The sequence below is a fragment of the Diadema antillarum genome, unplaced genomic scaffold, assembly GCF_040938485.1.
Source record: "Diadema antillarum isolate AM-2024a unplaced genomic scaffold, OU_Dant_1.0 seq00000107_RagTag, whole genome shotgun sequence".
Taxonomy (NCBI): Eukaryota; Metazoa; Echinodermata; class Echinoidea; order Diadematoida; family Diadematidae; genus Diadema; species Diadema antillarum.
The window spans coordinates 92,554-236,732 of record NW_027271193.1 but is presented as its reverse complement, the minus strand read 5'-3'; the positions used below and the strand labels follow the sequence as shown (position 1 = coordinate 236,732).

Sequence of the window (144,179 nt, the reverse complement as noted above, 5' to 3'; positions counted from 1 at the left end):
GAGAAGGTCTGAATTACCTACCTCTAAAATATACCAGCTTATGAATGGAGTCTAATTTTCAGGGTTACAAAAGAGACACACAGACTATAAGGGGGGGGGGGGGAAGATGTTGTGAACCTGTCACTATGGAGATGGATTCCCCCCGGATGTTCTCACCAGGATGGTGATGAGCTCCTCCAGGTACTCGCTGATGATGGCTTCGTCCTCATGCAGGGCCCAGCTCCTCTGCTGTGAGTCGTCCTTGCAGGCCGTCAGCTCGGTAAAGATCACCTCCAGTCTGTCGTGGTCCCGGCTTCCCTCGATCACAATGTTGGAGCTGGTAACGTTCTATTGTCAATCATCGGCAGGGGACATGAAACAGTGTGTTCATTTTTAGTTTGTTTGAAAGGTAATAGGTGACAAGCACTGCAATAATCACAGGACTTTGTGAAACCCCCACAACACAAATCATAACATATACATTTCATAAGCACAGTTATAAAGATGAGGAAGAAGTTCTACCGCCTTCACACTTGTCCAAAAAGCAAACAAACAAATAAAACAAGCAACTGTTCGTTTGTTTGTTTTCATTTTCCATCAGACAGGATGGCTGGATACCCTACATTCAGCTGTATCAGCTGGTCTCCCACAAGGTCAAAAGTTTGTACGTATTTCATCGGGTAATGCACCCTGCTCTTGGCGATGAATGAATGAAGCTGGCTCTTTTATGTGCGTAAGTTGTGACTCCCTGTCAAATGGGACTTCCACTGTATTACCCCGTTTACAGCCCGGCCTCAATTGCGCGGCAATTTTGTCTGTTTACACTGCTGGGCTCGGCCGCGCTTTTGATTCAAACCTTTCAATATTTTGTGGTAGTGGCGCTCTGCTTGTAAACAAATGCTATTTGGTATTGTCTGGTTTTCAGACCCTTTGCGAAATGAATTCCGTGGCGACGAAGTCGCCGTTCGGGCAAAGGCCTTTGCCGAAGGAAAGAATCCTTTGCAGGACAAAACCACCTTAAACTATACTAGTTTTCGACGTTGAGGGGGTTAATATCCTGAATAGCGAAAGATACAAGCAGAGGGTTTGGAAGCCAGACTAAAATTGGCCACGCAATTGGCCGCGCATTTGGCCCAGTTTGCGTTTACACCAAGAAAAGGCTGGGCTTGGCCACGGCTCAGCCACGGCCGAAACCACCTCCAGAGTGAGGCCAAACGCGAGGCCAATTTTGGCCTCGCATTTGGCCTTTTGTGCGTTTACACTGAAGCAGGGCTGGGCACGGCCGCGGCCGAGCCGCGGCCGAGCCTCGCACTGTAAACGGGGTCTATGTCCTATCCGAGGGCCGGAGTGTTTTGCCTCTACTAGAGGGAACAGCATGATAGTAGACGACATTGCTCAATAAGACTCACATGGATTTGAAACCTCGACAAACCCCAGGCATTCGCTTAAAAGGCAAATACGCTATGGATTGGCCACCTTCGCCACCCTGTAAATGAAGCAATCCCCTCTGATTTCTCTTTTTTTCTCCAGTTGACAGCAGCTTTATTTTTCCAACATATCTGGAATGGCACTGGGTGCTTCAAACAACAGCACCACAAAAAAGTCCCTCCCATTTCTACAGCCCCTTATTGTCAGCTACTGAACACACCATGTCAACTCTTCCAGGGTTTCTACCCTACTATTATGACCAGAGGGAAGGTAGGATAGACGTGACACTCACCAGATCTGTGGTTAAGCTGGAGAGGATTTCTGCCATGGTCTCAGCAACCTGGGGCACTGCCACACCCACACCCTGCAGCACAGTCTTCACCGCCAGCTTGGACATGTCGTAGCTCAGATTCGTTTCCACCCTGATTCTCTCCACAAGGTCCCCGAAGAGACCGCTCGGGATCTCTGGCAGCGGGGACAACGACGCGGAAGATTCGTTGTGGTTGTGCGATGTCGAGACATCGTTGGGCTCAGTTCTCGTTATCGGCAAACTGCTGGCATTCGTAGACGTTTGCGGGGACTGTGAGCGACGGCCGCTGGAGTCGGTTTGGTCGCGCTCCTTCACGCTCTCCTTCCTCTGGGGTGGTTTGGGGGCTGGGCGGGTCTTTGACGACGACCGTGTCGATCGTGAGATGATGGCTGCATCGGGACTGGAGGGAGATGTCTGTGTGAAGGGAGAAGGTGCTTGGCGGTGCTCTACAGAGGCTTGTTGTGGAAGGCCAGGTGCCTTTCTCTTGGGCTGCTGGTGTTGTTGTGGTTGTTGCTGTTGCTGTTGCTGTTGCTGTTGCTGCTGTTGTTGCTGTTGCTGTTGCTGCTGCTGGTGCAGTTGCTGTGGCTGCTGAGCTGGTGTAGCACTCTGGTTGTTTCCTTCAAGAATAGACTTTCTATGCTGAATCAGCTTTCTACAGTAGGATGAAAGGGCAAAGTAGGATGGGTTAGCAATGGGCACTCACTCAGCCGCTTGGTAAAAACTTTATCAAAGCAATTTTCTGTCTTTTCTCCTTGGCATTTTGCCATGTAGTGTTGCAGAGTGGCTTTTATAGATCATAATATTTTTTTTCTTTAGTGAATTGATTTTCTTAATAATAAGTAATACTCATAGACACAAAAAAATCAGACTAACTAAAAATGTCTCTATGGCAACTAGTATGCCTCCACCATATCGCATGATTCTCCGAATAGGTCTGGAGTATGTCTTGACAATGTGAGATGCCCACTTCAAGTAATAGGCAAAGAATTGAAGTGACATGTTTGTCACAAATGTGTTGAGTGTTTACTTTCCTTGAACTAGGTTTCATGGCTTATTGTTTAAGAGAGCAAGTATTTGGGAATAATTTGAGCATTTTCACTTGACCTTTCACCCTTGCCCTTTGACCCCAAAGGCCCACAATTCTTCAAATAATCACTAACTGGTAACATCCATTTTCATGACAACACTCTGAGCTATTTTAAAAATATGGGAGAATTTGTGACATTTTAACCCATTGAAGACAGACTTATTTTGCTACAGCACTCATTTCCCATAGACACCTGCCTGAGTATCCTTGGGACTCGTCCTCAACAGGTTAACATATGCACTTGACCTTTGACCACATGGCCAAACTCTTTCAGCAATGTATGTACAGTCAAACCTGTCTTAGCGGCCACCTCTCTATAGCGGCCACCTGCTTATAACGGCCACTGAAAAATCCCCCGAACGCAATTGCTGTATTATAGACCCTTTGTATAGCGGCCACCTGCCTAACGCGGCCAGCGGCCACTCATTTTGTCTCCCGTGGTGAATATCAACCTGCGTATAGCGGCCACAAAAATTGAGTTGATCCATTAAATCGGCAATGAGTACAATGTCTTTTACGTTCATTGCGTGATTTCTACCGAGTCCTAGCTCTGTCACAATCACACAGACATGATCGACAAAATATTAATGCAGCTCTTTGCCACGAAAACCCGTCTTATCACTAACTTGACTAGATTAGATCTATATAGGCTTCAGTAATGCAGCCCTGAATAGGTGCTACAAAGGCAAAGACAACTCCTAATGACATCTTAGACTGTTACCGAAATGCAGACTGATTAGTGTTTAAGTCCCTTTGAATAAGGACAACATAGTACTTGTCATGGTATTGTTTCTATAGTTTACGTAAATTTTACACATCATCAATCCTCCATCGAACTCAGCTCTCGTGAGCCCCGTTCATGCAAACCGGTAGGGATGAACCAGAGCACTTCTCAGGCCCGAAATATTATTTTTTACATCAAAAGAATAGAAGGAGGCAATGAAAAAAAAAATGGAGTGAATAATATTGTACAACGAAAATCCCCATAATAGCACTGCTGCACATGCAAACTTATATGTTGTTGTTGTTGTTTTTTTTTTTAAAGAATAACATGCGGTATTTTCGGCTATTATAAAATGCAAATAATGGAATTCAAAATGGCCGCCAACCTGTCTATAACGGCCACCTGTCTATAGCGGCCACTTTTGTTGTTTCCCTTGGGTGGCCGCTATAGACAGGTTTGACTGTATATGAATAGTTTGTTTTCATACCTCAGATGGTTTTTACGTTAAATTGTCTACAAAATTGATTACGGACAGAAGGACGGACAAACAGACAGACAAATAACCCGAAAACATAATGCCTCCATCGACACTTTGTGGCAGAGGCATAGATATATACCATTCAAGAACAACAATTTCTTCAAATTAATGATTATCGCATTGTGGCATTGTTATTGCAACTGATTGACAAATTGCCCTCTAGCCACTGAAACACACACTGATTTTTCGTTGTTTTGAGTAATTGCCATGATACAAAATCATGGCATACAACTGTATAATGCTCTAGTGGGATTTGAAGTCACAACCTATCCATTACGAGACAGGCATCATATCAATATAATTTCGGCAATCAAAATCCTCCAGGACTTAATAAGTCATTCAATTCTGACAGTATGTTTTTGACATATTATTGCAATGCAAATACATAAGTTAGAAAAATGGAATATGTTTTTAATACAATAGACAGGGCTTGACATTAGCTGTCACCAGGGGCTACTAAAAATTGATGTCAGGCCACCAAATTTCCTGAAAGGCTATTTTTTGGTGGCCCAATTGGGCAGCTAAAATCCATTATGAATTCTTATATTTCTCCTCATTTCTGGCCACCAAAGCTTCATATTAAAGGTCCTGTTTACCTTTGAGAACAGTGATTTAAAAAATGTTCAAGATATCACATTTGATGCATATGTGTAGGTCTGTTGTATCACAACACATCCTACCATATACAATTTTTTTGCAATAAAACCTAAAATACAAGGAGATATCAGTATTTTTCTCATTAAACCATAACTGTAGATGGTTTAGTCTGAAAACATTTTAGTCTGAAAACTATTGTTCACATTTTGTGCATTTAACAATACTTAACATCAATTATAATACAGATTCAATTTTTTATGGAAGTTGTTTCTATCCCAAACTCACATTTTAAAACTATTATTAAGCATGAATGCTGGGTTTTTGTTTCATCTACAAATGATAAATTATGCCTTTAAAAAGTTCTGGCGACCTGAACTGGCCGCCAGAGAAAAAAGTTAATGTACAGCAATGCAATAGACATGTCCTGCCTATATCTACTGTAGCCAATTGACCTGTGAGGAGGATGGGGGAAATCATCATTTTTTCCCTACTCACTGTAAATTAGCCCGCTGATCATGTGACATTGAGCCTCCTTTCTCCGTGGAAGCCAGGTGTATGAATTCAATCGCCCTGTCGATGGACCGGATGACCTCGTCATTGGACAGGTCGTCCTTCTTGATGTAGTTGGCGGGCACATACCCCGTCTGGCCCAGGTGATCCATTACGTGCCACCAGTAGGGATCAGTCCCGTCCAGGAGGGTGAAATGGTCCCCCTCCCTGAAGCTGAGGGCCCTGGCATTTTTGGATTGGTAGGCGAATGCCGCACGATACATGATGGCAGGTGTCCCCTGTTTGAATAGAGAGAGGGGAAAATGAAACAAGAAATCGGTTAGTGATCTATAGAGGACAAGCAGGATGAATAGTGACTGCATTGGTCTGCAGATTGTACAAGCTGAAAAATATCACTGAAGGTGATTAATACCCCCGCCCCATGACGACAGTCTTACCCAAGGAATGATCTTTCCTTGATCTTCTGCCATTTAAATGCCGTTACCATGGCAACGCAGCTTCCGACACGTCCGAAAAATATGTCTTGCACATCTTCCCACCAAGACTATTGTGTGTGCCACATTTCATAAGCTTTTGTCAAAAACTGAGGAAGTAGTTCAATCCACAAGATCTTTCCTTGATCTTCCGCCATTAATATGCCGTTACCATGGCAACGCAGCTTCCGACGCGTCCAAAAAATATGTCTTGCACATCTTCCCACCAAGACCAATGTGTGTGCCACATTTCATGAGCTTCAGTCGAATACAGAGGAAGTAGTTCAATCCGCAAGATCTTTCCTTGATCTTCTGCCATTTATATGCCGTTACCATGGCAACGCAGCTTCCGACACGTCCGAAAAATATGTCTTCCACATCTTCCCACCAAGATCAAGGTGTGTGCCACATTTCATACGCTTTGGTCAAAAAACTGAGGAAGTAGTTAAATCCGCAAGATCTTTCCTTGATCTTCTGCCATTAATATGCCGTTACCATGGCAACGTACTTTCGGGTACTGTCAAAAAATGCGTCTTGCACATCTTCAACCAAAGGCACACATCTGTACCAAGTTTCATGGAAATTGGGCAAAAACTGAGGAAGTAGTTTGCAACACAAAATTTTCCATCATTTTGGCTCATAATATGTGAGCTGTTACCATGGCAACATACTTTTTGTCACTGTCAAGAAATGTGTCATGCTGACCTATATCCTAAGACAAACATTCAATATGAATTCCATGAGAATTGGAAGAACACTGATGAAGCAGTTTTGCCATGAAGCATTTTGGCCTATATTTTACCAACATGCCGTTACCATGGCAACGCACTTTTTGCCACTGCGGAAATATGTGTCTTGCACATTAACATATTCAGATGAACATGTGTACCTAATTTCATAAAAATTGATCAAAAACTGTGGGAGAAGTTCGCGACGCAAGATTTGTACCCATTTTTGCCCATAATATGCCGTTATCATGGCAACGTACTTTTGGGTACTGTCAAAAAATACGTCTTGCACATCTACAACCCAAGGCACACATCTGTGCCAAGTTTTATGGGAATCGGTTGAAAACTGAGGAAGTAGTTCGCGACGCAAGATTTGTAACGGACCAACCGCCCGACCGCCCGACCGACCGCCCGACCGACCGCCCGACCGTCCGCTGATTCCTATATACCCCCTTCAAACTTCGTTTGGCGGGGGTATAATGATGTAATGCCTTGGACTGGAAAGCATGCCTAAACTATCTTCAGAGTTCATATCATGGAGGTGGGGGGGTTGGAGAACGACTTCCAAAACATAACATAATCAACATTTGATTTGTCACGCCGTACATCGGGGTACCGTCGTAACCCAGGGTACGGCGTTGTGTAGTGCAATCTCATGTCCATTATCATACAGTTGTACAATGTTGTCATGGCAACTATTTTCTCATCAGCGCCAGCATAAATCGGCGCGGCGATAACGATCGCAATGCCAATTTTCCTTCCATGTCAACTTTTCCACAGCAAAGAGTAAAACAGAGCATGTAAATGAGAAAAGAAAAATATCATTTGCATGCATTCATTGTTGCATAATCACAAAGTAGAAAACATTTTTGTGCATAATAATACTAAGAATTATTTTTACACATTTTTGGTAACCCCGAGTACAGCACTGAAAAAAAATTCAAGAAAATGGTGCATTTTCATTTGTTACCCCAGGGTACCAAATATTGCATCATTTATAGGGCAGTGATTTGGCTCAACTGGTAGTGCATCTGCCTCCCAATCCAAAGGACCCAGGTTCGAATCCCGAGTGAACTGAGCAATGTTCTGTGTAATCATACTGTCCCCTAAATAGTAAAAGAGGTGAAACACTCTGTCCCTTGGAAAGAACATGAAATGGAGGTCCCGTGTGTGAGCGAGTCACGACTCATGCACGTACGTAAAAGATCCAGCTACGGTACATTTATTAATGACAAAGAGCAGGACCACATGCATGGCCAGGTAAACTGGTCCTGCCTCACATCCAACTGGACCCCATGGAAGACCAGCTAGTACACCTGGTAGCTGAATATGGGCTATCCAACCATCTTTTCAGATGTAAAATTGTTTGTTTCAGAAACAAACTAAAACAAACAAACAAACATTCAGGTGTGCAAGTGAAAAGAATGCATACAATGTAACAAGCTAAAGATCTAATCAATCAAAGTACAATAGTTAAAGAATGACAGCTCAACAGCAACAAAAAAAAAAAAGATGACTACACAATCAAGTTTCTGATAGTCACTGACCCTGTCACCAGGCAAATAACTTCCATCAGTTGATGGGCAGGTGTTCCTATGATAATAAGCCATGGCAGGATTCATAATACAATGTAGTTGTCGATTTCTAATACCAGCAAAACCTTGGGGAATGGCTCGGCTAAGCAAACAGCCATGGGCACAATGTCTCAGTGGATGCAAGCAATCCGTTGCTCAAAATACGCACAGGTTGTTTATGTTTGGCTGTTTGGCTTTCTTTTTTTGACGATACTTCCTAAACTGATGGATGAGGAAGTACTCTGCAACAGGAAATGGTGCAATAATAAAGGAAAATTAGCATGTTTGTTTGAAAGCCTCTATTACTTGCTTTTTCCCCTTTTTTCCTGGGCACATGACATTATTTCACCTCAACTCTGATGGAAATTAGACATCTCAACAGAAAATGATCATAAATTTGCCAGTTTATTTCAGATGAAATATGAAAGTTCAAAGCTCTATTCATACCTCCTTCATTATTTATAGCATTGACAGATTGATCCATCATGCTAATGATGAGGTGATGATGTCATCATCTGACAATCCTCCAGTGAGTGCACTGAATTTAACATGTCAGTAATTCAGCACCTTAAAGGCATTATTTACCATTTGCAGATGAAACAAAAATCCAGCTTTAGTGCTTCAAATTAGTTCTAAAACGTGAGTTAGGGATAGAAACAACCAATGTAAAAATTGTAATCATTTTAAAATCAGGATAATCAATGTTCAGTATTGTTGAATACGATATACAAAAAGTGAACAATAGTTAAAATGATATTGTTTCTAGATTAAACCGTCTACGGTTACGGTTTAGTGAGAAAAATAGTAATATCTCCTGATATTTTACGTTTTATTGCAAAATTTTTATATGGTAGGATATTTTGTGATACAGCTGACCTACACTATGCATCAAATATGATAAGTCAAACATTTTCAGAATCACTGCTCCCAATGGTAAAGCGTACCTTTAAAAAAGGCTTTCTGGGTGATTTTCAAGATTTTGCGATTGAACACACAGTCTGTAGATTGATTACAGTATTGGGTACAGAGCTTTGGGATGATGATATAAGATTGTTTTCAAATTTGATAACAAATCACAATAAACAAGGATGTTGACATAGCAGCTTCACATAAGAATGCATAATTGGGTGCCTCGGGATGTACAGATGAACAAAAAAGAAGAAAATGTGAATAAATTCTACCCAGGTGGACTTGTTGTACAAGTTGTATTGTAATGGAATTACACTGCTACATTATTGGAATAAGCATCCTATGTCATCATACACGTTCAGTGCATTATGTTTTGGGTTTTTAGAGTTACGGTTTATCTGCTCAGGGGCCACAATGAATTCCACAAATCTATACACGGTACTATCGATTTAAATGTTATAAATCGACTGAAATGTCCCCTTAATCTCTTTCTTTAGCAAAACCTTCATGGCTAAATCCTTGAGATTCTTGAATAAATGGATATATACAAAGGACATGAATTCTTTTTACATTCGATTCATGCCAGCGAAGTATATTCAGTGGGGCCTATTGTGCTTGGGATTGGAAATATTCATGGAATCCATCTGGCCCTGAGGGAATTTTGCCTTAAAAATTGTTTATCTCGCCATTATTAGGCTGGCGCCTCTCAATTTCACGGCATATCTTTTAATGGAGAAAGATTAGACTCTGTTAAATTTGTTGATCTGCAAAATATCAGAAAGAAATACTTGAAGTTTTGCCCATTTCAGAGAGAAAACAGGAACTTTATTCATCTTAACTGAGTTACCAATTCAAGATTTGGTTAGAAATTTGCCAGTGGAGAGACTTTTGAAAACACTGAAAAATAAAAACAAACACTTGTGTATGACCACTGAAGGGTTTAAATGAAAGATTTTTTTATTTTTTCTACTTATGAAACACTAACTTCAAATAGCAAGAATTATGTACATATTCGCTAACCAATGCTGTTTGTGCTTTTTTAATGTACCCTGGTGGGAAGCGAATGAATCGGGCCACCCATGAATCCCCATGCTACTGGGTCTGTAAGTCGACTTGGAAATGGAATGAAGCTTCACTTTAACATGTGACCAAAACTGACATATCAACATTGGTGTAAGGTACCGTACTCTAAACTATATCCAAGGGGCATATTTATGAACAGTGTGACAGCCCACGCATAATGAGTGTTATATGAGACAACCATGTACATACATGTAGTATCCGCTTGATAATATTTTCCTTTTCATTCACAACAGTTTTGTTCTCTTTGTCCCACTAAACTTTTATCAAGATCCAGAGAGAGAGAGAGAGAGAGATTCAATGATCAGTCATGGCATGATCTCAGAACATACAGGAAATTAAGTCATCCTGCATTTTCCTGACAGGGAATAATGGTAGAGAGAGAATAGAGGAGAGAGAGAGAGAAAAAAAAACTATACTACAGTGTATTGTACTGTGCAAAGTGCAGGCACATTGCCTCTCTGATGATACAGGAATATTGTTGTTTTAATTTGTATTACACTCACACAGTTTGTTAATTGCAGCAAAATATTTGTCAAACTCAGGAGGAATACAATTCAAAAACATCACAATGTTCCTCAAATTTGTCTGTATGTTTTTCCAATACATCAATCCACTACAATTTATCAAGTAATTGTGTAGGAGATATTTCCAAATCAAACTTTTAAAGGCAGATAATTCCATTTCACATTCAATCCACTGTACAATACACATACGTGTACTTCATTTTAATTCACAAACGGTATTAATCACAGTGATTGTAAAACATGACAAACATCACACGCATATCAAAGCCCTTCAAAGCCATTTTTAAATTGTTAAATGTCAAAACTTTTTAGCATTCTCTGAAATTTCGGATTAAATTAACTGCCAATGAGATCTTCATGGGTTAGACAAAATACACTGAAGGCTGCACAAACTTATAACTCTTCATCCAAAGTTCATGGCAATTGAACTGATGGGATCCATTCTACAGAATATTCAAGTACCTTTATGTGAATATGTTACCATTGTGCACATGACATAACGTATAATGTCAGTTTCTACTATTGAACACTGATGGCACTACAAAGTACAGCGCAGTTACGATACTGAAAATACTGACTTAAAGCAATGATCATAATGATACACACAGTTAACAATTATACTATAGAGACGAGAATAATGGCATTCAATGAGAACACTTTCATTTGAAATCAATATCATTATCCCATTGATGCAATTACCCGATACCAGGCTTGGAAGATCATGGAGGCGAATCACAAAGTTTGAAAACAATGTAAACAATGACTCTTCACTATCAGTCTGATATAAAACATAAGTATGAATGCATCATGTATCTCTGTTCTTTTTCCTTTCTGAATTGCTGGGATATCAAACTTGATAAATCAGTGTCACATGATTTGCCCCTTAGCTAGATAGAAGACACGACATTTTGTCGCTGTTCATCTTAACAGGGTTCCTTGCCATTACTAACGGAGATGTATTGTGCTCATTGCCAATCCTCTGGTTATCTTTCAGCAAAAGGATTTCCTGAATGCTTCATCTGTTTACTAGTGCCCTAAAGTGACTCCCTGCAGTGTCTTATATCTCACGAGTCTGAAAACATGAGTCTGAAAACATTTATATTGTATATGTTTTCAATTATCTATAGTACAGGGTCATACTGACATTAAAACAACTACAACAACAACTTTGTTCTTGCTCAGTGAACTACTATGACTGCTCACAGCTTTCTGGATAGAAACAATGACTGCTGGTGTTTAAGAAAAAACAAATTTGCCTCTGTCACTTACTACAAGAGACCCGCAGGTCCAGCGCTCACTTGAGCAGTGCACTTCGCCTTCATGGCACTCCACCTCTGGCAAACTATTTTAAAAAGTCGTAAGACTCTGAGATTGCTGCATGCAATACCAAGGGTTTTTTATGCTTAGTGCTGTATGTGAAAATCCTTACTTCCTGTTGAATGTGCAAAAACATTTGCACTTGGCACTTACAGTGAACAATACCAAATTCACATTTAAAAGATTTAATAATGTACACAAAGTGGAAAAATGCATTGCTGTAATATTGACCACCATATTTGGTGGTCCTTTATCTGCCATAAATGTTTAATCATGACAAAGTTGGCTTGTTCTACTCGCCAGTGGTAAAACCAATTGCTATCATTAGAAAATGAAAAATGTGCTGCATAGTGGGCTCCATCTTCTATCAACTCTTTCTGAACAACACTTATGGCCATACTTACTTCGCATTCATTACAGCTGGCTCCATAATTTCATTCCATTCCTAAAAGCTCTCATTTACAAATGGCATTTTGTTCTTACACTTTCAATCAAAAGTCAACACTTCAAATTGAAATAGCTGATTATCTTGACTGCATGCTGGATATTCATATCATATCAATGCAGACAAATGGCGTATTCAGGGCACTGTTTCATAAAAGTTGTCAGTCTCTGACAATTTCAGTAAAATCCTTGGTTTTGATCGACTGATAAGCTCTGGTCACTGACTGTTACTATGGTAATTGTCAGAGATGGGCAACTTTCGTGTAACGGCATCAAGGTGTCTGGTCAAAACAACAGCAAAACATGTGAATTTAGTCACTACAAGGAAAAGCAAATTACAACTCAAACATACACTGTAGATCTGTTGAATTCATCGTTAACAATAATGCTGCCACGTTTGCTGGCATGTGCTTATAGAGCACAGCACTCCATATTCCTGCAATTCTGTATTTTATCGTGATGTCAATGTTCTCAAGTTCCTTTGTGCCTTGTGCATTTGTGTTTGTTTTTAAATAATGCATGATGATCTGGGAATCAGCTGGCAGTACTTTTAGACAGTCCTGGATTGCACTGCATTATGCACTGCCTAAAACCTGCGAGCAAACTACTTAATACATTTTTCCTAGAAGAACAGTTTGTTTTTGCAGCATCATTCATTTCAGCTTTCATGGTGTTGTTTTTGTTTCTTTCTTTCTGTTTTTTTTATAATTTGAAATGATTTGGAATCACCCATCTGATCCCGCTCTAGCTTCCTGAGTAAACTGCTATTTTTAAAGGGATTAGGGCCTACTCTGTCAGGTATCAAGATACTCAAACAAAGTCAATACTGGAGTTTATTTTCCCAAAGGACTACTTTGTGCTCTGGCTATTCCTCCATTATTCAAATGCTCTCTAGCTTGTTTGAATTATGCAGGATAATCTGGAATCAACTGCACATGTACTCACACTTTTCATGTTCTACCTTGAAATTATTTATCTTGTATTTCTACTACACCTTGAAATGTGCACTCAGAGCTGCCAACATTTGGTTTTTAGCAATTCTCCAATTTCTACATCATTTTACAGTTCTCATGCTGTTTATATCATGTAAACTAATTACAACTATTAAATAGGATCAACCAAGTCTATACAATGTAGGTGCCTACAGCCTTAAAAGTGTGCCGCACCTTACTTAGCACTTTAGTCCTTTTGTGTATTAAAGTTTGTAGACGACAGTGTTACCTGTTTTGGATGTGGGTCTATGCCTCAACTAGTAGACTAGAAAGGCAAGCTATCCATAATTCCACCATAACAGCATTAACGCCATCCAAATTTCAACCGCCAGTGTATTACTGAGTATACATGTAAAACCTACAGTAAATTTATGGCTTTGTGCAGGGTCGAATTTTGAAACAGGAGGTCTAACCTTGGTGAAGGTTTTTGTTTTGTTTTTGTTTCCCGCATTATTGTGAAATAGTCCATCACTCCATTCACCGCCACTCATTTCATCATAGCCGGTGACTGCTTTCAACCTCCACACACTTTGCACATAGTGAATATGCACACGCAGAACAAGAGGGGACCGATATCACGATTTAGCCTTGTTTTCTTTAACCCGTTTAGGATGGGCTGATTTGCTATAACAGCAATGCATTTCCCATATAGACACCTGCCCAACTTGTAGTAGTACTCGGAACTTGTCTTCAATTTGACAATGGGTTAACTAGACCCTAGATCTAGATCTAGTCTGAATTTATATAAAAACTTAAAAAGGACATGTCATGGAAAGTGCAAATTTCTTTTTACGGACTATTGGCATTAAACTTTAATACTTTTATTCCTGTTTGTTCATTATTTGAACTAAAAGTTAAACATATTGTATTGGGGACACAGTGCAAAAGTGGGCGAGGCATTAATCGATATTGTATTGGCTATTGCTACTGTGTAGATATAATATGACTGCATTTCAATTGCAGCATCAGGCGCGCCTCTCTAACGTTAGCACTATCTGCTATTGCAGCAAGCCACACATACTCATGCACATGCCACAAGCATAGTGTAAATTTGACACAACATTCAAGTGAACACATGGGACTGTGATTTGGCACGTCTGAAGACATAAATTTAGCCAAAAACACATTCATTTTTATTTTTACCATAACGTATACCTTCACGAACACGATGCACCTCATTACTATGCTGACATGAGAAAATTAACTGTCATAGAGTCCTACCTGTCACTCATACGTAAATAGATCTTGATACCGGTAATATCGGTGGCGCGGAATTGTTATGCGGCGGCCACATAAACCTGTCTTCCGTTCAATTCGATTGCAAGTGGTGCTAGTGCAGTGCATCGAAGTGCATTCATCATCAGTGAACACTCCCCATACACTCACTACGTGTGCGCGTGTGTGTATGTTTTGGTGTGTATCTATCATCTGTTGTTGTTCTTCTTCTTTACTGCCCTTTGAAACGCAGCCGCCCAGGTATTGCATAACAGGATCCTTCGCTCGGGCACAGTCTCTGTCGAGTGAGGGCTGTTCCATGATGGGACATGCAGTCGTGAGGATAGTTGGACCGAAAGGGTTAATACCAAATGTAACGCGTTTCAGATCAATGAATTAATCGAGTCCAAAATTTTCGTTTTGTGATGATATCTCATTCCGTGGCGTCTTCCTTTATACTTCCTCTCTACCGGAAGTGGCCACCAGAAATTGCGCAGAAGGGCTTTTTTTTTTCCTTGTTCGCTCATGAAACCCGGAAGTAGCCCCCTAATATTGATGAGTCCATCATCATCATCATCATCATCACCATCGTCATCATCATAGTCTTTGTTCAGCGGAGAAATATATTAGCAAAATGTCTCGTCAGAAAGAATCGTGCTGATTTCAAATGAAATCGTAGTCATTTACAGTCATCAATTTGTTATCATCAACACCTTACTTTTTCTCAGTACGTATCAATTCAATTCAATTCAATTCAAAGGTTTTATTTTCACTTCTTTCAACAGAATGTACAAAAAGTATACATTCGACATGCGTTTGAAGGAATGATACAGAGGTAACAAAGAATAACATTTGTCAGTAGTCATTACAAAGTGAGACATTTTTCATACAAACATATTTATACATTCTGAGAAAAAAAAAAGTGGAGGTACCCACTCAAAAGACTGAGCTTGTACCATGTGGGCACCTCACAGGGAAAATTCATTCTTTTGCACTCGTTTGAGGTGTCAGTCAGTGTCAAGAATGTGAAGCACCTTTCTCTATAGTCTGTCCCTCTGTCCGGAGCAGGGGCAAGATCACATTAAGGGCCTTTCTAGTTATATGAAGTCAAAGGTTTGTAAGCATGAATTTAAGGGGAAAACAGATGGGTGCACGTCACGAGGTCGACACCCATGGCATAACACGAGTCATAATACAGCCCACTAATGTTCAAATGCAATCCATGAGACTGATACTATAGGCAAATAGGGCCCATGAGTCCGACACTAAGAAAACAAGGCCCACAAATCCAACACGTTAGGCCAACAACATCCACATGTCCGACACTAGGCAAACCCCCCCCCCCCGCTCCCCAAAAAATAAAAAATAAAAAAATAAAAAAAACAAGCCCACGAGACCGACATTACATCATGCAGTGTCGGTCTCTTGGGCCTTGTTTGTCTGTAGTGTCGGACTCATGGGCCTTTTTTTCACTAGTATCGGACTCGTGGGCCTTGTTTGCCTACTGTCGGACACTTGGGCCTTATTTGCCTAGTGTCGAGCTCATGCATGGGCTGTACGACTCGAGGGCCGTATGACTCAAGGACCCTTTTTCAATGTCGAGCTCGCGGACCGTTGACTCGTGGGTGTCGGGCTCGTAGGATGACCCCAAACAGACCACCGTAGCAGACTTCATGCGTGTGGGCGGCACAAAGTTGATACTTACGTCAGCATTGACTTGAATTCCCACTTACTGCATGGTGCCTGATAAAAAATGGATTGGCAAACTTCGATCACTTTGCTCCAGCTCTATACGCGGGACCCTATATACAGACACAATGTCTGCAGAACTCTTGATGTCTCAAGTATTTGCATGCAGTCATTTATTAGTCGGATGTGAATTGGCGGCCCTCGGGAGGAAAATTCATCGGAGCAGCAACTTGAATCCGAGGCTCTCATTTAAGATGCCTTGATTTATTCATTGGGACCAGGGAGTTAATATAGCTTGCAAGTCATACGACCTTTTGGCGAGGCTGATTATACGTTGCCATGATTTACGCGCGAATATATACACCGGTGATGGCGTAATAACACGCTCCGACGGCGTTCTTATACACAGAGAATTATTCATACAGCCAGACATTTTGACTGCAGAATCATACATCTCATAATGAGCATTATACCTGCAGTTATGGTCCTCTTAATGAGATTTGGAAGCTCGCAAACGACCAGCAGTTTTATAAAGTGAAAGAGAGGAAGAAACGCGAGAGGACTAACTAGCCATACGAGGAGAGAGAGAGAAAAAAAAGAAGAAAAATGCAAGATTGAAGATTACTCATATTCCTTGCCATTATTTTGAGAATATCATTAAAGGGAACAGACATCGTGAAACTTTTCCAAAAACATGCGAATATAATTTATGTACATGTAACCATGTTGGGAGGAAAATATTGACTTTTTTCAAAAAGTGAAGATGACAGAAATGTTGATGCTCGCAAAGTTCAACTAATCGTGGCAATGAATGATGGTTTATTCCTAATAAAAAGACATCTACTGAAGGGAGATTACTACAATATACAAGTAAGGAAATAGTATTCTTTCGTTGTTGTGTTTTCTCTACAAACCTGTTTATGCGTTTTAAAGATTCAAATGTGATGTTATCCACAGACAGAAACTGATATAATTTATGTTCGCAACTTTGACAAATCCAGGTTCGTGATAATTAATTTTGCCTTTAACGTGAACAGTTCATTTCATGTGATATCCATATTCCGTTGCTTGATAGGACGCAGTGTGCAGGGATATAGCATCTGAACAGACAAATAACCTGACCATTTTCTTTAGAAATCTTGGGCTTGTAAAACACAGAAAATGACCATAATGCTAATTCCTTTGAAAGTAAATGGGGAATTATATACACTACACTAATGTCTCACAGAGTACTTTTGTTCTGTACATTGTCCACACTTAACCACTTTCCCTCTAGCTTTTTCCTGTGCTTTGCCACGAATGCGTAAATAAAATGGTTTAAGACGCGATTAAATAGTGATTTCAATTTATCTGCATTATACCTTCAGATGATTAAAAAAAAATTGTAGACAAGTACATTCAAAGAGGGATGAGTTTTTGTCTATATCTGACATGCAATATATCGGATGTGCTGAACAAAAGCTTAGCACCCCTTTTCAAATAATAATCATATTATAAGTTTGGTAAATAATGCATTCATATTCGCATTTACGCATTTTCCCAGATTAGTAAGAAGCAATGCAAGTTGACTATTGATTTGATTTGATTTGATTTGATTTGATTTGATTTCTGAATTTCTTTTCCACAAATAAATGAAATACAAGGTCAATTGAACAAATCAATGGAGCACAGTATAATTTGAATCTGACAGTCAAAACAAATAAATGATTATTTCAAATATTCAACTCTTTTCCCCTGACACAATGCAAAATGAAAATAAACAAACTATTTTGTGCATACATTAATGCAAATATAGGTTACAGTATATCTATTGCTCAAAGACAAGTTAGGCAATTCTTGATGTACAGAAATTCAGGAGACCATCATCATAAGCAAACGCTTGACGAGGACAATGGACTCATATATGACTGTCAATACAACATTGTAAGAATATAACATATAAGTCACCACTCACTGAGTGGCGATGAAGAGAAAGGGAGGGAAGAATGAGGGGAAAAAGTGCTGCGGTGCATTATGCAAGATGTGAAGTGTTTGCGTGGAAATGAGTTGTGAATATGTGTTAATGTTCATGTTTGTTGTATACGTTCAGTCCGGAGCCCTTACTTTAACTATGGAAATGAAAAAAAAAAGCAGATAAATAGCAACATGCTCTAATGTTCAGATACATATTGAGTTAACATCATATCTTTATGCTGTCTTTTAAATAAATGAATAGATCTGCAAGGTTATCGGGTAAAAATTCCAAACATCAGGGCCATGATGTTTCAAGGATTTTTGTGCTAAAACAATTCTTGGGTCTTTAAGATGTTAATCAGATGAACGGCGAGTTGGGGAGGAATGAATATTGAAAGTAGGAATTAGGAAACCATTGAACACCGAGGGAAGTTGGTTGAACGTGTATTTGTGCATAAAAATTGCCGTTTGGAAAGTGTGAATCTCATTAATCTTCAATGTTTTTGATTGAGAGAACAACGGGTCTGAGGGAGATAAGTAGTGGGAGTTTGTAATCAACCGCATAGCTCGTTTTTGTCAAAGTAATATTGAGTTTGTTTTAGTTGTACCACAATTTCCCCACACAATATTACAGTACGTAATAATAGGGTAATATCAAAGCATTATACAATATAAGCAAAGATTTCTGAGAAACCAAGTTTCTCAGGTGGTATACAATTCCGATGTCTCTAGAAACTGAAGCATGAAGATTGTATAAATGATCATTCCAAGACAAACTTGAATCAATGGTAATACCTAAGAATTTAGTAGAGGTCTTTTCAACAATTGGCTGTCCGTCAATATAAATACAATAATCAGTACAATTAATATTCAAAGAATTATGAAGGTTAAATCTAACAAAATGTGTCTGAGATATATTAAGTGAACGTTTATTGCATAAAAACCATTAGGATACTTTACTTAACAAATGTCTAAATTTAAAGTAGTAATAAGACTTTCAAATACTTTATGAGAATAAGAAAAATTTGTATCATCAGCAAAAAGCATAAAACTAAGAGACGAGGATAAATTTATAATATCATTAATATAAATCAGAAAAAGTAGAGGATATATATATATATATATATACATTCTTCTTTGATACATTCAATACTGGGATCCAGCGTGCACAAGTAAAGCTTTTAGTAAGGTGGACACTCACCAAGCGAGCTTTCTTGTTCCTGTATAGTATAAAGGTGCGCTCAAGATATGTTGGTTTTGAAGGTGTGCATGGTGTAAACTAAATCGCACCGAGATGTTGCCGCATATATAGTCGAATGGCGCAAGAGTATTTTTTACTTAAAAATCACTGCAAAACTGTCAAATGAAAATATCAATGAAAATACAGAACCACTGAAAAGACTTCAATGAACTTACTTATTTGGTCATCGAATTATGTCAAACCTTTGTAATATAGGAATGAGTGAGTTGCCAACTTGAAAAAGAGTTGTTTTTCTTCTAAAATGGTTGTTAGTTTTGAAGGCAATGCTTTCTTTAGGAGTGGGTGAATTGAATGACTCGTACATGACGTTTGCAGAAAAAAAAGTTCTACGTACAGATATGAAAAAGACTAACATAATTATCATGTTATAGTGATCCCCTTATCATTGGAGGACAATAAATGAAAATGGTACGACGACGATGATAATAGGATGACGTAGAAGACGATGATGACAAAGATGACGGCGATAATAAGATGATAGACAAGTGCAAAAATTAACAATCTTTGTGTGTTGGTGCGTATTTTATGGGTGTTTTGGAACACAGGTTTCGCTGACAATGTTTGGAAAGATTTTATTGTAACACGAGGAGCTCACAGATACGATAACACAGGGTCATCCTTCGAGTTCGACAGCCCATGAGTTCGACGTTGAAAAAAGGTCCATGAGTCATACAGCACATGAGTTCTACACTACGTTAAAACAGCCCACGAATTTGACATTACAACAAAAATGTGTCGGTCTCGTGGGCCTTGTTTGCTTAGTGTCGAACTCATGGGCTGTATATGACTCGTGGCCTGTATAACTCGTGGACAGCATAGTTCATGGTCTGTATGACTCTTTGACTGTATGACTCTTGGACTGTATGATTCGTGGGTGTCGAATAGACATGACGTGCACCCGATTACTATTGTGCACATCTCGAGTCCCACACACATGACTCATGTACAGCCAACGAGTCATACAGCACACGAGTTATACAACCCACTAGTGATACAACCCACGAGCTAGAAACTAAGCGAACAAGGCCCACCAGCTCGACACTAGTCAAGAGGCCCATGAGTCCGACACACTATAGTCATAAAACCGACATTATATCACGGGAGTTAATATACAGTGTCGGTATCTTGGCCCTTGTTTGCCTATTGTCGGACTCATGGAGCTTATGCTCAGTGCATATCGGGCTCATGGGCCTTGTTTGCCTATTGTCGAGCTGTTGGGCCTTTTTAGACTTTGATAGTGTCGAGCTCATGGGCTGTATGACTCGTAGCCTGTATGACTCACGGACTTTTTTTCATTGTCAAGCTCGTGGGCCGTCTACGACTCGTGGTTCGTTGGATGACAACGATTAGACAAGCTAGGATGTCGCCATTTTAAATAATAACAACAATAAAGATTGCTGAATAATATTTCTCCCATAAATTCAGGACTGAAATTGAATCGTTGTTCGTCATTGTTCACTGTTATCGTTGAAAAAAGTGTACAGCTTCACAGGGGCGGATCCAGGAATTCTGTAAGGGGGGGGGGGGGCGCAAACAATTATATTTCTGGTGCTACTTCCAGGTTTCATTTAATTTTTTCTTTTCATTTCTTTTGTTTTAACAACAAATAAAGAGACGGCGCGCTCCCAATGCGCTCCCTCGCTGGATCCGCCACTGGGTACAGGAAAGAAAGTCCTTAAATAAAAAAAACTAGTCTGTCACATAAGAATAACATAAGAATCAATATTACAAGTTTTTGTATGGTCATGGGGATTTTATCAGTGTAACTTGTTAGAGTGGAGACATATATGGCACTTAGAATGTATATGTGGGAATCGATTTTCATTCTCGTTCATTTTCATAATAATCATGGTATTGTTTCTTCCTGTATAATCACTATCAAAAAGACTGGTATATACATTATTTCTTGGAAGTAGCCGCCCTCATGTGAACTTGTTCACATAAACTAGGAGAAGACGAACAAATATCTACTGAAGCCCATGAATATTATGCAAAGACGGCCAAAAGCAGACATTGGTGTATGACATGGATTTACTGTTCTTATTTTTGTAGAATATACTTGTTTGTTTTGTTTGTTTGTTCATTTCCATTTGAGAAGATGGCTGGATAACCCATATTCAGCTACACTAAGCTGGTCTTCCATGGGGTCCAGTTGGATGTGAGGTGGGACCACTTCACCGGGTTAACACCTCATGCTCTTTGCGATGAATGAATGAAGCGGGATCTTTTACGTGCATGAGTTGTGACTCTCATACATTTTATGTCCTATCCGAGGGACAGAGTGTTTTGCCTCTTTTGCTGACGTTAGAGGGGACGGTATGATTACACACAACATTGCTCAGTCCAGACTCGGGTTCGAACCCGGGTCCTTAGGATCGTGAGACAGACGCGCTACCGACTGAGCCAGCTCACCGCCTTTAAACATATTGGTCACAACGCTGATGTCTCCATCAATCATGATACATTTTCAGTAAATTAATATGCTGGTGCTGTATGGTGTTATCAATCACTGATGTCATATTGCTGTATTTTAAACATGTCAAAGAGTGTATAAAGTGTATGCGTATGTACGTGATCACATCACAACAATTTTCCATTGAAGTAGGAATCATTTTCACTTTGCCATCTGTGCATTATTATACAGTACTTAGTTATGTATACCTCCTTTAAACAACGCCGCTCCACATCGGATAATGTCTGTCATGAATACAATCATTGTAGGGCCTATGCAGGTGTGAATTCTAACGACTGACTTAATGTTTTCACTGGAGGGAGACAAGATGATGCTGAAGAAAGTGTTCGTATAAAGGCATGTTGTTAGTCATCACGAACATCTTAACGATTTGTTGACAATTTGCTGAGGGGCAAAAGGTTCATTGTTTTTGCAGGTGTGAGACCAATCGGTCGAAAGTCCCGACAGAGGGCGTTTTCCATTTCCCAACGAATAAAAACTGAAAGCCATAATAGTATGAAATCACATAATGGCGTTTTCCATTTCCCAACGAAAAAAACTGAAAGCCATTTACGTGTGGTGTATCACATCGAATATCCAATTTCTCTCTTTCTTCTCTTCTCTCCCCCCCCCCCCATTTTAACATTGTTTTGTGCTTAAAACATCATCTTTTCAACGGCAACGCAGAATAGAATTTGAATATGTGTATCATTATTGTTAATATTTCTGTCTATACAAAATGTCTCCGTAATCCTGTTCAATTACTATCCAGGTGTGCAGATTACCTCTATAACTATAAAGAACTCTCTTCCGCCATTTTGTCCATTGAACTAACTCGTCGTTAGGTTTCGCCAATGGTGTAGGGCCTACTGTCGAAATAGCTGATTTATAGTCAATACTAAATCAGTGGATATCTTACTGTGGATATAGAGCTTACTGAAAATTTAAAATCTTTATTGAAAAGACTTGTTAAACATGATAAACAAGGTCACAACATTCTACAATATCTGCTTATCCAAGTTCGTATGTTATAGCTTTCATCTCCTAGAAACCAGAGAATGCAAACTTGAGATCAAATTAAACTGTTCTGCATTTTTCTCTCTTTCATTGTTTTTCTCTTTAAATGTGATTTTATTCTTTTGCTCAATAAGTTTCACGGGGGTATAACACTTATCCCTGATTTCGTGCCACATTTATATGCTTTACATTTTGAGTTTCGAGAAAGTATGAGCGTTTTTATATCTCAGTCGTCAACTAAAGAGTAAATGCACTCAAATCATATATGATGCCTTCAAGCGAGAAGCTCGCAAGAATTGTCTACTACAGAATTCTCAGACTACTTGCAACATGAGGGGCACTTGGGCGTGAGATTTACGGGAAGAAAATCACGAGGCCGAAATCGCAGGAGTCCATGCATTTGCTATACGGATTCCTGAACCGATCCTCTTTCCAACAGATTCGTGGGAGAAGCATCGGCGTTGTAGAGGTGTAGAGGTCAGACTCGGCGGTCAGTGCTATTATAATATCGATGTTCCGTGTATGCTGGAAGGACTGAAGAATGAAAATGCTGTGCAACCAGAGACGTCTCCTGCCTCGCATCTCGTGGTAAGGTTACAGCATTTTGCACGGTTCCATCGTACGCCAAAGACCGGCCAACACAGATACCCACCACTGGGTAAATTGGCGTTTTTGAGCGCTGCGTGTCAGGTGAATGCTGACTGTCGTTTGATGATCATGTGTGTGTGTGCAGTCTGTGTGTATGCGTGTGTGTGCATGCATGTGTGTGTGCGTGAAGCGTGCTCAGTGTGGTCACTAGCCGAGCTCACAAACACAGAGCACACAGAGAACGATGCACGAAACACACACTGTAACTTAACTCAGAAAAAAGGGAGAGATAAAGCTAGAGAGAGAGAGAGAGAGCAAGATCCGTACACACACGGACACACACAACACACACACAGCGAAAGTCAAGCCTGCTTGCCCATTCCTGGCGTGCTGTGTGCAGCCCTGTAAGCAACGTATTCGCATGGATAATAGTACTACTTCACCGTCTCCCGTAGACAAACGCCCATACTACGAAGTAGCAACTTCGTAGGAAATCGCTACATCCCACCGATGCTTCCATTGGATTGATGGATTAATTCCGCCATGGGTGCAAAATGTTGTGGAATACATTGGCATTAGTACCCCGTTTTCACTTGCTGACGCACTACCTATGTTGCGAATAGCTGCTTCACATTCCTTTTGAAAGGGATCGCCGATTAAGCAAACCATGGGGAATGAAATGAGCGAAAACGGGGTAGGACCTACCCCAATTCCATATGACAGAGGGAGGGAAGTTACAGAAGATATGATTGCAGGAAGAGGACGGGGAGAAAATGCTGGCGCAGCAAGAGGAGGGTATGGAGGTGCTAGCGTTGGAAGAGGGCCAGTACCAGGCCATGGAAGAGGTGGTGGTGGTGGTGGTGGCGGCGGAAATCAGATGGGTGGAAATGTGGTAAGTGGTAGAGGTGGACCGGGAGCAGGTGTTGGTCGCGGTGGTCGTGGTGGTACTATAGGCAGAGGTGGTGGCGATTCAATGGGGCGATGGGTGGGACCAACTGTCGGTGGGTCAACGGTTGCGGTCCCCACACCACCACCACCAGCGTCGGCGGGACCAGCGTTTGTGATACCAGGGCGAGGCAGAGGTCGGGGCGAAACAAGGGCACACGCCCCCCAACCTCCCCACGCCAGAGGAGGTGGCGCGAGTTCTAGGTCAGGCGACGCCGGTTCTAGGACTAAGCCTGCGCCGTGGGCAGCACCTGCTCCAGGCAATGTTATGGAGGACGATGGACCACCGGAAGCCGATTTGAGTCATTTGACTGAAGAAGAGAGGGCCCATATCCTAGCTGTTCTGAGCCGAGCAAAGGATCTTCAGGATAAAGATGAAGAGCGAGTGAGGTAAATGGTCCCGAAATCTTTTCTTAAGTTCACTTTCGCCCACACGGAATAGTAAAAGAGTATGATGGTCACCACCATTAACACAATGGATATCAATTGAACAAACTTTCTCGATGTAACAAAATTACAAAAACCACGACGGCAGGTGACATATTGTTCGCTGCAACGTATTCTTTGCCACACAAAATCTCTACCTGTTGCTATCAGTCAACAGCAAAGAGAGTAATGCTGTTGTGGTTATAAAAACAGTAGGTTTAGCACATCAAAATTCCAGTATGGTGGTTATCATGTTGTCTTAGTGTATCACTTTGTCATTATCTTTTCAATCGGCTGCTTGTTTTTATGATGCTATGTTGCTGTAAATGTTCTTTTATATGACTGTTGAATTCTTATCTTTATCATTCCCGCTGGCTGAATGTTCCAGTCAATATCATTGTGAATCTTTTAGGGTTTTTTTATAGTTGCTTCTGAACCGTAAACAAACACTTAGTCATGAATCATTCATTACAAACAAGCACTAGAACGGAAAGGCATGATATCATAACCGTCTGCCATTGATTGATGCGAAATCTAGCGTTGTCGCGATCCACGGTTGATGTATAATGTTTTTTGTCGCGTCAAAGGGGACGTGAGTTTCTTTATCTCAGGCTCTTTGTCAGTGCAGTGATGTTTATCACAAAGTGTTGATATTCGTATCTTTATAATATATTATATCACTACTATATTCCTACGTGTTTTTCTTGGCAAAGATTATATCTATTTAGTTTTAATTAGTTTTGATAATGCATTCTTTTTTATTGGTTTTAAGTGGCATGTCAAGCAGCAATTTGACGTTCAGCAGCTATCACGCCCTTTTCTGGTCCTAATTGGGCTATCATGTTTTTCTTATCAAACTGTGTAGATATGAGCTGGGACAATTAGTTGCCATGTAACAATGAAATTACCTTTTTATGCTTCGTTCTGTATTTTTCTTTGTAGACCTTGTTAATGACATACCCTGGGAACATAATTATATGATGCAAAATCAAATAAGTCGAGGCTTGTGTTTTGTTTTGTTTTCGATGCTCAATACAACGACAATTTATTCATGGAGTCATATCATGATGTTCATGGACGCGTGAGTTGGGGTGCCATGGCCAGTATCAATGCGTATGAGTCACCAAAAGATGAACATGGATTGTGTCGAATTTGGATTGACGAAGATTCATTAATGTAAGACCAACAGGCCAATGACAGTTTGTAGTAGCGCGTCATCGAGAGTTAAATCCCCGAGACAACGCTATGGTTACACGCAGTGACAGTGCGAAACAAAAATTGTGTCATCATTCTATTATAGTGCTCATGATTAGCGAAAAAAATACGTAGAGAATGAAAAGGGCGGCAATGTCAAAACACTGGATAACGAGCACTGACATTTTAGGACCTTTCTACTGGAACTGGCGTCATCGTGTTTTTGTTTTTCTTAGATTGTTTTTTTATCGATACCGATCATTGCATCATCTATGTACAACCAATGGCATTCTCTGTAAGAGTGAATCTGTCGTGCTTTATACACTACTTTTGTTCGAGTCCAAGCGTGTGTGTGCTGTGTGTGTGTGTGTGAACGATCTTCTGTCAGAAGTGGCCCTTGATGCAGACAAACATTAACATCTCCGTCTATAGTTGATACCACAAGCTGACTTGTTATGAATATGATTAATGGGCATACATGAGTTGCTATGGTGTGGCTTTAAATTCTACGCCTGAGTGATATATATATTTACAGTAGAAATTTTCCCCGTGATGATTACATTTTGTTTTGATCTATACCTTAAAGTAGGGTATTTATCATGGTCACAGTTGGCACTTTACAAAAACGAATGGTTTCTATATGATTATATTTCATAGAGATATATTGAATTGTTATATATATATATATATATATATATATATGTATGTATATATAATCATATATACTTTTTATATAAGTATACACGTAATCAAAATATAAAACCGATCGGTTCAGTGTACCTGATAGTATACAATGTCGTGATTTCTGCAATCCTACCACGCCCCACACAATAATTTTGTCACCTGCTTGCAGCTGTTCAAATCTGTAGAGGCCTAATTGACGAAGGGACACCTAGCACACGGGCTTTCTCGTGTCCTGAATTAACAACAATATATTTGACAGATAAGCCACGCCCCCGAACAGGTACCTGTTCACAATTTGTCTAACGTTGTGGTTGACTCTGACAGAAAATGCATATTGACGCGTAACAGGAGTTTTTTGAGTGTGAAAGACACCATCTTCATCCAATCATGGTCGTTTTTGAGACGCTTGGAAGAGAAATATATAAACGTGACTTTCAGGTCAGACACATTAATCACAGAAGATTAAGAGATTTGGCAGGACTCCTTAATCATTCTCATTGCTGAGCCGTGGCCAACTAATCTAATCTGACTAGATCTTAGTGCGCATGAAAGGTATTACAGAATAGATTTTATATGTAAATGTGGTGTTTCTTAAATTTTTTTAGAAGGAATCGTATACAATGCAGAATTGATGAACAAGTCATGATCTCGCACACGACGAAAACTGTGTCACAGATGATTTTTCAAGAGAATTCGGTCATTGAACGTGGGGTGTTTTCTCTCTTTCTCAGTCAACCGAGGCACAACATTAAAGTCTCCTCCTCTCATCGTAAGTACAAGTGGCAATGAAATGTCACTTGTACCTCAAAATAGGGACCTTGTTCAAATCTTTGGCTCTTATATCTGCATAAGATGGTGTAACATTATCATCAAAGATTAAAAAGGGAAGGTCAACATCAAGTTGTTAAGAAGATTATACCTCAAGGATGATGGCGGAAGAAGAGCAAGAAGGATAGAGAAGAGATTGAATGGGTTGATGAGAGAGAGGAAAATGGTTGGGGTGGAGTGATGGATTGAAGATGGAGAGATGGGGTATGCAAGGGGAAGAGAGAAAGAGAGAGAGAGAGAGAGAGAGAATGGGGAGGAAGGAGGACAAAATGCTAAAACCGACTTTTATCAGCACTCCCCATGCTCACGCTCTTCTTTCGAGTGGACGCATTTTAGCATCTCAGCCAGGGGAGTTTTTAAACGGTAATGGGTGAATTTGTCACAAGTACCTCTTAATGGATCACCCATAGATGGGGGCCGGCGAATGGCAAATGAGTCCAGCTTAAATCTCCCTTCCTTAAAGTTGGTTTCGGGGGAAAATAAACAGAAAAAATCCCCTTTGGCTTTGTAGATAAGTTGAAATCACAGTAACATTAACAAAACTCAGTTAAATGAGAACCTCCAGGCCCCGGAATTCATGACAATATTTCCATTAACATTGCATTTATCGTTTTTGTTTCACCCTTCCATCTATAATGTAGCCAGTCATTCGCTTGCTGTAAATGTCAAACTGATTCAACATTCCATGATACTCTTACCACTGGTCTTAGTTATCTTGCATGACATCGATATATTCAATGCAGAAAGAACACCCCCAAGAAAAAAAACCCCACACATATTATACAAAAAACAAATAACATAACGTCTACTATAGAGTTGGCACTGAGTTTCTGCACTGAAGCAATGTAACAGGTATATACAGTGTCTCTTTGAAATCGTTTGCAAATAAATTCCTGACTTCAGGGGAAGCTACATGCATTATCTTCATGTGCGCCATGTTTGTTACATATAGACATCCATCTCAACATGTTGTTATACCAAAAACACGCGCTGGGAAATTGATGCTCATTCGTCATGCGATGAATTTGCTCACCAAAATGAAAGCTCTATGACTTTCACAACTCCATAGTGTCATGATGTACAAGTGACATTTTATGTATAGAATGCAGGTCCCTACTTTAACCAGATATTCTGCATGTTTGATAATGCCTTTTAAATGAATCGTCTAAGTTTGTTTTTTTTTTTTCCTAAACGAAGAGAGCATGCACGTGCGAAAAACATGATGAGGCACACTGCCCGTGTAAAGGCACTCTTTAGAGCCGGCTAATGTTTCACCTTTAATGATCAGCCATTCATATCTTATGCATTCGGTATGACTCACTGTTGAGCGGCCAAGGTCTTGTTATTTAAACCCGTAATGAACGAAATTCGCACACCGCACAGCAATCTCACCGCCCAAGGTGAATGAATCGCGATGACGAGCGTTTTGACTCTAAATCAAACACAAAGATTACCGGAGAATAGTTCGATATGGGAGTTTTCTTAGATTGCTTCTTATTTTTTGTAGACTATAATTGCGTGCTGATTATAACAATCAAAGTAATCTACACACACGACTGACTATTTCACATCACTTTGGAAACTTGCCTTTACGAAATGATATTGCTGATAGCAAACATTTTCTCTACCCATTTCATTCTCTCCCTCTTAGTCTTTTCTTCATCTCCGATATCTATATGTTCGCTTCTCACTTTTCGTCTTTATCTTCCACGACTATGTTTCCCCTCTCTTGCTCTCTGTTTGTTTGTTGTTGTTTGTTTGTTTGTTTGGTTGGGGTTTTTTTTTTTTGGGGGGGGGGGAGGTTGGTTTTGTTTTAGCCACGTTGATCTCTTTCTTCTTAACTCTTCCTCCTCTTCGTCCCTCTGTTCTTTTCAAAATCCTTAATCATAAAACCTTAAATCTTTATCGTCTGAAAAGACTGAATTCATTCATTCAGCCTCTGAATTCACGTGGAAAAGATGATTCCCCGGTTTAACTTCTTAGTGATTCCCCTCATTTGATGTTATATAATATTATAATGATAAAGATGAGAAATGATAAGATAGGTATAACAACAATGATAAGAAAAATAATTCAGCCCGTATTGAAAGTATCAGGGACTATATACATGTAAGGCAACGTCTTCAACACTATATAGCATGCTCTTTCTGTCAAAATTCCTACAGCAGTTTTTCCAGGAACCCATTTTTTAAGCTGAGTCAAGAGTCAAGAAGGGCATATCAGTTGTCCAAGATTTTACGCAGCAGGTTGGAGTCGAACTCGGGACCCTCCAGTGAGTCGAGAAGAGCATCTCAGTTGTCCAAGATTGTACACAGTGAGTTGGAGTTGAATTCGGGACCCTCTCAGTGAGTCAAGTAAAGCATCTCAGTTGTCCAAGATTTTACGCAGCGGGGTGGAGTCGAAGTCGGGACCCTCCCAGTAAGTCATAAGAAGTGCATCTCACTTGTCCAAGAATGTAGCCAGCTTGTTGGAGTCGCACTTGGGACCTTTCCTAGTGAGTCAAGTAGGGTATCTCAGTTGTGCAAGAATGTATGTGTATAGGCAGCGAGTTGGAGTCGAACTTGGGACCCTCACAGTGAGTCAAATAAGGCATCTCAGTTGTCCAAGATTGCAGCGGGGTGTCGAACTCGGGACCCTCCCAGTGGGGGGCATTAGTTGTTCAAGATTGTGTGCAGGGGGTTAGAGTTGAACTCGGGTCCCATAGTGAGTCAAGTCGGGCATCCCAGTTGTCCAAGATTGTACCCGGCGGGTTGGAGTCGAACTCGGGACCCTCCTAGTGAGTCGAATAGGGCATCTCAGTTGTCCAAGATCGTTCGCAGCGGGTAAGAGTCGAACTCTGGACCCTCCTAGTGAGTCAAGTGGGGCATCTCAGTTGTCCAAGATTTTACGCAGGGGGGTGGAGTCGAACTAGGGATCCTCCCAGTGAGTCAAGTTGGGCGTCTCAGTTGTCCAAGAAAGTAGGCAGCTGGTTGGAGTCGAACTCTGGACCCTCCTAGTGAGTCAAGTGGGGCATCTCAGTTGTCCAAGATTGTACACATTGAGTTGGAGTCGAACTCGGGACCCTCTTAGTGGGTCAAGTAGGGCATCTCAGTTGTCCAAGATTTTACGCATCGGGATGGAGTTGAACTCGGGACCCTCCTAGTGAGTCAAGTCGGGCATCTCAGTTGTCCAAGGATGTACGCAGCTGGATGGAGTCGAACTCAGGACCCTCCCAGTGAGTCAAGTCGGCATTCTCATTTGTCCAAGAATGTACGCAGCGGGTTATATGGAGTCGAATTCAGGACCCTACTAGTGAGTCAAGTTGGGCATGTCAGTTGTCCAAGAATGTACGCAGCGGGTTGGAGTCGCACTCTGGACCCTACTTACCACTAGTGAGTCAAGTCGAGCATCTCAGTTGTCCAAGATTGTACGCAGCGGGATGGAGTCGAACTCAGGACCCTCCCAGTGAGTCAAGTTGGGCATCTCAGTTGTCCAAGGATGTACGCATCGGGTTGGAGTCGAACTCACGACCCTCCAGTGATTCAAGTAGGGCATCTCAGTTGTCCAAGATTGTACGCAGCGGGTTTGGAGTCGAACTCAGGACCCTACTAGTGAGTCAAGTCGGGCATCTCAGTGTCCAAGATCGCAGCGGTATGGAGTCGGGACCCTCCCATGTGAGTCAAGTCATCTCAGTTGTCCAAGGTTGTACGCAGTGGATTGGAATCAAACTCAGGACCCTCCTAGTGAATCAAGTTGGGCATCTCATTTGTCCAAGAATGTACGCAGCGGGTTGGGATCGAACTCGGGTCCCTAGTAGCGAGTTAAGTGGGGCATCTCAGTTGTCTGAGATTGTACGAAGGGGGTTGGAGTCGAACTCAGGACCCTCCCATTCATGAACTAAGTGCTGTATCAGTGCTAACGATTTCGGACAAGATGTTTGTACTCACAATGCCCCTCTCGACCCAGGTGTAAAAATAGGTACCTGACAGCGATATAGAGTACTAAAAATGGCAGGGCCCTCTGGTAGAACACTGTCAACACAGATCTGGGTAAAGAAGAGCATACTGTTATTATCATTATTTTTTGTTGCTGTTATTTGTATTGTCGTCTTATTATTATTATTATTAGGCCCTACAAATATTACTATTACTATCATTGTTATCATTATCATTATTGTTGTTGTTGTCGTCGTCATGTCATTATTACAATTATTATATTATGATTATCCCACTGTATAGCTCTCACAGAGATAAAACGCAAGTTCAGCATGCAGAGTGTGATTCCAGATTGAACGACTAAGATTACTTGTAATGTTGAATTCTATCTCCTAAAAACTGTATGACCATCTGATTACTTGTTTTAATAAGGTAACTACTGAAACTTAACCGTAGCACTATTTTCCGGAATAAACAACTGGTGGATATGATTGAATCGCACTGGCGTTTTATAAAATTGATTTTATGGCTTGTAACAAAGTGCATCTGGTCGATAATGGTGAAAGTCGACTTACAGCAGCGTACCAATTAACAAGCACTCCATTCTCGTAACCATGGATGAAATTGCTGGTGACGTCATTCTTTTCAGAATTCATGAGCTTAGCAAATCATAATTTTACCATTAAAACTTGATGGAATGTTTGACTGACCTTGTTGAACTATTGATACTGAACTTCTAGTTATGAATTCAGGAGTTACTGACTTCAGCATAATCAGCGATAACACCGTACTCATCTTTTCGATTCACAAAACATAATATACTTGAGAAATACTTGATGTGGGTGGGGAGGGATGTGGAGGGTCGAGTCAATCTTACAGTACGCTCGAGAGGGGAGTTAATATCATGATGTTGGCAGACTCGGGTCGATATCTGATAGAATTAGCCTTCATCTCCATGCGATGATAGGGGATTGGTCGAAGCGTGATCTGTATTGAGCAGGTGGCTTTGGCAAACAATATTTCTCGTGAGTAATACGCCTACTTTTCACGCATAGGGATTCTCTCAGAGAAAACCTACTAATTATTCTCGTCTCGTCCTTTCATGGGTGTGTATCATGATTGTGTGTAGGTGTATTTGTGTGGTTACGGGTATGTGTGTGCGTTTGCTTGCAGCCGGAGATGGGTTGTGTGTGACTCTCACTAGTAAATGTAGAAAACATATTGATTTCGGAATCTGCGGGGATGAATATTCTGCCATCGATCGAGCGAGACTGGCCTGGCACGCGTGGTGCATTATGGGTCAAAGTGGGCAGAGCGTGGAAAACCCTGCCTCGACGCCCGAGAAATTCGCCACTTCAAATGTCACTCAGTATGGACTCAACACCGTCGAGTGACTGCACTGAAATATCTTGCATGTCAAAGTGTGGGTAAGAATATTACTTCAACATGAATGTCACGCTGGATATTTGATGCCAGGATATACAATGGGCTGTGAACGCTACGAGTAGCTACGAGCTTCTACGAGCTACTGATGGTGTGATTTGTTCTAAGAATTTAAAATGTTTTCGAAGAAGAGCGACCTGTTTGGAGATAAGGCGAATACCTTTCCATGGTTAGTCTGATTGTTCGTCAAGATTGTTGGTGTTTCCACATTATTCGTGCGCCTTCTGAGGTGGGGGCATGGCCTTAGTACCAGTTCTGTTGATCTTACAAACACTGACAAATAACATGATTCCGTACACATAACGTCACATCTATGTACGACAACTGCATGCGTGCCATTATTTACGAGGCTGACACTCGTGCTGCAGTGTATATGGGGAAGTTTTTCTTTTTTAGTGTCCTTCGCAATTCCTGCTTGACAAAAAGTATTAAAAAGGGAATCTTACTCGAGGAACCAGACCGATACCTTCCTGTTTTTGTGAAACGGGTGAGAAGGAAATCACAATCTGTATCATGATAATGACTTTCAATACTTTCTAATTAGTATGCTTTCAATGGCTGAATAACAAACGTCGAGCATCCCCTCACCACATTGAATTTGAATAATGTGAGTGACGTCATAATACTTTAACGACCGATTCAAAATATAATGTGTTATTGTGCCGTCATCAGGCAAACTCACAAGTGCATGCGCGCACACACCCTCAAAAGCACGATCATACTCATTCCTATAGGCGCATATACACCTACTCAAGTAAATCTCGCTCGATTTGTTTTCATTTTTCTACAATCGAAACCAAAAACAACAACAACTACAACAGCAACAACAACAACTACAACAGCACACACAGACTTGGGTGATTTATTACTGTCATGGCACATGCCATGCAGTTCATGGCATTATAGATACTATAGAAAGACAGCGGATAAAATTGTCTCATCTACAGATAAACAGAATCAAGTATCCTATAAAGTCGGCATTGGGAGATATTGTAGTATGGATTTACTAGTGATTTGTTATTTGAGTTGTTAGTGATCTGAAATTTAATGACTGACAGAGATAGAGAAACACGTACACACAGCGCACAAAAATGTTACAGTGTGAAAATCATACCCAAAATATGCACCTCACCCAGTAGATACCATCCCTTGTACTATCCATGGAATTGAAACAAATATAACTTAGCTAATCAATCACCATCCTCAAGGAACATCCGCAGACATGCTTATTCACGTAGTGTCATGGGTGTCAAAGTGAGCGCATTGATAATAAGGTACAAAGCGAAGCAGAATTATTAGTACAGTGCTATCATTATTGCAATCACCTCTTGGTGTTTTCAAACAGTAATTACTTACGGGAATACATCTTCATCGAGATGGAGGGTATACTTCTGCGTGATTTTATTGTCTACCCCCTTCTAAACGAGCATCGTTTCATTGTAGTGCTGGGACCATGCTCTCCAATCTCCCAGCGGGGACTGAGCTTTGAGATGAAGAATGGGTGAGAGGGAAAGATTGAGAGAAAGGAGGAGGAGAAAGAGATGAAGGCAATTTTCCTGACTTCTGTAGCCAAGAATAGCGTCGAGGTCATCAAAACAGGAGAGATGAACTAATTTAAACTCTCCGCTTCACTGACAACCGCGCTGGTATTTTAAAGAGAGGGAGAGAGAGAGAAACGAGAAAAAGAGAATGCAATTTATTCTAGCGCTCCACTAGGTACCACACAAGGGATGCAAGGAAAATTAAAGCGATTTCGCCCCTGATGTTTCCTGTTATCTTTATCTCTGAGCCATGCCCTCCCCTTTTTCCTCGGGGAATGTGTTTATACGGCACTGCTATGGGGTCTAAATCATAGTTAGCTAAACAGAAAATGGCGGGACGGGCGGATCCAATCTCCTAAGCGAATTATGTCTCTGCATGGTTCTCTCTTCGCCACGCACCTAATCGAACACGCACAGGCTGGCGTTCGGGGCATCCCAATAAAGCGTGAGATTTACGGGATGTTTAGCAGCTAGGTGATAAACACTGCGTTGATGTCCTTCCTTGGACAAACTCAGAACAGTTATCGTCTTCTCTCGATGAAGATGCATCTTCGCTATGTACCTCTCTTCCAGTTGTTACTTCATCACGCAACCAATACATATAGGCACTGCCAAAACGAATACTGCTATTAGTTCGCTTGAGTTGACAGTCCTCATGCTGTCATTGTGTTTATGACTACAAATATATAGCTAAAAGGAGTTTGATGACACATTCTATCTTTAGAGTTCATCATAATGCTAAATCGAGCAAGTCCTTGAACAAACAGTCAACGCTCGATTGTGCTGTGTGTCATACAGATGCTCCCCTCTGCAACCTCGGAGTCCCTTCCTGCGGCCATGCACATCTGAAACGGAAGGAGCGTGCTGCATCGATTTTTGTCCCACTTACATTAATGGCCTTGTGCCCCATCGATACGTATTTGCGCTTCTCTGCATAGTATATGTGATTATATACGTGCATACATGTGTGTTTGTGAGTATATAAACACACACACACACACACACACACACATATATATATATATATATATATATATATATATATATATATAATGTTTATCATGGATGCGTTTGAATAGCTAATACGACCCTGAACTGTAGTGCTTGGCGTGTTAGGAAAAATGCAATTTGATTTCACAGGTGATTAAAACATTAATTTTTTTTTTCCAAAGCCGATTATATTAGACCAAAGTTTATGCAAAGTCTCCAACATTAAATATGTGTTTATAATCATTTTACTCGCTCTTAGATTATTTTTCATAAATTGGCTCTGTTTATGTCTTTATCACGAATTTTTATATCTTTACACTATATACATAGTACAACTCATACATCTTGAACATGACTTCACATCTTCTGAAGACAACGCGCAAGCACACGTTATGCACAAGTATATACAGTGATATTGCAATGTACAATCACTTCACTTCACAAGTGATTAAAACATTAATGATTTTTTTTCCAAAGCCGATTACATTAGACCAAAGTTTATGCAAAGTCTCCAACATTAAATTTGTGTTTATAATCATTTTACTCGCTCTTAGATTATTTTTCATAAATTGGCTCTGTTTATGTCTTTATCACGAATTTTTATATCTTTACACTATATACATAGTATAGCCCATACATCTTGAACATGACTTCACATCTTCTGAAGACAACGCGCAAGCACACGTTATGCACAAGTATATACAGTGATATTGCAATGTACAATAACTTCACGCCTTTTTATTCCTTTCTGAAATATTCGTGATGGCTGAGTTCCGAGTTTAATTCAGCTTACAATGATGGCAGTCTATTACGTCATTCCCATTGAAATATGCATGCTAGTGTAACATTTGTATGAGGACGAATGTAAATTGTTTTCTTTCAGCATAGGTTGTAATTTAATGTTAAATGAAATAAAATCAAGCCGGAGTGGTCACAAATAATGTTCCTTTTTGTTTGGTCTGACGTTGAATACTTATACGTGTAGGGATTTGTCCAGGGTGTTTGTTCGGGTTAGCAGGTTTCCGTATCTTAGTTTCTTTTGTTATTAGATCCCGTTTTTTTTTAATGTATAACAGTATATAAGTCATCTGATCATACTATGATTAATTTGTCCTATTACGTGTAGGAGGAATGCACCCTACAAGCACTGCTTTTTAGCATTCCTCCCCATTTCCAGCATTTCCCCATACTTAGATTCTGTAAACCTATGTTTTATTATGTATTGTGATGTAATTTATGTGTTCCATTTCTGTAAAATACTAAAAGGTTTCTGTTGCAAATGGAAAAAAAAATGAGTGAATGAATGAATGAATGAATATCTAACAGTTTGTCATGTTATTGATATAAACCGCAAATATCAGGGAGAAGATGCACTATAAACACAAAATGGCATTTGAAAAAAAAACAAAAAAACGTTTAACTTTTGTACCAAAGTTATAAAGCAGTTTTAAGCGTTCTTGTTCAAAGATCGCTACATTAGATTTCACACTTGAGAATCATAGTTTACTTCAGTGGGTGCAAAAGGTCTATTTGAGTTGTGTTTATTTAGACCAAAATTACGCGACATTCACATACATCGAATAGTGTGATGTTAAAGTTATGATTGTAATCATGTATGACGTGGATATCATGTTAAGACTGCAGCTGAAATGTCACAATTTCATGATGGTTTTTATATCGTGACATATTTCGTTATAAAATTGTGATTGCAACCACGTTATATGATAATGTTCTTGATAAGTTGGTTTCGTTCTCTCAATACACAGAATACTTCATTAATATCTAGGCTTCTGTTGACTATCAGTGGCATTGGGCAAATACTCATTTCAATTCAACTTTAATTTCCAATTTATACATGAAATACAATACGTAAATATGAGCTTTTATCAAAATTTATATATTAAACAGTGAAAGCATTGAAGGAACAAATCAAGATTATGAAAAAAGAATAAAGTATAGAAAAACATACAAGCTATATAGGTACATTAATAGAGAACATAATTTCATTATCAAAGTTCTGTGTGTGTAAATGATCAGAGAATGGTACCTGTGCGTAAAAGCCAACTTACTTTAACCATAATTACCAAGAATACAAATACAAGAGAATGACTCATATTCATAATACAAACAACGAAAAACCTTATCAATTTAATACCTACTGATTAACATTTCTTTTTTATATTGTATTTTTTGATATTATCAGATTGTGTATGAAATTTACTAAAATCTAAGATATTCCAAAAGGCGGGAACAGATGACGTAATGGGTAATTAGATGCGTCAGTTAAACAAGTACACTGATAAAATAATTAGACGATCTCATATGATAGTTTATACGTGCATCAGAATTTAAAGGAAACATATGAATAAGGTGACAAAGTTTGAGCGTAACAACATTTCATGGAAAACATTATTTTCACTTCATTAAAGTTTTGAAATTTGTGGGTGTGTAATGATTTAAACAGTAAGATGTCAATATTCTTATAATCTTATTTTGTGCATATTCGAATTGCTTTCTTTTGGAGTACAAGAAAAACTTTTGAATTTGGCAAGATTAGGTATTTCCCCAGACAGAATTACAGAAAGATAAAGCAGATGAAACATGACCATTATAAAGAGCTGGCAAAATATAAATAGGCAAATCATATCAGCCGATTTAGGATTCAAATAAACCGAGAGATTCTTGTACAACAGAATCAATACGGTCATTCCAACTCAACTTACCATTTAATACAATTCCTAAACAATTTACAAATTCATCAAATTTCAAACGTATTCAACCAATTTTCAAAATCGTATCATCAGTATTACAATGTATAATGCACACCTCCCCTTTTGAAATATCGTACACCTTGTGTTTTACTTAAATTCAAAGAGACTTTATTTTGTATGAAAATTCAATCAAAATATGAGAGGTTAGAAGCTTATAAGTATCAAGTACATGTAAAATAAGATGAAATTCGTGGCAAGAGTTTAAAAACCACGAAGGGTCAAGGGTGGATCCTTTATAAACACCGAAGTCAGTGTTCTTTAAAGAAGAATTGAATGAAATCATAAACAGCAAATTGTTTTCTAAGTGTATATACCGAATAGATATAATCTGAACCAGTTAAAACATACATCTCTCACACCGTAATTTTGCAGTTTTTGAAATAAAATTTCATGCGAAAGGCAGCTCCCAATGGGCTGCCACGTGTTCAAGCAACCGCTTATATAGTGACAGGTCTTCTATAGTGCATAATTTCTTAGATAAATTTTTGCTGATTTGGTGATATATTATATTTTCAATGTAATTCATTTATAGATTTATTTACTTTCTTCGAATCGTGTACGTTGTTTATTGACGTTTTATGTTATATTGCTGAAAAGAAATTTGATTTTGTATACAATTACGTTGAAGAAAATAAGGCCAAACTTAAACTCAAATCAAATCAATGTATATGACGAAGTGTTGTAAGCTCTTAAATGCAATTACAGACGGTTACAAATACTGTATGCGAGTTTAAACGCATGGTCAGTCTTCAGATGCACAAGGACCTTCAGCACGTGGTTGATAAGCGTTTTCCGCGCGCGCAGCACTATGCACACCCGTGCACACGACATCCCACGCCAATCCGCGCGTGCAAAAAAAGGGTTTCGCAAAAGGACCTGTGCGAACGATCTTCGTGCATCTGTGTTGACGATACCAATTACCTGCTTGCCAGATCATATTTGATCTAGTAATCGTCATGATTGAGAGTCTACATTAACTTGTGCCTTGAGGGAAAAGGCCCCACGATCATTTTTTTTCCTTTTGAAAGAAAATTTGCAAGGGGAAAAAATTATAATCATGAAGAACAGAAAGACGCTTTAAGGGAAGAACTATACGGACTACGAGATACTCTAAAAAATGAAATGGTTAATCAACATTTTAAATGTTGACATTCCTACAAAATGTTTCATTTATCACTACTTGAACTACCATTTCAGACATGGAAAATCAAACATTTTGAGGGTTGGATTTAACATTTTTAACACGGTTGAAGGAGTGACAATATTCAAAATGTTGATTTACCATTTCACTTTTGAGAGTGTACCAAAGCAAAGCAAACTTACGAGTGGGATATGCTCATAATTTACTATTGGGTAAATTTCTGGTGTCCTTTAAAAATGCTTCTATTCTTTTTATGCATTTTCATTTTGATTTAGGGAGCGCACATCCATCAATACAATTTAACAGTTATGTGTCTCGAGCATTTTAGTCTTGATGATAATTACATCACATTTCTCTGTAAAATGCATGATGATTGTTATTATTGTTGCCATGCTTACTGTCAAGAAAGTGCTATTGTTATTTTGATGTGGTCATCTTCACTGTATCATTGTCATAACTCAGATTACGCTTTTATTTGATGAAAGTTAAGCGAAAGTTAAGCAAGGTAATCATTATAGTCCGCAAAATGGACAATGATGATAGCAATGCGGATAGTAACCCAGTAATATTGATAACGATTATTATTATTATCATTATCATTATCATTATTATTATTATTATTATTATTATTATTATTATTATTATATCATCATTATCATCATTATTATAACATCATCATCAATGACAACTATGATTAAGGAAGTAGTTGTCGCTTGTGAAACCCACATTCCACCAACTAACAGATGCGCCAACAAATTGTTGTTATTTAAAGTGATAATTTGTGTTTCTATCACAGACATAAAAATTTCGAATCAAACAAGTTAATTGCACTTATTCTAAACCTTTCATGCCTGGTTTTCATACGAAAATATAGTATGCGCCCTTTATTTGTCTATCCTCATTTAGCCATAAGTTCTATTTGTTTGTTTGCTTGTTTGTTAAAGGTCAGGGGGCTTTCACATTATTTGGGTAGGGTATGAATGCAGGTGTCCATTAATGCTATGTCTACTGTTATGATTTAATTTCGTTTCCATTTCATTTCATTTCATTTCATTTGTCTTCCATATCCAAAATGATATACTAAATATATCCATCTGTGTAAAACATATATCGTCGTCTTCTAGACTCTTAGAATTTTAATATGGATGAAATTAGGCTGTTGTTATATTAACCGCTGTTTACGATTTAGAAATTCTTAAAACTAGACAAACAACTGAGCACTACATGACGAGCGCCGCTTATAGAATCAGAAGTCTTCCAAAATGGCCGCTGTTGAGGAGGACATACAAACCATGAAACTGAAACCTCTCTCGGTAGTCACGACTTACTATACCGCGTAATGGTATGTATAATAATAGCTGACAATGAAGTATTTCTTTGCACCTTCCATCGTGTGAAAGAGAACTCCCATCGGAGGCCAAGCTCGTGACTGCACCCCACGTGTTGGAGGGGAGCGGGGGAAGGGGGAGAAGTGTGTGCTTGAACCGATCTTTGCAGCTTGCCACTTCCCGTCTTTGATCGGGGGTGCACTTCCGATACTCGTTCGTGAGATAATATTCAGGGTCCCTTTACACCAAACACCCCAACCCCCTCCTCCATCTCCATTTTCTAGTCTACTTCTCTAAGCCCTGAGATCAGAAGACACCGCCATGTAGAAATGCACAAGGAACTTTCACATTGTGGATAAGAATCGAAGAGCTGCTATCTAGGGCTGTTGTTTTTTCATCCAAAAAAGAAAAAAATACATGTTTTTTTAAAACAAATTATTCATTGTATAATGTCATTGATTGACAAATTGCCCTGTACATCGGCGTAAATAATCGCCGATTAATCAGTGTTTTAGCAGGATATATAATAGCCATAATCAGTCACAATCAGTTGCATTAAAAACATCTCGAAGCAAAAATTCATTGAATTGAATTTATATATTCTTAACACGATCAAGTACCTCATTTCGAACCCTCCATTATTTCTACAATCTCATATTTCCCTACATTTTTTTTTCATTTACTTGTGCGTTTTTGTTTGTGGTTTTTTGTTTTGTTTAATGATCTGCAAGCTCTGGTAGCTCTTTATTCTAGAACATATGTAATGCACAGAATGTCAAATTTTCTCCCCAGTGAATTCACATTTAAAAACAGAACTCATGCAAACATCGATTTGAAATCTAGTCATTTGAGATCCATTTCGGTCATTCATTCATTTCATCATCTTTGAGGTGCATTTTAATGTACAGTGTTAAGTCAGAATTAGAAGGATGTAAAGTTACGTTATATAGATCCGGGTGATAAATAAGAAGGAAATGGAATTTTAGAGGTCCGACGTTTTTACGAAACAGTTTATCATTAGTATATATAGTTACCACAATCATTATACGAATTAGTTGATGTTGAATAGGTGATCAATTCATACTATGATTTCACAACATTACTCGCGACTTGACCTACAAACATACAAGACCGATTCACTAAAGATGTTGGGTGTTTTGTTTTTTTTGCAATTTGCTGTGTCGTAACAACCTAACAGTGGTGATTTTTGGAAGGATTGGAGGCAAAAACATGAATTTGTGTGATATTTCTGTACACAAAGCGATAGGAGGCTTTTGAGTTGATGACGTCATCACATCATGTAATCTATGCATAGATGTGAATGCGTCTGCTATATCACTTTTCCGTCATAATATGCCAGAAATCATACTGTAAACGCGCTTTTGATTGGAATTCTATCATTTGTTAGTCCGATATTCATTGACGTCAAGGTGAATTTGCACCCCAAGTCTGTATAATTTCAGCTAGCGTAAGACGTTTTTGTCATTGCTCTTCATAAACGGAAATCTAGGAAGTCCCTTAACTATGTTGGCACCACCGTTGACTTGCTTACGACACAGTCACAATGGCATTTAGGGATGATGAGACTGACAGGGTTAAAGAGAGGTATGTAGTCACCTATACATAGCTAGGCCATCATTAAAGGCGTTGCTGTTATTCGCGGATGCACCAATATGACTTTTTGACTTGCAATTAATAACAACCCAAAAATATATGTTTTGAACGTATAAACATGTCCTTCTTCACGAACGTATAAACATGTCCTTCACGAATGTCCTTCACGAATGAAGAAGTAAAGTTTGCATCAATCGCGTTTACTATACTGCTTTGCATATATTCGATGAAACAATAATAAGCATAAACATGCTATGGCTATGTGAGGTTATGAGCTCTTCCTAGACACATGCAGTGTGGCGTCTACACCAACTTCGTCGAGGTCGAGTGCGTATCCACGTGAGGAGAGGTATACCTTCTGGTGGCGGTCTGCCTCACCGCAGACTATACCGGAGATCCCCAACCAACCATTCTGGCACCCTTTAGGGCACTTCCATGCATTATTCAGGGCACCATTACGCATTCTGCATGAACCGATCTCTTTCCCTATACCATTTAACGTTAACTTTACGACAGAATCGTGCTCTCCAGTCCCCTCGAAATTCGTCACCTTTCCCAAAGATGTAAACGACACACTCCAGTCTTGAACATGCATATAATATGACCGAGAAGAAGCCAGGCAAGAAAGAGGCAGAAAGAGGGGTGAAAGGGAAGGAGAGATAGAGAGGGGGAGAGAAGGAGAGAGGAGAGTCATTTGGCTTTCTTTATTAAGTACTGGTATGTGTATCTCTCATGTTCGAGGTATGGAGTTTCACCGTCGGCGCAATCAACGCCCTCTTATATAAATTACAGGACGGCAAGCCTAGATGGCTTCTGCAGACGACAGGACCGAATTACCGCGCAGACACGGTACCAAAATGCTACCTCGCACAGATTCACTTTGCTCGGCATGATATAACACCACAGGAACGGTATATTATGATCATGCATGCTTGCAGCCATATAGAGCTAGTGGCAAGTCCAACGTGTGGTGGACGAAGCCCTGTAATCACTAGGAACTGCGTTTCACTTCATTGGGAATAATTTGATTCGAGGTGGACCCATTCGGCTGACAGCGTGGTAGGAGAACGCGAAGAACAGACCACCCGGTATAGTTTTGGGAGCTAAATCGTGCTGCATGAGAGGAGAATACCTGCCGAGTCTATGCTGTCTTTTTATTACTGCAGACGACACCGTAAACCAGCGTAGGTAAAGATTTCATATCTAACGCAGACGATACAGGTTGTTATTGCATCGCTTTTAGCACACATGGACCATAAAAAAAGTTATGTGTCATATAACTCAGCACTTTTCCCCCCCCCCCCCGAGACTCGTGCTTGCTTTAATATCTGCATCCTCACCCACAGGGTAATGGCCATGTGCATTATAGGTATCCTATGCATATATCCATGTGTATATGTATCTTATATATATATATATATATATATATATATATATATATATATATATATATACATATATATATATATATATGTATATGTATCTTATATATATACATATATATATACACACATATATATACATATATATATATGTATATTTATATGTATCTTATATATACAACTGTATATATATATATATATATATATACATTATGTAAAATGTGTGCGCGTGTTTGTGTCTGTAGGCAGCTGCAGTGTGTGTTTACTCTGTAAAGGAACTGTGGAATATCTCAGTGCACATGCACAACATTTTACAACACGATTTGTCACAGTATATTTGATTCATTACAAGAGACGCCGCTTCGGTATGTCATATCACCGGTATGTGGTGGACTGGTAATTTATGATTCGAACGCTGAGAGTATACCAGTGTTAGAGATGTACGGGTAGATAGCCATCAGACCCGCCATTGGTGAAGATTCGTATAGAAATCAATTCCGAGTACTTTAATGAATTCTCCGAGAAAGTAAACAAAATCATAAATTCCCCATTCCTCATGTCGATGGAATGTTTCGCACCTCTCAAACATGCATGATAATTAATGACGTGTTTCAATTATTATTTTGTTGACATCATTCCACTCCGTCCTTGTTGACAGCAGTATCTGCAAAATTTCACATGGTGTTATTGATTTCAAGCTTGACACCAAAGCACCTGCTTCGTCACAGATGGTGCAGGAACACACCTCAGCAGAGATGGCCATTAAGATTTTACCATGTATGGCATTACAGTATAAGGCACTAAAAGCACAGCTTTAACTGCTACTTCAGCATTCTGGTATACTCTATGTGGATGATGTTTTTTCCCCTTCTCTTTCTCCAGAATTCTTGAGGACGAGTTCACGAAATATACCAAAGATATCAAGAGGCGTGCCTCGGACGCATCCAGCACAGCCGACGGCGCCCCGAAGAATCTGTGCCCCGTCTGCAACCGGACGGAACTGGACGAATCGGCCATCCCCGGCTCGGCGCAGGAAGGTTTGGAGTGCCAGGACTGCGAAAGACCCGTGTGCCTCCAGTGTGGTTTCTATACACCGAGTATCGCTTCACAGGTGAGATTTCATCACTTTGACCTTTTCATCCCTTTGTATGTGTGTGAATATGCGTGTGTGTGTGTGTGTGTGTGTGTGTGTGTGTGTGTGTGTGTGTGTGTTTGGTCCCATTGGGGGAGGAAGGGGGATGGGTGTCATGCCGTGTTGTTTGTGACTTTCGCGTGTACGATTGTCCCCGCTGGTTGTATACAAGTAGGTGACATATCTTTTATGTAAAACTACTCCAGTTGGCACCATCAAGCGCAGGCGTAAAGAAAACGACATGTCGCATACGCTCTTACAACTGCCCTGGCAAAAGAAAAAAAATACATCAGAACATCGCCGATTACGTGTTTGTCCGTTTATTCATAACTTGTTTGTTCATAACTTTGGTTAGATCTTCCCATATACCCATTTCTGTGTTCTTTCACTGCTGACGTTCAGATAACAAAGATAATGTCTGTGCGGTCGATCCCTGTCCTATGGATTCGTGACATCAGGCCTATTCCTTCAATTTTCAATGATAGTAAAAAACACTGGATGTTTTGTCTTGAAATAGGTCTCGTTTATACCAAATCAATGATAGATTTTCCATTGTGAACAGTAATAATCCAGCAAAACCTTGGTCGGATCCATCTGTAACGGCTGTGTCCTTTTTGTGATGTTGCTAAATTGGTTTTCTTTCGGAGTACCCGGGATTAATGTGTCCTTTATACTTGGTACTATTTATTGGCCAGTTATAATTTATTATAAGGGGAAAACGAAAAAAAAAACACACACGTTAAAGTAAGCTTTTAGGGCGTTAAGAATAACATCTTTTGGCGTTTGAAAATGACAGCTGTTATTTTTTAGTTCTCTTTCTGTAAACAAAAATTGTTCATGCCATTACCGAAGTTACCCATCATTATGATAAGTGACTTGTTGATTTGGTTTCGTTTCATTCATAATTCATCGGCGTTGGTGGTATCGACTTTGCGGTCCACGATATCCATGAGCCTATTAAGCGGTGACATTATCAGAGATTTTCTAGGACAACACGTACAGCGAATAGGAGCCTCTGAAATATGACTATTTGTGGGCTGGACAGTTATCTTTGATCTCACAAGTACTGTATGCGAACGCCGCATTTAACAGCTAGAGTAACATTATGAGTGTGTCTTCTACAATTCTACCTTGTCATTGCTGCAGAACTCCATGACATTCATTCATTGCAGCTGCCTGCAGTGATGATAGCGCTATCACAATAATGGGGGATTTCCAAGCCTCTTTACCTTAAACCATGGAGCTGATGTAGAGCTTCGCCGTTAAACTATGAGATTTAAGGGCAAAAACCATCAACAAGTTTCTTGCTACACACACATGCTAATCGTTTTTAAAGGTCAGTGTGCAAGGTCTTAATGTCACACACAAACTAACAGAGTCTCAGCATATTGGAGAAGTGGAAATTTTATCTTAGACGAGAAGAGTTAGAGCGAGAATGAGAAAGGATGAGAAGGAGGAGGAGGATCTGAGGAGGAGGAGGAGGAGGAGGAATGAAGACTAAAACCCACGACCTGTTTGTTCGCCTTGAGGCTACTTGTGTCCTCATGTAGCGCCTCATTCTTTCATCTCAGGAAACACCAACCTCGCCTCGACGTCCGCACATGCGCACACTTTTTAATGCACAAACAGGACCCCGTGTATACATGCAAGCAGTTGCAGCATGCTTGCCGAACTTACTGAACTGAATGTCAGTGTATTACGAAGCTGACGGTGATATGTATGTTGCTCGCGCGATGACTTTACCTTAAAGGTTGTATATCCCTCTTGCAAATGCCACGAAAAGTTGCGTGGTCGAAGAATAATGTCACCAAATATCGTGTCTGAAATCTCACTGTAATACACCTTGGATTTTTTTTTTTTATGAAAATATAAAAAAAACTAAGGCATTGTCACTAAAGAATATACGCTCCCCCCCCCCCCCGTACCGAGAATAACGATTGGAATTTTTCTGTGTCTGAATTAATTCACTATATATCTATATTATTTGTCCTCCCTCCCATCGTAAAGAAGCTTCCAGTTTTACTATTATGAGTTTGCATTACCTATACCCTATACCTCCGCAATATATACCAACTTATGAAAGGAATCTAAATTTCAGGGATGCAAAAGGGACACACGAACTTTATCCTCGTACAATATGTATCAAGGACGTCTCGAGTGAACAAAGCGGAGATAGGACCCACGTTGATTATCGTCTCCAAAACTCAGCTCAACTTCTTAACACCTCAATAGCAAGCAAGAGAAAGAGAGAGATAGATATTACTCAAAGATAGAGAGATAGAGAGAGAGGGGGGAAGAGAAACTACTATGCATTGATAATGAAAGTGTGTGTACGCATATACACACACATGTACATTGCGGTCTTTGGCACACAAATATAATAATCAAAGGAAATATTGCCACAATTTCTGCTCTAAGGATGTTAATACTGCATAATGTAGTTGCCGACAAGTAATGATGATAATGCTTGTAGCGACGTTGTCATGGCGACACACTCATCAAATTGATAGGAATCTACATTTCGTGATTTATGGTAGATTATGAGGGCGTTTTCTGTTGTCTCCTCAGCAATTGAGGCGACAGAGAAAATAATTGATATAAAAAGTAATCATCATGTCATCGTGCATGTACCCAGGCGAAGGATAAAAAGCACACTGTATAGGCCTGAGTCGAATCTATTGAAAAAAAATCTTTTGAACGTGACTGACCGTACAAACATTTGTAGAATGTACAGTACATAAAGAACGAGCATTATGTGGCTGATATATCACATAACTTTTTAACTTCGCTTGAGATAACTGTGTGGCGTTGCGTATGAGCACAAACGTAAATGTGGCAATCAATATTACCGTGACGATAATAATAGCATGACCATTTTTTACAAAGCATGTATAGGTTGCGTACTTTGACATAATCAGAAAACCAAAGGGAATCACTGTCTATTATGCAGAAATACCCCCAACCTTCCACCACCCTTTTCCGAGCTAGCTAAAAACATCTTAGTCGATGAACACTCACAAACGACAATCTTGCGAATGAAATGGACTCGGGACGCGACACAAGGCACTTTAATTTAATTTCATAACTGCGGGGAACACCATGATGCCCCAAAATGATATCTAATGATTACCTTTATTAGTTATCACGGGACAAATAAGTGTAATATAAATATTGGGTTTTTTTTTCTTTTGGTCAAAATAATTTCAGCAGTTATGTTAGGCTGTCTTATACTGCCAGTCATGGAACGAAGGCAAGTTATGTCATCTCCAATAATAACTATGTTAATTCTAAATTAATTTTTAACTGTGCAGATAGCTCACTCTCCTACAAAATGAACAGCGACGTCTTCCCAAAATAGAAAAGTCCTCTTTAATTCCCTAAGTATCCCACACTTACGTATATGAGCCCTTATAAATCTATTCTTATTTGTATTGGTATTATGATTGTTATTTTTATCATCGATTCTATCATTATTATCGTAATTACCTTCGATAATAATTTTCGGCATGATTACATGCAACAAAAAACAATGAGAAAATTGCAACATTGCATAATATCCATGTGTGGGTATACAGACAAGTAAAATCAACCAATCAATCAAATCAATATAAATCAGTCAGCCAGTGACTACATGCCAATCATATTATTTTATTTATTTGCCATTTTCCCAGCTCTGAGAATGTAGATTCGTTTAATATTTCTGCCTTCTTTTACCTCTACTGTGTTATCTGCATCTTCTATCGGCCATCTGTGGTTAGATCCGTTTACCCGACTGTCTGTCTCTACCTGTACACCTATCGAGCTATATGATAATTTCAATACCTATACTACTCACCTATGTCTTATTCTTCGCCGCAAGCATGCAGCTTTTCTTTGCAAGTATAATATAGGGCCCATCCTGTACGTGTGGCAGACCGTACATGTACCGGTTACAGTGTCTCGTACGGCAAGGCGTGACATGGGGATCTGCTTCGAGTTGCTTAATGACATCGACACATCACCCCCACTGCACGAGACTCCGTGCAGCAGCCGGCGTACCTCAGTCATCCATCAAACACCGGATAAAGAGCTAATGACCTTGGCACATGTCTTGCATGCTAATGATACAGACACTGACACAGGCTCATCAGGCAAAAGCTATGGTTCGTGAATAGACAAGCAGACTGTAAAACAATGTTGTTATGCTCCTTAATTTCAACAATGGCGGCGCCTTTTTGTTTGCTCTGAAAGTTTTGAAAATACGGGATAAGGAGACAATGCCACATTATAATTATGTATAAGACGACATCTCTGCGAGAGAAGTTATACGCTTGTTTTTCTGATCCAATCAAAATGTTACCTGCCCATTAGAATGACCCTACCATGAAATTTCGAAACAAAGTCGATTTTTTTTGTAACGTTATTCGACAGAGTTTTGAAAGCTCTTTCATATGATGTAATTATCATATTTTGTGATTTTTTATTTTATTTTGTTTGGTTTTGGTTTTGAGCGCGCAAACCTTTGGGTCCTTCTGTCTGGCAGGCGACCAAATCTTTCTCAGCTGACTTGTGATTTGCAATCTAACAGCGTTGAGACACCTTTTCGAAGGGATATCAATGCATGGAACCATACAAAAAAGAAAAACAACAACGAGTTGGCTCTATCGGTAACGCGTCTGCCTCACGATCCTAAGGACCCGGGTTCGAACCCGAGTCTGGACTGAGCAATGTTGTGTGTCCCCTCATACCGTCCCCTCTAGCAAGAGGCAAAACACTCTGTCCCTCGGATAGGACATAAAATGGAGGTCCCGTGTATGAGAGTCACAACTCATGCACGTAAAAGATCCCGCTTCATTCATTAATCGCAAAGAGCAGGGTGTTTAACCCGGTGAAGTGGTCCCACCTGACATCCAACTGGACCCCATGGAAGACCAGCTTAGCAAAGCTGAATATGGGCTATCCAGCCATCTTCTCAGATGGAAATGAACAAACAATGTTAGTCTGCATGTCATGCTATAGTGAAGAAGACCGTTGCAAGCTCCATGACGCCAATATCAATACTGAAATTGTAAGTTTGCTCTCCTTGAAACACAGACACACTGGGACCAAAAAGAGCGATTCTGAACGACATGATTGATACACTTTATAATCTTGCTTAAAACCTTAACACGTCAGAAGTATATGAATGTAAATGAAGACGTGACCGCATTAAGCACTCTTCTCTTCCAAGGCCAAGTAAGCGTATACATGCCTCGTAAGCAAAGTCAAGGAGGACTGAGCAAAAGAGGCCAATATGGAAAGAGGGAACAAAGATAAAATGTTGCTAATAGGACCATGACGATAAAGCTGCCGCGAAACATTTAGAAATAATGGGTAAAAAGTAAGTAATGTGTCCGTGAAATTAGGTGACATTATCCGTTCCGTTCGAAGCGTTTGAAAGGAATATTAGAATCATGAGAATGTAATTTCATGCATACTCGTACGACAAGATTATGTTGCTTTTCATGGTAAACGTTCAACACACGTCGAAACAAACAACTCTGATCAACCAGCGACATGGCATTGGCAATTGTGTTTTCTAGATCTTATTTCCAGTTCAGCACAAAAAGGTTGCACGACGATCACCTTGAAGTAAAGCTTCCAAGGTTTTGCGACTGACAATCAATATCCAACCATTATGGCCTGGTGAGAAAGAGATAATACAGGCAAAAAAGCCCCGCAAGGCGCTGTAGATAGTCGGGATAAAGTTACCACGAACTTGTTCGACCAAAAGGCCATGGGAGCTGGTTGCAGAATCCGTGTCAGTCTGTGCCGGGGTAATCCGAGATTCGAGGCTCGGCAATCTAACAGCTGAAAGATTCAAACAACCTCTCCAGCACTGCCATGATAATGCAGTCGGTTTTAAAAAGGGGACATAGGAAGCGGCTATCTGATGTGCATGGAGGTATCAAACGGCAACCGTCATTCACAGCATGCACATCACCAGGGCAACCCATGAAGATATTCGCGGTCGCCACTTGTTTCTCCACACACGATCGCTTATGGCGACGAGGGGAGGAATACTGAGTATCTCCTCTGTGTGTGTGTGTGTGTGTGTGTTTGTGTGTGAGTGCGTGTGTGGGTGTGTGTGTGTGTGGGTGGATGTGAGCTCACCCGCCTAGAATAGGTAGTTTTATGTAGCATTTCATTCTTATCATATTTTCTTTGGTCATGATAAAAATAATTTGTGAGTCGATCGACGTTCACCTAACAACATTTTGATAGGTTGAATTTGATTTCAAGAATATCATGCTCCTAAAGAAAGGCATAGAAACCATACCAATGAAGTTGAATGCACTTGAAAACTTCCCGATATGATTTATCTATAAATCTATATACCTATTATAAATAACGTTCGTACGTGAATTTGACAGTCGCTCCTCTAAGTAGTCACCGTAGAGTCATGATGGAACTTGATTCTTTTGCGCTCTTTCTGTTTGGACGTGTTTTTGGTTTCCTGACCTTCTCCCTCCGTGATAATGGTCAGAACTCTCTTTGTACCAATCTTTCGTTTCTGTTATGAGTTATGAATATCATATTAGGAGTAAATTTAGAAACACATTATTGTTGCAGAATAGTCTGTCTTCTATGAAAAACAAGAAGTTTGCTCAACTGATCATGATAAAAGCAATTGACAAGAGTGAATTTATAATTCAGAATGGAACAAAAACAGCTGCATAAGAACAAGATGCAGCTACTGTGACGAACAGTTTATATGTACTAATCAGCACACGTGTTATACAAAAATTGACCCTTCAACATCAACTTAAAGGGATGGTACAGTATTGGTGGAGATAAGAATTGAGCTTTTAACTTTTTTTTCGAGATACCAAGAAAACACTTATGAAATAGTACAGAGGATACCATTTTAAGAGGAATTCAAAGTTCATTCGATGAAAATCAGGTTTGGAATGACTGAAACATCCAAAAACAAAGTAAAACAAAGCGATCGTAATAAAGTGTGGGTCCCACACTTATAAGAATTGCTCTGTTTTGGATATCTCAGCCATTTCAAAACCAATTTTCATCAAATAAACGTTGAATTCCTCGTGGAATTACATGCTCTTTCATATTTCATAAGAGGTTTCTCATTATCTCACCAAAGAATGTTAGAAACCTGAAATTAGGTCTCAACCAAAACTATACGATCCCTTTAAATTTATGCTGACAAGATCAAGGCGGCAAATTTCACAAGCTTGATTCGGTGGCACTTCTAAGATTATACTTACGGCCAGTCCTATAGAGTGACAGAACAAGGAAAAATGCTTGACGCAATCGTGTTTCGGAGATAACGAAATATCCAAAGAAAAGTTAGATGAATTCATGTGCAATGTAAAGACTTGATTGTATAGATGATCAAGGGAGGGATTAAAAAAAAAACAATAACAGGTTATTAAGAACTATTGTGGTTATAACACACGTCACATTTATTTAAAAGACAACATGCTTTCAAAGGATCTTTATCAAAATGTCTCAAGATACCAAATCGAAACCAAGTGCGTTAAAAAAAAATGAAGATAACGCAATTTTCCATTACATATTCCAATTCATGTTGTAGCTGTCATTCAGTGCTCCAGGATATTATTGAACGCAATGCTTTCTAGATGAATATCAATTTATTGCGGTTTTATTTTCTGGAATAGCTGCTTCAAGCAATGTATAGAGATTATGAACATGACCGCGAAAAGACAATCGACGTATTCTGCCACTTTAGAAGCAATGGCTAGTCGTTTATTACACTCTGAGGACTCCGAGAGATGAAATATGTGTTGTAATTAAACTTCTCTATGGATTTTCATAATATCGGATTATAAAAGACTTCAAATGTTGCATACTTTCAATGCAGTGTTGAGGTTTTTTTAATGCTGCTTACGTCATTGGGGTGCGGTAGAAATTGTTAGACGATACAATGTTTTCGTCCTTAATTCTTCGCCTGAAATGACTTCATGCGAAAAACGGTTTGCAGTTTATTTTTGCTTTGATTGTCGGAGAAGTGTTAACACGGCTGCTAGATATTTTGAATGAACACTGTGGTGGTTTCTGGTCAATAACATTCACCTTTACGGCTGTGTTTATGTGTTCCAAAAAACATGTTGACAAGAAACGTTATCCCCCCCCCCCCATTTCTGTAACATTGTTGCTTAAAGGTTTTTGTGTACTTGTTTCAGTCACCTGTTAAATCTAAACGTATGTCGCACGGAAACTCCCCCGTTAATGTTGGGCATGTTGCCATGCTCAATTTAGACTTGTAGGTCACGTGCGAAGTCAATAACTCCAGTATCCTTTCTGGCATTCCCTTTCACGCCTGTTATCCATCAGGAAGTGTCTGCGTAGCTGGGAAAGTTAGCAGAAAAGAAAAGAAGAAAAAAAAAAGCTGTTTGTCAATGCAATGACATCCTTGCACCGCCTTGACAATGCCCCTCGACTAGATGCTCGAGGGTCAGTTTCCCCGGTCGGAGACATTCTCCGGGATTTGTTTACTCGCTGGACATGGCGGCAGATTTTTTGGCGTCAATCGAGTATTTCAGTTTCCTTCCCCTCCTCTCCCTCTTCCTACCCCCTCCCCCATTTGTCTCTATAGCGTGGGCGATAAAATAGTAGTTTGTGCCATTCTAACTATACTGTTGTTGCTTGATATTGGCGTATAAATATTGAGCAGTAATATAAAGGTGGCATTCTCGTTTATTCCTCCATATCTGGGGAGGAGACTTGGTAAAATACTGTACAGCTCGAAATGAATCATCTCGAAGCTACAATTAAGCGGTCAAGAGAAGCTTAGTCAGAACAGGTTTATCGTACAATATCTGGATATATCACATAAACGATATCTTGATTCGGTAATCATTCAGTATCTTGAATTTCTAAAATCTCGTGTGTGTGTGTGTGTGTGTGTGTGTGTGTGTGTGTGTGTGTGTGTGTGTGTGTGTGTGTGTGTGTGTGTGTGTGTGTCAGATCTGATCAGACAACAGTTTGGGACACTAGTCATCATTAAGAATGTATGGTGTCGGTTACCATTAAAACTATTTCTCGTCTCGAGTGCAGAAATATGGCTCACTTTGGTCTGTGTAGGAAATCCACAAACCCATGCATAATCCCATCTTGATGTTGAGATAATATTATATAAGAGGTTTTTTAATCTCACATTGTGATAATGAAAACGTTGCATTAACGCGAATGAACAGACTTCCAAAAGTTTTGATGTTGACTTAAAGTGAAAAAGCCGTCTACGATTTTGACCTATAATGATAAAAGTGAAATCAATCAAGCAACTAGTACAAGTTTCGGTTTATATACAGTTTCGCACGTTTTCACGAATCAACAACATAACATTATGTAAATTAGATGAGATAGTGATGTCACCATTCTGGCACTTGTTTACCAAGCTTTTTTCTTTTAGTGGATAATGCACACACACACACACACAAAATAGATTAGCTCTACATACTTTGAGAGACTGAAAATCAAAACGCTCACATATCGAATCTGTTATGTTCTCACTGTATACATGAATGACGCAATATGTTTGCAGACTCTAGTGAATAGAATGAAATTAAGCGAACACATTTTTATTTAGAAAGTACATAGCATCATACCTCGTTTTTTTTTTAAATCTTAAAATGGATGTTGATGACAATTTGCAAATGTTTGTAAAACGAATCCTCGGACTCATGATCAATCTACTCCGCTTAAGTAGCTGTCGTTACAGTCTCCCCAGCAACGCCCATTAAGATGTCAAAAACATTCTAGCCATCAGTGTTATTCGACAACAGAAAGGAAAGAAAACATGCCAATTTAAAAAACCGGCGACTAATTGAATTGCAAGCTTTATCTTGATGAGCCATATACTGATTGAAATGTAGGGGCCAGACGATTTTTTCCGCTTTCCCCATTTCCCTCTGAATGAGTACAACTATATGTCTATTTGAGAGAAAAACAAACTTGATTTCAAATGAGGCCAAAATGATAGTAGAGGATGCTCTTAATCACTCAAAATCACGCTCGGTGCAGCTGGTAGATACTTTTTTTCTTTGTTCAGCGGTCAGTTCCCACTGGAGAAAATTGTTTTTGATAATTGAACAGCACTGACGTAAAACCAATACTTTGTGATAAAATCTAAGCAAAGTTGGACATATTATCATGAGAAATCTATCGCCATTTCATTACTGGAGAATCTTTCTTAAACAAGACAAACACGCACCCAATGAACAACGTCGAAGCGATAGAGAGCAATATTAACGTACATAATACTATAGCATGCAGAGAAACTTCTTTAGCGTATATAGTGCTTCAAAATTAAAATGCTCAGCACCCCATTTATACTGATTTTCAGGTCCCCTAACCTTCAAATTATCATACCCGAGTATCTAGTTTATTTCAAACAATGCCTTGTGTAAATTGTTTGTATCATTCTTTTTCGTTTTCAGTGGGTTTATTTTTGTTTGTTCGCCTTTTATTTCACTTTAAAATGTCCCCTTTAAGAACCGGGTGTCTGCATTCAATCTTAATGCGGAGGAAGAGAGCATGCTCGGTTCAAATGGATTTGTTTAGCCTTCGCTGACTCCGGGCGGAAACATTTTGGGTCTGACGGTTTGTATGTTTTCAGCCCTCGCATTCGCATCGATCTCTCGACGTCGGATAACGGAACCGCTCATCTAATAAATAGGTGGTGAAAAGATATTCAAATCAACCACAGGCTCTTACATATAGACACACACACACACACACACACACACACACACACACACACACACACACACACACACACGCACACACACACACACACACACACACACGCACACACACACACACGCACACACACACACACGAACACGCACACACTCTCACACACCCACACTACACACAGATAAGAAATGGCTTGGTAGATTATGTAAGTTTCGAAGAATGTATAAATCTTCATCAATGTCTGTTCAAAATGAACATATAAAAGGGAGCGTTGAGAGCATCGTCTGTCTCAAACCTAATTTCTTCCACATATTATACACTAAGTTTACATGGGACACTGCGCGCGTTCAGGTCGAGATCGATTTCTCGCAAAATACTACATCTATATACATAACTTTAGAATCAAAATAATAGTTATTATAACAATCATACTTGTATTTGTAATTTGTTCAGCGTTATATCCTGTGCTCTCCGCATCGTCACGGGCTAATTAGAAAGGCACACAGGCTGCACTCGTTTGGAATGTGTATAAGAGGAAGGACCTGTCCATTGCATCAGCCAATTAGTTCTTCTAGTCGAAATACTGTCCGTGTAGACATAGTGGACAGGATCGAACTCGTCTCCCCCACAACAATATACCTTGGTCATTGGCATGGCATATCTTTTGTGTCGCTCTAAATATTTTTCACTGATCTTTACAAAGCAATGACACAGGGACTAAGAATGTATGATCGGGAGATTATGTATTTCATTCTTGCTCCTCTTCCTCCTTCTTCTCATTTTCCTTCATTATCATAACTCTGTCTCTCGGTTCATCTATTTTTCGTGGGTGCATAATCAGCCAACACCTTGCGTTGTACGAGCTGTGCATTCCACATCAGACACTTTCATGGTTTCGTGATTTTAGGCGAGAAAGCGCGATGCCGTCTAGATACCTGATGTGTGTGTGTGTACGTTTGTCTGGTGTGTGTTGTTGAGTGAGCGCGCTTTTGTGTGTTCGTCTGCGTGCATGTGTATTTATGACTCGTATGCTTGTGGTATAGATAACCCACACAGGCCTACCTCAATATTTCGTATCCTGGAACTTCATCAAGATCATACTAAATGGCAAGTCACTGATGGTGTACTAGCCAACCGTTGCATAAAGAAAACGTTCCGTTAGTACGTCAACTATCACATGTACACGTATATCACACTGTCAAAGACATATGGTGCGGTGCTTTATTAACATTATCGCCCTTTGCACTGCCTTAAATTGCATTCTGTAAACTTTCTTTTTTTGAGAGATCGAGATCGAGATCCAAAATCGGCCTTCAATACTCTTGTTCCACTCTCATTGATGATTCAAACATGATTTACTAAAGTATTATGCGATTTTTTGTGATTTCTAATCATCAATAACTGATTTTGATATACTTTCGCCTCGTTTCAATTGACATCATAATTATCATTACAATGTTGATATACTCACTTATATGTAATAATATTAGGCCCTATGTTTACAACTGATGTCCTCATTATTTCAGTTACAAATTTAGATTATCATTGTTGCTGATACTTATACTTTATCAACGTCTGCTCGGCATCAACTGAATGTCTGCCAAGTGCTGGGGTCGTTGATGAAAACTGCATGGGTGTCTTTTTTTTTGGGGGGGGGGGGTTGGTGTTTTTTTTTTTTTTGGGGGGGGAGGTTGTTTGCTGAACGTTGCTTTTATTGGATCATAGTTGGATAATATACGTTTTTCCATTATGTTAGAAAGTGTTCTGTTTTCATGTTGGCCTAGGAAAAATGCAGAAACAATCTTTAAACAAATGCAATGAAAAAGCAAAAAACAAAAACAAACAATTGAATTTCACAAATCAAACGGGGCAGAGATGATGCTTTCATTCCTACAGTTGTAACCCAATTAAGATAACAACCATAAAGGCCTTAAAGCCAATACTGAGTATTCTTGGGTTTATAACCAGGTATAGTGACAGACTTTCAAAAATTGATAAACAGAATTGCGAAAGAACCCCCAAAATACTCCAGCGAAGTATGTACATTCTCTAAACTATAACTCAGACAATGATTGCAAGGGGACTGGGTGTAATCAGAAACATTTTATTATTTCCATCAGGTACATTTTATAACAATGGGACTGTTCGGATGGACTCGGGATCCAGATATCAATAGGTTTAATTTGTATTCACATTCGGAGTGTCGCGTTCGGGGTTCCCTATAAATGCTTTAGAAGTACACACTAAAGACAAGTGATTGAAACAGAAAAAAACCCAACTTGATGGCAATTAATCCAACACCATTGCACCAATTACCCCTCGACTCGGTGACACGGTGGCAAAATTCTATCTCTCACCCGTCTGTCTAAACAGGCTTTGACAATAATCAAATTACAGGCAATGAAGGCTTGTGGGAGGTCTCTCCACGACCAAGCGGGGGATCAACCATAGAGACAGGGATAACCTAGAGAAGACGGACAACATTAAAGTTGCTGTGCCATCATGGAACGCCATTGATAAAATAGGAAACTGCACCATCTCGTCTGGATGTAGGGATTATATTGACACACACTAAACTGACACAAAAAGAAAATGTCACATACCTTTCTCTCTCTCTTTCAAAAAGAGGAAAATGTCAATTCTATCATTTATGTCAGGTTACGTTGACATTACTTTTACAGTCCAAGAAAACTCATAAATTTGCCCGAAAATTGAGGACTCACATTGCATTGGTAGCGCAGCGAGAAAGGGGACACTGTTAGGCAGAGCCTTTGTTATGAGAGCCTTGTGAGCTGATAGGCCTATATCAATCACCTTTTGAGAATAGGAAAATCAAAACAGTGTGCCAAAATCTTCACTGTCGAGTGACGGAAAGACGATTTTTTGCGATGAAAGTAACCTAAATTTGTCTATTTTTGTCACCAAAAAAAAAAAAAAGCCACAACAAAACAACCTCTATAGAGTTTTTAACCAAAGATCTGATCACAACACATGCCAACCGAAGAAGACACCATTGATATTTATGAACACTGAATGTGTGGGCGGTTTGCCGATATTGGCGGTTTGGGCCTGTGCACCCCTCGGCAACAGTATCGACCACAAAATATCGTGGCATCACGAAACTGTCCTTGTGCGGCTTCTGCGATCAGTTTAAAGCCCAGTAATTCGGGTTGATTCTGGGTTTCTGGTTTCGTGAAAGTCCTGCTAAAACCTACGAAATATCGCCGTTCTCCCTGTTACTTTATTGAAATCTGTCTGCCGTGTATGTGGGTAAAGACCTGTCTTTTTTCACCTGATGGGATTCACCCTTTCGTCACTCTTCAGCCAAATCGGTAGAACCAGTCAAACGGGGAGGGTTAGCAAACGTAACAGAAATACAAACAACGTCAAGGAACTTGTCGATGATTGGATCAAAGGGTACACTTTGTCGGTGTTCATCGCAGTCACAATGTACTTATAGGGTCCTGAGGCAGTTATGATAACACTGGCACGAGGTATTGAGCGGCACCTGCCCGGCCAGAGGAGCATTTCTGCTTGTCTCATACGCCTTTCTTCCTCCTGTCACACAACTATCTTTTGGACTGTTATCATTGTTGTGCACACCTAAATATACACCAGAGCAGATATACAGACATAGATACACACACACAAGAGCACACGCTGCAGAGACACAAAGACACACCGTACTTTTTCTTCCTTTCTGTCTTTCCTCTTTCCTTCTTCCTTTCCCCTTTTCATCTTCCAGACACCATACACACACCAAAAGCATTCACGCACATCCCGCACCCACATTTTACACGATGACACCAACACACGCATGCACACCACTGAACTAGAGTCATGCCCACTATATTACATCTATCTTTGCGCATGCGCACGCAGCACTCACACGCCCATACACTTTATGTACACGTACAAGATATTGATTCGTTATAGTCACAAAATGTAATTTTTAAAAATCAATAGATGACAAGCAATTTTTAGAAATCGTCGTGAGACATGAAAATCCGTCGTATACATATTTACCAAATCTCCCCTCCTCCACCAGTATCCTTCTTACACAGCGTGGTAATGATGTACTATTCTGAACGCGAAATAATTGTATGTCATGCCTGCGATGTAATTGTATATTCGTTGATTCAAACTGTATAATATTCTCCTTTTTTAAGCCACTGGTCGTTGATCGTTTTGTACTCACTGAAGTAAAACTAATGTGTTTGTTATCGTCATATCTGATTATGCAATGATTGTTTTTCTCTCTGCACTGAAACTTGTTTCCTCCCTCAGTTCTCTCTTTCGTTTGTAAACTTCTTTTTTCCTTCACGCGTTCAGGCGCAAATTACTCATTCACACTAGGGGGCACCTGCTGCATAATTCAAGGAACAACGACAACAATAACAAAATGCATCGTCATCAATATGCACTCACTCACCCCGATGGGTCTCATTCTTTTCCCCTGACTATACCCCCTTTAATATCCATTTCCCACGATGCCGTCTGTGAATTAGCGTCACGAACCGAACTGGAACGTGATAAAGTAGAAAAAGGAAGAAAAAAAAATCAATACCCGCATCGAGCGTGTCACCAGAGTGACCGGCCTGCCTGCGAGCCAGTCAGCTAGACGGGACGTGATTACTCCGTGCACCACGGGGGAAAAAACACCCTCAGTTTCGCGTATGTGCGGAACATATAGGCCTTTGTATCAAAATACAGCCTGGTGAGAAAAGAGATGCATACACTCCAGTTATACAGAACATTATACATATCAGAACGTTCATGAATTATACTTTTGTCCCCTTAGTCATGTTAGTCCTTTATACATACATACATATATACTGGCACACGTATATGTGTATGTGTGTGGTGTGCGTGTGTGGGTTTGTGTCTATGCGTGCATACGCATGTACACGTATATGTATTTCGTAATATTGTGCTTGAAACATATAGAAAGATGGCCAATTATTTAAGAAATGTGAACGTTTAAATTTCTAAAATTTTTAATTGTGTTCACACTGCGTGAATATTCTAAACGTGAAGGAAAATAAAACTAGGCGTATATCTATCATATTAATATTGCACGAGTTGCTCTTACGATGGAAACTTTCCAAATTCTCTGTGAAATTATTTTCATCTAATAACCAAAATAGAACCAAATCTCCCCCCCCCCCAAAAAAAAGCAGAGTCAAATGCAATTTCAAATGTCTTGAATCATCAACTAAACGATAGAACATTAGAACATTCAGTTCTAATAAGATAATAAGATAATACACACAATATCAAGTCTGTTGTACAGTAGCTGTGTTGTAGTGAAAAGAGCCTATTAACTACTGAGAATATGCAACAGGAGCACAAACGAAATCATGCAGGGTTCACTAGACGTTCAGCATAATATTTAAAAAAACCCAGAAAATCACACTCTTGAGATGCACATGGAAATGATCATCTCGCATGATTATGTTGAACCCTTCGAAAGGCTTCATAATGGAAGTAGAGGAAGCTATCGGTTTGCACAGTACATCAACATCTACTGCTGATAGTACATGCATAAATCATTTCTGTCCTAATCAAACTTATTGGGCTGTTGCATGGCATCAACGAATCCATGGAGCAGCATATCATTATAGTGAAATCCTATCACTCTTCAGCGGGAAACTGAATTTTAGCATGTCAAAACACACTGCCTAGTCTTAGTCTCAGCAGACTCGAATCCGTTTTTGCCCATCTTCTTTTTCTTGTTTTTTCTTGTTTTTTTTTAAATATTTTGTCCTCCTCGTCTTTTTGATGAAATAACGGCATGAGTTTCTCTCAGTGGCGGGTCTTAAATGGAATCCCCGTGCATGTACGCATGTTGGGGAGATATTACAAAGCATAAGAATGTTCCCTGGTGGCAAATAAGTGATGATAAGGTCAAAGTTCTTTGCCGTCTGCTGAGCAGGATGTCAAGAATTAGACCATGTTATGTGAACTCTGCGGATGAAACGCGCGTTCACTGTTGCAGGTCATAACTCCGGTAGAGTGTATACGATACTCGCAAATAACACAACATTCAAATATTGCGCCTTTTTATAGCAAGGATTATTTCGTGACAAACAGAAAGCTTGTTCAAGACTTCCTCGAGACTATTATGATATCAAAGGGATGGTATAGTTTTGGTAGGGATCGGAATTCAGGTTTTAACTTTGGGAGATATTTAGAAACCATCACTTATATGAAGTATTAAAGAGCATACAAGAATTTGAGAATTTGATGACAAAACAAAGGGGTCCTAATAAAAGGTGGGACTCACCTTTTATTAGGACAACTTTGTTTTGCTTTGTTTTTCGATATCTCAGCCATTTCAAAACCGATTTTCATCAAATGAATTTTTAATTCCTCTTAAAATAGTATGCTCTTTAATATTTCACATAAGTGGTTCATCTAATAACTTAAAACCTGAATCCCCATCTCAACCAATACTATACCGTCGCTTTAATATGAGCATAGATGATAGTAATAATGACAATGATTATAAAGATAGTGATAATAATGACAATGATTATAATGATAATGATAATAATAATGATGATGATAATAATAATGATAATGATAATGATAATAATAATGATAATGATAATGATAATAGAATAATAGCGGCGATAATGACAACAACATTCATGATATTGTCCCCTCTGTCCAGGGTAGTCTCTTCAGTGTTGCCACTGCTCTACCAGAGGGCCCCTGCTATTATTTTTACTCTAGCGTTGTCAAGCACTCGTTATACACCTCGGTCGAAAGACCCATAGGGCGGTACAAACATTTTGTCCTAGGACTTAAGCCTTTGACGGGATTCGAACTCGGAACCTTCGATTTAAAGTTAAGAGTCTTATCCACTATGCCACAGTGCCCCTAAACCTCATACGATGCAAGCATAGTTTTTAAGTATAGAGATGAACTCCTTAGAAATAAATGATTTGAATAACTCTTTTCTAGATCTCACGGCTACAATATCCATATAGGCCCTATACTTTCTTGCAAATTGGTATATTGACTAAACTCTCACAATTTTGGGCCCGTACGGCCCATGACGAACAGAGACGCCATTATCAACGAACTAACAAACGAAAAGGAAATGGTGTTTGGGAATGATCGTCACCCAATGCAAAAACAGCGGTGTGTGTAATATATGCTCAGACACTAATTTCCCCTGTATCAAAATCGTATGTCATTATCGTTGCTAATTCATGACCCAGGACACGAGAACTAATTTGATTATACCAAGGTTGGGTGTTAGGTTAGGAAGATGTGCTTTCGAGAGGACGAAAGGGTAGAGTCATGTGTATTTTGAAAGAAGCTCGTTCCAAATACATTGTATTGACAAACCATGCTCTACAACATTTTCGACTCTTTGTTTTTGTTATGTTGCCGGTTGTGCCATATAAGACTTTGAAATCATAGAGGGGAAATAAATGTTGTATACTAATGTATTATTACAATCTACTGGTGCATGTTGATAATGTTTACGCGGTCGAAGTACATTTTCAGTTGTCGTGGTATTCTATATGTGTGTTACTTGGTAGGGCATTATTATCATAAATCAGTAAATAGAGTGCAGTCGAGATCATACACTTTTACGTAATAAATTCTTAAGTGATGATTGCACGGCCGTACATTAGAGCGAATTAGATATTGTCACTCATCAGGAAACGCTGATATTTTTGGTGTTGTTGTTTCAGCTAATTAATAATGACCTCACCTGACATGGCTTGTCATAAACCCATCTCAAACAATGGCAGGGGTGATCGATATACAACCGATGAAATCAGTCTCTTATGTTATTATCAGTCAATATGGAGTATTACTTTCACAAACTGAAAACGTAATATGTTGGAAAGTTTATTGACTCGAAGGGCGTTCGTCCGTGCTATGAAATATACAACACTGCACCGGTTATCCTTGACATTTTTACTCCGTCGGCTCGGTACACAAATTTCGTGGTCTCTATGAAGAAGTGACCACGGGAGCCTTGGCCCTGCAACATTGTCATAATATTGACCTCCCACAGAGAATAGATCAAGAGTCTTGATATATTTCTCTCTATCTCACTCTCTCACTCTATCCCTCTCTGGCTAAAGGGTATATTCTCCTCTCTGAAGGAATTTCACCTTGTTATTAAAAATCGCGTTATGAACAGAGTGGATTTTTTTTTTTAATTTCATGAAAAAAATGAGAGCATAAACTGAGAATGTGAAGGTTTTATCTTTCAGGCTGAGCGAGCCAGAGAGGTAAAGGGGAATTTCAAAACAGATATAACAAAGTAGTTTCTGTTCTGGGTGGGCATAAAGGGTTTCAAGTGCACCCTTATCTACATGGATTATTCATTAGGACTATATGACTTACATTTTTGCCAAATTTTGTCCGAATTATTTTCATTTCCTTTCCTTTCATTTCATTATATTGATTTCCACGTCCTGATAAAAAGCATTTGCAAAGAATACAAGAACTATACATAGAACATTGGAACAATACAGGAAAAATGTACAACTTGTATAACAATTTGACAAGAGACAAAACATTACAGGAGAACCGTTATTTCAGTTTGTGGGGGATCAACATAGATCGTTGGTCTCTCTATGGCTGATCCCAAGAATTACAGCTAAAATACCTACATTAATGTAACACAAAACACTAGAAAACTATACTACAGAAAGTACAAATTACATATGATTAATGTATGTTCATTACTCCTAATATCTGAGAATTTTTTTTTTTTTTGGGGGGGGATGGGTGATTTTGAAATGTGGATATAGGCGCCGAATATTTAATGGAAATTGATTTATACATAGCATAAGATTTAATCATTTATCATGTGTTAATGGCACATTATTGTATATGATTGCGTAGGCCTACGATTGAATGGCCCCGTGACAGAGCGCATTCATTCCTACCAAGTATGAATAATAGAAATAGGTAACTAAATGAAATAAATAGGCGGTAGATAAATTTGTCGACATGTAGATAAACGAGTAACCAGTTACATAATATTATATCCATATAGGGTTGACTGTCACTTATCTTGTGCGGCTCATGTAAGTACCAATATTTCTATTCATGGATATTTACAAAAGACAGAAACGGTGCTCCTCTATATAAATCATTGATCTATATTAATACATGTATATGTATTTTTTTTCTCTCTCTATATATATATATTCATTTATGTATATATATATATATATATATATATATATATATATATATATATATATATATGTGTGTGTGTGTGTGTGTGATCATGTATCATTGATATGGGGGGGGGGGGGGAGGATATAAGAGCTGCCAGCGGCCAATTACTGGTATATGCATCTGAGTAGACATTATACATACCTCGGAAATTGTACGCATTGTGGACATCCCAGAGTCATGTAGTACTTTGGCATGTCATTTAATTGGTTGCACGAATGGGCGTGTGCGAGTTGAGATCAAATGCAATTGGTAAAACATACGTACATAAGAAAGAGAGAGCAATAGATAGACAGGTACTTAAAGAGAGGGAGAGAGGTGGGGTGGGGCAGGTAAGGGAGATTGCATTCATTAGCAGGAAGCGGATCATGGTGCTGTGCTTCGGTGCTCAGTGCATGAAATACTGCGGATTAATATCAAGATGAAGCGAATTGATGCCGGCATCAGAGCGTGCTGGGACGGTCCTGCGAGCTTTTCCCGTAAATGAGTTTCGATCTATCTTCCATATACAGTCTAGCGCGTGGTGAGCAAGGAATGTACACGAACCCAATGTTTATCACCCCCTCAAATATTGTTATCTTTCGCCCAGTGAAGTAGTGTGCGCTGTAACATTGTGCGCGGAGCTATAATACAGGAGTGCATTGGTTTCATTATGGGATTCAAAATATGTATGTTGTTAATGGCATTGCGCTCGCCACGTATCACGAGACCAAACAGTGACAGCTTCGATCGGTTTCATAACGTAGACAGTGCACACCATCAGTGCTTTGATATTTCACGTGTCTGATAGTATGAAGTTGCAACAAATAAAAGTCATAAATCGATGTCCATAAGAGTTGGCCGCAGAACATTATTTTGACGATGTCTATCTAACTTCAGTATAAACCCCACCAAAATCTTCATCAGAATCTTCATCATCGTCTGTTGCTGAGAGATTTATTAAAGATGTTGAATATTTCTGCAAGCATATTCAGTAATATGCGACATGCTATTATTTGAATCTTTTGTCACATCATGAAGTTAGACACTGTGTTATGATGTATGATTGCAACATTAAAGGTAGTGTTCTTCATTGCTTAGGGAGGAGTAAGGTCAAAGAGATGTTATAGATGAAATGATGTCTCTAGTGGAATACGTTCTTAAAATGTTCGAATTGTATACTTCAGAACGATAATCCTGTGTATCAATACCAGTACCAATGTCACAGGAATATATTTTCATAATTTCAAATATGAGCAATAATTCATGTTTGCAAACTTTCGATTCAACCTAACATATAATTTGTTCACTTACACAAGACTTGGCTTTGTTTTGTTTCATCTTTTTGATTTCGTTTGCTTCATTCTATATTATGCACTCCTTAAAATTGCTGTCAAATATGAATTTGCTCTCGTGATTCGATTAAACACTCCGTTTTGATCTCCCAGTTATACAGTGCTCTTCAAATACTAATTTTTATTTAATTCTGTAACCCTAAACAAAATGAAAGAAGCTTAACATATTTTTTTTTTTTTGGGAGGGAGGGTGGGGATTAAGTGACTGTGCAAAAGGTAAACCTCTCTGTATGTAGATCGAAATCTCGACTCTGCGTTTGTAAGGCAAATACAAATCTACGCCCACTTTATAGCTTTCTTAATATTTGCATAACCCATGAAATCTGCCTTGGAAAATTCGGCTGTTCGCAGATTCGATCTGAATCATTATCTTTCGTAGCAAATTTGCGTAGAACTGTCTTTTAAAGTTTAACATTCCCTCATCTTTTTTTTTCTTTCTTGCAATGAAGCAACTTATATCATAAAATGGGCTTTAGAATCTCTGAAATCTGATTGCTCATTGTCATGCATTGATTTTTACTGATCCACACTGAGCCATGCGTCCGGTAAAATCCGAACGCATGGCTCAAGTCTTGTACAGTGTTGTATAGGTGTACCGGATGCATGATGGGGAAAATGGTTGTATTTCATGAATTTACAGGCCCATTTTATAACACAAATGATGTACAGGCCTATTTCGTGGATCAGTGAGAATTGGATGCTCTCGTTTAACTTTGAAACTGTCTAAAACCCACTCGCTACACTCGTGGGTTTAAACAGTTCCAAAGTTAAACTCGCGCATCCAATTCTCACCGATCCACTCTGTCCTGTGCATATTTTGTATACTGAGTATACTTATGTTCTTCGATAATAGTATTTCTCCTTCCCTGATAAAGCTTGCTATAGCGGTAATTCTCCAAATCTGTCCGGCTCTATTCATCTCTCGGATTATTGTCGGACACATTGCTCATTATAAACCATTTTAAAGTTTTGTTGAAATTTGAGCATGCATAGATTAAGGTTATTGCAGACCTTCCCTTGAAATTGACTTGTAACTGAGATATCTAAAACCTTGAAAAGTCTTCATCAAAGCTATGTTATGAAATATTCATTTGTTATGAAACTCGGTGCATTTAGAAATGTACAGGTGAAAGTGCATTCTTTTCAACCAAATTAACAAAAGACTTTCATGCAGTATTTACATGTAAATTACCACTTTCTGCTGGGCCGTTTTCAACTGCTCTTCTAAAAGATTATTCCATGTGTTGTAAAGTCTGTGGTTCCAGAGTTCCTTGCAGACTGTAGTTATACGTGAGAATTAGCATTATTATGACCTCTTCATCTTGCAGAGAGGATTAGCACCCTTCCAGTTAATAGAATGAGTAAAATTATAATAGCAAATTATGCTAAAGGATAAAAAAACACACAAATACATAATGACCCTTTAATCAACAAACGCATATTCAGGAGCTTGTTTGCCATCGATGTGGGGGGTTAAAAAAAAACACACATTACGGATGACCATTCGAAATGGTGCCACAACATTGATTTGTTTTTTAAGGCCCTCAAGAAAAAAAAATATGGCCGCGAGAGACGGGGAACCAAATTTGCCGCCCTGCATGCACACGGGACTGAGATGAGAAAGACGACTGAAAATCAGAGATCAGATAAGATTAATGGTAAGCAGCGAGCGATTCGGCGATGGGGGAAGGCGAAATGGGTCGCCGGTTCTCAGCAACGAGAGATAATATTGCCATTCGAGGGAGTGAAAGGGTGTGCGGTGAATTTTGCATTGCAATTAGTTGGTAGATCGGAAACTCGTCACTCTGGATATGTCTTCTTGACTCAAAAGGATTTATCAAAATTTATTCTTTAAGTGTCTTTGCAGTTAATGTCTTAACTTCTTTATTCACACCATAGACGATATGAACGCTTGAGAATATCACTTTAAAGAACAAGCCAATATGTGTATACACGGTTTACCACCTTAACAAAAATACTATAAGCTGCTTTATTATGTGTCTGTGCAAGTTGTTCAGGCTTTACGAAGAGATCAGTGACTATAGCATTGCTCCTTGTTTTCATTAGCTGCGATCAATGTTTCAAACTGTTCGAAAAGGCAACTTTTGTAACCATGGTAACACTAAAACCTGGCTCAACTCGGGTTGAAAAACAAACCCCGGAAACCTCTCAATTCAGGTTCACTGATCGCGAGCTTCATTGTAAAATGCGTCGAATCCTGAAGGTTTTTGTTTTTTCCTCCTTTTTGTATGCATACGGAGGGAAAGCTTGCGGTTATAAAGAGGCGGAAGCACGATTTCCTCGCTGTAAACACTAGACGAGCTTTTCTTCGAATTTCTCTTTCCAGTCGTTTTTTATTTCGTTGTCTGTGGTAATCATCACATTCTAGTTATGTACACTATTCACCCGATAGAGAATGCTCATTATTAGATACGAGCAGCATATCTTTCCTCTTAAATTTCATGTGTTTGTTTTGCGCAGACTAGTCAGTAGTCGTAAACATCTTTCGTGTTTATTGTGTGGAAACATGAAGTGAAATAAATTGTCTAGGTCCATTGAACTTTGGATCCTCTGACACGAACAGCTGAGTATAGCATATTACCAGGATACTGTGAAGGGTTTATATTCACTATGTTCACAAAAATGACAAACTACTTAAATACTGTAATCATACACACTCACATCATAACACATTGCATGTAAGAGCACATCACAGGACACTTACACGCAGAGACAATGAAATGTACGTTTATTGCATTCTCCCCCATTGATTTTACTGCATCTATGACTGCTTTAATACATCAAACAGTTATGTATGTTATTTCTGGAGTTGACCATGTTTTTGCTGTTTTGAGGAAAAGTGACCATTATGGATAAGGTAATCATCGACCTGTGTATGCATGTGTGTGCGTTTGTATGTGTTGTGTGTAAACATGTGTGTCTATTGATGTCCATTTTGTGTGTGTGTGTGCATAAATATGCATGTGTGTACTAATGTATGTGAGAGTGAATGGCGAGTGAATTTACATGTGTGTGTTTGTGTCTTCTATGTGTAATCATGTTTATGTGATTCATGTGTGTATTTTGATGTGGTTTTTTATGTGTGTGTATGTGAAAGCGCGTGTTTGTTAGGGTGTGGGTGTGTGCGTGTGTGTGTGTGTGTCTGTGTATGTGTGTTTGTGCGTCTGTATCTGTGTGTGGATGGGGGCTGACTCGCAAGTCTAGTGCAAGGACCTTGGGAAAGGAAAGCAAGTGAGCATGCAGCCATACGGAGATCCCCCGTGCTGTCTCTTCCGCTCTCGTGAGCAGATGCATTCTCCTTGTCGACGTGACGGAGAACCACATGTTTGTTTTGTCTTCGAAATTGGCCTCTTTTTTCCTCCCAATTCACGCCGTCGTCCATCACTTTCTCCTCATGCACCAGGCTGCTTTCTTCCTAGCGTCGTTGTCTCTCGTCTGCTAACATGCAACATTCACCCCACCCCTCTCCAGCTTGTTTCCCGCTCTTTTCTCTCTCTTTCTTCCCTTTACCAACATACCTCGTGTAAGATTTGTCTCTCCTTGCTTCTGCCTGAGACTTACTCGAATGCATGAAGTGATCCAAACGGGATGGGACATTTTATCTCTCTCCCTATCTCTCATTCGAATTCAGAGTCATGTTATATTATATTACTTTCCTCTATTTCACAATCGGAATTTATTACGCCGCGCAGTACAGCATAATATAACCGGACTTGATATAGACAATAGCTTGTATTATACCCCCTACGCTGCAGATCCGCTAGTTCTTTTCAAATGCCGTAATCTTCACAGGCAATGGGGAAGACAACAAGATTAATTGTTGTGTATCTCCACCACCCGCATTGCCATGTATCAAGCCATTGTAAATTGGATGTTTAAAGGAAAAGTTTATCTTCATACTGCTTGTGAATTGAGTGAATGCAGCAATATTAGTAGAACACATGAGTAAAAGTTCGAAGAAAATCGGACAATCCGTTCAAAGATTATGAATTTTTTAAGTTTCAGCGCCGCCATCGCTGGATGAGGAGACTACTGCAGTTTGTAATGTCACACGTGTAGAACGATATGAAGAAATACCACAGAAAAATCACGATATTTTACTTTTCTCGCATAAAAGAACACCTAACTTGCCATTTTCAGGTGACAGGGGAAATGATATTACCCTTAACATTCGTCAGTAAACAAATTGAAGGAATGTGTCCTTTTTTTAGGCAGAAAACTATTTAAAAAAATTCTTTCTACATTTTCCTTATAATGTTCTACGCATGTGACATCATAACCCGTATTGTATAGTCTTCTCATCGAGCCGTGACTGCGTAGAACTGTAGAAACTTTGAAAATTCATAACTTCTGAACATATTGTCAGATTTGTCTCTAACTTTCACTGATGTGTTCTGCTAATAATATTGCTGCATTCACTCAATCCACATGAACATGTATATGAAGGTGAACTCGTCCTTTAATTCACCTGCCACAGATATCTAGAGGCGTTTTCTCATTGAATTGTTCTCATTCATACTTATCGTTCTTTGGTAAATTGCAATTTTTGTTGTTACATTTTGTATTATGGTATAATTTGTTTGTAAAGCGCACTGAAATTCTTTTCAAATCTGAAATGGGCTATATAAGAATTTGTTATTATTATTATTATTATCATTATTATTGTAACTACTATTCACATCCTCACAATTTATTTGCTACGATTCTAAATGTTAATGTTTAGCTCATCAAAATGAGATATGACAGCAATGAATCTATATCTTACATTCATGATTTATGAGAACGAAGATTTTTCATTGGAGGCCAAAAGTCAATTTAAGCCCTGGATTTCCTAGGTAAACTCACAAGTGAACGCAAAGTAGATCAGGTTCAGGCTTTAACAAGGAATTGCAAAGTACTTTCATCATCCGACTCCAACAGAAGCGCCCATAAATATTCATGAATACCTTTGGAAACACTCCTTTACGATATACGAGCACAAATCGTGCTAACAGTAACGACCAAAAACAAAACAAAACAAAACACTAACAAACAACATCTATAGGCCTATACACACGACTATCATAAAATGGTCATACAAGAAAGTGCTATTATTATGATACCACCTGTATAGTTATAGCCTATTCATCACCAGTACAAGAGTCTGCGTTTGAAAAGCCCTTTGTACCCAGACGCGCCAAGGAAAGGGCGTTTTCCCAAACCCATTTGTAAAACGCGCATGCGCAGCGTCCGTCAAGGATCCCATGACTGGTAATGATGTGCTTCGTATATGAAAAGTACGTCGAAACAATTTCTGCCCCGTTAAGGTGGCTTTCGTGACTTTCGCGGAGAGAAACTGGGATTACTGTGCCCCATAGATAGTGGGCTGTGGATTTAATTCCCCGGACAGTGGCTAAATCCAATCGCAACTTTTACAGCATTTTCACATACTCATAAAATGTTTTTTACCTTCCTTTTTAATTCCATACTGAAGAAATTTCGTTTATTGTGTGTTCTAATAAAATCTATGCACAAATTTTCTGTGAAATCTCATATTTCTATGAATCTGTTGGATATGGAAAATGAATGAATTAATTAAATGAATGAACTTCAACAATTGCGCTAGTATATGATTGCGGTATCCTGCATGCTAAACTACGCATCGTTCTTAATGATTACTGCTTTCACAACTACCTCCCTCTCCCCAACCTTTTTGTGCCAAGGCGCCATGTCCATTAGAAGAATGGATAGCAATAGATGGCGGACAAAGCGTTAAGCTGATGAGCGTATTTGTTTATCGCATTGAGTGGACGCTTGAGCTAATTACGCGTATTCTGTTTCTATCAGACGCTAAAGTCGTGCAATTTTGCAATCAGCAAAAAGTTATTAGTTCTGCATGCGTATTTGATCATGTCTTTTTTAAACCCAGAATCAATGTCCCAGTGAGATCCGTGAAAGCAGTAGACACACCGCAGGTTACTTGATTGACTTGCATAAATTAGTATATGGAAGGAGGAACCTCCCCCCCCCCCCCCCACCCCCCAGCAGATCGTACTGTTGAAACCCATATATCATAGTAAGACATAAGGTAGTGAGTTGGTGCAATAATTTATTTCAAGTATTAAGTACGCTTTTATTTCTAGTCTGATAAATAGCACTTGTATTCGCCACCCATGTTTTTCACAGAGTTATGTGCATGAATGCATTATACTTTAACCAACGAAATGATGAGTACGGCCTTGTTGATAAACAATATAGTGGTAAAGTTTGTGATTACAGCAATGGTTACATCGAAATGTTTACATCGAAATGTTCCCTTAGTATAGTAGAAGGGTTCACGGTGCACCACGTATTCTTTCTTGGGTATGTATATGTGGCCCTTAAAAAGGCCTCCCCACTCCCTACATTTCGGCAAGCATATTCTTGCTGTTTTCAAGAGAATGTTCCTGATAAATTGTTGACATTGGAAGTATTCTCTTCGTTGCCATGAGAGGAATAAAGATCTATATATCTTTGAGTCTATTTGTTGTTTTCAGGTGTGTGTTTTCCCCTAACACTGCTGAATAAAAACAAAGCAACAGTATAGGGATGATACAAATTGTAAACAAAGAGAGCTCAGTTCAAGTTAACGAACGACCCATTAAAACGTGACGAAGAGTGGGGGACTATCTTTGTTGCAATAATTATTGTGAGCATCCTCCTTTGCTGGAAAAGCTGTGAATGATTCCAGCTTATGGGCTACGAAAGTAGTTTCTGAATTTCAGCATGGCATGTATCCATCTATTGCTAAATTTACAAGCAGTTATATGTTACAACAGCAGTTCTTGATAACTTTCTTGCTCATATTTTCATTACTCGCTTCAGGCTTTTTTAAAGGTTTTTCAGCTGTCAATAAGACATAAAAATGTTGAAATCGTCAAGTCAAGGATTAGGCTTTGACATGAGATTAGATTTACCACATGAGAATTGTATGTCACTTTTCTTCCGACTTTTCTAGACGTCCTTGCATGCACACTTCTTGCAGCTCGCCACTTCATATTTAAAGATCTTACATTACACATGCATGGGCCATGGAGCGAGGACTGTATGCTCCTTTTACGGATGAAAATCCTCGCCTTATCACCGTTGATTAGCACACAGGTGGTGGGCACCCATTAGCACGGTACGGGCTTGTGACGGCAGGAAGCGAAGAATTGCTATGAGTTCAAAAGAGATGGTATGATTTTTTGTTGTTGCACTAAAAGGTTCATATTTTGACAGGTTTGATGAATTACTGTACGCACACACACACACACACACGCACACAAATAACATACATACATACATACATAACATATACATTACATTGCAGGGGCCTACAACAGGATCTTGATTAAAATTATGGGATTCGTGTCCTACATTTTATTATATAGGTGAACATTATTAGCAATATAGAAGCCTAGACACAAATTCATTCAAACACACGGCAGCCATACATACATTCGGAAATATATACGCTCAAATCGTACGCGTCCACACATATAATATACATACTTTTTATGCTTTTTAAAATTTTATGCATGTTATGTACACACACAGACACAAATCATCCAGTAATAAAGTAATAATGTATAATACAGAAAGAAAGGGAGGGAGAGAGAAAGAGAGAGAGAGAGAGAGAGAAGAAATGTGTCAGAGCGACTAACGATGTAGATAGTTATAATAGATTACGATTGTGACCTAAAGTTTTTGTGGCGTATAAACGTAATGCAACCTCAGGCTGAAATTTAGTCATCAAATAGCAATTTACATTACTATCCCGGTGTCACTTGCTCTAATAATGTACCGATGCCAGACTTGTTGATGAAAAAAGTGAAAGTGACACTGCCCATGCGCGTAATTTGATGGAATCGTGATCATAATATACACATCTCTACATGTCATTCGAGGGAGGTTGTATATAGAGAATACTGCACTTGCATCGGGGCAGAAGGTCACACCTCGTTTCGCTCAACAAAGCACCTTTTTATGCCTAGCGATTCCTGGTGTATTCTGGGTGACGAATACTGAATCACTTTAATTGTCACGTTGTCTTGCTCTGCCCCCACGTCCGTTCCATCAGCCTCCTTTTCCATCCGCCCCTTCTCTCATTCTCTCCTTCTATCTATCCATCTCAAACTGCAATCATATATTATCTAGTTACGTCTTCCCCTTAACCCATCATGTGCCAAACGAGATGATGCCATATTGGATTCAGGAGTTCCGAGGTCGTCAAAATTGGATATTTGGCAAGCAGCGTTTTAAGGGAAGGGTTGCGGTAATGGACACGGCACGATTTGCTACTCAGCTGGGTTTGCTAAAAAGGATCTGCTTTAGAGTATTCTGGCGTGGGTGTGAACCACGACGCTGTATGTCAGCCGGAGACCCACTTAACCTTATGAGGAAGAAAAATAATCCCTCGAAAAATCTTCAACTTAAAGAGCGAAGCATTCGGGACAAAATGTGTCCCAGTCATAATCTAAAAGCAGTGATTATTGGTCTGTTCGATGTCATGGTCAAAATGCGCTCTAAATTTAAGGGGGAAAAGGAGACACCTGCGAATTTATTTCATCTGAATTTGGACCATTCAAAATCAAATCGACAGTATAAGGATGGTCTTGTATGAATTAACTAAGGGTGCTCGAAATCCACTTTAATCTGCCCATTTTCGCTATCCATCAGACCTTCTGGGGCCAGAACTGTATCTCTTTTAGCACTTGGGAAGTAAACATCTAGCATTATTCGTGTAGCTTGTAAACTTCAAATTGTTAAACTAGAAGTAAATTTTTGGCTTGCCTGGTCTCGGTCTACACCATCTTTAACGTAGTCCCAGAGAGTGGTTTGGGGGCTGTATAACTACAGCAAGCTGATGGAAACATCAAGTGCTTTCATCTGACTAAGAACAAGTTGGTCCTGTTATCGAAAGGTGAAAAGATACCAATTGTTTCTGCTGATTGTGCTGAACTGTAATAAACAAATAAACATGCTTACCCGGAAATTCTGTTGGATTAGGACCTTGTACATGCTTTCATGTACAATAGCTTTCAATTTCAATTTCAATAGATTGTTACAAAGTACCTACGACTGAACGGTTTTGAACGTGTTTGGAATAGTGTAGTTTTTTTCATAACTGGCTAACGTGTCGATAAAAAAAAAGCTAACTCACTAAAACATCTCAACTACTACAGCAACAACTACGAAAAAGACAATAACAAAAACTTCCTCAAGTCATCTCTATCCGAGTAGACCTGCTTACAGAGATATAGAAAGGAAAAATTCTACCTTTCGTTTGATGCAATGTTTGCTTATTTTCAGCAGCAATATGCACGATATCCGAGGCAGCCACTGATTTATCCATATCTACCGAAGATAACTCTCATATGCGCCATTTGGGCAATTAATTACGCCGGTTCCTCAGCCCAAGCGATGGGGAACGTGGCGACATAAACTGCAATATCTGACGATTCCCGTCGGAAGCCAAGCGTTAGATTATAAGTTACCCTGCCATGCTGATTGAACAAAAAACAAAGAAAAAAAATGTTCGCTTTTTCCAAACCCATTCCCCTCCCTCGCTTCCTCATCTTCCTAAAATGCCTGATTTCCTGCTTGTAAAAGACACAAAAATAGTGAAATTGCTGCATTTTAATGTCACATACTGCCAAATGCTCGGCCATACTCGAAACGCTCGTAGACAAGCGAATGAATTATAAGCATCAAAATGACAGCATTGAGTGAAGACATGGTTGTTAAAAAAAACAACAGCAGAAAAAAAAGTCGTAGAAGTTAACTGTGTATTCAGTTGGACGACTAAGTACATGGCACGGTGAAGCTCCCTTCGACGTAATCTAGTTTCTCTATACGGATGCATTCAAGAACTCCCTGGAACTCTTGATATACCAGGGGCAGTCTCCGGCATTATTGAATAAAGAAAGCCCTGCCATTTAAAGTTCGCTTCTTTATTGTGTATAGCTGCCTACATTCCCCCCCCCCCCCTTTATTTCCTTCTTTCTCTCAAGTCTGTTTTGTCGAAAACTCTGATTGTTGCATGTACATTATGCACAGTCACAAACAGTGCGATGAACGATGATTTTTTTTTCATTTCTTTTTTAATTTGATTTTGGTGGCAGGTTCGTGCGGCAAAAATAATACAATTTTGTATGTGGTATGTGTGTGTGGCCCGAAGTATAGAAAGTATAAAAAATGAAATGATATACTGTAATAAAACATTAAAATATACAATAAAGCATGACACTATTATGAGCAAATTGGCAGGTGTGATAAAGGGCTTAAAGATATCACGTACTGTGCGACTAAGGGCCACTGCTAATCTCGAGCCTTGTATATATATATATATATATATATATATATATATATATATATTATATATATATATATATATATATATATATATATATATACATTCAGATTCAGATTGGGATTCACATTTCATTTTATTGTCCAAAATAAAACATTTTTTTTCTTTTGCCATTTATACAAACAGGGATATCTACATGCATAGATGCATACATACATACATACATACATACATACATACATAAAAAATACATACATAAAAATTTTATGCAGTTTTTAATATACAATAAAATCATATACTCAAAAAGAGTAAAAGAAATACATGGTTACAGGTTTATTGTTCATTACATGTAATTCATTGCATTTAGAAATCGAGAACGGAACAAAAGAGTTATCAAGGAATGTGAAGTCCGTGCTTTCATTGACCTGTACCATTTTTTTCTGATCGCATTAAAGTATAACATTAATGAAAAGGGTGATTGATATTTCCTAATATTTACCAAACTTATTTCGAAATCCTATTATTGCATTCATGTGTCTGATTTGACCCATCACCAGTCATCTCGCCAGCATTTTCTGTAATTTCTTTTAATCTTCTTTTCTAGCTGCACCCACCGTACCAAACCACAAAACTGAAAAACATCACACTATCAATTACTGACCGATGAAATAACCGTAAAATCATCCTATCAACATTAAATATATGTATATATATATATATATATATATATATATATATATATATATATACATATATATAATAACATTCGAAGTCCAACACGTGGAAAATTCCAAGATGTATATATATATATATATACATGTATATATGAGACAATGTATAGAAATGTGTTCTAGGCATTATCAGCTGTAAAGCACGGACTGAATGTAATATAAAATAGGTGAAAACATAAGGACAATAAAGAACACACAAAATTTTCTCTCTCTTATTAGGGTCCTATCCAATACACCGTTTACTGTATATGCGCACACATAAATGTATTCACACACACACATATATATCTATAAATCTCTGTCTATATATCTTGCTTTTTTTTGGGGGGGGGGGGTGGTAGGCTTTTTCGTACACTCTACACAATACAGTAGGGCCCACCAGGTATGCGTCTGTGTGTGTCGAAGAGAAGGGCAAAGAATGTGTATAATAGAATGCATGCAACGCACATGAGCATACAGACCATGTCAAACACGCCCATGAGCCATGGCATTCAGAGCCGTAGAGATTTATGTGATTCGTTCGTTGCAAAGACGGCGTGACTTTTCAAATTGACGTTTTCCCTTAGAACGGTTTGTTGCCCCAACCTTTTTTTTTTCGCTTGGAGCAGACCACTTGCGGACCCTGGGGGATGGCAGAGAGAGAGAGAAAAAAAAGCATTAGCATCAGCATCAGGCATGAGTGAGGCATGCAAGGCGTTCTTTTATGACAAGAGGCAGTCGAGGCATTGCGTTGCGAAGCGAGCCAGGGGAGCATCGAAGACGCGCGAAGTCCCCGCTCTCGCACAGCCGCCATTTCCTTATACAATGAGATGGCAAGAAAACGCTTGATTTATCAGGTGAATCCTGGCCAAGCCCGATCGGCACACAAGGCCGCTGGACGCGTTATAAATATCGGAGTACATTGGCTACAATAACTCGTTACAACCTGCTATCACACCTTTTCATTCAGTAACGAGAAAGCCATGTATGCGCTATGCATGTAATTATGTAAATACACGTGATATATAAAGGATTACAAACACACACACACGCACACTCACACACATAATATATATAATTATATACATATATGTATATGTGTGTATGTAATGTATAATAATCATGTACGTATAGATGAAATTATGTTCGTGTAAGTTTTGGACATTACTAAGACTTTTTCGTTGAGGTACGATTACAGCTTAACCAAAAGAAAAAAAAGTTACGTTCATGTTTGGCAGAAAACGTGGAAAAGATTTGAATAGATTTTGTTTGTATGTTTGATGTTGTTGTTGTTAATGAAAAAAATACAAACGGGCCCAACTGAAAAATAATTCACCCCAGGCAATACTGAGGTCATATAAAAAGCAGCTCAAACGTTGTTGTTATTAAAACAAAAATGCCAATAAAATGTCTAATGTTGGTCTCTATAGCTATTCTAATTTGGAACGTTTGACCCAATATTTTGTTCCATATTCATATTCTTCATTTTGGTGCGGATAATTTCAATTTCGAGTCTTATCTAATGACCCTTTGTGTCATTCTAAACAAATTCTGTTCCTTTAACAAACAAAACTCGGGAATTCTATCTTGAAAAAGTAACCTTAAAGAAATTTGCAAGTTGAATGATTTCAAACCAGCAAGTACGGTGGGTTCGTTGTTGTTGTTGTTGTTGTTGTTCCTTTAATCTGACCTGCGACGTTCTACCACAGATTCAGAAGACAACCCGGAAATGAGTCACTTACCATTCGACAGGCTTGCTTGTTTTGGTGATGAAACTCGATGAAATAAAAAAATAGAAAACACACACAGAGACCTTCACAGACACAGACACACGCACACGTCATACACACATACATACATACACACACTCTCGGCTAACTGTCCTGATGTCGGTCAGGATGTGAATTAATAATATTAGAAGCACAATGTTGATTTCTGATTTTTTAGTGACAAAGTGCTTTTTCATTTTTTCTCAGACTTTTGCTGGCGCAACATGGTATCAGCCTTTTGCCCCCCACCCCCCCCCCTCCCCTACGCAATTTCGGTAGAATTTGCATTTCCGACTGCACGATTCCATAAATAAAATAATGGCGGTGGTGTTACGACAGCACTCAAAAGCGATGGATAACATAAATAAAGCAGAATAGTTGAGGGAACTTTTGTCCACAGGGACGGCGATATAGTGCAACCTCGTTAGCATTGATATGTCATGATGTGTATACTGACTCGGCGCCTGCCCCTGTAGACAACCCCCCCCCCCCCCCCCCTCCACCGCTCCCCACCACCATCACCACTTGCACACTTGGACGTGTGTCAGCTCGAGACGAGTATTGCTCGTTACGGGGTTTGAAGGCAACTATATACGACCTCCCGCTGAGATGCGATATAGCGCGCTGATCAAATTACTCAAATGTGTTCCATGTCCGCGTTAATCACGTAAAAAACCCCGAGTAATCAGTTTGCAGATAAGTAGTTCATGCACATATAATGAACCACGGGAGCTCACTCACCTCTGAACAGGTAATACTCTCTCCCGCTGTCTCTCCTTTTTTTTTTCTCTAATGGCGTCAAAAGAGAAAAGAATGGAAAGCTCATTAAAGCAATGCTCTCAATACATATAATTACAACGCTACCTTTCGAGATTTTCGATTAGAAACTGGTTAACCAACGATTGTGCATGTTCGAAGAAAATAGGAGAAATTAATCAATATGTCTAACAAATTCAAACCAGACTCTTGTGACCTATCTGCCAATAAGTTTCTCCTTCCACAAATACAATCCCCCCCCCCCCCCGTGGTGACGTCACAGGTCAAGTCCACTTGGGGTATGGAAAAGCGAGTTGCCAAAGTAAATATAACTCACCTATTCTCGAAACTGAATTGAATTACGTTTTGCTTGATTTTCGCCGGCGCAAAAAAAAGGACTGGATTCAGCCCGTGTTTACCTTGGTTGTCAAATTACACCGCGCCGCGGAAAGCTGCGTTAATAGTTCACTACCGATGCTGAATTATTGTGCGCTGATGGCGCGCGTCCTTTTTCTCGGCGCCATGAATGCCAAGTGATCGAAACTGAGTGCGCATGGCAAAGCGAATGAAGACATCGTCGGTGGGCATTTAATATGTTTTAAACATCACAGGCACAGTTCATAGGGGAGGGAGAGAAAGAGATAGATATATAGATAGAGATAGATAGATAGATAGACAGATATAGATAGATAGATAGATAGATAGATAGATAGATAGATAGATAGATAGACAGATAGATAGATAGATAGATAGATAGATACAGATAGATAGATATATAGATAGTTAGATAGATAGATCGATAGATAGATAGATAGGCAGATAGATAAATCGATAGACAGATAGATAGATAGGTAGATAGATAGATAAATAGAGATAGATAGATAGATGGAGATAAATGTATATATATATATGAATAGCTTCAACCAAAAGGCGCTAAATCCATTGATAAAAATTGGATTTAGCGCATTTTGGAAGCAAGCTCGTCGTATACTAATTCTTGATAGTACTATGCATATATATGTGTTTATGATTATATATCGATCTCTCGCATTGTAATACAAATATATATATATATATATATATATATATATATATTTGTATGTATATGTATATATGTGTGTGTGTGTGTGTGTGTGTGTGCGTGTGTATACCTACTGGAAAGGAAAGATTTTCTAAGGCAGCTAAATATCTGTCACAAGACTTGCAAATGCTACTATAGATGGCTTCCCTAATTTTCAGCACTCCTCAGCTCTTGTCTATGAGATGATCTTATGATTGTGTTTTAACTCAACTTTCATTTTGATGTGTTTTTTTTCCCCACCAGTGCGGTATACTGTTGATTCCTTTTTGTTCTTGATATTATCATGACCTGTATAGATTTTCTTGCAACCACTATGGCTCAATTTCAAACTCTTTCCCATTACAAACAATTTACAAGTTCGAGTCATCTGTAACCTTCACAAATTAGCTGGTGACGACTGTGCACCTGGAGATAATTACAACTATTTTGTTGTTGTTTAAATAGGAGTCAAAAATAACGTAGTAATATCATTGCAAAGTAATTTATTTCACACCGTCAAGTGAGCTCATGTGATATGGTTTAGAATGTGTTGGAATAGGAATATTATGAAATAACATGGAACAAGGTTCCAACTTGTGATGAGACAGAATGATTCTTTATCTTATATCTATTTGCTTTAAATCAGAATTAGTCCATTCTAAGGACATTGCAAAATTTCGTAGACGTGGAACAGGACAAAAACGGAGGGAGAGAGAGGAAAAAAAGAAGAATCAGAAAGAGAGAGAAATTAGAGAGACGGACGGAGAGAAAAAGAGGGAGATTTTCAAATACGTTGTTTTTACTGCGCCTTATCCCGTTTGGGGGATCTTATTGTTGTTATCATCGCAGCCAATTTAGTTAGAAATTGCATACACTCGATTTGAATCCTTTAGCGTCATCCGGAGGCAAAAACCTGCAAGCCGGGAGAGAATCAATCTTTCATCCTTGAAAAGGTTGCCTCTCGAATTTACTCCCCAATTTCTGTGCCACAATATACAGTCATTTATCCAGCCAAACGAGAAGGGGGGTTCTTATACCTTTCGCTTTATTTCGTTTTGGGTTATTTTCTTTCTCTTTCTTTCTTTCTTTCTTTCTTTTTTTTTTACAGCACACGCGGGCAATAGTTGGGATCCAACGACTTCTCTCTCTCTCTTCTAAAGAATGCATTTCTATTTTAATTCAATATCAGACATATCCACCTCTTGAGCTCTCAGTCTATTTTCCCACCTTTATCATCTGCCATCTTTCTCCCCCCCCCCCCCTTATAGGATCCTTTAACTGCTGTGATCTCGGTTGTATTTTTGCCCTTGGAGCACTATTATCTTTTGGTTCCGATTTCCTCGTTTTCGTTCTCTCTCCCCCTCCTTTTTTTTCGTCGTGGTTGTGGCATGTTTATGATTATTCTCTGGGATTTTGAAGGAACCATGTTGCCCTGAAGATTTCTATTGATATTTAACACATGCAGTTTGTCTGAAACCATACATGGATTGTATAAAAACAAACTTTTGGTAAAATATATAGTAAAACTCTGCAGTCAGATTGCTAGGTTTGTATGTGAACATGTCTGCTTGTACGATATAGATCTAATAGTATTCTATTTCAAGGCATATTATATGTCTTTTTCATTGAGGAGAAGAGGGATCGAATAGAATGTGAGATAGGGAACAAAAAGCTGTCATGATATATTTTCACATTATCAAAATTTAAGATTTCATATACCACTCTCACAAAACCTATAGTAACACAGTATGCCGTTGAGAAGCAGGGTGCGCTTTGAAATCGGGCAATTATTGTTTCAGTTCAGCATGTCAAGTTATCATTACTGCCACGTATCAATGTGTAAAATATCAAAATATGATCTTCGAGGTGATTCTCAAAAGCAATTACAAGATTCCCGAGGTAAATAATATGTTATTATAGGAATACATATCAGAACGTTACCCCCCCCCCTTCCCTTCCCCTTTTTGACACTGTATGCCAAGTTATCAGTTCTCTCAAGCATAAATATTTCCTTATGGTGACTAAATGAAAGAGACAGAACATTGAATTGCTCCGAACCAACCCTTGTGCATTATATTCCTCCTAAGTAATGCCGGTCCCCGGGGCACGCACGCACGCTCGCGAGCAGACAGACCACTGTCCTTTCTTGTTTGACCTTATTTTATTTTTTGTCTGTTGACTCAGGGCTCGATCACGTTAAATGCACACGGTCCCTTGCCTAGCAAGTGTGCATAATATACCATACTGACTGGCAACGGCAGATAAGCCACGCATGGCTACTCCTTCTTCCCACTCATTCTATTCCTTTCCTTGGTTCAAGAAGGCTATGACATCGGGATATTTTTATGAGATAATGAGAGCGCCGGAATGCCGGACGCCTACTGTTGCACGTTACAGGTCATTACCATCAGTGACAAGCTTAGCGTAATGCGAATGACATTGCCGCTTTGTTTCGCATTTACAGTGTTGGAGTCTCTTGATGACGACATTCCGACAACTCACCCTGGCAGCTTTCATGAACAAATCAAGCACAAGGAGCCACATGTTAATTCGTGAATGCAAGACTGCATAGCCTTACATACACACATACATAAATACATCAACAATAGTCAATGCTGTAATCAGGGGCGGATCCAGGAATTCTGTAAAGGGGGGGGGGGGGCGCAACTAATATTTCTGGTGCCACTTCCGGGTTTCATTTCATTTTTTCTTTTTATTTCTATTGTTTTTAACGAAAAATAAAGGGGGGGGGGGCGTGCGCCGGTTGCGCCCCCCTCTGGATCCGCCACTCGTCTTGTAATGGTGTTCCGGCGTGCGCTATGACAATGGATTCTTGCATGATCGTAAAAAAGACATGAAATAGAACTACTATGTCACGCATTGTTTTACACTATTATGCACTCAAAATAATCAATATGCATACGGGCAATTGCGTTTTACTTTGGCCTTGAATAGGCCTCGTTAGAATAAAAGTACACCTGGCTGATTATAAATTTGTCGTGCCTAAAAATAATAGTGTAATATCATTCGCAATCGTGCACTATGCATTCACACGTATCAGCAATCAACCGGGGGCTATCAATCAATGTTGTTCGTATCACGACGTACTGAGCATATTTTCTCTTAGTTGTATTGCATAACCAAATATTCGGGATTTTTCCCCACGGTAACAACGTCTCGACTACAGTATAATATATCATCGTGCTTATCATAGGCTGAGTCGAGGTCTACACTAGTTGGACTTCGTCCGATGTTCTTCGACGCCGCACATCAGTCCAATCGAGGCAGACACACTGCAGCTATTCAATATTTACAGGTCATGGTCATGAAACATTGATGTCAACCCTTCCAAGCTTTGTCGCGGCTGTGAATTCCAATGAGCTGGCAAGGCGATGTATAACCGCTGCGTCGTCCTGTCCGATATGAGACGTATAATAGAAGATGGTCGTGATGATCTCGTAATGTGCGAGCACACGCAGGAGGTATCTTCGATTTAGATGCGTGCACAGCTGCTGAACTGAAGGGCGCTGTTTTTTCATTGGTCATTGCCGACCTTCGGGTGATAGAAGCGCGTCGAAAAGGAAATTGAGTCGCATGTAAAAAGGGAAGGTGGAGTTGAGTATCATTCAAAATTCTTTAAGTGCAATTTTTTTTTTCATGTGTATTCTCTTTCTACCGAATTTAATAATAAAATGCAATATCAATTTAAGACGAAAGAGTGAGCATAACATTATATTCATTATTGAAGTGATTCTGAAATGTTGAATTATACATTGTTTGTTTTGAGTTCATACATGTACACGTATCATAATGTATCCACTTTTTACGACTGTTGAAAGAACGTCAACTGTGATCTTTTAAATTAACTTTCTTGTACCGATAGTGAGCCATTCATGTATATTAGCCTTGATTAAGTGTCACAATGCGGCGACTGTCTGAGAAACCATTGCCTTCCAAAAGATTATGCGTTTGAAATGCTCGCTTCGTTCTCTATAGTCTATTGCTTGTTGATGGTTTAATGTCATCAGCAGTGCTTAGAGTACAGGATATGATAAAAATTGTTAGTGCTTAATACGCATTCACTGCCGGAGAAGAACTTGAACAAAAGATAATGCCATGATATAGACTCTACCTTTAAGACTACTTAGGCTTTGGAATGATGACAGTCAAGATGAGCGCCACCTGTTTTAGTGGTCCAGAACGGCGCTCAACCACGTCGGTCGGTGTTCATCGAGGAACTGACAGACGTTCGTGCAGTCCCTACATGCCTTTACTTAATCGATGCATGTTTCAACATCCACTTTCACTACCTGTGATGCATGGTATGAGTGGAGACCACAGCAAGGCAATGGTCACCCGATCTCTTGGATTGAAGAATTTGGTCGTTTTGAAACATTTTTTTAAAACAAGATTGTACCCTCTTGTTACAAACTACTTTGTCATATTTGCATTCTTCTCACCGGGACGCAATAACCTGCTATTCGGCAAAAATTGCACTTAGAGTGTAACGCCATTCCATGTTTTCTAAAAACGAGCAAAAGCTAACAAAGAGTATTGTTATAAAGTTTCATCAAAATCGAACATGAAAAGTAGCGGGATTATAAAGTATCACATATTTTCACCAATTAGCGATGTTGGTCCACATTATGCAAGTTATAAGGGCGAGGATGTCATCACCTCACAACGTTTCCATATGATATGATATCACTCTCTACAAAAACATTATCAAAATCATGTCTTCAGTTATTCTGGCAAAGTGTCTGGAATATACTGAAACCAGTCACTGTTGCAAGGCCATTGTAACAGTTCAATAATTTGACACGACAGATAGAAATACATGTATTATTTTGTTTACGGTTTACATCATCTTCCCCTGCACTTAAAGAAGAAGGAAATCCAGTGAAGGCTTTTGAGTAGGCTGGTGGGATACTTGTGAGGTCATGACATTATCAACTCATCTAAGTTGTATATGGGCAGGTGTTGGAAGCAAAATACTCTTTCGTCAACATGTGATACTTTGTAAATCCGTTAGTCCCGGTTCTTCTGTCCGACTCTGCTCAATCTCCCCTATTCCATCCGCTTTCTTTGTCTGATTTTAAACTCCCATTCATTTGAATCAACTTGACTGTGGAAGTGTAATTGCGCTTTGATTTGAAAAAATGATTGCCCAAAGCCTTGGTATGATATGAATCTGAGCGGCACCAACCTTTTCACGTGTGCTGTAGTTTTGCAGTTTGTGTCTTGTGTGTTTGTGTTTCAACAGCTTTGTATCAACGCTGCCATTCACCAAAGAAATCAGTCAAAATTTCATGCACTTAAAAAGGAGTTGCTTCCGTCCTTTATATGACGACACACTTTATAAACTCTTTAAGGTACACACTTACCAAGATGACTGCTTTCTTAATTGAGTGAATAAAAATATCATTGCATCTCACATTCACCTTTATCCACACTCACGCCGCTTCTTTTCCTTGGAAGCTTTATTTGCCTTGCAGTCGAATGGAAAAGAAGAAGAAAGAACCAGCAACCAATAAAAGAGTGTAGATGCCAATGCACATTGATTGAATGTCCCAAACTGCTTTTAAATACTGTTCGATGTTTGGTTTGTTTGTCGTACCATGGCACCGCCATAATGCTTGGATGCAGAGGGAACAGTGGTTGTGCAACCTGTGTCAACGGCGCCGTTCGTTTATAACGCAATCGGGCATTTGGCGGCAGGCCCCGCTTATCACACGCCACTCGGCACGGAAACGAAGAAACAGCCTCGACGAAGCCGCATTCGTCATAAACGTCGTAAGTCCTGTTGCATTGAAATTTGAGAAAAGTTCGCGTCTTGCACTTGCGATGTATCGATGTGGCTGTTCAGTTTTTCTTTATTACATTTTCAGTTTTGTAACATGTTTCTGACTGGTCTTCAAAGCCGTGCTAAAATCGCTTGTCGCCTTGTTATATTTCGAGAAATCGGAACTAAAACGCTTTTTAAACTTCTGTCTCTATGCCTTCAGTTTCGTGTAGATGGGACGTAACCAGTCAGTCTTGCTTGCGGCCAAATTTAGTATGCTTTAAACATTACGCAGTCTGGTCTATTCTGCATGGTCCTTGAGCAAATTTAGCTGTTTCGCAGGTCTTTATATCGTATTTTTTCTGAAGTCTGCTTCCGCTGTCTTTTTTATTTTTAGATTTATTGTGAGCGATGTCCTTTTTTTTTGTAAATATTTGGTCAATGGTTCCCCTTATTTCAGTTCAATACAGCCATATCTAGAGCATGTTGCATGGATCTGACAATACGAACTTCTCAAATTCAATGCACAGCACTTACACCTTTCAATTTCAGACTAGGTCCTTTCTTTCACATTATTTACTCATAACCTCGCATTTACAAGCAATCACTCGATAAGTTGAAATACGTATAATATTTGGTAAAAATTCAGATCATCTTTGGTAAACTTATTTTGGATTGCGAGTACTCATATTATTTAAAAGAACAACGAACCAAACTACACTGTCCACTGTGGCACGTATGTCTCACTCTTTATGCACGACACTGCATGTCTTTTTTTTAATCATTATCAATTTATCATCATGAATATTTACCCGACGTCAAGACCGCACGGGGGGTTGGTTGTTGCAACTGCCCTGGTCCGAGAGACAGTCCGTGCCTCGAGAGTCGGTGTCACCGCAGTTGGGTGATAAGATGATTTCGAAGTTGGATTCGACGGGGCGTGGAGAGAGTGAATTCGATTAAAATGGTCGGCTCCCGTAGCGAGGACTTCACCGCAGATGGCCGTCTGCGAGCTATCAATAAAATGACGACGGCACAACGGAAAGTTGTTGCCACTGGAGTGGCCAAGGCATGGAGGAAATTATCTTACGAACAGGACTGAAGGTTTTTTTTTTTTCATTGTTACCTCTTGTTAAACAAATTTATTATTCCTTCACGCAGTATCTTACACTGTACCCTCTAGCATCAGAGTGGAAAGGTATATTATGTATCAGTGCATATAATTTTGGTCGGGGAGATGGTAGTATAGTCCTGGTTTCTTGTTTTATTTCTGTGGAATAATAACAAAAAAAAAACGACAACATGAATAGATGAAGGATAGTTATCTTAGAAAAGTGAAATCACTGGACTACCGCTGGACGCAAACCTCCGCAATAGTTATGATGATATAGAGACTTGGAATTAAAGGATCACATTTTTGGTGAGACTTTTTGGTGACACTTTGAAAAAAAAAAGTAAACAAGATATTGCCTACGGGATCCTCGATAACAGATCCTATAAAATGTAATATGTGATGGGCATTTCAGAATCTACTTCGGTATTTTTCGAAATGCTTTCGCCTATAGGTTGAGACGTGGAAAGTTGCCTAAAGGTGTCTATTAATGTGTCTAATGCTCCGGTTATTTCGCTTTGTGTCTTGTATGCTCGTGCTCTGTGATGTATAGATAGTCACTTGGATGTAGATAGACTTGACGTAAATGGTATTGAAGATGTAGATTAGGATATTGTTTGATAGTGAGTAATCATGTTGTGTACATAAATACGCCACAATAATTAACAGGTCAGGAATTTACCATTGGGAAACACACTAGATACACCCCCCCCCCCGGAAAAAAAAAACCAAAAATCATTATGTGAACTTTCCATGCCATTAAGGAATCAGTCTTAAATATATAGAACGGATGATTTTAGACATAAATTCCTTTCATCTCAACTGTCTTCAAGCAAAACTGAACCCAGGGAGAGGCTGTGATCAAAGTAATGCTGTCAAGTGCATACATTCTACGCTCACTATTAACGGTGATATACCACTTGGAAAGTTTCTAAAACTTGTGTGTGTGAACAACGCAAACCATCCCCAAAAGAACAGAAGACTTTTTTTTTTCAAGTGACTTTGGTCTCAAAGAGACCATCCATCTTTTGTATTCGACAGGTACAAATTAACAGAAATGACCCATGGAAGAAAATATGAATATTTGGTTATCAATAATGTCATACCTGAAGGGATTTTGCAGTTCGTTCCTACCAGTTGCTCCTAATTCCTCTTCATGACAAGACGTTTTCTTTCAATCTATCACGCTTTCAAAACAATAATCGCAAACTGAAAGAAATGCACACAAAATGAACACAAGTTTTTCCATTTCACTTGGAGTTATTATCTTAAATTCGTATGTGGTAGTTTTAACGTGCATCGTTTATTGTATTACCATACAATGTATCGTTCAGTGTTCAGTTTTCTTTCATGCTTACAGTCTTTTTTTTTTTCATGCGAGGAGAGCAATGACATGTGTATTTGGATGTAGTGGAAGTATCATTATGTTTCCAGTAAATTTGCATAGACATCAACACATATCAATAATGCTCGAGTAGAGAACAACGCAGTTACCATGTCTGATCTAAGGCCTACGTTAACGTTTTTGATTCACTGCAAAGTTAGTAAGGATGTCATAATTTTGTACGGTACGGGTCAAATGCTTATACAGTATCTTGAGTTTTTGTTTTGTTTTCACAGCTGACTCTGCCATCATGCCAGCCTTTCATCATTGCCAGTTACCGACTATAAAAGTATATACACACGCGTAGGACAAAATCTAAGGAACATGGTATATGAAATATTGTGTCCATGGGTGTCCTGTTCACCAATGTTAACCACACCATCGATAGTTTTTTTCCCCCTCAAATTTATGGAGGGGCGCTTTCGCAAAGTGAAACACACGTTATTGTTCAAGATTTATTACGTGTAGAAAAGACGACAGGATTTGATTAGTTGCGAAGTGGATCGACAAAGAACAATATACGGCAAAGTTTTGCTTTCTCGTATTTAAAGGGTACTAGTACATAATGATTGTCAACGTTGACTTGCTAAAGTTTTAGCTTATATTCATTATCCGGCACGAAAAAAGAAGAAGAGAGATAATCATTTTCATTATTGGTGCGGTTCTTATAATGATGAAATAGGAGATGGAGTTTGACTAACCATACTGTAACCACCATTATGCTATTAGATAGTTACAATGGTACCATATGTCATTTTCGTTTAGCACGTGAAAAACACAATCTTGAGGAGGACTTGCTTGTAAGATGGCTGCTAAACGAATGCCAAAGCATGATCAAACGAGACTATGCACAGCGCCACCGGATTCCCATGCGCGCGTGCGGAGAGCGTTTTGGCGAGAGAGCATCAGAGGAATGCGTGCGTACGCGTGCGCACTGCGGAATGAGAGGACCAGTGGCAACGAACTCCGCGGCGTGCAAAGCTGCTGTGCAAAGTAAGTGGACTTACAAGCAGTCACGTGATTGGCACGCTTCGCTGGCCCAATGACGCCAATGCGATAACTCTCCACTTGACGCCCCATGTCTGGGAAAAGACATCGATCTGTCATTTTCTCGCTTTAAATTCACAGCAATTGATACGTTTATTTCTATTTCCGTACTCCCTTTTAGTCCCTCCAGAGTCTTCTTCGTCCCCTTTGTTCCCCCTTTTTAGAATGCGCTCATCTGTCGAATAGTGATATCTTACCCGATGCTCATTATAGGCGCATTGGGGATTCTTATTCACTACTGCGGCGCCGCGTTCACGCAGGTGGTCAGTTTGAAGTAAATGGCATAAAACATGTAGCATCGTGTTTGTGATCTCTTCATGTTCTTGACAAACTTCTGGGTAGTACGTATTGATCTGCTCGACATTGTTTTCAAAATGTTATTTTATTTTAGTAAGCTGCTGTGTCCTGCGTTTCTGTGTCTTGCTGGAGTTACCAAGTCCTCCCGACCCTAACCTTGGCAATGAGAACAAAACAACAATAATAAAAAACTGAAGAAAGAAGCAAAGAAGAACTCCCCAAAGAGCGGTGCTCCTATTAAAAGTGTCAAGTTTGTATTTAGTGAAGTTTAACAAAATTTAGTAAAATTATAATGGGTTGTGATAGCTAAGGCACTGCAAAGCATGTCACATGAAAATGAAAGAAAGTAATATTTAATGCAGAGAAAATCCAGAATGCGAACGTAAAAGTAGTCCAGATTTCACTAAATGAATATGTTCATCCTCTGCATATGCAACTGGTCACCAAAAAATCAGGGTTTTATAGGGCTGTTTCCTGATCGCAAATCTACAACATCTGTTTGGTCTAGAGAAACAGGAAATAGAAGCTGGTCTTTTTAAATATATATTTCTAAATTACGAGATAATAATTCATAGTTGTATATTTACGATGACCTTACGCAGACGCACCGCGCGAGAAATGCAAACTACCACCACCGGTGGGGTATAATTTATTGGCGGCATAACCCAAGCGCCGCGAAGGGGGTAATTACGGAGTGATTTCTTTCCCCTCGCTGATTATTGGATATGACATTGCTGGTGGCATATCTGCACCGAGCCGATGCGAGGGGTATGTCAGTGAAAGATTAGTGAGGGAATATGGCTTCGTGTTTGCCGCGGTGATCTTGAGAGACGTACAATATGTTGTAGATGGTTATCAAATTTCTGGTATTATTTTGATGTTTCTTTAGTTGACAAAATATGGAATAAATGAAATGAAATGATTATTAGCCTGTAAACAATTCGACGAAAAGAATTGCGGTAGTAATAGTGATGATAACCTATAGTATAATAAGGATAACAATAGCAATTATCATAGTACGTGTAATAATGATGATATGACGATAATAATAATAATAATAGTAATAATGATAATAAATTGAAGACAGAGCAATAAGAAGAAAAAGAAAAGAAGAATGGTGGATGATCGCAACACAGTGATAACCATAATGATGAAGAAGGTAGTTATGATGATCGCAATCATCAGCATCATCAGACATCTTCAAAGTCACCATTTTTGATGACCATCAAAATGTTGATACCATTGTGAGCTAAACATGCAATTCGTTACAAGAATTACGGATATAGTTATCAAGTAAGATAATAGTGTTACTTGTTATTACGATAAGTCAATTAATAGACATTCACCCATGCTAGTAAATCGGTCTGTACCATATCATTATTACACTCTGACGTGATCGTTATAAATTCACATGAATATTCATTAGACATTCTATCTCGACTCTACTCTCCTCAGTGGTATAGACTATGTCAAAGAAATCAAGTGTTTTGATAAACAATGAGGTAATAAATCAACGTTCCCCTTCAGTCCCCTTCAATCCAAGAAATGTGTCTCGGCTGGTCCGTCATGATGAGACGCGCAGATGAACACAACTTCGCTCGATCGGGCGTTCTTCCGCGCTCCCAGCGGACCATCTGGCCTGAGTCTTCCGTTGCTTCCACCCTAATTTGGGGGAATATGCAAGAATAAAGCAGATTCATACATGCGGCGACTGAGCACTTGCTAAAGCTATGATACACAATTGAGTCATGGTATTTTTACGAGTTACTTGAAGTTTTCCCAAACGTGACAAAGGACGGATTTTAGTACGTGCGTCGTAGAGGTTGTAGAGGTATTTCAGCAAATAGTAGTTTCTTCTCGGCAGAGTGAAGTGGCAATAATGCTGTCGGTAAAAATAAAATGAGTAATAAAACAGCAACACTTGATAGTGACTGGAGCACGTCAGCCTCTCGGGTAATAAATGAAGTATAAAGGTTAAGCCTTCGACTCTGCTATATGGTAATTCACGGATAGCTTTCTAACAAAGCTCACGGGGTATAACCGTACTCAGTGGGTTAGCGGGATGAATAGCTGTTTTTTTATGGTAGACGAAGTAAGATGTAGACTGCCCACAGCCCACTGCGTATACTAAAACATTGTTTGAAACATGACACAAACAACTTCACAAAAAAGAAACAACTCATATCTCAAACTTTCAAACATTTTTTTTTAAAGTAAAGCAACAGAAAACAACAGAATCTATTAACATTCGTCACACAAGTATACCGTCGTCATTGTTATGAAAAGACATGCCTTGTATGACGCATTTATTTTTGACTTGCTATTTCACAGGGTTTTTTTTTTGGGGGGGGGGGGTGGGTTCGAAAAAGGAATTATAAATACTAAAAAAAATGTGCACAGTTCAAATGACGCGGGTTTCATGTCGTATAGGTTGTATATGGTGTTTTCAAACACCAAAACTAATCAATACGTATTGGGGATGGTGCTAACGATCAGTGCTCACGCCTTGTGACATAGTACACACTTTTGAAATAAAGGGAGATGAGACGTTTCTCGAGACAGAAATGGTATACCACCATGTGGGGGAAAAAACCCCATATTGATGCATCATTATACAAGCGATTGGCTCACTTACAACATTATTATTATGTGGCGGGGGCATATTGCTCGCTTCTTCCTTGGGTTTTGTAACGATCGTTTACCTAGAAAATAGGCATCTCTAGAGGGAAGGATAATGTATGATTCTATTATGATCTCCATATACGGTCGACATTTTGGGCGAGATGAAATATAGAGGGGGTTAAAAATCACATTTATATACTGTCTGTCGCATTGACGCCACGCTGGCGCCTCAGTAGCCGTCAATTCATTCACGATGGAGAATGAGTTTCCTTGCAGAAGTCTAGTGGAAGTCACAGCTCTCGCTTTGCATGGGGGGCCTGTTTTGTGGGGTATGATAATTGAGAGATGAAAATACATGTAAGAGATAAAAGCGAGGTAGGTTTATGAATTCACAGAGAGCAAAAGAGAGGGAGGGAGTGGGATGGGGGTGGGAGATGCACATAATAATCTGGAGTACGATTGATATATATACCGTACATGGATGGGTAAAGACAGATATGATTATGAATAAAGAGATGTTACGAGATAAACCAAAAGGTCGATCTATCGCTTAAAAAGATATGCACAAATGCGTAGCAGACTGAAATGGAGTGAAAAATTGCATGTGAATATTCTCATTTTTATCTATCGATTGATTTAAGGCCCATAGAGATGATAGGTCTACATAAGTATAACCATGGGGGAATAAGAGATGGAAAGAGGTAAAAGTCGCTCTGTTTGAAGATGATGAAATGCTGAAACCATGGCATCAGTCCTCGGCGATTATCACGTAAAAACGACAGTGTAATCCTCCCGTACTTGCCATCTATAGTCCATCATAACAGTTCACTGGAAAGGGGTTTGTGGTATTAAGGATCAGAGCTGTGGATCAAATTTTATCTCCACTACATCCGGGTTGGTAATTTTTGTTGTTGTTAAAAACTTCTGTGTTTTCTAGTTTCCATGCGATACATGAAATTGGTAAACAACAGCAACAACGTGACCATGATTTTCCTAGCTGTAATACAACTATTTCATAAGTCGTCATTACGTAACTTGAAGACTTGCCCAGCTTGGAGTCACTTCAGAGATGTGTACAACCGATACCTGTTTATTTTAAGCCCAGAATGAATAGACCTACATCACTTTAACACCAATCTGGTATTCTCGTCACTTTAAGATAGAAAACTTATATCCGCATCCCGTAAAAGCTGCCTTTTGCTCACCCCCCCCCCCCAAAAAAAAGTATACTGATTACACATGGACTTTCTCCGCATATTTCCCATCTTTTTTCAACGGTGTTGTTGATACCGTTTGTTGCCGTTTTAGATGTTCAACATAATATATGCCCACGTTTAATTCTGTATACCTTCCAAAAATTATGGTAAGAGCCTTCAAACAGCATTTACAGCTCTTGAGAGTCGAGTCATTGCACTTTTTGCTATATCGTGTCTTCAATACATAAATTTTTTTCTGTGAATATACACAGACAGCGCAGAATAAGAAACGCCACTCTGTAAGATAAGCACATTCTTCATGGTGATTATATTGAATTATGTCATGAAATTACTCCATAAGTCAAGATAAGATGATGATCGAAATCGACTGCTAAAAACAAGTGGATGAATAATAATGCACCCTATTTGAGATGTATTGACGTACAAACATATTCAAAGAGACGATGTTTATAACAGCGATGCGGTAGCTTACGGTACACTTTTGAATATCCATGCCTATTAAAGTGAATAGTGTCTTTATCATTTGATCATCAGTAATTACAATTGTGTAGATCATATCACCTGCATCTCTATGCTTTTCAAACGATAAGGAAAGCACAGGGAGAGATCTGATTTGTTCAGTCCAGTTCTCTTTTATTTATGCATTCTCGTTTTAATACGGAAAAGCAAAATCTAACAAAGTGTTGGCGTAATTATATGAATTATGCGTCGACAAACATTAGATGTAAATTGAATTGAGAACACTACCAGCTTTCTTGATCGATTTAGTTTTCAGATATTATTCAAGTCTATCCAATAAATCCACTTTCCAGATATTGCTTCATAGTTCTGCACAATTACATTATGTGCATCTTGAAACGAACGTGACCCATATACGCAAATGTACGATTAATCTTTAGCGAAATCAAAATGAAATCTGGGGGCAGGTCTACGATTTCTATAGTATCAGAGAATGTTCATGCATCATTGTTTTTTTAATGCCTCCGCCACGAAGTGTCGCTGGAGGCATTATGTTTTGGAGTTGTCCGTCCGTCCGTCTGTCTTTCCGTCTATCCGTCTGTACTTCCGTCCGTAATCAATTTTGTGGACAGCGTAACTAAAAAAACCGTTTGAGGTATCCTAATGAAACTTGGCATGTATGAGTGGGCTAAGTTGTGCCTATCAACTTTTGGGTGCACATGCTCAAGGTCAAAGGCCAAAGGTCAACGTCAACTCATCAAAATGTCACGATTTTCCCCATGTACATGCAATGCTTGAAAGTATTTTCTTGAAACTTAGCGTATACCTATACTACCCAATAAAGATTTTCTAGAGAGAATTTTGGGCAACGAGGTAAAAGGTCAAAGGTCAAGTGAAAATGCTAAATTCCACTTTAAGTTCCTTTATATCTTGGAAGTGGCTCATGGTATTCAGCATAAAGCTTATTACATAATCAGCATGTTCTGCTTGACAGTGATTCTCTTGGGAATTAGGGTCAGAGGTCAAGGGTCAAAGGCCAGGTTTAAATGCTGAAATTTTACTATTTAATACTGAAATTACACTTTTCTCCATACCTTGGAAATTGCTCACTGCATAAACTTACAAAGGGGTCAAAAGTCCAGTAAAAATCCTCAAATCCCCAAGCAAATACCTGCTCTCTTCGACAGTATAACCATTCATCCAATGAAACCTAGTTCAAAGAGAGTTACCACTCAACATATTTTTGCCAAACCTGTCATTTTGATATTTTGCCAATTATGTGAAACTGTCATCACACAGCGTCAAGACATTGTACTATAGACCTAATAGGAGAACCATGCATTATGGTGGAGACATACCAGTCGCCACAGCGACATTTCGAGTTTTCATCTAAATTGACTACCCCGAACCTATTGCTTACAACCCACTTTTCCTTTCATACGCTTATAAAAATGACTGTTGATATAGGATGTTATCTTTCATAATCCATCATGCAATAACATAAACTTTGTGTCTATTTATATGCAATTATTATTTTCATGAGAAAGTGTAAATGGGACTGATGAGAAGTATATCGAGTAATGCAATAACAACAATTATGAATTACAAACTGAAATGAATACTCCGTCTAACAATACATGATCATAATTTTTTTTTTTTTTATATGGCCTCACTTATTCCTTTCATGACGATTGGAAATAACGTTTGATTTTCGTTCCTACACTTTAAAAGCTCACCAGAACCTGAGACGCTGTTTTCACAAATTACGTTCGTTCCTATATTTGGAGCGTATTACTCTATCCCAGTCCAATCAACATGCATCCGGCTTTGGCCGACTTGACCAGATCGCGGTGATATTCGATACGGCGAGGCCGATGCACCACGTGATACTAAAATGGCTTCCGAAGTACGGATCGGCAGTCTCCTGTCTCTCTCTTTCCGTCATCTTGAATTCGTCGTCTTCTTCTTCCCCTTCTCTGATACTCTAGAAATTTAAAGATTTCCTTGAACATTCTTACGGAGAGAATTCTACCCCTTTCTTTCCTTGCCTGTATCTCCTTTCAACCCTCTCTGAACAATGTCACGCACTGGTGTCTTACCAAAAAAAAAAAAAATAAATAGATTAAAAGAAAATGTGTGGCTCGATAGTGCAATTCGCATCTCTTGGTATACAGAGACGGTGTTCAGTGTTGTATCATGATGAGAAAGATTATAGACCTCTGTTTTCTTACTCGATCTTTTCAGCATTCTGCAACTTTAATGCTGGGAGCGATAAAACTGTGACTACAGAAGGAATAAACACCAAATATTTAGCCAAATTGACTGCATCCTCTTTTCGAGTGCGGAGCAGTGCACGCCATTTTCTGGTATATTGTCACCGTTCGTGCTTCGTAAACATCCAAAATTATAATTATCGTCATGAGACTTGTGCTCCTTCTCGTGAATTTTTCTAGGAATTATTTCCAGGCTTTGCTTTCAATACTCTTTCAACTCTCCAGATTGCATATTCCTCATTTATTTCGCTGCTCCCTGTCCATGATATTCTATCATTTGTTATGTTTTATACTTGCAAAAAAGAATGCTTCAGACTACAATGAGCGCGCGAAAACTTGTGATCGCATATAAGATTACCCGTTATTTCTGTATTTCCCCTGTGTCATCCCATTCCCAGTATAAACTAGAATATAATATTCAAGGATTGATGACACATCGTTAAAAATCCTGATGCGGGTTTCTTTGTAAGTCTGGTACCCCTTAATAGAAGGGGTAGTTTCACCTTTTGGTTGTAGCATAATTATACTGGTGGATATGAATTAAGTTCATCACCGATGTAAAGTTGAAATAAGCAGCATTTCGAAAGATATGTCAGTGCTTATCTACCTGCTGAGATTTACGAACTTATCATTTCTATACATAGTAGATCTGCTTCTCCTCTGGCTTATGACATCGGGGGTCGTTATCATGATGGAAACGGTCGTATATGAGATCATCTGCTGGGTATCCCAACGGACCTAATGCGGGTACATTTGCATGCTAATAAGGTGCAGGGTCATTTGGTATCATTCGTCTAATCAGTTACTGTTGGGTCTACATTGCCTTTTTATGTATACCGCCCTCCTTCATCTCCCCCTTCTCTCTCTCTCTTCCTCTCTTCCCCCTCTCTTCCCCCTTCTCTCATCCCTAAATGCCTTTCTCTTTTCATTCTCATTCGCGATCTCTCATAATGATGAGGTTCATGTCCATGAACAAATACAATTTGAAGTTCGTGTGTCCCGTTTGTGACCCTGAAAATTCGATTCCTTTAATTAAGCTGGTATATTGTGGAGGTGTACAATTCAGGCTTTCCCTCAGAATGATAGAACTGGAAACTTTTGCGTAACAGAGGGGAAAACAATACTGTTGATTTCTAGTCAATGTATTCGGACCCCGAGGAAATCCAATCATTTTTGTTTGTTTCTGGTAGGAAAATGTTACCACCCTTATTCTAAAATGGCATGACGGGCATAGGTATAGAAGGGTCATACAGATTTCACATATAACTTGGACGGATTTTTAAAGATTCTTTTTCTCTCATTCTCAAAAAACTAACATTTACACCTGCGCAACCACAATTATCAATGTGCTTTCTGTGTAAAATGGAGAAAAATGTTAATGATATAGCATTGTGTTGTAGCTCTATAGAGGCGAAACTGCATGTAACAGTCGGTGATTCATTGTCGGTAATGCCCTTGTTTTGATAAAATACGTACTTTCCTCGTTAACACCAGATGACTGCTCGTATCTCATAGCTGTGAAAATGATAATGCCAATAATAAACGTCCCTCCCCCTCCTCCTCCCCCCCCCCCCCCCTCCTCCAGCTCTACATGATGAGGGCATTGCTCCCTCTTCACAGGCATTAGCTATCAGTATCCATCATTCGATGCGAAGGCAGACGTGGGCCGGTCAACTGTATCCGTAGGGGTGTTTGATTTCCAGTCGTGATGGCAAAACCCAGCGCGAATCAATTAATCTCCGCCGGTGTCAAGAGGCATCTGACACGATTTTCGGCTCATACCGAGCACACTGTCGTCTTGCTCAATGTGGCACATGTATACTTTAATGACTGAAGGAGAGCATGCTCGGAAGACATTTAAGAAGCGGACTTTGTCAAAGAGTTAATCTTTGACAGAATTGATAATGTATATAAGTATTATGGTATAGCCTGAGATTGTTTAAATGGAACAGCAGACTCTTGGTGCTCCATCCCTCCCCCGCCGTTTTGATAATTGCCGATCACATTACACGAGGACCGTTACTAACCGATCTACTGTCTCCAATCAACATTATACCTTGTATTATGCTATCAAAAGAGAAAACGAGATAATATCCTTTGTATTGTTATTACAGTCATTGTAGTCAGAATGAGCATTGTTTGTGCTCATTGCGACGAGAATTTGAACATAGCAACAACAACTTAAATTTTGAAGTTACAATATTTTGTGCCCACAATAAACATACACACACACACACACACACACATAACACGCACATACGTGATAAGTATAAACAGAGATCGACATTTTTTTTCTTTAAATTTGAAATGTTGGTTACACAAAAAGGATTGTATTGACCTAAAATATAAGGATATATGACAATTTATTTTTAAGGATACGAGGCTTGAAGATGTTTAAAAACCTAAATTGGTTTTGAGTATGCATTTCAGAGACACAATGTGAACTGTATTACATAATCATGCTTATACAGTTTACTCAGTTTGAAACAATTTCCTCGTATTTTACATAGCGCCCTATCAGATTTCAAAGTTTCTGAATTTATACTAAGATTTTGTGCAGAGATCGTCACTTACTTCATGTTGGATATGATGATAATCATGTAACGGCATTTGCAATGATGATTATAAAGCAAATAACTTAATTGTTATAATCAATTTTTCGGCGTGGTTTTGCACACCTTATATTGCAATTTTGATCCTATTGGACACGTTTAATAATCATTGTTGAACATCGCAGCATTATAATAAAGCGAGAACTCTACATGGTCCATAGTCAATTCCCTTGACTCCACCATTTTATTTTGTGAAACTGGGCGTCAGTCTGAGTAAATTTTATTTTAGCCCTTTGACAGAGGAAAAGTCGGAACCTTTGTTTCTATTAATATAAACTCATGCATGTATTTATGTTTATTGGTGTGTTTCTGCATAGAATAGAATTCTTTGTGCGCTATACCAGGCTCTGCTTCTGAATCAAAGTAATTATAGGATATACACAGCTATAAAGGGCAGCTGCTAGTGAGTTATCATATAAAACTGTGACATCTCGATGTGTGGACATGATTTCCTAAGTTGCTTTATTAGTCAGTCCGTTCAAGGTCGCCTGTGGACTTTGCCCCTTCTTTCCGTAAACCAGCTGAACATGACCAGTGGTGTGCTATACATGAATCCGACTTCAGAGCAGTGTAACTTATGGTGGCCATAACTGGTGGTGGTGGTGGGGGTGGGAGGGTGGGGGGGGAGGAGGGGGGGGGGGCTTCCAAAGAAGAACAAAAGCACTTTCAATGAGTTATACAATGAGACCGGCGTTGCCATGTCAGTGTATGAATTATCTTTTGTTAGGCAAACTTAAAGCCCCCAGTTAGAAATTACCATAAAAAACAGTACCCAAACCGAATTACACTGGCACCATAAATCTGTTTTTAAGCGAGATTTTCTCCTGAATTAATTCAATGTGCAGAGTGCCTTTAACATTCATAACATAAGTTCTCCTTCAACATGTGTTCACTGTCACCAAGCGCAAGTGATAGTTAAGAAGGTAATGTCTGAGCTACATGGATTACTGAACCAATGGCTCCACTTTCGTGTCCTTTTCTTCTTCTTTTTTTTGGCCAAATTTCTCCTTTTACAATTTGTTTTATCTCGTATTTTGCCTGCAACATCTTCTTTGGATCCCTATATACTGCGCCAAGTGCCAAGGTAGTAAAAATGCACCCCAAGTTGTACTTGTACCATATTAGATGTGCGTAGGCCGCAACCTTGCACGAGTCAATTTATCCATGCGGAACACGCTTTGCTCCCTAAAGAGCACCCGTCTCCATTGATATCCAGCAAATTAGCGTGGCCGATTGACATTTTCCAGTGAACTTTCCATTGATTCAAAACCCTCGCCATACGCCTTATAAAGCACAGCATATACATGATACGGTTGGCATGAAAGATGCAGAAAGGCGAAACGAAAACTTCTTGTCTGTGCTATTATGCGATACATGCAGAAGCCTTTAATAGCGGTTTGCATATCTTTTATAATAGTCGTCCGACATGATCTATCAAGAACGAAAATTCGATTGACACACTAGTAAGGTTTACAGGTACAACCGACAATGCGCTGGTAGATATTTCTACCTAAAATAGAACTTTCTAGTCCCTTCTCTTTGGGTTTTTTAAATTTTGTTTTTCTTTTATCTCTGCAGGTGTTTTTGTTTCAAATCAAGCAATGAAAAAAAATGAAACAAGATAGAAGTTACAAAGTGGACAAACTTAAAATCAACTCTTGGTTGATCCCGGTACATTGTAATACTTTCCTTTAAACTATACTCATGGTTAAGTTTCAAACGTGTATTATGCTTTGTTCCACACTTTGATTATTCTGTAGCTTTATATTAACGTCTACGACATACCGGGATGGCTATTTGACATTCAACAAACTCGATGAATTCCGTCGTCGCTTCATTCCGATGGGATTCATTGTATTTATTGTATTTCTTTACATCCATCTCATTCCACAGACAGTGCTTGGGGTGGCAATGTGACAAACACGGCGTGATATGAATGCCCACCAGTATCATTTTTCTTGTTATTAGTATTCATGAAATAGCTGCGTCCAGCTGTCATGATGTGCGGATGAAATATGACTAGATTGTGTCTGGTAAAAAACAAGGATCATTAATCTTTAAATCATCTCTCCTTCCTCCGTTTCTGTTTCCGGAGCATTTTCCTTTTTGGATTAGAGACACGTAATTCTATATCTTCCATTAGAGTATACTAGCTGACAAATTGCAGGTTGGTGGTTTGTTTATCCCTGTCCTCCATCCGAGAGGTAGTTATTGTGACGTGTTGTGTAACCTCGGCTGTCCTTTAAAGTACAGCATCCATCAGCCTTTCGATTCGTTTCTGATGTGATCTACCCTTTTAGTGGTCGTTGTCGACGTGGTAGTATACCCCTGTGTTTTCCAGCACTCGAACGCGGTCCTGCCGTTTGTCACTTTTAACAGCCAGAGCAATCCGTTACTCGCCGCCCTTCTAGCAATGACGCCACGATCCAATTACTCCAGTTTAAAGCGGTCGTGGCGCAACGTAAAATGCTACAACAACACCGCAAGATAATGATCAATCTTAGCTGATGATCGTCTGTATGTCTCCTGTGTGTGAGTGTGTGTGTACTCAATCGAAGATACAGTCAATTTCATTTCTCTTTTCCCTTTACTGTGATTTGTATAAAAAAGGGAAAGGGCCCAAATGGTGGACCGCCTTCTAAATAAACGGCGTGTTGATAGCGCCTTTGTTTTTTCATCTGCCATTTGTGGCTCCCACGCACAATACACGTGGTGAATATGGAAATGATGACGGTCTCTCCGCGAATTAGCCTTCCACCGAAAAGAGATGTACGTACCCACATCCTCAAGCATGTACAGACATACTCAAGTAGACACACAAACACTAACACACGCGCACTCACACAATGTAGGTCTATTTTAAGCATTGACCACACAAATTTTGCTTCGAGTCTGTACGTTCTGAACTGTCAATCGCTCGTAAACGTATGACTGTACATCCATATAAAGACCAGCAATCTGAACTGGTTTGTAGCTACATCGAGCACACTGCTAAAGAAAATTTTCGTCTGTGTATTCCCATGTCTTCTCCAGAGCCGAGAAAGGAGAAAGAAACTCGAGAGGGGAGCGTCATTCTCTGCGAACGAGGATGGAAGAAAGCCAAGATCGACACTGCATCGAGGCCTCAGCGAGCAGCATTCAGCGCCCGTCGGGGGGCTCCAACATCACCCTCTAACCGAGGTGTGCTCTTCGTCCAGCTGTAGCCTTGATCCACACAGTCAGCAGCAGCAATCACCGGAAGGCAGCTCCCGTGAGTATAGACATTGCTACAAAAACCCTTTCCTTTGCAGCTTCCCTGAGTACAGAAATTACAGAAAAGGCCTACATCTCTTCCTCTGCGTCAGCTCCCTTGACTATGACTACAACACAAACACCCCCTTTGTTGTAGTATAGGGCTTAAGTATGCGAGTGTAGAGACCACGTATAAACATAATTCCTTTACCGCTCCCTTCAATACAGAGAACACGAAAACACCCTCAATTTTCTTCACAGCTCCCCTGATTACAAAAATTGCAAATACACCTCTTCCTCTGCAGCTCCCGTGGGTATGAATTTAACACAACCCCTTCCGCTGTACCCACGTGTATAGAGACTAAATAAACACCCTTCCATTGCCCCACCCTTCAATACGGACACTATACGTAAACACCTTTCCTCTGCAATTCCCCTCAGTGCAGTATAAAGAATGCACAAATATATCCCTTATTTTTGCAACTCCTGAGAGCATCAAAGCCTACAGAAGCACTCCTTCGGCTTCAATTCCCTTGAGTAGAAATATACTACACATAATCATAGCTCAAATTCCTCTGCAGTTCTTTTGAGTATAGAGACGACACAAACACACGGTTTTCTTTTCTGTAGACCACGTGTATATGGACTACTTCGTGTAATATGCAAACACCTGTTTCTCTAAAGTTCCTCTAAAGTAACCTTTAGCAAAGTATGTACAATCGTTCCTTCCTCTTCGACTCCACCATTGTCCATTGAGTATAGAGATCACACAAATTTAACACTAACCATCTGCTCCTTTAAGTAGAGAGACTACACAAACACTCTTTATCTGCAAGCGCCTTGAGTGCAGACACTACACAAACACCCTTTACTTGCAGCAGCCTTGAGTATATATAGAGAATGCACAAACACCCTTTACTTGCAGCAACCTTGAGCGTGGAGACTACACAAACACCCTTTATCTGCAGCTGCCTTGAGCGTGGAAACTACACAAACACCCTTTATCTGCATGCAGCTGCCTTGAGTGTAGACACTACATAAACACCCTTTATCTGCAGCTGCCTTGAGTGTAGACACTACATAAACACCTTTTATCTGCAGCTGCCTTGAGTGTAGACATAACTACACAATATCCTTTATCTGCAGCTCTCTAGAATATAGAGACTATAAAATTCAATATTCTTTCATCTACAGTTCCTTCAGTGTGGAAACTTTGCAAACACCCTTCCCTTGCCGTTCCTCTGGGTGTTTGCGAATCTTCAATGTTCTCGATTCTCTTTATCAGAGAGACAAAATCGGTGTAATATCAAGTGTTACCTATTCTTATGGTTTGGAGTGATGAATTTCAGTGTCAACGACATGAGACTCTCATTTCCTGTTGCATTCACACACAAACACACACACACACACACACACACATGCATCCAATAGAACACACATACACAAAGAGAAATCCGGTGAAGATGTGAACATACCGAAATGAAACAGGCCATCAGTAAAATCGTTCGCCATAACAAATTATTACGCATGACCAAACCATCCCGAGATTACTCAAATAATGGTCATTAGGTGGGGACGGTAATAAACTAATGGTAATAGTTGCGATTCTCGCATCACGATGTTGTCATGGCACTTTAGTGCAGTCATCCCTGAACAACTTCCCTGGCGGATTATTCTGATAACCGTTGTCGCCGGTCAATTACCCTTTCTGGACATTAACCCAGGAATATTTACCCCTTCAGGACTGTAAACACGTGCGAGAGAGACTACTCTCCCAAGGTGTTTACGAAAACCCATGCTACAAGCAAAGACGGTAAAGGGAGGGGATGTGTGTCCCCCTCGATTTTAACAGCCTAATATTCTTATTTTTCTATTTTGTAAGCACGTTTTAATTGGTGGAATTTGTGTCTGCGAACTTGTGATTGAAATAAATATTTTTTTAAATCTAAAAGTTATCAAACATTCCAACAATTTCAATTCAAAAAATGCAAAAGCTCCCCCGCGCGGGAGGGGATACCCCCTTCCACCCCCCACCCCCCTTGATCACCTCCATAGACTTAGTACATGATAAAAAAAAACGCACATGCGGAACAACAGCGAGGTACCAGACAGACAACATTAACCATTCAGATTGCCTCTGGATATTTTTTTTCTTTTCTTAATGGGGCAGGGGCATACTCCCTCCCACACCCTCCCCTCGTTCGGTCGCTGCGCTCTCTCGCTTGCGTCCCCCTCCCCCATATTGAACATATTTTTTGTCCCCTGCATTATTGTATTTTTCTGGCGCGCGAGGGTATTTTCGCCGTTGTTTTCCGCCTCCCCCCCCCCCCCCGAACTCGTAAATGAAATTACCGCCACTGTTATAAGGGTTTGATGGTATTAAGTTTTATTGAATAAGTGAATTCACATTTACAATATGAGTATGTGTAGAGATAAAGGTAACTGCAGAAAGATGTCTCTTGACATTGACTTCTGACTGAGGCAGGTCCTACTTAAGTAGTTCTTTGTGAAGATTATGTCATATAATATATATTCATAATCTATGAATTAATAACATGCATATCGGAATGTACGCGCAAATACATTCTTTTTAACCAAAACAAAAAGTAGATTAACATACTAACAAATTAACACATGCAACACTTACATGCAGATTACCATTTTTAGCTGCCCTTCTAATCAAAACATCAATCCATGTTTTGTGAAGGGGTCATTGCAGACCATTGCTGATTGTGAAATGGCGTATTGTTACAACTCACTTCAAGTTAATTGTATTTACTTTTAGTTCAGCAGAGTACGCGGACACACATGTGTACATACCAAAGAGATCGCTTTGGTACATACGCACAAAGCATAACGATCCCACGAACACATTAAACGTAAATCACAGAGCACATGTCTTCGGTCCAATTTGTAGATCCATAATCCTTCGATTAGATTATACATATAGGCGCCTAATTTAATGAATCAAACGTGTTTCTTCTCGTAGGAAACTATGAATATTTAAAAGAAAAATTGAACATCTTTTGATTGGTATAATGACAATAATTTCTCACATGATTATGTGTATGTTTTATTCCTCAAAATCAATTGAATCAGAATTCAACCAATTCACAACCACCTGTTAAAATCTATATGAACCATATCATTTAAACAGTCAGAGTGCTTTGATCCCCGCACAATGTTGTTTGCACATCAATGCAATATCTGAAGTTAATCTTCTTACGACAGTGCCCAAATTAATTATGGATAAATCAGCACCCTTCAGCTATCAAAGTCATCGTTGTTATATCCTTTTATGCCAATGGTGCAACCAATAAATTTCCTGGCACATTCGGAAAAAAAAGAATCTGTAATCTCAATGGAATATTTCACTGCAAACTATGCTCCTAATTACAGTATTCCCCATTTTCCTTTTCTTTTTCTTTTTATAATGACTGCATTTTGGGCAGCAACACTATGCATTGTAGTAGCGTTTGCCATGCAGTCAGCATTCTCATCGAAGTATTTCTATTACAGGATAGTCTCTAAAAACTCTTTGGATATTGATTGGTACTGACAGCACGTGTTATCACAAAAAGTCTAATAAAATTTATTCGATATGACTAGTAAGCAAATTTTATATTACTTCCACGTTTGCCAGTGACACACAACATCAGGTAATAATGTAACTTTCCACTACTTATTATAGATTTGAATAACAGTGAATGAGTTGGAATTTAGATATATTTCAAGCGCCAACGGGTGTGTAAAAGAAGAGTTTCAAGAAGACGATGACTTTTTTGGCATTGTGTGTTGTCATGCGGTCATGCCTAGAAAAAACATGTTTATTTCTCATCTTTTGAGCTTATGATTTTGAACTCACCCAAGGTATCACATCAGCATCTAACAGGAGAATAACTATTTCGAATATAGGATCTAGGTGAGATAACTGAAAAAAAAATCCTTTACATTTGTGTGTGGGTTGTGTGGTGTGGTGGAGGAGGAGATTGAGACTTTGATATAGATTATCTTTCAACGATCTTCCTTTGAAAAAAAAATATCTTGGGCTACGTTGAAAAAAGGTATCATCTTCAAAAACAACTCCGTATGTCGTAAATACCAAAACTGATGTTCTAAAGTCGTATATAGGAGTGGATTTTGTTAATGGCTGTACAGATCATGCCCGCATGCACATAAATGCATGTCGTCCCATGTAAGAATTATGCAGATATTCGCTGTCTGTGATATAACTCCCGATGCTATGGCAACCTTCAATACGGAACGTACCTAAACGGGCGGGGCTGAATTACCATAAACAGCCCCAGGCAAAGCGGGTGCGATAGCTTGAAAAAAAAAAAATCTACCCAGGATTTTTTATGCGGTATTCGATAAACGGTGCAACTCCTGATGCTTTAGTGTACAGCGCATCGCCCTGTCACTAATCCCTAAGCTTTTTGTTTTGGCGCCAAATCTGATCAAAATCCGCTATGTTCCAGACGTGAATTCTAATCCCATCCTACCTGTAACATATTCTTTTAAGATTGGTGAGTGAGATTTATGGTAACACCACTTTCTTTCTCCTTTGCACAAACATTTTTTTTTTCTCCTTTGCTGTGCGAGGAAGCACTATTACTGCGCTTTAAGTATGAGTCGATGGATTTGGACCTAGATTGAGGCTACTACAATTCATAATAGTATGCAAATAACATCTTTGTAAAGCGGGTCAATCGATGATGGAGTAAATCAGCTTTTTGCTGATTGCGTGGGGCAGCCCCTGACAAGTAAGAGTGTAAGACTTAAAGTCGCATATACAGACATGGAGTGGGCGAGCTACGAATGGTGACTAGTGGAACTCCCCCCTGACCGATTATACACATCTTTTCCTCCCCCGTTCCCATATCGTTGACGCATTGTTTGCGCGTGATGCGTGCCATGAATGTAAATATCGGTCTAGGGAATGGAAGAAGGAGTAAGGTGCTCTGCGGTCTGCCATTTCGCCCGTGTGGACACAGGCTATACTGATTGGATGGTCAGTAGTTTTACTCATCTGAATGGTCCACGCGGGGGTCACCATTTCTCTGCCTGCATAATGAAATTCTGTTCTGTCGTTACATGAACGTCGTTCGATCACTAACCTATTGCATAATAAATTCGCAAATTGTGTCCTGCACTTCTTTGTACCTGGGGCCCACCATGTCCCGGCGTCAATGGGCTTATAAGTTTTGCCGTGTAACTTGTGGTAGACCATGTAGACAGGGGCCATATTTTGTGTCCAGTTGAAACTACTACAGTATAAATAGCTCTCTTGATAATGTGTACAGACATCTGTTATGACTAATCTTGCTTGCAAATGCACTGACACTCAAAAAAGAATAGCTTACATTCACTGACCCGCCACCACTACTGTGCCCATGCCAGATCTATTATGTTGAAGTACACATTGTCACATCACTCATATTTTACGTCATAATACTATATACGGATGCTTTTTAAGCCTTCAAAATATGCAAAAAAAAAAAACAGTGAACAGTCTGAGGAAATCAGATCCACGGGACTTGTTCCTACGTTGGAATTGTACGCATATTACGCAATGTAGGCCTATGCATAACATTTCGGCCCCATCTTAACATTTCATGGAACCGGAAGCAACAACAACAACAAAAAAAACACCGGGACAACAATAAATATCAATAAAAATACAGCAAAACAGGAACCAAAAATTCATAGGTAAGACGTAATTAAGTTCTGCACACTGATTAGGTGCTGCTATTTCCGTTTTAAATCATTGTAAGCACCAGCTATATCAATTAGTCTTACGTAACTGGTATCACTGCTGTATATTCATTTCGATTAGATAGCGCGAGACTCAACATGACACAGAGCTCTGTAGTATGCTGGACTGGTAGAGGCTAGTGTTCAATGTCTTTACTGTTTTTCATAAGAGCTTCTGTATCTTTTGTGTATTGAATACATCATTGTCTTAGTGAGACCCCAGAGGTGTGAGCTGTTATACTGTGTCAAAAGGAAGCAAATCACAATCCTCTTAAAAGCCGAGTTATTTTTTGAGAGGTTGGTCTGGCATGATCTACGTACTTGGATGTCAAGTTTGAGGACAAGCCCTTACAAATAATTATTGTCATAAGATTTTTTTTTTAAGTGGTTCACAATACACAAGCTTGCTTTTTAGTGGACCTCTCAATTCCTTTTTTTTTTCTCAACTGAAGTATAACTCTGTATTTTTGCCAGTATGCATGCATATCTACATTTGTATCATTTATCCTTTGCAAAGTCGAAGTACATGTATATGTTTACAGAGCCATAATTCCTGATTTATTCTGTGTTATGTTTTGTTGTTGGAAAAAGAAGAATGAAAAAAAATGAATTGAATTGAATTGAATCCTGACAGATATGACTGCATTAGAACTGCAGAAATATGATATGATATATTATAAATTTAATATGAATACAATATAAAAGGCAGAAAAGCACATCTTTGTTACTTTCTTCTTTATGTTTCTTGTTTTCTTGTTTCTGTCTTGTTTATTTTTACTTCAGCACTCAAATCGCATGGAGGTAATGGACTGCAGTCATCCGTATCATCAATTGAGTCGGGAAGGTCCTCACCTCAAAAAGGTTTGTGAAATTATGATTATTGTTATTATTATTATTATTATTATTATTATTATTATCATTATCATTATTTTGCATTAATGCATAGCCCAAGATGAATATACGTTTGATTTTGCTGATTTCCCACCTTACATAATATTAGCATATTGCACCACGCAAATCAAGAATTTAAAAGGACTATTCAGTACATAAATATACTGTAACTGTAGCTTGGACAGCGTAGGCAAAGTTTTTCGAAACAATGCAGTTGACTTTTCGTTTCAACCAAATTACTTTTGCATGCAACCACAGTTGCAGTTCATCAAGTGCATACTTATGCTTGGTAGATAGTAGCTATCCTGCTGCTAAAATAGCGACTCAGTTTATACGACAATGTAGATGTTATTCATTATTATTTTTCTCACTAAACACAGGTTCACAAAGCCAAAGAAACGGCGCTCGTTCTTCGCCTTCTTCCGCCGAATCGGCTCACTCGTCTCCCATCCCCAGTGGTTCCTCTGTAGTAGTCAGCCAACCGACAGAAGGATTTCAGGTGCAAAAGTCGACTGGAGACGATTCGAAGTCAGCGTCAAAGCCTAGCCCTGGTAGTCACTCCCAACGCCTTCAAGATTCCGTTACAAAGGGACCAACAAAAGGGGCGCCTGTCAGTCAGAGATCCCTAGTGAAAGATGTGGCAAGTTCAGATGGTTTTCGAGATTCTGCAGCTAGAGAACCTCGCGTTCAAGAAAGGACAAGTATTCATTATTTGAATCGTCAAGAAGACGATTCGAAGAACTCTCAGCAATTTCAGCCTATTGAGACGGCTGAAAAGGAAAAATATACTTTGACCGACTCGTCAAAGTCCGACACGCCGGCTTCGCAAAGCAAACCTAGCATGCAAAATCCTCGAGGAATGGAAACGCAGGGAGGCAGGGAAGTGACGAGAAAGACGGGGGAAGTACAGAGGAAAATGGGGTCCGTGCAACAACCCGACATTGATGTAGCCTTCAGTTTGAGCCACGGTTCACAAATAAACTCCTCCATAGCTTCCAAGTAGCATCAAAGAGGTCGGAAGTGACAGCTCGTGACCAAAGTGCTGACATAGGTTTCACTCCAGTGGCTACAACTAAAGATAGCTCAGATAGGACTAAAGGTAATCCTCACTCAGCACCACGGAAGCCTTCTGCGGACGACTTAGACGAACGTTCGAGCAAAACTAGTGGAAACATTAGAGCACATGAAAGGAAATATTCATCCCCAAGTAGAAAGGAAATTATCATGGCTCATGAAGAAGGAAGTATTGACGATGAAGAAATGATGCGGCAGCTTTTAGCAATGGCTGAGCAAGCTTCTCCAGAGAGGAAACTATTTCCGTCTATAAAAGAACATGATGATAATCCATCTCGACTTCCAGGGATGGACAAAGTGGACAAGAGCCCCTCGCATCGGCTTGAAGAGGAGCAAAATAGCAAGATTCACAGGCCCATTCTGACTCTTACAGCAGACAGAGGCAGTCCCGTGGCTGCATTTGTGTTGACTTCAGCAAAGGAAAGCCCGGTGTCAAGTGATATGACAGAGACAATTTTTGAGCATGTGTCGATGAAAACGGAGGAGCATATAGAGTCACAACCTTATGCAACGTCTACCAGGAAGGACGAGATAGATTACACTTTGCACAATCCGCATCACATAGAGGCAGATAGTATGGCAGAATCAATTGCAGTGGAAAAAGAAGAGCGAAATATTGGCCCCGCAGTGTCACAAATGGAGCGGTTGAAACGAGGAAAGTCTGAAGAAAGACCTCCAAGACAAGGATCACTGGATGACAGCCATTTTAATCTTAGAAGACGACCGGATATTACACCAACAGACTATGAGAGTTTAAGCGACAGTGAAATCAAAGCTGATCAGTCTCGAAGAGTTAGGAAGACTCTCCTCGGAGATCGACCGAAGCAGGTTTCCGAAGACCTATCAGATTTACCCGGTTTGACAGATTTGGGGGCGATAGGTGGTGATAACCTTAATGACATTCCCCCTCTCTGGCCACCGACCAGTGAGGGAGCAGAGTCCAAATATATATCTGTCGAAGATCTCACGAAAGTCGGGCTGGGAGGCAGAGTTCCAGTGATAGGTCAGAAGCATGCGAATAGTAATTCCCGACGAAAACGTCAAAAATCGTCAGACACGCCCCTTTCACCCATTTATGATGTCGAAGGGGAGAGTCCCACCGTAGATCTTGCGTTTGACCAGCTGTCTTCCGAGTGTACTTCTCTTGCTGACGACTCGGAGGACGAAATCAACCGCGAATACTACGAAGACCAGGACTACATGACGGAAGATCGCTCGTATTCGAGTTTTGATAGCGGCGATGATTACACTGATTACATGGAAGACGTGATAATGGAAGACATCGGTATTGAGCATGAAGTAGTGGAGCACCTTTCCCCGTATCGAATCAAAGAGGAAGGACTTGCAACAGTCATGGAAGAACAAGAGGAGGTCGATGATTATTACATCGAGGAAGAAGAAGAAGAAGAGTTGGAAGAGGACGACGATGAGGTTGAGGAATATGAAAGTCGCGAGGAAAGGGAACGAGATCGCGTGAATATTCTCACAACTATTCAAGAACAAACTTCCGAGGATACCCAAGAGAGCCCTGATTACATGTCACCAAGTGATGATCGCTACACTGCGTCTGGAAAAAGCGAACAAAGGCTTTCTCGCAAGGATCAGCATTTGCAGGATGCTTCGGCATCCGATGACACATCTGACCTGTCAACAGATCAGACATTTGAATCACTGTCTTCCGCTTTAACACGTGAACATATTGCACCAGTAGCAGCAACTGTAGAAAAGGAGTTTTCGCAGCAGTCTTCAGCAAGGCCCCCACTTGATATTGATCTAACTTCAAATCAGAAGCTTGACAACATCGGTGTTTTAGAATCCCCAAGAACGCCAACGAAAGATGCTCGCTCCTATGAACGACCGAGAATCACAAGCCCTAACAAGCGATTTGATATATCATCTCCACGGACAAGTCCGATATCACCCAGCTTAAAATTCTCTCCTCCTTTAACACCAAAACAGTGGATGTCTAAACGTACTTTCCCTGAAACAATGTTCCCTATGGAACATTCACAGGTTGAAGCAGACCCCGATGATGGAGCGGAGGGGCGTACCAAATACCGTTCAGTACTTACAGAAATGGGTTCTAGTTTCGAGGAATTTGCAAACATTTCTTGGCCAGACTCTATATCTGAAGATCCCTCGCCTCCTAGTGCAAAAAGCTCCAGCAAAGAGCGCCTCTATTTGGAAGTGGGGAGCTCGATTAGTCCTGAAGATAGCACAAGTGCCTCAGAGAGCACCGTGATAGCGTGTGGACAAATGGTCTCTTCCTCTGCACAGACGCATTCAGTGGTTGAAAGTCGGACTCAGACGACACCCCCTCCTGTTAGTAAACCACCCCTACCATCATCTAAAATCTTGATCGATGCAGCTGTTGGACCTGGTACCGAAAGTCCTGATTCCAATTCAACTTCCCCGACAAAATCCGTTCACACAACAAGCATTGGCGTTGGTACTAGTCCCGAACTATCTCCGACGTCATCCATTCATTCCACCGATACTGACTTTAGTGTTGCTGGCTCCAAGAGGCATCTGTACTTTGACGAAACTAAGCAGATGGTTGCTTCAACAAATGCATCATCCAGTGGTTCCTCAAGTCCAGAACCGACCGGATCGACCAAGCGGAATCCAAGACCAAGCAGAATGGATGCTGCTTCACAGAGCACGAACATGGATTCACTTGCTTCACTCAAGTTCACAGGGAAAGATTATCTCAAGGTAATCTCTCATACGACGAAATTATCTTTCACATTAATTGATATGTCTTATCAAATAAATGATTGTAAAGTACTGGCGAAATTTATTTTGCACCATTTTAATAGACACGGTTCCTAAGATTTGGCATACATTCAGGTTGATAAATTCTTAAACAGAGTTGAATTCCTTCGAGCTGTTTCCTCCATTTTCTCTAGATTATGTAACATCGGCACTATCCACTGGTTTTTATTGAAATGTCAACTCATGTATAAAAATATGTTCAGATGTGTTTCTGTCATATTGATTGCGGAATTACAGATCTTTGTAACGTTTGATGGTTTCACGTTTTCTTTCCAATGAACAATGTTTAGTTCTCCTTGCTTATAAAACATGCAATTAACCTTATATTATAATTATCTGCCCTTCTTTCGTCACACCAGGCCTCTTCTAGTGACGCTGAGAGTTGCGACAGCGAGAGTAGCACACCCGCTAAGGTACGACGACGACTTCCTGTTGTTCCGAAAAACGTGCAACCAGTCACCGTCTCAATCAAGTCTGATCTAGGCTCAACCATAGACGAAATTCTTCGTGATTCAGAAAAGAGCGTCGATGTCCAGAAGGTCAAGGAACTCCTGGCCAGAAAGACGGCGGAACTGGAAAAGGAGCGGCGGGAGGCGTTGCTAAAACTGAGGAAATTGGCGTCAGATACCAAGCGAATCGAGGAAGGAAAGGAGAGGCTCTCCCGCCGTTACAACAGACACCACAAGGCCCGCGTTGCCGGGGTGACGGAAGGCAGCCTCTCGGACTCGGATGTGACCATAACAAGCGAGGATAGAGAAACCGAGGAGTTGGCTGCCTTACTTCATCCCATGTACGGACTGCACAACCCCTTTCCAACAGGGAAGCTCTCCATCAGCTCAGATCGAATCCATGAAATCGAGACCAGTGACTTGCCTTCTGGAATGAATCTCTCGCCCGGAGATCAAATCAGACTGTCAAAGTCAGAAGAGGATATCATTCGCGAAATTGAAAAACAGATATCGGAAGCAACGGGAAAAGACTACAAGGCGTATAATACCTCTCACATTGAGAAAGAAGTTCGATCGAGATACAGTGATTCACAAGAGGACAGTCGGAAAAACAGGAAAGACACGAGGAGAAAGACGCCCTTGCAAGAGAAATTTACCACCTCTGAAATCCCCGATTATGGTTTGAAGACAGTTCGACACAAAATGAAGGAGGAACTCAAACAGGTGACAGCCCATCGCAGGGCTCAGCTGGACAACTCACCACCCCACCATATTCAGTCTTCGCAGGATCCACAAGTTATTATACTCAGTCCCGACCGACACGAAGGGGACCAGAGGGAAGAGCCAAATGGAGGTAAATCATCCGGGAGTGCCAAGGCTGGTAAGTCTGGAGGCAGCCTTCCAGTCCGCGCGTCGCCGCAAGCGTCACCACAGAGGCGAAAAGCCAGGTGGCAACCGACGGATTCTGTTGCACCCGCCTTCTCCCCGATCAAGGAAGACGTGGATTCGGAATTCGATTTTCATCCCCAAACCATCTCTGATCACCGTAGTAATGGCATGAGCGACAAACGTTCACATTCGTACGATTCCTCGGTGAAGAGCAAAAAGTCTACTGGTCATACGAAAAGCAGAGAATCACCACCAGTAACATCGGTGAGACGGGCAATATATTTGGCAGAATTATTTTTATCCTTTCATGTAGGCACGACGGTCTACGAACAAGAATTGATTGCCATCCCTTTCCTCAGAGTTCTCGAAAAGCATATATCTATAAATTCATATATAATATATGATGTATGATATAAACATAAATATGTATATATACATATATATTATAAATATTACATATATATTGTAATCATTATATATATACTAGTATATGAAAATACATATGCATTTACACAGATACAGTTTGACCATATCGCGTAATTAGGACAAAATAACATATCGCATATTTGATCAGCCTCTTTCCTCATCACTCTGAAATCTTTGGCTTGCTTCTTTGAGAAGTGGATAGATCTATTTGATTTATAAATATTAATAGAACCATATAAACTTTGAAGCAGCTCAGTGGGCAGGTCTGGACAAATTATAATACTGCTAGCAATATTTCATACTCTCGCCTTTTTTTATTGAGTGGTGTGTATAAATGCTTGTCAATGAATTGAAATTAACATATTCCAACATCTTTATCATTATTGTCACTAAGCAAAATATATCCAGGTACTTTCACGGGCTGTTTTCTTTTTAAACCTGACCAGGATGATGTCGAGCGATTGAGCAAAGAAGGTGAATTGATCGAGAAACGAATTCGCGAGCAGACGGAGCGTCAGTTTCGGCAGGAATTGGACCGCAGGCGTCGCCAGATGGAGGAATCCGCTCGTAAACTCGAGGAGATGAAGACCAGGCGACAAACGGACTGGAGCACCAGCACATCGACGACGAGCGAACCCGTGATCTCGGCAAGCCACAGCCTGGAGACCCTCAAGGCGGCGTACGAGGCGGACAACTCCCCCAAGGATCCTCTACGATATGACGGACAGGAACCGGTAACCTACCCACGGACGAAGCTCAAGCGAGGGTCGCCTTTTCACTACTCCTCTCCTCAGCTGACTGATAGGGAGCGTGGAATCAGGAGGGATCAGCAAGGCCTGATTCTCCCCATCACAGATGGGCAAGGAGGAGGAGGGGGAGGCGGCGGAGCTAGTGGTGGTACCGGAGGTGCTGGTGGGAGCGGAGGTGGTGACAGCATGAGCGACTCAGGGATACCATCTCGACAAGGCAGCATTAACCGTGGAGAACGACTTGGGCGACCACGCATGATGTCGAGGGAGAGTAGTCTGGACAGCACGAACAGCGAAATGAGACTGTTCTCAGACCAGGATGAAAATGTCTTGTATGATGACACCATAACTCCGGTGAGTTAGCCCTTGAGGTACTTCCATACTAACCCTAGTCATTTGGTAGATATCTCAGGTGATGAATATTAAGGTTATATGATAAAGTGGGATGGCAAAACATTTTTTCTTGTATGATAGGGTCACTGAAATCAGAATTGATATTGTAATAGGTAATTTTAATTATGTTAATGTTATTTTCCTTACAAGACCGACACAAGGTTGATGTTATATTCCAGGGTACTGGTAATGGAAACTACGTGATCATTTTGTGTTTAACAGGAGAAAGCCGTAGATTATCGTCGGCCAGAACCACCTCCTCGGCATCAAAGTAGTCATCAGCCCCCTCATCATCATCATCCTCACCACCAGGAGCAGCGGCGTGGCACTGACGAGGAGTGGGATTCCTCCGAGAGTGGTCCTCCACCACCACCACCACTGATGCCCAGGACACACGGGAGCTCTTCACGACAGGGGCGTGGCCAGGAGGGTATCCAAGGGTCGCAGCCAAAGAGACACCCCGAAGGTCAGATGTCATTTTGAGGCGTTCATTCTTTGTGTCTGTCTCCACTTTCTACTTTCACGACAGTAATTTGTCTTTATATCACACACCCAGTTTCCTCTATAGAGCGTTTATAGAGCGTGTTTGTTAACGCATTCTTTTCCCATTCCTTTTTCCTGGTGCATTTTACTCTGTCTTGTGATATCAAATCAAGATGTGACATTTACATGCCCTTTTTTAGTTTGTTTACCCTCTAGGATAATTCTAAGGAAGACTTTTCACCATCATCATCATCTGTGGTGAGAACATGAATTAACACATGATTTCTTGTAATTACATGACGTCTTTTCCGACAGACTATTACTACAGTGACCAGGAGATTCGGGTGAAGGCCACGGAGTGGTCTCGTCGAGCTGAAGACAGCGACGACAACGAGGTCGATCGTCGACTCCGGGCGCAGTATCACGACGACCACTTTCACTTCCACGGGGCTCAATATCAACGTGGAACAGTGAGTATCTTTGTAAATGCCAGTGTTTTTTCTTTTTTCGAAAATTTTTCGAAAATTTTTCGAAATTTTGTGAAAAGATGTCAACAAATGAATAGAAAATCAATTAGACAGTGTTAGATGACAATGTCCTTGTTCATCCATGCAAGCGAAAATATTCAGTTAAGACTGACTTCATAATATATTATCTTAGAATTTATTAAAAAGATCCTTCCAACTTTCAAAATGACAGAACTTACATTGATAGTTCGACAAGCATTTTTGTTTAATAAGTATTAACTTGTTTCATTGATCTCAAACCTCAATTTCTTCATACGACCCAGGTGTTGAATCTGAGATTTTAATGTCATTCGAACCACAGTAATACGAAAAATCTGCATAGCATAATGTTAACACTGTCATCATTATATATATATATATATATATATATATATATACATATATATATATATATATATATATATATATATATATATATATACATATATATATATAATGTATAATCATGACTGTGTATATCAAAGAACATACTGAGTAAGTAAATAACAGAACCAGTGTTGAAATAAGTGTCAACGAGCAACATTTTATTGTTAACGGACGGAGCAAATGTTTCAGTAAGCTGTTTGTGCTTGTTACTTTTATCTCGCCTCTTTGTTTTACTTCTTTGTTGTTGCTGCTGTAATGAGTAAGTAGATAACCACATCATTATTTTCCAATCATTTTTTTTTCTTCCCACGAGGAGCCGTCACCGCAGAGTGTGGGTCGCAAGTACCGCCTTCTGAGGGATCCTCGCGACCGGACCAACCGCGGTAACGGGCTCGGTATGCGGGTCGTCGGCGGGAAGCGGATGCCGGGAAACGACCAGCTCGTGGCATACGTCGCCGAGATTTACCCTGGAGGAATCGCCGATAGAACCGAAGGTAGGTTTCTTCTTTTATAATGAGAGGCAAGTATAACGGAGAGAGACGGAATGGGAAAAGTAGGGAGGATTTTTTGGTATACTTTTCTACTTTATCATCACCATTTGAGGTATATTGAAGTATTTCATATCTCATCGACAATGATAATGATGATGATAGTAACAACAACAAGAAAAAAATGATAATGATAGTATGGGGTTCTTTTTTTTTACTCATGGTAGCCGCTTAAGTGTTGACACTGTTCTACCATAGGGTCCTGTCATTATTATTACCTCAGAATTACCAGGTACACATTTCTACACCAGGACCGAGAGGGACATGGTGGGTACAAACATCTTGTCCAAGGGCGTGGGCACTTCACGGGATTCGAACTCGGAACCTGTGTTTGAAAGTCAAGAGTCTTATTCACTATATCATAACACCCCTTCTTTACATGGTGTCACAGAGGCGCTTCTCTTATAGCATCATACCCATGGCATCGTCATATCATTCATTCATTCATTCTTTATTGGTCTATGTCAGACATAGAAATTTGGCTTCCATTGACATTACATTGCAACAAAATGATCGTAACAGTTCACATAGTTTACATCACAATTACATAATTACGTCTATGATAAGCACAATGAAAACAAACAACACCCTACAAATCTATTACACAATACATATACAATATATCAATTCTTTATAACCCTATATAAATCAAACTACTTCAACCCTTCTCAGCCCCCAATTTAAAATTTACAAAATAATAACATAATACTACAAACAAAACTTATATCAGAAAATTCAAAATAACACACACACTCACACACACACCCACCCAAATAACTAACATAAGTCTCAGTTAGCATAACAACCAGTAATATCAAACATAACATAACTAAATAAACCCTCTAATATTCCCTATTATAAGGTTGAATAAATACATCAAATCCCTTCAAACATATATATAATACTATTTCAACATTTATACTTACAATATATACCCAAAACCCTTTGCTCCATAACCCACACGAAGGAAGGAGATAGAGAAAGAGAGAGAGAGAGAGAGAGAGAGAGAGAGAGATACAGACAGACAGAGAGAGAGGAGGAGAGAGGAATGTGAAATTTGTCCCTGGCCCATAATCCTGTTCCCTGGAGCACGTATATGCAAATGAAACAAGGAATGAAAAAAGAATCTATGAGCTACAAACAAAAACTACCAACATCATACCGGTAAACATTTTAATCAGAGCAATATTGTCAGACACTGCCAAATATACAGAATATGAACAGCAGCTATACAACTGTTTCAAAATATAAGTTACAAACAAAACCAACATAAACACCTACCGATAAACATTTCATCAAAACACTATTATCAATAAACCCTCTCCTTAAAGCGCTATATAAGCACTGTATGATATCAAAATGATATCAAACACTGCCAAATATTAAAAAAAAAAATGAACCGCAGCTATGATAAACCTGTTTCAAAAAGTGAATTACAAACAAGCCTGGTTACAAACAAAACTACCAACATACCGGTGAACATTTCAATCAGGACAATAATGTCGGGCACTGTCAAATATACAAAAATGAACAGCAGCTGTAATGAATCTATCCACAGCCAGATCTCATAACAATAAACTTTACACTTCAAACCCTTCTACAAAACTCCCAAATAACAGAATATTTTATAACACAACTGACCCAAAATTACATCCATCAAAAAAAAAGTGATCATTTAAAGATCATTCCAATAATTATTTCCATTAACAAACAATACCTTCAATCAACACAACCTTATCCACTCATAAAAACATAAAGCCATTCAGTGACCTCACATAAATACTACCTTGATATCAACTTCACACTCAAATATTCCCAAAACCATCAAAATATTATCGTCTAACTGATGCATTGAACATATGTATTGAGTTTGGGATAAAAGATTGCCTAAAACGTGCTCGACGAGTTTGAAGTGGACACAACCTTATTCCAGAACGGTTGAACACAAAACAGCCATTGAGTGGATGTGAGGTGTTTGTCATTATTTTCTTCAGTTTGGATAGTACACGTTTGGCATACAACGACTCATCAGAGCGATCATTATTTAGTTCTGTCCTTATCGATACAGGTTAATAGTTAACAAATAGTTTGAATATTATAAGGAAAACGAAACAAGATATCAAAATGCGAATCTGAAGTCTTAAGACATCTCATAGCAAAACAAACAAACAAATAAACAAACAAAAACAAAACCAAACCCAGGAAACAAAAGCAGCAGCAGTGCTCGGTTTTCCTCTATTACCCAAAACAACTGACACATCTCGCCAAGCTGGTTGGTTGTATGCCCTATCCTCTGCTGTTTGTTCGAACTCATGCGAACATGTCGAGATTTCCATTTCCACCAGGTCTTCGGGAAGGCGACCAGGTGTTGGAGTGGTGCGGGATCTCGCTGACTGGACGTACATATGAAGAAGTGCAACGTATCGTGAAATCGTCGGAGAAGCAAACTGAAGTGCTTTTGAAATGGCAAGTACTGGAAAAGTAACCATGGTCACTGTAATAGGCCATGAAACTGTAGTTCTTCAATTCCTTTAATTTCTTCATTTTCAAAAGTGTAATATAATGCTAAGCCTGCCCAAATTTCACTCAATATTAAATCAATCGGGAGAAAACTACTTTTAGATTTTGAGTACAAGTGTTATAGGACAAGACACGTAGTGTATAGGACAAGTGTATCTTGGCGTGACGTTTGTTTGTTCTTTAATGTGGCATAGCCTACCTTTTCTTCTTTTTGAAAATGATCGCATTGGAAGTGAATTGGGCTTGTTACGACGGGAAATACTATAATTCATTCACACGCACTAAAAAGAACCAGACCAAGAAAATATGAATGTGTAGCTACAGGGGGAAAAATCTGAAGTATGCTGTCATGACTGTGTGGATGAGTGACATGAGTATCAATTTACAATTACATGAACATCAGCCAGAGCTCTGAGAATTTTAGAATTGCATAACGAATTAATCATATCAAATCATAATGTTTGATTCGTCGTGTCATCTTCAATCTCTGTGGTTTTCTTTTCACGGTGACAGCGGTCCAAATTTGCTCGATTCTCCTCGACCACGAGCACGACTAGCCAACGGGGGACCTCCTCCGCCTCCTCCGCCACCGCCCGGGGGCTATAGGAGGGGAGATTATGGTGGGTACACACACGTAGTTGCAATAGGTATCTATACGTGATACGTTTTGATATCTCACATTTATCAATTATTATATGACATGTATAATCGATAGATTTACAAAGCAAACGGATGAGATCTGGAAAGTATCAAAATTACATGTGAGGATTATTTCTGGTCATAGTTTATCGAATGGAAGTCAGATACATGTGGGAGTTTGATATCAAAATGAAATGCTGTTCTAGTGTTCCTTTCTAAATGTGCTTGACTTTGGACCCCATGGAAGACCAGCTATTGCAGCTGAATATGAACCATCCAGCCATCTTCGCAGATGGAAATGAAACAACAAACAAACTTTTTAATCTTAAATGCTGTGTGGTAAATCGGTACATAAAATCTGTCTACTTTGTCGTCTTCTGAGACAGGATTTTCTCTCCGTCTTTATGTTGTTTTGCACAACAATTTAAACCACTGACACGTGATTGATAAGGAGGGGCTACATTTCTCATCAAATTCACGATATAAAGGTAATATCTGATAGAGACTACTCTTTCGCAAGTTTTGTGAGATGTTTCAGTTGATTTAGATGCCCTTTTCTCCGATACCACAAAGTTATCTAACAAGAATTTGTCACTTCCGTCAACAGGTGGTGGTGTCGATCCACGGATGCTGTCAGAACGCCTAGAGGGCATCACCTACCCCTCCTACCAGAGCTCCGCATCCCCTTCCGAGAGTACCCATTCATCACATCAGGTAGGAAAATAAACCCAGAAAAAAACAAAGTATGGTCATTGGAAGAGGGGACGTTGTTAAGATTTGGCGATGCGGAGAGATGTATGCTATGAATGGGGTAGAGATACAAATCAAGTGAGGGCATAGTAAAATTAAAGGTCGGGCAGAAGAAAGTTTGCCAATTAATATTGGAAGAGGAGGAAGGAAAAAGAGGTGGGCAGCTGTGAGTGAGGTAATAGTAGCCTTGTAGCCTTTTATATTCATTAATTTTTACACTAAATGCTTAATACGGCACGTGTGGCAATGTTCACTTCAGTTGCCGTTTACATGATAATTGCCGTGAGCATCTGTGATGTAATCCTACTTTATGCAGGCTTTCTTGATTTTTCTTGATTTTGTTCTCATTTTTTTTCCTTTGAAGGGAAGAGGGAGAGGACGGAAAATCACAGGAGAGATTCAGGTGAGTGATAAATTTGGGTCAGAATTTCAGAATATGTGATGAAATATCTGTTGCCAGGTGTAAGGTTGCAATATGGAAACTTTACGTGTTACTGTGGGTGTATAGTATACGGTCTTATGCTAGTATTAAGATTATCTTGATGTTCACGTCTTTTTAAATAATGATTCTTTTTTTGAAGGTATGACTTTAAGCGGTACTGTTTTATAGGTGCAAATGAGTAAGAGATTTGTCAGAATAGTTCTTACTCTATTAATATATACTACCATTTTCATTACCACTGTTTGGAAAGCTTTACTTCTTAGGAAATTCTTCTTATAGGAAATCAAAGTTTACTGAAATTTCTATGTTATTGTAAATTCGTTGATATATAGTATTCTTGAAAAAAAAAAACCTTGCAGAAATAGATTGAAATTGAAATTTTGAATTGTCTGTCTACGTAATGTTCTACAACAATAACAATAAATTACAACAAATCTTACACAGTCATATTATTATACCTAATGCAATTAAGGACATAAGAAGAAAGACGCATACAACATGCTTCCACCACCGCTATTCCTGAAGATAATGTCCAGTATTGATGGTCAAGTATAACATGCTGTGCCATGCCCTGTGTCTCTCAATACTATTTTACACACAAATTCCCAATTGCCACATGCTTCCTTCTCCCCTCAAATGTTAAATGCTCCGCCCAGCTTCAAGTTGCGTACGACAGCCACCGTGCCGAACTCCTGGTTGGGATCCTTCGTGGACGCGGTCTGACGGCGAGAGATTCCACCAACCTGGCCGATCCTTACGTGTCCGTGTGCCTCCTGCCCGCCAGAGGGTAAGGCGCGCCCACATGGTTCGCATCCCGAGTAACTAGATCGCTGGGTGCTCTCTTTTCTTTTACGTCCCTTTCCTTCCTTTCATAGTTTTCGTTACTATAGGTTGTTTAAGAAGACCAACATTTTCATCTATACAGGGACCTATACATTACAAGCTTTGCTTTTTAGTAGGTCCCCACATTCTATGTTTGTAAAATTGTCTTCTCTTGTATTCTTTGTAATTACGACGCTATGTCCAGTCTTGTGTTCAATCGATTGTATCATGTTATTTGTGTTTTGAGATGTGGAACAATCAAATCAAATCAAATCAAATCAAATCAAATCAAATCAAATCAAATCAAATTTTGTGGCAACTGCAATTTATCAAGAGACCTTCTCAAGAGAAACAAAGTTATTAAGGGAAGATTGTCGGATTGGTAGATATTGGTTGATACAGGAATTGGTATAAATGCATGATACATAAGTATACCGTTAGCTGGCAGGGAGATAAGCTCTGACCACAAAGGAGCAACTGTAAATTGGTTAGTAGAAAGATAGACAAAATAGATAGGTAGATAGATAGATAGATAGGTAGATAGATAGATAGATAGATACATACATACATACATACATGCATACATACATACATAGATGGACACGTCGCTAGCTAGAGATAAGTAAACATCGTATTTAACTTTTCGACTACTGTTTAGAGTACCAGGTAATTATAAAATGTTTGTGATGCTTCTGTTTTATATCGTAAGTATGTTAGCTATGACAAAAGGTGCTATCGCGATAGTTTTAGACGCTCGTCTTTCATCCTGCACCTGACTTGCCATCTCGAGATGAAATCATATGCCAATTCTTTGCTTCCAGTTCATGTAACTAACATCCCGCTAAAGCTCATCGAAAACAGAGTCTTAAACACTATAAGCTAACGGGTTGATTTTTTTCTTTGTTGCCTGTATCCCCACTCCACACAGTCCTGAGGACAGGCAGAGATCACGGTACGTCCCGCGCACGCTGACACCCGAGTGGAATCAATCCATTATCTTCCGAAATCTGAGGCACAGTCAGATCAGATCACGCACCATCGAAGTCAATGTGTGGGACTACGACCGCAGCTCCACCAGCGAATTCATGGGCCAGGTAAACTCTTCGTTCACTGATAGCCAATAAGCAAAAGTCATTATTATCGGGGTTTTATTTCCAAGAGGGGACAAGGTTTCCCTGATCGCACTGGAATGCAACTACATTTTCGGAATCTCGAAATGCAGACTAACGGTGGTGTTCGTATTCCCCAGGGCACACTCATTCATTCATTCATGCATTTATTCATTTATTTATTTATTTATTTATTTATTTATTCATTTATTTATCTATTTATTTATTTATTTATTTATTTATTCATTCATTTATTCATTCATTCATTTTCCATCTGCAACGAAACTCGTAAATTTTTTTTTTTTACAGAAGATATAAATGGATATAGACATTACAAAATGCAATAAATGAAATGTATGAATATGCCATTTTCAGGAATGAATGAATAATAGGATGCTGAAGATATTGAAAAGTTATGTATCAGGATGATAATGGCTCAGATGAACCCTTCACGGCACCAACTAGACGAAACTTAAGTTCTCTTTCGATACAAGGTCGTATTAGGTTTGCGGACCCGCGATGTTCTTAGATAGAACTAAATGATGATTAGGTATATAGTCGACCTTCATCTTCTTTCTTACACAAGAATATCATTCAATCCTCTAAGATTGCCACTGTGACGAATTTATCCGTTAGGCATTTTTTTAAACTACTGAAAAATGATATGGTTGCGTTGTAACTGTTTCAATATTATGCATAGGACCTAATAAATCATATCAACTTTCTTTCGACACGCAATTTTCTTGTTAACTGTAGGTCATCCTGGATCTATCGGACGAGCGGCTGCTGACGAACCGACCCCGCTGGTACCGCCTCCTCGACGTGCCTAGTCACGGCGGCCAGCACCCGCCCCACTCTTCCGTCATGTCACCTCCGACGTCATCACCGGGGAGCCGTCAAGGAAGCAGACGATCGCATCACGATCAAAGGTTCGCAATGGAGCTATCGATATCAAACCTCCTCCATGTCACTTTACAATATTCTAAAGTGACCATAACAAATATAAGCACGCAAAGCAAAGATCAACAGCAAATGGTGGACTTCTTGGAACAGACAAAACTGACTTGAGATGAAGTCTCTTGTCCAAGTTCCTTATTAATTGATAACGTTTGATGTAAGAAATGTACCAAAATTGTATGTTTGTCGACGCCAAATTTTGTCAGTTAATTGCACACATCAAAATCCGTTTTGGTTTGTATTCATCAAGAGGACAACAGAAACGGACACAGTAACGAAGGGGAAAATACAAAGAGAAGATTTAGTCATAGAACGAGAGGAGAGAGAAAAGAGATTGAAGGTAATATATAATGAGGTCTTCGAAAATGACATCTAATTCAAAAGATGTCTTTATCGTTGAACGAGATTAGTTGCTATAGACACAAACTGATCTTTATGTTATGCTCTCCGTGTCTATGTCAGCTTTCCCCACAAAGAAAAAAAAGCTGAATGCAGTCCATTTATGCGCGTTAAATGTGTTTTCTCCCATTAAGGTCATCTGAGGGTAGAGGCGATTCAAGACCACGAAAGAGCAGCGGCGAACGCGACCCTCGGAGTGGAAGTGGTGGCCACGTAGGTGGACGCACCGGTAGTCGAGGAGCTGGTGGAAACGGTGATCGAGGAGGTGGAGGCACTGGGAACGGGATGATGTATGACAGGCCATCCCGCTACTCAAGCCATCACCATCATCACCTCCCCGACTCGGACTCCCCCAGCTCGAGATCGTCGGGCTACGAGTACGACACCGATCGGTCATCACAGAGTGATCGATCGATATCATCCACGCAAGGTAGCTTTTAACAACGGGAGGGCGCTGAAAACCATTCACCATCAAATCATGATTTTTTTTAACGTCTCATTGCTTGCCAGTTTTTGAGTGATAGAATATAGCACGTGTGCTACCCGTCAGCATTTTATAGATACCTTACATTTTGATTTCGTTGACTTATAATTTACTTTCTTTTTCGTTTCCGTTTGTTGTTGGAATATGCTGTGGTTTTCACAAAAAATGTAGTTTATAGGTAAACTTTTATAGATTCACTTGCACTTTGTAACACATAATATCCACCTCAGAATCGTAATATGGAAATGACAATATAAACAACTTGCACATCACGAAAATTGATCTTTATCCCATCGACAGATAAAATACTAAAAAAACAATGCATATATAAGACAATACAATATTCTTTTCAAGCTCTCCAGATGATCATTCGCTTCGCCGCTTTAAATATCTTTAAGCAAGTCTTTAAGAGAATAAAGACTTGTTCCAATAAAGCTACCGTAACGTTTAGATTTAGTCACTGTTTGTCATATACTATTATACGAAAAAAAAAAAAAATCATCAGTACAAAGGAGCCTTCCATCCTATACAGTATTACACCGGGACGTAGGACATAGCCAAGATTCCCCTTGTGTATGCGCATATAGCTGTCCCGAATAAACTGGACTAGATTAACCCCGACTGTCCTAACAATATGCCCCCTTTCCCCTCCCATCGCTGCAGCATGACGACTAGCCAACCAGACAACTAAAATCGGGAAAGGTAGGGAACCAGAAAACCCTTAAAACTCGGATTCTTCTTGCACCCCTGTATCCACCATATCCATTTTATTTACTTATTTTTTATTTCTTTATTAAACTTTCTTTAACCGATGCCTATAGTTCTGTTGTTTTTGTTTTTTTAAGTATCCTTAACGCAAACTTTATATTCAGGTACCCTTTTACATTCGTCTTCTGGTTTCTGGAATGCTCGTCGTATTCATATATATATTAATATTTTGTCCTTTTTTTTTTCCTGTATGATAATAATCCCCATGTTTACCCTTGTGCAATTTCATCCCGCAGCTGTATTATATGTTACTTCTTTTCGTTTATGTTTCTGAAAATACTTTGCCATGACATTGATACTGGATTTCATCTGTCAAGATTGCAAGAGGGTTTAGAAGAAGGCTGCATATTAAGGCTGGGAAGTATGGGTAGAACGGAAATGTTACTGTAAGCACCCCGGTAAAAATGATTACAGGAATAACGCCATGCTTGCATCCATGCGACCTGATAGAAAAAAAAACCCGCAGAAATGACAAATCATTGACCTTTGTTATAAGAAAAGTGATACGAATCGGTCCAAGTACAAAAAAAAAAAGAAAAACCCAAAGCAATCGAATACAGTATAAAGGTAGCCATGTAGCCATATCTCGAAATGTCTCCCTATATCCTCTATTCGAGACAAGACTATGTTAACATAATTTAATCTAAACCTAATCTAATTTAAGCTAATCCATATTTTTCAATATTGCACGGTCAATCGTTTGACCAAAATGAGACTACTATTGACCATAAATTGACAAAAAAGCATGGACTATATGTATTGACCACTTTGTGACAGCAGAAAGACTAGAATGATCATCGGTCAAACCGCATGTAGTCTTTCCTTATGTTTCAATCCGTCTAAAAGCCAGAGTGTATTTCATTTATTTTCCTTTTTTTTTTCTTCTTTTAGGACGAGTGGAATATATTTTCTTTTGTATACTGTTATTTTTCCATTGCAGGGTTGGTGACAGTTTTGCTGCCCTGTCTCATACGGTCTATGTTATCCCAGTATGTTTTGTAGTATTGCGATATCATGTTGATGTATTGTTGATAGTGCATTTTTCTGTGTGAGAAGAGCATGCCTATGTATTCATTTGTTTAGTTCTATTTTGAATGCTATATCTATCTCTCAACAAAATGTCAGTATGAATGTATCAGAGCTTACCAAATTTAATCGTATGTCTCTATTCACGCATTGAATCTGAAAAGTTTCGAGTAACACTGCCCATGACGGTGTAATATTGTTGTTGTTTTTGTGCGTATCCAAATAGGTGACAATAACGGAAATTAGTCAAACTAACATTTTATACTTTATCTGCAGTAACCAATTTAATGTTTGCTTTCCTGCGAGATATAACAAAGAAGATTTGTCGTGTATGTGCCTATGTATATATCGATACCATCGAGTCACCCACTTGAAATTTCGGCATAAAACATTTTCCTTTCATTTCGAAATCGTTCTTTCATTGTAACGAAAGGTAATAGTTACGTGGAACTACAAAGGCATCTTGTGACATTTCATAATAATTGTTAGATCATTGACGTCACGTTGTCAAGGCGTTACAAGAAGACTTTCCCTTCCTTTTCTTACTTACGGTCGCCCGTGTACGACGTGCATAGTGCGTCGAATAAGCCCAGAATAGTTTTCATGTATAGCTTTCAGTTTCTCATTTTTCCACGAAGACCTTTCCGTTGACTATTAGCTGACCTCCATCGCAAATTGTCAGTTCAAGTAGGCCTATATGTGGACGACACGAATGATCAAAACGTTGTCAAAATTTCCTATCATAAACCAATCTGGCGATAACTGACTGGAGTGTCGTGAATTGAATGAATGAAAAGATGATACAGTGTGTCCTACATTCCACTGCATGCAGGACATCTTTTTTAATGTAAAAAAAAACAGAAATGGGAGTATCATTATTCATTCTATTATGATGGCTATAGGGCTAGGCAGATGTGATTCATTTTAACATATGAAATAAATGTAACGCCACATGAACGCTGTCAAGAATTTGGAATGAAGGCCTTTATATATATCACCATCCAATGCGTCTTTGTGATTGGCTTTTTCTGATTCCTGATTATATATATACGAACACTCTTCTTTATTCACAAGAATAAATATACTGCGCATAATTCGCATGGTATTCATCATCTTTTCCATTGTTAAGTACACCAGGCCCTTGATTTGTGCCTTTTTCAATCAAAACGTGTGTATTGGAATCGCGTGGCAAGAGTGGAGTTTTGTAGTATCTATTCTTGCAGAAACACGGTTACCGCTAATGATAGTTAATTATCAGTTTTTTGAAAAGCAACTTTTAGGCCATTTTTTAGCAGGCAAGTGATCACCAATATCTAAGCAACACGTTCGTAGTATAAAACGCACTGAAATGCGTCTCTTGTATTGAGCAAACACAAAGAGAGATATGTGTTCTAATATGGGCATATTTTACTTCGCTTCTTACTTTGACTTTCATTCATCCATACGTTTGGCCTCATAATTGCTAAAAATGGTTAGAAAAATTGCCCTGCCAGTGACTCTCCATCGTAACGTGACATTTTTTCTTCCCTCAATATATTTGACGTTTTAATACCGCATACAAAATTTGACCCTTAAATCAACTAAAAGCACACGTTATAGTGGAGTCTTACACTGTCAGTGATATCTAAAGGAAAACGCTTCTTTTCTTCCCGTTTTTTCTCTCTCTTTCTCCCTCTTCCTGTCTCACAGAGCACCATCGCAATAAGAAATTCGACCCCAGTCCACCCCAGCAACGAACCCACGTCCATTTTAGTCGCACGCATGAAAACGACAGGTATAAACGAGGTAACAGAAATGTATACGCATAAACATGATAAGAATTCCTGTTACTATACTAGTAGATGAATGTTTTCAGCGGGAGTTCGCATTGTTTATAGTAGGCCTACGTAGAGTCTGACCAGTTTGGGTTTGGTCCCACCTCCATGTTGTCGAGGGTGCTAGTTTCTGTATCGAGGTTCGACAGTCGGTATTCAATAGGATTGACGAAGGCGGTCAAAATCTAGCTGGACGCGTTTCCTCAGTGGACCAGTTTTTAATTTTCTCGTTTTGAAGACCTCGTACATTCTCTTCTTTCTTTCTTTTTCTAAAGCTCGTCTAATATTATGTAGTGCTACAATGTGAGGGGTACTTCAGGTGTGGGATATATTACCAGCTATTGATTCATATCCATTATTTTAGATTAAATCACAGACAAAGTTTACCACAAAGGACGTACACGTACGTCTATGTAATTTGTCGTTGCCCAAGACAAATCTTTGTTAATACAATTTATGAAATAATTTGTTAACCGCGTTTGTGAATCCGAAATGTAACAACCCTAGAAACATTAGAGCATAAAACTTCAAGGGAAAAGAATGTTCATGTGCATGTGTTTCCAGACGTATAACCACCAGCGCGCCAATTCTTTCCCGTGGTTCATTCAAATTTATCGTAAAAAATGATGTAAGTTTATCACATCAAAAGCTTGATATCCCAGCCTTTTTCACTTTACCATACTTCGGGGAAAGTTGCATACACCTTGCAACATTAATAAGTGCGGGTTTTTTTTTTCTGAACTATGATGATATTCAGGCATTGACTCTGTAGCCTGTCGTTATACCAAAGTTGGTCACAGACAACTGCCTTGGCATGTGTCGCACCTATAATTATTTCCAACTGTTCACATCATGTGCTCACTATATACAGAAGCCCTAAAACCTCGTGTTCTTCCACTGTGTGGAACGAAAAAAAAAGTGTTCACAACCAATTCGCTTTGTTTGGGTGTCAGTGCCTCAAATTAAACTTGATAATTGGTCTCATGCAAAAATTTGATGTTTTCTTATAGTTTTTGATAGTCAACATTTGCCTATTACATGCAATTATTCATGCATAACGTAAAATTTATTTTTAAAATGAAAATATTTCTATTGCACAGAGACACTCCGTACTATATAAGACATGCACATGTTTATTATGGATGTATACACATTTACATGACATTCGTTATAATACATGTAAATGGATGGCAATATTATTGATATCTACATTGAATATGATAACGTTGTACTAAAAATTGTCTACCACAGATATGAACTCCCTACCCGAGACTATCCCAGAAGCTCCCAGCGTAGAGACCACGCCCCCTACGACCACCGTCAGTACTTCCGTCAAAATCACCGTGACCGCCAAACCCATGTGCAGTCTCGCTGGGCAGCGGACGAGTAGCCTGCAGTCCGTCGTCAATGGCAACGGCAGGGTAAGCATCGACGAACGCTCCTGGAAGTGGAAAAGTCAATCCAGGTACAAGATGACTGTAATACTAGAGTAAATTGGGCTATCATGTCACAAATCTTTCCTAGGGCATTGCGAAAACATTTTTTCCACTTTTCATCAATCCAACGTTAACAATATTCAGGACGAGTCTATTACAGTCACCATATACAAGGTGACTGTAAAATACTCTAGTATTTTAGAAAACAGGGCTCTCATGTCACAAATCTTTCGTGGGGTCTTGAGAAAACTTTTTTTTCCACGCTTCATAAATCCAAATTCAACAGTATCAACGATTAGTCTAATAGCACAGCATTTCCCACTCGAAACTTGAAACGGTATTCATGCGGGATTTTACCGCCAGTGATCTGCTGAATTCTCATCATTTCCACAAGCGAATAAGGGGCTGTCTAACTAGAGCAATTCTTAAGTGATCTGTCACCAAATGATTCGTTTTGTCCTTCCTCTCTAACATTAGGTGATCGAATCGCTGTCTGAGACCAATGGCGTCGGCACGAAGACGACGTTCGAGCACCGGCCCGTCATTCGCGTCGAGGACTGTGCCGGCAGCAAGCCGGAGCTCGTCCGCGAACGGCAGGCCGGCAGCGGACGTGCCCCGGAAATCTCCATCTTTAACTACACCAGCACCGATCCAGCATCGAGAGCGCAAGGTGTGGCATCAAATATCCTCCAACTACTCCTGTTTCCTCCCTCCTTTGTATGTTTGTTAGGAGATAGGGTAGAATATCTGAAATGAGACTACGCGACTATGTAATCGGAGACTGATGTATACTTCATACCAATGTTCGATTTAACAATTACTCGATATATAATCTCGTTCTGATGGAGATATGCTTGACTGGAAAAAACAAGCTCTCGGACCGTTTATCACTGGAGCAGTGTCAAAGTTACTCACTACCATGACCACTGAATCACATTTTCATAAAGATACGTTTGACTGGAAGACGCATTGCGCCGACCAACTTCCAGTCCACACGTTTCTATGCAATTAATGAAATCACATTTTTGTTAAACGTTTTACGATATCTACACGTGTCATCATTATTTGGGATTACCACAAGTTTCTACTTTTAATCATGGTTCAAGTCACAATTCAAGATCCATTGCTTCTCAGTAAGGAAATGAAAAGTGTAGATGTTCGTGGGGAATGCCGTCCGTCCAGTACTGATACTTATACTCGAAATGTCCATGAGAAAAAGTTCAGAGAAGTATGAGATAGATTTGGATGTGCACTCTAAGTAGTTGACTCCATTAATTGTCAGTAGTAATGGACAGAATCCTGTCTGTCCATTACTGACACTTGTTTTCGAAAAACCTATGAGGAAAAATTCAGAGAAGTAAGAGATAAATTTGGGTGTGCATTCTAAAGCGGCTGACTTCATTTTGTGTTCGATGGTCGTAAGCAGTCAAGCAGTGTTTTCTGCGTAATGGTGTGAACGTGAAATGGGAGGGATATGGGAGACAACAGTATCGAGAAAAAAAAGCGCAAAAGAATTGCAAGTGTGGTATATAGCATTGTGAAGGAAACTTATCAGGGGAAGTATATTCTTTCCAATAATATTGACATCCATTTTTTTGAAACTGCCTGGTTACAGGTAGCCAGTCAACCAAAGAGCAACCAACAACCAGTCATCACCGTGATCCAGTCATCCAGCGCGAAACGCTTGCACCCCGACAGACCAACAGGTGCGTTCGTAGGGCCATCCTTTTGCTGTGGATCCAGCTTTATATTTTCAGAGGTGAAATAAGTACCACTTAAGGCCAGAGAGGTCATACAGGCAAAGTCCATTCGTGTCATCTTTATCAATGCAGCTGTCGCATCATATCATGAAATTAGCAGATTAGCAAGGGAGAGAAAAGAGCAAAACAAATTAAACGTTTGTAACTCGTCTGAGATATTGCGTATTTTTGAGCGTATTTAGAATCGTCAAGGAAATCTATTATGAGAATTATATGTCCACTGTTTATTAAGTGATGATACTGTAATTATTTGGTAATACCATGTGAGCATGTGACTTCTGTACAGTGCCATAGAACGTGCAGAATCTACATTAAACGAAGTAATATTGTGTGTCCTTGCTGTGGAGATGTTGAGACAGGAAGGGACATTTGAAATTTCCATAATTTCCATTTCTGTGCACTTTTCTTATATTATGTACTAGATGAGCCGGTGAGGAGGCGTCATGTACTTTATCATATAAACAAACAAGTGAACAGAGAGACCGACAAAATACCCCTAAATATAAACTATTATCAACGGAAAATCTTTCTTCAGATGTCAGTAGCTTTAATTTCTTTTCTTTTTTAATATTTTGATTACTAGTTTTCTTTGTTAATATTTTGATTACTAGTAGTTATTTTCCATTCTGTGGAAAAAAAATACGAAGGAGTTCAGCGCTGAAGTCAGAAACATCTATAAAATTGATTTCATTTTGTTCTCGTCGCCCTTCTTTATACAGCCTTAAGTTAACGTCAAGCAAAAACGGCCTTGCCTCCTCCCAGTACCGATCCACCGGCAGCTTGGAGATGCAGCGACCACGCCAATCCACCTGCAACAGACGTTCTGGTAGGATGTAGTGATATCAAAGTGATATAATAATATCTATTTTGGTCCTCTTTACCCGTGGAAGCCTCTTGAGGTAGCCTCTTTGGGGGTTTGATTTGTTTCCCGAGAGGGTTTGAGAGCGTTATCATTATCTCAGCACGCATTTTGACTCTTTGGTTAGGAGTGCATCAGTTAAAACACCTCGAGAAAATATTTACGTGTCGGCCAGCATTCAAAGCGATAGGATAAACCGTTAAAGTTCAGAAAGCTTTGTCTAGTTCCTTGATTTCTTCCTTGCGACAATCATTCACTGTGATGTTGATAAAAAGTTGAAATCACTTTACCATCTTATAATGTATGTCCATTATCCAACGACACGGTATATCTACATAGGACATCTTTCTTTGTATAGTACATGATTATATAAACAGCAATACGCACGAATTTCTACAAGCAAACTGACTACGGTCGTTCATACCAAACGGACTGATTGTTTGTTTTGTAGGTCTGCTTCCTTCATGTTTAGACAGATTAATAATTGTACTATCCCTCTATGGTTATCTCCTCTCATACAGAATCTGTCGCCGAATTGGGTATCACTGAGATTCCAGAGTTGAACGAGAAAAATTTACAAAATCACAAGATTTCATCCGAAGACGACAGGTAAAGGCCGAGTTTTCTTAAAGAGAATGAAAACCAAATACTCTTGTATATTATTAATTGAGGTACTGTAGCAGTAAGTACTGTATTAGTTTAGCACACCAGTGAATGTTTGACATGTTTGAGGGAAATCTGGCAATCCGTTAAAAAGTTGTGAATTTGTGAAGTTTCTGTGCAGCTATCGCTGGATGAGAAGATTACAACACTTTCTGACGTCACTTATGGAAAATGATGTCCGGAAAATAGAAGGAAAATTCAACATATTTGACTAACCTCTGTTATAATATTAGCGTGGATGATATTACCTTTTACATATGTCAGTAACAAGTGGATGGAATGGCAATTGTATACTTTTTATAAAAATGAAACTTTGTGAAATTCTCTTCAAATTTACTTTATATCGTTGTACAAACGTGACTTTGCGAACTGTGAACAGTCTTCCCAAACAGTGATGGCTGCACCAAAACTTTAGAAATTCATAACTTTTCAATTTTCAATTTGATTTTATTCTATATCCTGATGTGTTCCACTGATATTGCTGCATTCACTCAATCCACGTGTATATATATTTAGGTTTCATTCTTTAATTTGATCAGCTGAATAGTTCGAGAAAATAGCATGAGTCGCGTCTTAACTTATGACAATACTAAGAGAGTCGCATATGGAACTGGATAAACAGAGCCATTTAGATTAATGTGCTTCAATACCGGTATCAGTTTTTTTTCTTTTAGTAATAACATAAGGGATTGCTAGCATCAGATAAGAAATCATAGAGGAATTATTTTCTATTTCTCATGACAGATATCTACAGTTCTACATGTTCTAGATGAAGCGTTACTGACATTGTTTTTTCTGCAGTTCATTACTTTCTCATTAATTAAAGTAACATAAAACCGTTGCAGGTATTCACCGTGGATAGAGAAGCAGAAAGTGCAACCTCATCCCCAGTCGCTAATCGACAGCGCGCAGGAGCTCCCTTTGAAGAGCCAGATGAAAGCCACCCTGGTCACGAGGTTGGCGCGAGGCGATCTCGGACCGGGCCAGGTCGTCGACCCTGAAATGCCAAGTATGTCCGTTTCACAGGTCTATATCCATATTACACTGTTTGCTCACTCACTTAACATATGATAGATTTCATATAGTTGTTCTTTCAGACTCCAGTAAAGAGCATATACATCAAATCTCTCTGAAGAACTAGTCCTGTCGTCCAGGGTCTGCGACCACGTGCTACATTGTTTTGTTTGTATTGTCTTTTTCCCCCCCTAAACTACATGCACTGATTGGTACAGAAGGGAAATTCTCTTTCCACAAGTTTAATGACACTGTTTAACCAAGTCTATTTTTCAAAATTATATTGCTCTTTATCTCTATGTTGTGGGTTACAATGACCACACACATAGCATCATTAACAGAAAAAAAAAACTCTTGGAGCACTGTAAACACGACAGTATGACAAACACTCTGTTGTGTTTGACCGTTTTTGGCATGTGCAGAGTTTGTATCATACTAAATTCTACGACGGGAAGAGAACTCTGAATTCAAGAAAAGAACGTAAAGATGATTGTAATCGAAAAGAGAAAATGTCAATCTACTTATCAAATATGTATGCAATCTTTATATTTCACAGAGATCCAATCAGTACAATTGCAGTAATTAGCGTTATAGATGAATTGAATAAAACACTTCATGGGACGAAAAGTGACATAATATTATACAAACCCTGAATGGCGTATAGGCTTCGAATTAAAACATAAATCCGCACATGACTTGTGAAAGACATATCAATCCTTTTCTCGTAACCATTCTGTCTCCTTTTTTTCCCTCCATCATCATTTCAGGGCAGGTTGATCTCATACTGCTGAGAGGTAAGGATCATATTTTTTCGTGAGCATAATGTTCACATGGAAAAAAAAAACACCAGCGGGTTACATCTAAACGTCTAAGCTCATTTAATTACTAATATTACTAATCTCACATAGAATATCACAACACCTAATTATTGGATTATGATAACGTCCCTAATAAAGCTCACATTACTCTTTTACTTGATCATTGCTGTTATTCTGTGCGACAACCTTAGAACAGAACATAGAGATGTCAAACCGACAATCGTGTGCGGTTGCTTAAAGCTGCGTTTACACCATGTTCCCGCCGACCACCGACGGCAGCCCCATTAGCCCGAACGTAGTGCGCCGTGGATAATGAGACATTATCCTGGGTTTTTCTTTCAGGCTCGACTATCAATATTTTCAGTCGCGTCCCGCTACGGACAGGCCTCGAGTAACGGCCTATTACTAGTACGTGCCGCCCCGTCTTGTTACGTTCACCCCGCTCTATGGCTGCATACAAGATTCCTAATTAGCACTGGGACTGCCGTGGCAAATTTTATGACAGTCTGAAAATCTGACACGGCATCCACGGCAATCACTGCCTGTCGCGTTTGCCTATCCCGTCTCAAGGCGTTGTTATCAAGTCCATCCCGTTTTGTCCACGATGGCCTGAAACGGGGCTGACACATGGTGTAAACGCAGCTTTAGATGAGGGTAGATGAGAAAGTTAGGACAAGAAAGAAAAAAAAAAGAAAGAAAGAAAGAAAGAAAGAAAGAAAGAAAGAAAGAAAGAAAGAGGAAAAACCGTCAAAGTATTTCGTATTGTTATCTTAGTTACTAGACGCCTTGAATCTCAAACAACAATGCTATGCTTTGCTGGGGTTTTCTCTAGTTTGTGTGAATCAACATCTCGTCATTCTACAGGTGAATATGAAATCGCGGGAGAGATCAAGATCGGATTCAGGCGGGAAAATAAGACCGACGGTGAAAACCTCTACGTGCAAGTGTTCCAGTGCCGCAAGATCAGACACAAGGGCAAACCCATGGATCACCCGGGTAAGAGCAGGGAGGTGGGACACTGTCAGCTCGTTTTGTAGGGTTGAAGTAAAGAAAGTCTAAAAGAATTTATATTGTAAGAATAAAGTTAAACGATTAACTTTATTCTTACAGATTCTACCACGATGATAAACATCTTCCGTACTATTAGAATCTATATTGTTCAAAAAGAATACATGAATAAAAGACAACTGTCTTATTTCGTGTAGTACATATGGAAGTACAAATCAATCCTTGCAATGTTATGAGTGTTATAGCACAAAGCACTTATAACTACGAGTAGCGCCTTTATTCGAGATTTTGGACGTAATTATCAACTAGAGGGAAATTGTGGAGACACTTATTTTATTCTGTTCGTCCCACAGACCTGTATGTGAAGGCCTACGTGGTGATGGGAGAGCGGAAGATTTCCAAGAAGAAGACGCGCATCTGTCGCCAGGAGAAAGATCCCACCTTCAACGAAGTCTTCGTCTACCACACCGGCGTCAAGGGTGTGGCCATTGAGGTGAGATATCATATACGGGGTGGTTTGGCAAGGAATGACTGCGATGTCGATCTCGACACCGCTATGATCGAGGTGACTCAAACGGGGAATGATGCCAGTGATGACGGTAGTGATGGTTCTTCTGACTGAAAAAGAAGCAAGCCACTCCATTAAAACCACTTTAACTTTACCCCCATGTAATCGAAGTGTAACAGAGCAGGGCCCTGTTTTATGAAGAGTTATAATTGATTATATAGTTGTTTTCTATCACAAGTCTATGGCAGCCTGTGTGGTCAGAAAATTCATAATCGATTATATCTTTTGATAAAACGGGGCCCAGACTCATTTTGCTATAAAAGTGTTCCGTATTGTTGTGCTTGATTATCGTAAACAGACAGACGCATACATTCGCAGACGCACCTCTACAAACGTACACGCACATACAGACATCTAAAAAATCTTTTATTGTTGTTGTTTTGTTAAATTGTAGAAACCGATCTCTTGCCGTTTGATTTCGCATCCCGTGTACATTACAGATGTCCCTGTGGGCCGCGGGCGGCCGCTTTGGTCGGAACACGCTGATCGGCGAGGCGCTCATCTGGCTGGACGACCTCAAGCTGGAGCAGAGCGAGATAGTCGGCTGGTACAAGCTCCTCCTCTCAACCTCGGCGCCCAGCTAGCAACTACAGAACGCAGGTGGCGTCCTAACCACCTGCTGCCCGACCCTGTTCACCCAATGTCTCTTTCTGCTCCTCAACTGGTGACAACATCACGCCCATTGTGTTGTCGTTGTTGTTGTTGCCGTTGTATCTGCTGCTACGTCTGCTGCTGTTGTCATTGTTGTTGGTTTGTAACGTTAGACTTGGTGTAAGTGGAGGTGACTGCGATCCTTTAGTGTCAATACCTCTTAGATGCTGGACGGTGCGGTGCAGTTATAAGATGTGGCGTTCGAGTAATGATGCCTTTTATGAGATTGCCTAAGATGTCATTGTTTTCACCAACGGTTTAAATGGACTTTTTTCTCCTGAATGTCTCTCTTCTTTCAATATTCGTTGGTTGATCTTTTCAAGGTTGAGCTGTATGGATGAAAATAAGTTTAGCTTTTTTTTTTCTTTTATAAAAGCAGTTCGGCAAATCCATTTTCATTTCGAGAACTCTTATCAATCTATTTATTTGAACACATACAATTAGATTAGTTTCCAAGTTTATTGAATATGTGTTTTTTCCTTTTATTTTCCTTAATTGCTCAAAAATTCTTCCCTGTTGTGACGTGATTGTCTGAAATCAGAAATACCTTCTTCCGCCTCTCATGCGCTCATGTAAGCGTTATGTATGTTGCTTTGTATTACTTTATAAATAAAATCATTTGAATTGAATTGAATTGACTTTAGCATATTAGTGGCTTAATCAAAATCTCCATAGTAAGTATGACAGCACAACGCTTATAATGTGTATCCTGATGTCTTTGTATCTTATATGTTTCCCATACCAGTATTTTGATGACACAGTTTTTAGTTAGAAAAACAGACCACTCCAACGCACCACTATACAACTTCATAGAAAAAAAAGCTGAGGAGTAGATTTGTAGCATCTTTGCGATTTTTTTTTCAGCTGGATGATTGGCTGTTATGCTGTGTGGTTTTACACTAGTTGAATAATTTTGCATTCGAATTCATGATGGAACATGCTATTCCAGAACAAATCATACAGATTGTCGTGTATCAAGGCTAGATCGTAACTGGCATCAAGCACGCGGATTCAGTGATTGCTTGTAGTTACTGTGTTATTTTAACCAGCACTTCAAAAAAAGTCAACAGTTCGATATACTCTGTCTACACCCATCGCCTTTAAGTTTTCAAACGCCTTTTTGGTGCCAGTGATCAAAGGTGATCGTGAAACCTCGGTGGGATTGTCTCTACATTCAGTTCAATAAATAATTTACTCGGATTGAAAATAGACTGTGTCGAGACAGAAAACGTATTGTTGACATTATTGGGAGTACGCTGTTGATTTTGTTTCTCTGTTGATGTAATACATAAATTTTCCTGCTACTTTCTTGCAGAGTTTATGGTACGCGATAGCTTTTAATGACAGTTCAGTGTGCCGTTGGTGGGTGGCAAATGTTTTGACCGACAATGGTTCTGTGGTCACATCATTATTAAGTCTGTGTTGAATATATCGAAATGAAGTACGCCCTCAATCTCAAAAAGAGTTCGTTGCGTCATCAGTGAAACATTATTCTGTCGAAAATGCAGCTGGTAAATTACGTGACAAAGATGTGGGTAAAACTCTCATATAGACTAGTTAGACTGCAAACTTTGAGTTTGTATATCGAATTCAGGATTTTTTTTCATCTGTCCGTTTCATGTGTTAAAAACGAAGTGCGATATTTGTTTCGATATCATCCTTTTGAATGTTAGTGATGTAGTGTAATTTGAGCCACCAAAGTGGTTGTTGTGGTGGATGTAACTATAGTACGATGGTCAGTATTGCTCTCGTTTCGTGTCTTATAATGTCACCGTATCAAGTAATTCTGGTGTATTTAAAATATGGTTCGATCAAAATGTAGTTACTACTAGAGCTCGCTCACTCACCTCTGGTACCCATTATTAACCACAGATATAAATAGACAAGAACCGCCGGATAAAATCCATTGCTCGGTTCCAGTAGACAAAATACAGCTTTTTCTGTTAAGGGCTCCGACTTGAGAATCAATCCTTGCTGGGCCATATAAATGGCCCACAGACTTCAACAATTTTTATTCATCATTTTTATCACTTTTCTTTAAAGAGAGTTGTCAAATTTCTTGATTCTATCAGCAATTATCGTGATCTATTTCTATTTTCACCAAGGCTACTTCTGTTGAACTCCTCTACAAAATCTTTATTAGTAAATGCCATACTCTAATCTTCTCCATCGTTGTCTTTCCCCTTGATCATGTTGATGATGGTTTGAACTGAGCTAACTGGCTTGCAACCGGCGTGCCTGTAACTGTGTTACATGTATACCAATTAAAAGCATGTCTTTTTCTTGTATCTACCTCCATTTTTTCTTGGCGTTAATACTCGTTGGTTTCGGCTTCCTTTTATAACCATGTTGAGCGGCCCATTGTTACTTTTCTCTGCATGTCGAAACAAATTGCTGTTACAGTAGACCTTTCCCTGTGAAATTACGAACCATCAACGTAGAGGTAGGTAAGTACATGTAGATACTTGGACAACGAACACGAATTACCGATGAAGACAGACCGCGAAATAATCGCTTCGTTCTTCAGATTTGTCACTGGATTGACGTTCAGCTCAGCGCCACTTGTTTCTGATCATTGAAAACTTTTTCTTTAGTTCTAACATACGTAGTCTAGTGTGATCATCAAAATGATGTCGTGATAATAACGAAATAAACTCAACAAAAGGTAAATCATTTCTCTCAGAGTAGCGGGGGACTTTATTATTATTTGTTGCTGCTGTTTCAGTGTAAACGCCATCTGAACAATAGAAACCAACTGAAACAATTATGGTTGTCGTCTTATATCCTCAATAGTACATGAAGAAAAAAAAAAGGACATGAAAAAATAAACATCAATAGCCTCACTCCGACAAAAACACACAAGCAACGATTTGAAGTGATGAAGACTCATTCAATGAGATTAAACGTATCTATTATGTACGCTTGTTCATATCTGCATCAGTTGGCAAAGGTTTAGTTTTGATGGTTATCACTGTAACGACATGCATTATAATCGTCTATACTAATAGAGTTTTTTTTTTTTTTTTTTTTTTTTACAGGCAGTGTCTTACTCGTTGCCCTATATAATTGCGCGCAGTTACGCAATCGTAATGGTGCATGGTCTTGATAATCTCACTTGACGTCTCAATAGAACTCGCCTGGGTTAACCCCTTTTTCGCGTGTCTTTTTTTTTCACTTTTTACTCTATTAAACGCAGAATGACAGTATTATGTACATGACCGAGCCTGTTTGAATTAAGTGTAATTTCCACAACACTTTCAAGTTTGAGTACTTCGTCACCTCTGTCTATCAAAATGGAGTATAATGTCGGTGGGACGTGTATCTCTAATACATTGTCAAAACGATAACTTTATTATTCCATAACTTTTTGTAAAGGTTCACTCGCCTTGGTTATGCCAAGTAGACATGATGCAGATTTGCACTTTATTCTTCAGTCAGTGAAGGAGAAAAATGTTCAAATGCAAACTCTCCTTACGTCTTGAAACAAGGTAAACAGTACATGTACAGTACGTTTGTTTTTTCTTCACAAATCTGCTTCCTTTAATCCCATTGATTGTCCAAGAGAAAACAAAAACAAACATTGGAAACCAAATCACGCCAATTCCCCTGTTCTTCTCCTGCAATCCCGTATTAATTCAAATGATCTACTTGAAAATAGCAATTGCTTGGAAACTGTTTCTCACGTCAACAAAAACTGCGGAATGTCTTTTTTACGACACATCATCTATGTAGCTATTAAGCTCGAAAACCTGCACACCACATACCCGTTCTCTTACTCAAACTAAACCTACCAAGAAAAATGTAAGTTATAGTGTAGTTACATAATTATACATACATACACAAAAAAAGAAGAATCATATTATACGAGAAACGAAAAGCTGGAATTTGGGCATGAGAGTAAACTTGTGTTATTTTGTACTTATGTATAGGTTTATTTTCAATCGTGTATGTTTGAGAAATTTCCTGTTTCAATAAAAGCTGTCTCATATTGTCTGTGTGTATACCGTGATATTTCCGTATGTGATAAAAGGTTGACACAGTGCAATTTATGTTTGACTGTTCATATATCATAACGTGGTACAGCTGATCTGTCATAATGGAAACTTAACAATATACATTTCTAAAGTATTCACAGATGTTAAGAGAATTGTCTTGTGTTGTATTTGTGATGGTATTTATATGCATTTAGCAAGGAACATTTTGGTCAATTATTTCAAATGGATGGTGCTCTTTCCCGAATGTGCTGTTATCGTAAACCGTATTCTTATTTTGACATATTTACATATTCATGGTAAAATGTTCTTCTTCTAATATCATAATAATTATATGAATAGATAGCCCTTGTATGAAAGTCAGTGTACGTAATTGAAATATACTAACCATAGTATTCTTTGTATAGTATATGATAAAATTTTCTCTGATGTTTGGGGTTGTAAACAATGTGCATGTAATAAAATATGTAGATAATGTGATATTCTATATAAAATACTTTTATGATGTAGATAATCATTATACGCTACCCTTTGTACTTTGATGAATGCAACTCAAAATATAAAATTCAATAAACTATGAAGAATTCTTGCCCGTCGTATCCATGTGTCATTAAGTCATGCTTCCTGGCAAGACTATTATTCTGAAAAAGAAGATATTTTGTGAAGAGTGACGGTGTGCGAGGTTTCATACAAAATATAGGAAGTATTCGGGTCGAAACATCACACATGAGGAAAAGAATCAGAATTCCGAGACGTGTCTCTTCTCTCTCTCTCTCTCACTCTTCAGTTCAAATCCATTTAATTTTTCTACAAAAACATATGCATATCACTCTCTTTCTTTCTAACAGAAAATATACAGGTTAGCAAGACAATGTGAAATGAAAAGAGTATACAACAATTTAATAGTGGAACCTCATAGTAATCATACAATGTCACGAATACTGAAGTGATCAAAGTGAAGTAAACAATATATGATGCTGGGATGGTGTGCTTTCTCTCTGAGTGCATATTTGTTTGTTTGTTTGTTTGTTTTTTATCGTATTGATATCAGAAATTGGACATCATTCTAAGCAGTCCTGAGAAGTACATGTAGTTATTTTCCTAAAATGAAGGGCAGGGAGGTGCGTCGTCTCGGCTCACTGAACAAGCACAATGAAATTGCAAAAGGGGTGGACAATAGATTACACCCCCATTGCATCTACGAAAAACTTCAATGACCATAAGATTCCTGGGGGCAGAAGGTTGGGATGATTTAAGAACTCAAAATGTATCATAAAATAACTATCATAATCTAACCCTCAATAGAGAATAAGATATACAGAGTCACAGATTACGTAAGAAATTGCGCAATCACAGAAAAAGGAGTTGCGTGAAGAAAAAAGTGAGAGAGAATGCCATGTGTCTGTGTAAGGGTGTGTGTTCATGCCTCTCATTAATTCAATAACTTAAGAAAGCGAAAGTAATATTTGTATCAAATTCGTTTGGAAAACAACTTTCCATATAACCGTAACTTTTAACCATTTTTAACTATAAATATAACTTTTCTTTCGGGGAACATGGTGTAAACGGAGCATACACCTGGAGTACACTTGGGCGCGGACAAGACACGGAATGCACAATAATTACCGGTATTTTATAGTAAATCTGCATTCATTTGGCACCATGTCTCCACATGTCCCTGAAAGATTTCGTTCACTGTCTTCATCATTCCTAAA

General features: G+C 39.4%; 2 protein-coding genes and 1 pseudogene across 2 annotated transcripts in view; 2 read left to right on the top strand and 1 right to left on the bottom strand.

Moving 5' to 3' along the window:
* The window catches only part of LOC139726972 (NCK-interacting protein with SH3 domain-like), a 23,845-nt gene extending 9,330 nt beyond the window's left edge, over positions 1 to 14,515 (bottom strand). Inside the window, exons 1-5 of the mRNA XM_071637958.1 lie at positions 14,439 to 14,515; positions 5,159 to 5,451; positions 2,312 to 2,369; positions 1,700 to 2,209; positions 157 to 327 (exon numbers count right to left, since the gene is read on the bottom strand). Of these exons, the coding sequence (XP_071494059.1) occupies positions 157 to 327; positions 1,700 to 2,209; positions 2,312 to 2,369; positions 5,159 to 5,436 (1,017 nt within the window). The 5' untranslated portion in view covers positions 5,437 to 5,451; positions 14,439 to 14,515. The remainder of the gene's footprint in view (positions 1 to 156; positions 328 to 1,699; positions 2,210 to 2,311; positions 2,370 to 5,158; positions 5,452 to 14,438) is intronic.
* A 9,544-nt stretch (positions 14,516 to 24,059) lies between these two features.
* LOC139726981 (uncharacterized) lies at positions 24,060 to 102,804 on the top strand. Its single transcript, XM_071637965.1, has 3 exons — positions 24,060 to 24,727; positions 44,476 to 44,704; positions 102,445 to 102,804. Exons 1-3 carry the CDS (start codon positions 24,060 to 24,062, stop codon positions 102,802 to 102,804), a joined length of 1,257 nt encoding a protein of 418 aa, XP_071494066.1.
* Positions 102,805 to 109,222: 6,418 nt separating this feature from the next.
* LOC139726980 (uncharacterized) lies at positions 109,223 to 138,479 on the top strand (annotated as a pseudogene).
* The last annotated feature ends 5,700 nt before the right edge of the window (positions 138,480 to 144,179 follow it).

Bases quoted from the DNA above. Each gene is read 5' to 3' on its own strand.
- LOC139726981 (XM_071637965.1), top strand. From the start codon at position 24,060: ATGGGGAATGAAATGAGCGAAAACGGGGTAGGACCTACCCCAATTCCA. The intron at 24,728-44,475 runs GTAAATGGTCCC...CTCTTTCTCCAG, and splicing joins AAAGATGAAGAGCGAGTGAG to AATTCTTGAGGACGAGTTCA. The intron at 44,705-102,444 runs GTGAGATTTCAT...TGTCTTCTCCAG, and splicing joins CACCGAGTATCGCTTCACAG to AGCCGAGAAAGGAGAAAGAA.